At 43.5% G+C, this 121,896-nt stretch overlaps 1 protein-coding gene and 57 non-coding genes across 58 annotated transcripts; all 58 read left to right on the top strand.

The window, feature by feature from the left end:
- The first annotated feature begins 6,404 nt into the window (after positions 1 to 6,404).
- On the top strand, positions 6,405 to 12,014 carry LOC139554838 (septin-10-like). Its single transcript, XM_071368005.1, has 10 exons — positions 6,405 to 6,618; positions 7,180 to 7,288; positions 7,374 to 7,569; positions 7,670 to 7,856; positions 8,947 to 9,108; positions 9,508 to 9,604; positions 9,694 to 9,862; positions 9,973 to 10,105; positions 10,243 to 10,421; positions 10,622 to 12,014. The coding sequence occupies exons 1-10, from the start codon at positions 6,589 to 6,591 to the stop codon at positions 10,635 to 10,637; spliced, it is 1,278 nt and encodes a 425-aa protein (XP_071224106.1). The 5' UTR covers positions 6,405 to 6,588; the 3' UTR covers positions 10,638 to 12,014.
- Positions 12,015 to 26,694: 14,680 nt separating this feature from the next.
- trnaf-aaa (transfer RNA phenylalanine (anticodon AAA)) lies at positions 26,695 to 26,767 on the top strand. Its single transcript has one exon. It is a non-coding gene; the product is annotated as a tRNA-Phe (tRNA).
- A 620-nt stretch (positions 26,768 to 27,387) lies between these two features.
- On the top strand, positions 27,388 to 27,460 carry trnaf-gaa (transfer RNA phenylalanine (anticodon GAA)). The gene has a single exon. It is a non-coding gene; the product is annotated as a tRNA-Phe (tRNA).
- Positions 27,461 to 28,080: 620 nt separating this feature from the next.
- On the top strand, positions 28,081 to 28,153 carry trnaf-gaa (transfer RNA phenylalanine (anticodon GAA)). Its single transcript has one exon. It is a non-coding gene; the product is annotated as a tRNA-Phe (tRNA).
- A 1,119-nt stretch (positions 28,154 to 29,272) lies between these two features.
- On the top strand, positions 29,273 to 29,345 carry trnaf-gaa (transfer RNA phenylalanine (anticodon GAA)). The gene has a single exon. It is a non-coding gene; the product is annotated as a tRNA-Phe (tRNA).
- A 464-nt stretch (positions 29,346 to 29,809) lies between these two features.
- On the top strand, positions 29,810 to 29,883 carry trnai-aau (transfer RNA isoleucine (anticodon AAU)). Its single transcript has one exon. It is a non-coding gene; the product is annotated as a tRNA-Ile (tRNA).
- An 82-nt stretch (positions 29,884 to 29,965) lies between these two features.
- Positions 29,966 to 30,038, top strand: trnaf-gaa (transfer RNA phenylalanine (anticodon GAA)). The gene has a single exon. It is a non-coding gene; the product is annotated as a tRNA-Phe (tRNA).
- Positions 30,039 to 30,495: 457 nt separating this feature from the next.
- trnai-aau (transfer RNA isoleucine (anticodon AAU)) lies at positions 30,496 to 30,569 on the top strand. The gene has a single exon. It is a non-coding gene; the product is annotated as a tRNA-Ile (tRNA).
- Positions 30,570 to 30,651: 82 nt separating this feature from the next.
- On the top strand, positions 30,652 to 30,724 carry trnaf-gaa (transfer RNA phenylalanine (anticodon GAA)). Its single transcript has one exon. It is a non-coding gene; the product is annotated as a tRNA-Phe (tRNA).
- Positions 30,725 to 31,181: 457 nt separating this feature from the next.
- trnai-aau (transfer RNA isoleucine (anticodon AAU)) lies at positions 31,182 to 31,255 on the top strand. Its single transcript has one exon. It is a non-coding gene; the product is annotated as a tRNA-Ile (tRNA).
- Positions 31,256 to 31,337: 82 nt separating this feature from the next.
- On the top strand, positions 31,338 to 31,410 carry trnaf-gaa (transfer RNA phenylalanine (anticodon GAA)). Its single transcript has one exon. It is a non-coding gene; the product is annotated as a tRNA-Phe (tRNA).
- A 613-nt stretch (positions 31,411 to 32,023) lies between these two features.
- trnaf-gaa (transfer RNA phenylalanine (anticodon GAA)) lies at positions 32,024 to 32,096 on the top strand. The gene has a single exon. It is a non-coding gene; the product is annotated as a tRNA-Phe (tRNA).
- A 613-nt stretch (positions 32,097 to 32,709) lies between these two features.
- On the top strand, positions 32,710 to 32,782 carry trnaf-gaa (transfer RNA phenylalanine (anticodon GAA)). The gene has a single exon. It is a non-coding gene; the product is annotated as a tRNA-Phe (tRNA).
- A 613-nt stretch (positions 32,783 to 33,395) lies between these two features.
- trnaf-gaa (transfer RNA phenylalanine (anticodon GAA)) lies at positions 33,396 to 33,468 on the top strand. The gene has a single exon. It is a non-coding gene; the product is annotated as a tRNA-Phe (tRNA).
- Positions 33,469 to 34,081: 613 nt separating this feature from the next.
- trnaf-gaa (transfer RNA phenylalanine (anticodon GAA)) lies at positions 34,082 to 34,154 on the top strand. Its single transcript has one exon. It is a non-coding gene; the product is annotated as a tRNA-Phe (tRNA).
- A 613-nt stretch (positions 34,155 to 34,767) lies between these two features.
- Positions 34,768 to 34,840, top strand: trnaf-gaa (transfer RNA phenylalanine (anticodon GAA)). Its single transcript has one exon. It is a non-coding gene; the product is annotated as a tRNA-Phe (tRNA).
- A 613-nt stretch (positions 34,841 to 35,453) lies between these two features.
- trnaf-gaa (transfer RNA phenylalanine (anticodon GAA)) lies at positions 35,454 to 35,526 on the top strand. Its single transcript has one exon. It is a non-coding gene; the product is annotated as a tRNA-Phe (tRNA).
- A 613-nt stretch (positions 35,527 to 36,139) lies between these two features.
- Positions 36,140 to 36,212, top strand: trnaf-gaa (transfer RNA phenylalanine (anticodon GAA)). Its single transcript has one exon. It is a non-coding gene; the product is annotated as a tRNA-Phe (tRNA).
- A 613-nt stretch (positions 36,213 to 36,825) lies between these two features.
- trnaf-gaa (transfer RNA phenylalanine (anticodon GAA)) lies at positions 36,826 to 36,898 on the top strand. The gene has a single exon. It is a non-coding gene; the product is annotated as a tRNA-Phe (tRNA).
- Positions 36,899 to 37,511: 613 nt separating this feature from the next.
- Positions 37,512 to 37,584, top strand: trnaf-gaa (transfer RNA phenylalanine (anticodon GAA)). The gene has a single exon. It is a non-coding gene; the product is annotated as a tRNA-Phe (tRNA).
- Positions 37,585 to 38,197: 613 nt separating this feature from the next.
- Positions 38,198 to 38,270, top strand: trnaf-gaa (transfer RNA phenylalanine (anticodon GAA)). Its single transcript has one exon. It is a non-coding gene; the product is annotated as a tRNA-Phe (tRNA).
- A 613-nt stretch (positions 38,271 to 38,883) lies between these two features.
- Positions 38,884 to 38,956, top strand: trnaf-gaa (transfer RNA phenylalanine (anticodon GAA)). Its single transcript has one exon. It is a non-coding gene; the product is annotated as a tRNA-Phe (tRNA).
- A 613-nt stretch (positions 38,957 to 39,569) lies between these two features.
- trnaf-gaa (transfer RNA phenylalanine (anticodon GAA)) lies at positions 39,570 to 39,643 on the top strand. Its single transcript has one exon. It is a non-coding gene; the product is annotated as a tRNA-Phe (tRNA).
- A 620-nt stretch (positions 39,644 to 40,263) lies between these two features.
- Positions 40,264 to 40,336, top strand: trnaf-gaa (transfer RNA phenylalanine (anticodon GAA)). Its single transcript has one exon. It is a non-coding gene; the product is annotated as a tRNA-Phe (tRNA).
- A 613-nt stretch (positions 40,337 to 40,949) lies between these two features.
- On the top strand, positions 40,950 to 41,022 carry trnaf-gaa (transfer RNA phenylalanine (anticodon GAA)). Its single transcript has one exon. It is a non-coding gene; the product is annotated as a tRNA-Phe (tRNA).
- Positions 41,023 to 41,642: 620 nt separating this feature from the next.
- trnaf-gaa (transfer RNA phenylalanine (anticodon GAA)) lies at positions 41,643 to 41,715 on the top strand. Its single transcript has one exon. It is a non-coding gene; the product is annotated as a tRNA-Phe (tRNA).
- Positions 41,716 to 42,328: 613 nt separating this feature from the next.
- On the top strand, positions 42,329 to 42,401 carry trnaf-gaa (transfer RNA phenylalanine (anticodon GAA)). The gene has a single exon. It is a non-coding gene; the product is annotated as a tRNA-Phe (tRNA).
- A 613-nt stretch (positions 42,402 to 43,014) lies between these two features.
- trnaf-gaa (transfer RNA phenylalanine (anticodon GAA)) lies at positions 43,015 to 43,087 on the top strand. Its single transcript has one exon. It is a non-coding gene; the product is annotated as a tRNA-Phe (tRNA).
- A 613-nt stretch (positions 43,088 to 43,700) lies between these two features.
- On the top strand, positions 43,701 to 43,773 carry trnaf-gaa (transfer RNA phenylalanine (anticodon GAA)). Its single transcript has one exon. It is a non-coding gene; the product is annotated as a tRNA-Phe (tRNA).
- Positions 43,774 to 44,386: 613 nt separating this feature from the next.
- trnaf-gaa (transfer RNA phenylalanine (anticodon GAA)) lies at positions 44,387 to 44,459 on the top strand. The gene has a single exon. It is a non-coding gene; the product is annotated as a tRNA-Phe (tRNA).
- Positions 44,460 to 45,079: 620 nt separating this feature from the next.
- trnaf-gaa (transfer RNA phenylalanine (anticodon GAA)) lies at positions 45,080 to 45,152 on the top strand. Its single transcript has one exon. It is a non-coding gene; the product is annotated as a tRNA-Phe (tRNA).
- A 613-nt stretch (positions 45,153 to 45,765) lies between these two features.
- trnaf-gaa (transfer RNA phenylalanine (anticodon GAA)) lies at positions 45,766 to 45,838 on the top strand. The gene has a single exon. It is a non-coding gene; the product is annotated as a tRNA-Phe (tRNA).
- Positions 45,839 to 46,302: 464 nt separating this feature from the next.
- On the top strand, positions 46,303 to 46,376 carry trnan-auu (transfer RNA asparagine (anticodon AUU)). Its single transcript has one exon. It is a non-coding gene; the product is annotated as a tRNA-Asn (tRNA).
- An 81-nt stretch (positions 46,377 to 46,457) lies between these two features.
- trnaf-gaa (transfer RNA phenylalanine (anticodon GAA)) lies at positions 46,458 to 46,530 on the top strand. The gene has a single exon. It is a non-coding gene; the product is annotated as a tRNA-Phe (tRNA).
- Positions 46,531 to 47,150: 620 nt separating this feature from the next.
- On the top strand, positions 47,151 to 47,223 carry trnaf-gaa (transfer RNA phenylalanine (anticodon GAA)). Its single transcript has one exon. It is a non-coding gene; the product is annotated as a tRNA-Phe (tRNA).
- A 613-nt stretch (positions 47,224 to 47,836) lies between these two features.
- trnaf-gaa (transfer RNA phenylalanine (anticodon GAA)) lies at positions 47,837 to 47,909 on the top strand. The gene has a single exon. It is a non-coding gene; the product is annotated as a tRNA-Phe (tRNA).
- A 619-nt stretch (positions 47,910 to 48,528) lies between these two features.
- trnaf-gaa (transfer RNA phenylalanine (anticodon GAA)) lies at positions 48,529 to 48,601 on the top strand. The gene has a single exon. It is a non-coding gene; the product is annotated as a tRNA-Phe (tRNA).
- Positions 48,602 to 50,039: 1,438 nt separating this feature from the next.
- On the top strand, positions 50,040 to 50,113 carry trnan-auu (transfer RNA asparagine (anticodon AUU)). Its single transcript has one exon. It is a non-coding gene; the product is annotated as a tRNA-Asn (tRNA).
- Positions 50,114 to 50,194: 81 nt separating this feature from the next.
- Positions 50,195 to 50,267, top strand: trnaf-gaa (transfer RNA phenylalanine (anticodon GAA)). Its single transcript has one exon. It is a non-coding gene; the product is annotated as a tRNA-Phe (tRNA).
- Positions 50,268 to 51,833: 1,566 nt separating this feature from the next.
- Positions 51,834 to 51,907, top strand: trnai-aau (transfer RNA isoleucine (anticodon AAU)). The gene has a single exon. It is a non-coding gene; the product is annotated as a tRNA-Ile (tRNA).
- Positions 51,908 to 51,988: 81 nt separating this feature from the next.
- Positions 51,989 to 52,061, top strand: trnaf-gaa (transfer RNA phenylalanine (anticodon GAA)). The gene has a single exon. It is a non-coding gene; the product is annotated as a tRNA-Phe (tRNA).
- Positions 52,062 to 53,024: 963 nt separating this feature from the next.
- On the top strand, positions 53,025 to 53,098 carry trnai-aau (transfer RNA isoleucine (anticodon AAU)). The gene has a single exon. It is a non-coding gene; the product is annotated as a tRNA-Ile (tRNA).
- An 81-nt stretch (positions 53,099 to 53,179) lies between these two features.
- Positions 53,180 to 53,252, top strand: trnaf-gaa (transfer RNA phenylalanine (anticodon GAA)). The gene has a single exon. It is a non-coding gene; the product is annotated as a tRNA-Phe (tRNA).
- A 33,325-nt stretch (positions 53,253 to 86,577) lies between these two features.
- trnaf-aaa (transfer RNA phenylalanine (anticodon AAA)) lies at positions 86,578 to 86,650 on the top strand. The gene has a single exon. It is a non-coding gene; the product is annotated as a tRNA-Phe (tRNA).
- Positions 86,651 to 88,405: 1,755 nt separating this feature from the next.
- trnaf-gaa (transfer RNA phenylalanine (anticodon GAA)) lies at positions 88,406 to 88,479 on the top strand. Its single transcript has one exon. It is a non-coding gene; the product is annotated as a tRNA-Phe (tRNA).
- A 1,722-nt stretch (positions 88,480 to 90,201) lies between these two features.
- trnaf-gaa (transfer RNA phenylalanine (anticodon GAA)) lies at positions 90,202 to 90,274 on the top strand. The gene has a single exon. It is a non-coding gene; the product is annotated as a tRNA-Phe (tRNA).
- A 2,325-nt stretch (positions 90,275 to 92,599) lies between these two features.
- trnaf-gaa (transfer RNA phenylalanine (anticodon GAA)) lies at positions 92,600 to 92,672 on the top strand. Its single transcript has one exon. It is a non-coding gene; the product is annotated as a tRNA-Phe (tRNA).
- Positions 92,673 to 94,997: 2,325 nt separating this feature from the next.
- On the top strand, positions 94,998 to 95,070 carry trnaf-gaa (transfer RNA phenylalanine (anticodon GAA)). Its single transcript has one exon. It is a non-coding gene; the product is annotated as a tRNA-Phe (tRNA).
- Positions 95,071 to 97,187: 2,117 nt separating this feature from the next.
- On the top strand, positions 97,188 to 97,260 carry trnaf-gaa (transfer RNA phenylalanine (anticodon GAA)). Its single transcript has one exon. It is a non-coding gene; the product is annotated as a tRNA-Phe (tRNA).
- A 1,462-nt stretch (positions 97,261 to 98,722) lies between these two features.
- trnai-aau (transfer RNA isoleucine (anticodon AAU)) lies at positions 98,723 to 98,796 on the top strand. The gene has a single exon. It is a non-coding gene; the product is annotated as a tRNA-Ile (tRNA).
- An 82-nt stretch (positions 98,797 to 98,878) lies between these two features.
- trnaf-gaa (transfer RNA phenylalanine (anticodon GAA)) lies at positions 98,879 to 98,951 on the top strand. The gene has a single exon. It is a non-coding gene; the product is annotated as a tRNA-Phe (tRNA).
- A 2,652-nt stretch (positions 98,952 to 101,603) lies between these two features.
- On the top strand, positions 101,604 to 101,677 carry trnai-aau (transfer RNA isoleucine (anticodon AAU)). The gene has a single exon. It is a non-coding gene; the product is annotated as a tRNA-Ile (tRNA).
- Positions 101,678 to 101,759: 82 nt separating this feature from the next.
- trnaf-gaa (transfer RNA phenylalanine (anticodon GAA)) lies at positions 101,760 to 101,832 on the top strand. Its single transcript has one exon. It is a non-coding gene; the product is annotated as a tRNA-Phe (tRNA).
- Positions 101,833 to 102,295: 463 nt separating this feature from the next.
- Positions 102,296 to 102,369, top strand: trnai-aau (transfer RNA isoleucine (anticodon AAU)). The gene has a single exon. It is a non-coding gene; the product is annotated as a tRNA-Ile (tRNA).
- A 2,112-nt stretch (positions 102,370 to 104,481) lies between these two features.
- On the top strand, positions 104,482 to 104,555 carry trnai-aau (transfer RNA isoleucine (anticodon AAU)). The gene has a single exon. It is a non-coding gene; the product is annotated as a tRNA-Ile (tRNA).
- A 1,116-nt stretch (positions 104,556 to 105,671) lies between these two features.
- trnai-aau (transfer RNA isoleucine (anticodon AAU)) lies at positions 105,672 to 105,745 on the top strand. The gene has a single exon. It is a non-coding gene; the product is annotated as a tRNA-Ile (tRNA).
- A 1,614-nt stretch (positions 105,746 to 107,359) lies between these two features.
- trnai-aau (transfer RNA isoleucine (anticodon AAU)) lies at positions 107,360 to 107,433 on the top strand. The gene has a single exon. It is a non-coding gene; the product is annotated as a tRNA-Ile (tRNA).
- Positions 107,434 to 107,515: 82 nt separating this feature from the next.
- Positions 107,516 to 107,588, top strand: trnaf-gaa (transfer RNA phenylalanine (anticodon GAA)). The gene has a single exon. It is a non-coding gene; the product is annotated as a tRNA-Phe (tRNA).
- Positions 107,589 to 121,896: the final 14,308 nt, after the last annotated feature.

Below are 121,896 nucleotides of genomic sequence, written 5' to 3'. Positions count from 1 at the left end.
GTTGTAAATCATTCAGCGCGTTATATCAAGATCTCAGATTTTAGAGTAACAACAAATGTCGGTACATAGAAGTGTCTTATATCGGCTGAAAGCTTACATTCTTGTTAATATAACTGCACTGTCCAAGCGAAAAAATCCCATGCTATTGTTTGAGGAGAGCTCCTAACAACAAAACACTTTTTTCAAAGCGATAGGTTTTATAATTCACCTCTGAGGGTGAAATGTGTACTTACATTCAGAAATCTTGCTCTGATTTATCATCCAAAGGGTCCCAGAGATAACATGAAGTGTCGTTTTGTTAGATAAAATCCTTTTTCATATCATAAAAAGGTCCATATAGCACACACGACTGATTTTGTATTTCCACTCTTTCAATTTGCAAAGAAAGGAATCTGTGAAAATTTCTCCCTAAATGTTGTTTGAACAATTCAAATCATGTTTATATGTATTCCTCAGAGATCCTAGAAGGTAACAAGACTTCACTATTTCATTAGGGGTGTAGTATATCCTATAGGACACCATATTTGGTCAGAGAGCGACGCCTTCATGTCACGCCAATGACGCGGGCGGCCATCACTTGAAGGACTGTATCTTTGTCAAATAAGCACCATATATGAATGCGAATGTCTCATTCATGATTTGCCCAAATGTACCTGGGGACTCATTTTTCAAGTTATCCCTCTGAAACTTTGCACATACACTGATGCCATCTTGTGGACACTAGTGGAATTACAACCAGAGTGATGGCTATAACTATGAGCTTTCTCTTGCATTTCAAAGATGGTGGAAGAAAAAGGCCGGTTGGTTTTTAATTTGTATTTTCTTCTACCAGATCTATTGTGTTATTTTCTCCTAAATTCAATTCACATTTCCACAAGTGTTTACTTTCAAATGGTACCAAGAATATGCATATTCTTGCGTCAGGGCCTGAGCTACAGGCAGTTAGATTTGGGTATGTCATTTGGGGGCAAATTTATAAAAAAGGGGTTATCCCTAAGACATTTTAAGAATGTGAAATGTCAGAACAATAGTAGAGAGAATTATTTATTTCAGATTATATTTCTTTCATCACATTCCCAGTGGGTCAGAAGTTTACATACACTCAATTAGCATTTGGTAGCACTGCCTTTAAATTGATTAACTTGGGTCAAACGTTTTGGGTAGCCTTCCACAAGCTTCCCACAATAAGTTGGGTGATCTTCACAAGGTCCTTTGCTGTTGTTCTGGGATTGATTTGCACTTTTCGCACCAAAGTACATCTCTAGGAGACGGAACGCCTCTCCTTCCTGAGTGGTATGACGGCTGCGTGGTCCCATGGTGTTTATACTTGCATACTATTGTTTGTACAGATGAACGTGGTACCTTCAGGCATTTGGAAATTGCTCCCAAGGATGAACCAGACTTGTGGAGGTCTACAATTTGTTTTCTGAGGTCTTGGCTGATTTCTTTTGATGTTCCCATGATGTCAGGCAAAACTTCACTGAGTTTGAAGGTCGGCCTTGAAATACATCCACAGGTACACCTCCAATTGACTCAAACCATGACATACTTTCTGGAATTTTCCAAGCTGTTTATAGGCACAGTCAACTTAGTGTATGTAAACTTCTGACCCACTGGAATTGTGATACAGTGAATGATAAGTGAAATAATCTGTCTGTAAACAATTGTTGGAAAAATTACTTGTGTCATGCATAAAGTAGATGTCCTAACCGACTTGCCAAAACTATAGTTTCTTAACAAGAAATTTGTGGAGTGGTTGAAAAACGAGTTTTAATGACTTCAACCTAAATGTATGTAAACTTCCGACTTCAACTGTATGAAATAACACATATGGAATCATGTAGTAACCAAAAAAGGGCTAAACAAATCAAAATATATTTTATATTTGAGATTCTTCAAAGTAGCCACCTTTTGCCTTGATGTAGGCCGTCATTGTAAATAAGAATTTGTTCTTAACTGACTTGCCTAGTTAAATAAAGCAACCAGCTTCATGAGGAAAGCTTTCCCAACAGTCTTGAAGGAGTTCCCACATATACTGAGCACTTGTTGCCTGATTTTCCTTCACTCTGCCATCCAGCTCATCCCAAACCATCTCAATTGGGTTGAGGTCGGGTGATTGTGGAGGCCAGGTCATCTGATGCAGCACTCCATAACTCTCCTTCTTAGTCAAATAGCGTTTACACAGTCTGGAGGTATGTTAGGTTATTGTTCTGTTGAAGGACAAATGTTATTCCCACTAAGCGCACACCAGATGGGATGGTGTATCGCTGCAGAATGCTGTGGTAGCCATGCTGGTTAAGTGTGCCTTTCACGGTGGGAACCACACATGCATAGATCATCCATTCACATACTATGGAACCAAAAATCTCTCATTTGGACAGACGAAAGGACAGATTTCCACCGGTGTTTCTTGGCCCAAGCAAGTCTCTTCTTATTATTGGTGTCCACTTGAATAAACTTTCAAAGTTCTTGACATTTTCTGAATTGACTGACCTTCATGTCTTAATGTGATGATTGACTCTCTTTACTTATTTGAGCTGTTCTTGTAATAATATGGACTTGGTATTTTGCCATATAGGGCTGTCTTCTGTATACCACCCATATCTTGTCACAACACAACTGATTGGCTCAAGCAAATTAAGACGGAAAGAAATTCGCTACTTTTATAGCCTCGCTACTGTATATAGCCTGTTTTTTTACTGTTGTTTTATTTCTTTACTTACCTATTGTTCACCTAATACCTTTTTTGCACTATTGGTTAGAGCCTGTAAGTAAGAATTTCACTGTAAGGTCTACACCTGTTGTATTCAGCGCACATGACAAATAAACTTTGATTTGATTTAATGCAGGCAAACTTAAATATTTTTTACCTCATTTCTACCAGCATGTCATGTGCAACCAGAGCATACAGTGGGGAGAACAAGTATTTGATACACTGCCGATTTTGCAGGTTTTCCTACTTACAAAGCATGTAGAGGTCTGTAATTTTTATCACAGGTACACTTCAACTGTGAGAGACGGAATCTAAAACAAAAATCCAGAAAATCACATTGTATGATTTTTAAGTAATTAATTTGCATTTTATTGCATGACATAAGTATTTGATACATCAGAAAAGCAGAACTTAATATTTGGTACAGAAACCTTTGTTTCTGCAATTACAGAGATCATACGTTTCCTGTAGTTCTTGACCAGGTTTGCACACACTGCAGCAGGGATTTTGGCCCACTCCTCCATACAGACCTTCTCCAGATCCTTCAGGTTTCGGGGCTGTCGCTGGGCAATACGGACTTTCAGCTCCCTCCAAAGATTTTCTATTGGGTTCAGGTCTGGAGACTGGCTAGGCCACTCCAGGACCTTGAGATGCTTCTTACGGAGCCACTCCTTAGTTGCCCTGGCTGTGTGTTTCGGGTCGTTGTCATGCTGGAAGACCCAGCCACGACCTATCTTCAATGCTCTTACTGAGGGAAGGAGGTTGTTGGCCAAGATCTCGCGATGCATGGCCCCATCCATCCTCCCCTCAATACGGTGCAGTCGTCCTGTCCCCTTTGCAGAAAAGCATCCCCAAAGAATGATGTTTCCACCTCCAAGCTTCACGGTTAGGATGGTGTTCTTGGGGTTGTACTAATCCTTCTTCTTCCTCCAAACACGGCGAGTGGAGTTTAGACCAAAAAGCTCTATTTTTGTCTCATCAGACCACATGACCTTCTCCAATTCCTCCTCTGGATCATCCAGATGGTCATTGGCAAACTTCAGACGGGCCTGGACATGCGCTGGCTTGAGCAGGGGGACCTTGTGTGCGCTGCAGGATTTTAATCCATGACGGCGTAGTGTGTTACTAATGGTTTTCTTTGAGACTGTGGTCCCAGCTCTCTTCAGGTCATTGACCAGGTCCTGCCGTGTAGTTCTGGGCTGATCCCTCACCTTCCTCATGATCATTGATGCCCCACGAGGTGAGATCTTGCATGGAGCCCTAGACCGAGGGTGATTGACCGTCATCTTGAACTTCTTCCATTTTCTAATAATTGCACCAACAGTTGTTGCCTTCTCACCAAGCTGCTTATCTATTGTCCTGTAGCCCATCCCAGCCTTGTGCAGGTCTACAATTTTATCCCTGATGTCCTTACACAGCTCTCTGGTCTTGGCCATTGTGGAGAGGTTGGAGTCTGTTTGATTGAGTGGGTGGACAGGTGTCTTTTATACAGGTAACGAGTTCAAACAGGTGCAGTTAATACAGGTAATGAGTGGAGAACAGGAGGGCTTCTTAAAGAAAAACTAACAGGTCTGTGAGAGCCGGAATTCTTACTGGTTGGTAGGTGATCAAATACTTATGTCATGCAATAAAATGCGAATTAATTACTTAAAAATCATACAATGTGATTTTCTGGATTTTTGTTTTAAATTCCGTCTCTCACAGTTGAAGTGTACCTATGATAAAAATTACAGACCTCTACATGCTTTGTAAGTAGGAAAACCTGCAAAATCGGCAGTGTATCAAATACTTGTTCTCCCCACTGTACAAAGCTTTCCCTCGCCCTCTATTTGGCAAATCTGACCATAATTAAATCCTCCTGATTCCTGCTTACAAGCAAAAACTAAAGTAGGAAGTACCAGTGACTCGCTCAATATGGAAGTGGTTAGGTCAGGTGCCGATGCTACGCTACAGGACTGTTTTGCTAGCACAGACTGGAATATGTTCTGGGATTCATCCAATGGCATTGAGGAGTACTGCAGGCTACATTTCTTTAAATTGACAATTCTGTGAACTGTATTGTGCAAGTTTTAAATTGATACAATACCTGTTTGCAAAGGTATCAGCTAGAGATGAGGTGCAGGAGCTTGCAGGGATTTGTAGTTTTGCGTGACGTCTACTGATGCTAATTAGCATTTTCGAATCTGAGAGTAAATAGAGCCGAATATATTGTCCGAGAGAGATTTACATGGTTATTAAACGTCACGCCAGGGTAAGCCTATACGAAACACAACCCTTATTTTAAGTGTTTCTAAAATCCCCTATGGGAATAATGAATGATGGAAAAACAATTGTAACCATTTCCCTGTTTGACTGCACGGTTTTATAGGTATTATAACACCTCTACTGTGGGGCTCTATTGGGACGCAGCTACAGATTCTCAGATGGGTGGGGTATGCGCATTTCTAGTGGAAAGGAATGAGGAAGTGAATGGGATTGCTAAGAAGGCCCTCAGGATAATGGATGTGGAATTGCCAATGAGCAAGGCAGCTCTTACGGGACTGATATGGGAGTAGTAGTGTAGAGATGGCAGGAGAGGTGGAACAGAGACACAAAGGGCAGGCATCTATTACAAACACAGAGGAAAGAGTGGGAGGGGAGGACGGCAGGAAGAGAGAAGAGAGGAGACCATCTTTACAAGGCTAAGGGTGGGACACAGCCGGCTGAATAAAACATAAAAAATGATAGGAAAGCATCCAACAGGAAGGTGTGATTACTGCCAGGGAACAGTGACCGGAACATGTACTGATCAGTTTATTTGATTTATTTAACCTTTATTTAACCAGGAAGGGCTCATTGAGATTTAAAATCTATTTTTCAAGAGCATCCTGGCCAAGATAGGCAGCACCAAGTCATAACAAAAATGACAGACAAACAACATGAAAAACTACAAATAATCTAGTAAAAACCATAGAATTCACAAGAGTATAACAAAAATCAAAAACAGCAAATGAAAAACATTGGCAGGTCAGGGAAACAGTCTCAAGATCATTCATCAGTGATTTAAAAATACCAATCGGGACAAGTTCTTCCAGTTTAAAAGTATTTTGTAAGGCGTTCCAAGACGATGGCGCAGAGTACATAAAAGCCCTTTTACCAAATTCAGTTCGGACATTTGGAACAGTTAGCAGGATAAAGTCCAGCGAACGAAGAGAGTACCCACCACATTTCTGAACAATAAAAATGCCCAAATAAAAAGGTAGTAAACCCAAAATGGCTTTATAAATAAAAGTATACCAGTGACTGAGCCTATGAGTGACTAGAGAAGGCCAGCCAACCCTGGTATACAAAGTGCAGTGGTGCGTAAGGATTTTGCAGTTTAAAATAAATCTCAAAGTGCCATGGTAAAGGGTGTCAATTGATCTCAAACACTGAGCGGATCAGTGGTGTAGGGTAAGCAAGTAATCGCAGTTTACCCACATTTTTTATTTAGCACAACAGTTTATCCACCTTTTGTGGAAAAATGCATTGAAAGTAAAGGGAGCATAACTTTTTCCACTGGGACCGGCAGTATGAGAGCCGAGAGAGGGAGTGAGATCCATTATGAGGGAGAAGGGGATACTGAGTATATACTGATAGCATACTGAGTCATCATTAGAATCAAAAATATTATATATTTTTTCATAAAAACGGGGTGGGCAGGTCGAATTTCCTCCCTGTCTCTGGCGCACACCCCAGTACAGTAGGTGGCGTTAATGCAGCATAACGTTGGATGCCAACCGCCTATAAACCCCACTGAAGAAGAAGCTAGCTATAAGTATTTTTTTTAAGCGTCTCCTCCGTTTATGACATCTACTTTGTTTTGACATTTCTTTGTAAAAATATATATCCAAACAATGTCTTCCTCTGATGTTGCTCGGCAGCTGGTACGTCATGAAGTAGTTTTTTGTATGTATTCCCTAGTATTTAGAGTTAGCTATCTGAATAGAAACTTTACAGAACATAACGAACAAGTTTAGGACGTTTGAGTAGAGTGAGACATGCCAGGGAGTGTCCCTTGCTAATTCTAACTAGCTTGCTTGTAAAAGTAACCAGCTGTGCCTAAGAAAGTTGTTAAGTTGGCTAGCTAGCTAGCCAGTCGTGTTAGCAAACCTTAGTAAAGTTGTAGCCTCCTCCGCTATTTTCATAGCCGGCACTGGCTGTGAAAGTTTAACTTCGTTAAGCTGTCGTTAGATAGTAGTGAACTTTAGATATCGATGTTTTGCGAGCTGTGTCTTGAGATCAAATTTGACTCAAAATAATGCCATGATTTAACGTCAGCTGTTTTCAAATGATTATATTTTGTTACGTTTCAAATGGCATTTCTTGTTCACTACACTAGAGCAATAAACAAGAGGTTCAGAGGCTTATATTAAGTGTTTGAACAGACATTACTCTGGGGGAGAGTGTTGATGTGTTATGTTATGTTGTGTTCCTGACACGATAAGGGAGCACATCCCCTCTCTCTGTCTGGCCATGTTGGGTTTGACAGCCTTCCAGACCAGCTGGTCAACAAGTCCACCTGCCAAGGCTTCTGTTTCAACATCCTCTGTATAGGTAAGACCACACCCGTCTCTCTCCAACCAGGCCTATCCCCTTGCTGCCTCTCACACTCCGTCTCTCTCTGTGTGTGTCCCACCAGGTGAGACTGGTATTGGTAAGTCGACCCTGATGGACACACTGTTCAACACTAACTTTGAGAACTGTGAGTCGTCCCACTTCGAGCCACAGGTGAAGCTGCGAGCCCAGACATACGACCTGCAGGAGAGTAATGTCAAACTCAGACTCACAGTAGTCAACACTGTTGGCTTTGGAGACCAGATGAACAAACAGGACAGGTAGGGAGAGGGGTGTGTGTCACATCACTGTCAGCTTTTAAGACTACCTGAACAAACTGGGCAAGTGTGTGTATACTAACCTTATGTTTCTCCCTACTAGTTACCAGCCGGTGGTGGACTATATAGACCGTCAGTATGAGACGTATCTCCAGGAGGAGCTGAAGATCAAGAGAAGCCTCCATAACTACCACGACTCCCGGCTCCATGCCTGTCTCTACTTCATATCGCCCTCCGGACACTCCCTCAAGTCCCTGGACCTACTCACTATGAAGAAACTAGACAGCAAGGTGTCTGTCAATGGCTTCTGGTCACTGACCCAGTATAGTCACTGACCCTGCTCATATCACTGTACTGAGGTCACAGCTCTCAGATCCTTGTGGCAGTCAAACACTGAACCAACTGTAGGAAGGAGATATTAAGCTCCAGATGTCAGGGTATTTTTTAGCTTCTCGAATCTGAGTGCTTGTTTGTAGTTGTGCATTCACAAGATTTATGTGAATGCACATGACTGAGGCCAGGATTCAATCTGTTCATGTTTGTACGTTTACTTTTCTATGATTTTATTTATTTTTATTTAGCAGACCCTCTTATCCAGAGCGACTTACAATAGTGAGTGCATACATTTTTGTACTTGTCCTCAAGTGCCATGCTCTACCAACTGAGCCACATGGGACCACAATGCATCTTTTAAAGGCAATGTTACTGAGTTTGTGGAGATCCCATTCAAGGTAATCGCTGCAGGTGACTGCTCAATTGGAAGTCAAGCACGCTATAGCGCGGTTTCAGAATTTATCCTTGCCTGACTGTCGTAGTTTAGTGTTACCCTAGATGTGTCCACTCTGGAGTGGTCTATAGTTCCTCTGCTCGCTGTCTAGTCACTCACAGTAGCTGGAATGAGCTCAGCTGTGTGCGTGTGTGCCCACCCCAGTGATTACCATCTGAATGGGGTTGTTTTCTGTGGAATGCTGTCTAGCTTTCTTTGTCCTGTATGGACAGAGATGTAGTGACTCTGAAAAGATGGGAGAGAGCGAGAACAGTAAAAGTAGAGGACTGATGCAGAGCGGGACAAAGAACAGTGTGTTTGTACCATGCGCAGAGAGTATATACTTAGCTGTGGTGTGTGTGGGTGTAGGCCAGAAGCTAGTGTAGGCTGGGTGGCTTTTGGGTGGGATTCTGTCAATAACACTACGAATCATGAGTCTGCAGCTTGCAAAGTACTATGAGTTGCATGGGCCTTGTAGACAAGCTAGCATGCTAATGTCATGTAGAATGTGCGCCTTCAAAATGGTTTCTTTCAGTACTAAAATAAATATTGTGTTATTCTCACCATCCTTATTTGCACAGGAATACCACATTTTGTCTGTGTGTTTGTTCCAGGTGAACATCATCCCAGTGATAGCCAAGGCGGACACCATCTCTAAGAGTGAGCTGCACAAGTTTAAGCTCAAGATCATGAGTGAGCTGGTCAGTAACGGAGTTCAGATCTACCAGTTCCCTCTGGACGATGAGACTGTAGCCAAGGTTAACACTACCATGAATGTAAGTACATGCACACGCATCTGCTGCTGCACATGTTTATGTAGTTGTTGACAGAGCGTCTCAAAGATGGTATTCACATAAGTATCTTAGTGTCTGTAATGTGCAGTCTACATCTCAGGCCTATGTCACCAAGCCAGCTAGAGATATGCAGGATCGTCTAAAACTAGCTAGCTTCAGTTGGCTTCACATTCTAACTAAGGCTTCATCCATGTCACAAAGGTGGGTATTGATCAAACGCCTGCCGCTAATTCAAACCAGACTTCAAACTGCACATCCATGTCACACGTGGATAGCTCAGCGAGTCAAAAATAGATTTGAATTAAAACAATGCTTGCATACCCTATCCTGATTTGGGACAGTTCTTTCCTCAACTGGAAGTGTGTGTGTCTGTGTGTGCAGGGCCACCTGCCGTTTGCTGTAGTGGGTAGTACAGAGGAGATGATGGTTGGGAACAAAATGGTGAAGGCTCGCCAGTACCCCTGGGGCGTAGTGCAAGGTAAGAGCGAGAGTGTGTGTGTTTGGGTCCCTCTGTGGGGCAGGAGAAGAAGATTGGACAAATCCACTGTTGTGCTGATTGTGTTTCAGTGGAGAACGAGATTCACTGTGACTTTGTGAAACTGCGTGAAATGCTGATCTGTGTGAACATGGAGGACCTGAGAGAGCAGACTCACACACGTCACTATGAACTGTACCGCCGCTGCAAGCTAGAGGAGATAGGCTTCAGAGACACAGACCCTGAGAGCAAACCTGTCAGGTACACACACACACACACACTGAAAGCAAACCTGTCGGGTACGATACACACACATTGACTCTGGCACTAGTGAAATTGAAGTGTGTATGACCTTTGAAATGTGTGCACAGCCTGCAGCAGACATATGAAGCAAAGCGTACAGAGTTTCTGGGGGAACTTCAGCGGCGAGAGGAGGAGATGAGACAGCTGTTTGTCCAGAGAGTCAAAGAGAAGGAGGCTGAACTCAAAGATGCTGAGAGAGGGGTACATGTCACATGCACACACACCTACAGTAACACACCATATTCACAAATACAGATATATTACGATACTTAGCAGAACATGTATTTTATGTGAAGGTATCCATTGTAAGTCTCTAACCTTTTTGCTGCTGTGTGTAGCTGCAGGGAAGGTTTGAGCAGCTGAAGCGGTTGCATGCGGAGGAGAGGGGTGCGTTGGAGGAGAAGAGACGAGTTCTAGAGGAGGAACAAAGTTCCTTCAGTAAGAGACGAGCTGCAGCCCAGCTACTGCAGGCTCAGAACCTTAATGCTAACGGGAAGAAGGACAAGGACCGCAAGAAGTGAGTTACAGTACCTCTGACCTCTAGGCCATAAATGTTATCTCTTTTTAATGTCTCCATTTGAGCAGCTTAGATTTTTTCTATAGATGTTTGATATCAGTCTGCTGTGACTGAGGGCAGTTCCTAACACATGATTGTCCAGCTCTCTTCTCTTATTGTCCCCCACTTTCCCTCTTGTCCCACATCTCTCTCTGTCTCAGCTCTGGGTTCATGTGAAGATCAGCGTGACTTGGATCAAAACAACCACTGGCATCTAGTCCTCTTCTGCCCTCGTTGGCTAGATTCTGGCGCTAAATAGAAAGTATTTTCACAGGGCCTGCTAACTTCAAATTTCTTACTTTATAAAGAAAGGAACAAAAAAATGCATTTTAAAACTGACCGTACTGTCAACAGCCCATAAGACATCAGTCTTCAGATGTAAGTTATGAGGCTCACGTGTTGTTCCTGTTCGGTTTGCGTCAGTGTTTCTCCTATGATTTCTTTCAGCAGCGGTGGCAAAGTTATTCGGGGGTGAGGCCAATGGCGTGGTTTTAGAGGCCCTCTTGGCATCAGATAATGTTGCTGTTTTAAAGTTAATTTCCTGCAATTCTACACATTTTGCTATGGCTTATGCCATTTTATGCAATCTGTGTGACTCAAACATTGTAACAAAATCAATGGGTGACCCATGACATGGAATTTTACATTCTCCCTGACTGTCAAGTTTATTTTGAGTGTTAGTTCTCAAAGATCTTATTGGGGAAAAAAATATTGCTTATAGCTGTTGCTATTCTGGTTTTGGTGGTTTAAGTTTATATTAAAAACGTTTTACCATCCAGAAAACTATTTTTTTTAAACAATATACAATAATATTGTGCCACTGCTAAACGCACGTAGGGGAAACACTGCTTTGATGTTCAGTGAATCTGAATGTTTGTTATTTTATACTTCCTTTTAGTGGCATTTTGCTTTATATATCCCTCTATTAACCCCTGCCACTATAGGTCACCAGTAGCCTTGCTGTTTTGCCAATGATTTCCCTTTTTACTTGCTTTACACTTTACTGACTGTTTCACTACCATTTATTAGTAAAAAAGGATTCATTGGGTTGTAGTTTATTTACTAATTGGATGGCATTTCTGTAAATTTACACTCGTTAGGTATATTCATTTTCCTTCTTAGGGAGAGTTTAACCAATGATTATATTCCAGTGAAACATAATGCTATGCCAAACTGAAACTCTTGAGTGCTTAAAGTCTTTGTGTGCCTTACATGTGATATTTATATGGACTCACTATAGACCAGCGCAGATCAGGGTACTGTTTACACAAGTGTTTACATGTTTTAACTACCCCAGTCAGACTCCTCTTCATTCCACTGTCCCTTCACTCATTTGGCATGCATTTGATAAACTGTATTATTGGGGAAAGATTTTAATATCTGTAACAATTGTATTTTTCATAAGTTATCTTTTAACCCAGTGTCCTATGCATTGTGTGCAATTTTGTTCTCAGTTTTAAATAAATAAATTGTCTATGTAGTGAAGTTGACCTGCAGTATTATACATTTTTCCAACAGTATTTCTCATTATTTATATTAAAGCAGTTTATAAAACTCTGCCTCATTTTCTTTTCTTGATGTCTAGGCTACTTAAAAGGTGTTTTCTGCTCTAGTACTGACTGAGGTGATACAGTATCTGCAGTGGTTTTTTTTTTCTTTCTTGATGCCATTTTATTTACTCTCTCCTGACACCCTGATCTAGAGGTCTTCTCACTTCCCAAAATTGAGATCCAAACCGAATTGAATCTGTTAAATTCCTACCCGACCCTGACACAATCCGGTCATAAAAATAAATACGATTCGGATCTGAGGTGGACCAGATCTAACCCAAAACCTCTCCGAGCTATACAAATTAGGTTCATCGCTGTCCGACTAAAATGCAACCAACCGAAAGATTAAAAATGAAACTTTATTGCCGCCAAAGCCAGCAGAAGTGTTTGTCTGGCACTGAACGTTAACATGGATTTTCGGTTGTAGGTCTAACTAAAATAATTGGTCTACAGTTTAGCATTTTCATGAAATCCCTACAGAGGGAGAACATGAGGTTTCTTATTTCCATTGATCAGATATATTTTTGTCATCGCATACAAGGCAGAGCAGGGAATAGTAATATTCTGTAGGTCTATTTTAGTAGGCAACATTCCAATCTAGCCTATAACTCTTTTGATCAACATTGATTTAGGCTGAAGGTAGGCTATAGCCTGACTAGCAAGCTTCAAAATACATTTTGAAGAGGCTACTGAAAATCCTCCCATCTGTATTCCCATGTAATTTCCAACAATTGGGATTTGTATTGTAGGTCTAGACGAGGTTAGTATTCCCGCTATGACAACGTTCGAATTGGAACAAAAATATTTATAGGTTTTCAGAGCTGTTTGTTTCTGTTGAGCACATTTTTTAGATTACAATATTTTTGTGGTGATTTTAGTACACTAGCGTTAGACATAACCTACCAAAATATGTCTAACTCAGGTGTAACTCATTTATAATAGCCAAATGTGTTTGTTTGAAATGAAATGTAGATATATCCTTTAGGCCTACATAATTACCCTGTACATCCTGAGATGGGTTTGATTAGAAAAGTAATCCATGCCACAGCTGTGTATGCCTACCGCCCGGCGAGGGAATAAAATATTAATAACAAGCGTTCTGATATTTCTTATCTATGCCATACACAAAAACACCGGCAGCCTTTCAACATTAGGCTACAATATGTTCTGCAAATAAACCTATGCACACATGAGCAGGTTAACTTGGTCAAAAACGGGATTATAGTGTAAATTACCTATTTTGAAAGAAAGCCACGGAACTAGCGTATGAATGGGTCTCATCTTTATACCTTCAAACATCACATGCACTTCACTCGAGTCAAGCCAGGATGTAGGTTAGCATAATGCCGGCCCTCAGTGGTGGATTTAGGTATGGGCGACATGGGCACCCGCACAGGGCAGAACCATGCCGGGGGCGGCACGGGGCACCCACACCAAAATTTGGAATGGTGACATTTGCGCGATCGGTTTTCTGTCGCTCATTTGCACGTCACGTCAATGATAAGTCACCATGTGGGACTGTGGGTCAATTAACCTTGTCGGAGTGGGCGCCCTGGTTCTAGTTTGTGAGCTAGGCAGGCTACTTACTGCCTGGTAAGGTCCCCTCCCCACTCAGAAGAGATGGGGAGGGGGGCGGGGGTAGGTTGACCTCAGGTCTCCACACAGGAAGCCCGAGGTACGGGGAGCGGGGAAATCTATCAAATAGCACACCTCTAACTTCGTACAGTACTAATACAGTTAGTAAAATATGTCACACTACGAAATGCTACCAAAATAAGCCACAATTCAGTCATAATACTGTGAATATATAGTTTCAAAGACATATTGCATTTTTTTCTGGTTTGTGTGAAATCGTTAAGAATAATATTAAACCAGTCTGCACACCACCAAGGTGAATTTGTTTAGTCTTGACTCTTGGTTGACAGTGTTGGGGGATGGGTAATGTATTGATGCTCTAGTGCCAAATCAACACAAATGGATAAGAAAAGGTCTAAGCCATCAGGTGCCCAGTTTAGGAAAAAGGAAAGAGGAGAAACGCGCAAAAGATAAAGGTATGCAGCTATGTCATATCTTTATGAGTATAATATTATGCATGTAATGGAAAAGGCTAATATAACACTTATGTTTGTTAGCCTATGTTGCTTGCTATGCTATTACACATAGGGCGACAATATTACGTTTTCTGTCCAACTACTTTACATAACATTGGATATAATTTCACAGTTTCATCATGATAATGTTTGTAGCCTGCAGCAAAACGATTACAACCTAACTAGCACATTATTGATTTGGTTAACTTTCATTGAGGTGACAAAGGTTTTCTGTGATTGTATTGACTAGGTCCTAAGCTCAGTAAGGGGAATTTCCAATGCTGTAACTTAAAAGACGTCTATATTATGCTGATATTTTGTATCGTGTGATATATTGAGTATTTTGGGGTGTCTTTTGCCTAGAATTAGTCAAGCAAGGAGGTTGTATGCATAGGCAGAAATCCCAGGGGGGACATGACCCTGCCATCCTGGGAAAAATATGATTTGTCCCCCCCCCCCCAATATATCACTGCAAACATAACTATGTAATTTCAATAATATTAATAATACGCAATGAGAGCACTTGGGCTGATTATAGACACTTAATAGCGCGTTTTTAAGTTTCAAAAGATTGCGAATCCCCGCCCTTTGCCTCACAATGGTTTGATCCACAGCCTCCCAGCCCTCAGCAGTGGCACATGATGCAGGTACTGTCGACTTTGTTGCTATATTTAGCGAGTATTCAGACCCCTCTAGCGACACATTTTCAAAAAAGCGAATAGCGACAAATCTAGTGACTTTTCTGGTGTTATTGGAGACTGACGTCAAAGCACATCGTTCTTACTGTTCTCAACGAGCAGTGGGTGCTGCCTTGGGCCCCACCCCCGTCCCAAAGTACTCACAGGCGGCCCAGTCCTCGCGCAGCAGTCTCCCAGCTGCAGTCAGAGCATGAGATGTTCACCCCTCCGCATCCAGACTGCAAATTAATAGCGCATGCGGGAAGCCGCCGCTGGCTGATCCCGCCCTGGCTTACATTCAGGGCGGGATGTAAATGTAAAATGTTTTTGAATGTCTAAAATAAATCACTGCACAAACATAATTCACTGCACTTACTCAGCTTGTCCACTGTGTGTGTGCCTCTCTGTGACATAAGCTAAACATCTAGCTGGCTAGCTCATCATGTCTCAGTCTAAACTGACTTTTAGGACAGCCAATAGTTACTTTCCTTACTGAGGAGTTGGCAACACTGGTGTGGGAATCTGAGAGTTTGTCATTGGTGCATGACTTCCAGGAAGTAGTCCAAACACAATACAAGAAGACACATTTATAAACAGTCACAAGTCTTCATTTTCGCTGCATTAAATTACAGGTCACTCTCTATGTTAGCTATTTTGCTAACGTTACAGTAGCATCAACCAGTGTCTGCAGCTATTTGAGTCAATGAGAGAAGCTAGCAATGCAATGTAGTGTTCCTTAGATGGCAAGGTAACAGAGGGTTCGTGTCTACCGTCTGAAAGGCACTCAATGCACGTAACTAACGTGAGATTAATCCAGTCAATCGCACCATAGCGATGTTGTTTTATGTTGGCAGGGTTCACACACACAATAGTTGAATTTGCAGAGCTAGCGAGCAAACTAAAGCAAACACTAGCTAGCAAGCTAGTTAGTACATATTCCATTTATGTGGCATCGTCAAAGATTACATCTTTGCTATCGTCAGTTTATTCCAAGATCAGTATGCAGCTGTAGTGCTTCAAAGTCCCTGTGATAAGGTTAGCGATAAACTGAACAGAACTACACTCTCTTATAAATATCTTTAATGGTTTCGTTGCGAAAGCTAAATTGTCGCTAGGGGACTTTGAAGCACCTGTGTGCCGATCTTGGAGTAAACTGACGATAGCAAAGATTATAGCACCACAGAAACGGATTTGGTGCTCGCTAGCTCTGCAAATTCAACTATTGTTGGAAGCCAGCCAATATAAAACAAACTACATTAAAATTACAGAAGGTTGCAGCATACGTTGTGTAAATTGTGAACTCATACAGCTGTCAACCCTTGTCACTGCAATCCGTGTCACATTTGCTAGCTGACAAGCTAGCTACCTTTTAGATCGAAGCCCATCTAAAATGATAGATGATAGAAGCCCATCTCCTACTGTAAATAACCTGCACACTGTGTGTGTGTGTAGCCAGCCAGCCAGGTAGAAAAATGGCAGAAAAAAGACGGACAGAGAATTTTTTTCAGTACACCAAAATGCATAGTAAGAACCCTAGTAGCCTAATATCTCAAAGACTAGTTGATAAAATGTTAATAAGAAAGAAGTGAAATGCTAATGGAAATGTTTCACAATGATGTCATTAGGTAGAGCAGGCAACATATGGCACACAGACAGCAGAGCTGGGGACAGATGGGCAGGGACAGACTGTTAGAGACAGGGAGTCTCAGGTAAGTTTGTTGAGTCTTTGTTTGGCAACATTATGAAAGGTTCACTTTTTTAGACTTGTAAAATAGGGACATAATTGGAAAATGCCATGGATACACCCACTCTCAACTTAAACTGGTTACTGAACTAATATTTGTTTAAGGCAATGGTATTGCTGTTGTGATTAATTGTGTAGTTTTGGGTACCGGTAGTGTTAGTAAAACGTTTACTGGAGACAGGAGATCAAGTAGAGACATAGGACGAGGTGGATAATTATATAATAAGGCCGTTTAATCAGATGCAAAGATATCTTAGTAAATCGTGCAGCACGGCTCCTTCTGTCTGACTCGTATGGAATCGTCGGAAGAGAGGCCTCTAAACCAGTTCATACAGATTATATAGGCAACAAGCAAGGTAGGTTGATCTGGTAGTCTGGCCTTCCGATTGGTCGATCTGGGTCGTGGGTAGTCCTGTTCGGCCTGATGTCGACATTCCATTGGCTTTTCACACAGTTCTTTGTCCTAGTCACATCCAAAGGCATCCTGCATGTGCGTTTGTTTTCACAGGCCCTATTCATGGGGGAGGGTTGAGTGTGTGGGTCTGTGGTTACTTAATAGGGTACAAAGTGTGGGGGTATAGTGGGGGATGGGTACATGTTGTGCCAAGTATAGCTTATGTTGAGAAGTGGGTAAAACAAGTTACCAGTATCTTATACAATTTCTTACAGTAGTTAGGAGAAAACACCTTATTTCTTTTTTAGGAGACAGGCTGTGAGTCAGTGAGGGTGGTGAAAGGGAAAGAGCCAGGGAGAGAGACTTCAGAGGACAGTGTCACAGCCACGGCAGGACCAGGTGTCAACCTGGTTGCCAGCAGCACCAGTATAGGGGACAGTGGCACAGCATTGTCCAGTTACCTCAGTGATGGCACAAAACCATATCAGCCACACCCACAATTTATAGAAACGCTAACTCTTGCCAACAGTGTTGACGCTTCAAGAGAGATGGTTTCGTGATTTTCCCTAGCTACATTAATAAAAGGAGTGTTGTGTTTTCAAGCCAGCCATCTTTTTGCCAAAGAGCGGATGCTGCTTTCATTAGTGCAGGATTTAGGATCTGGAGAAAAGCCATTGAAAAATTCACAGCACATCAAAACTGCCAAACCCACTGCCACTTTGTAACTGTAACAGCACACCAGCTAAATCCAATCAGTGCCCAGTTATCCAGCGCGTGACGTAAACAGCAGAAATGACGAAGCTACCTTGCACTTTATGAGAAAGCAAAAACATTGATTGAATCCATTGAGACACACTCAAGACGATTTTCTGGCAAAGCAGTGGATCACTATATGGCAGAATTCTTTTAAGTGTTGGATGGTGTGGAGGTTCAGTTTGGCGACTGTTTTGACCAGGACAGTCTAAACGTCCTGCAAAAGTTGGAAAGAGCGCTTCTCACAGGGGAGTTGGATGAGTCTCTAGATAGGTACCCTGAGCTGAACATAGATTCTCTTTCGGTGCAGTTTCCTCTATTTCACAACAAATTCCCTTGTAGCAGCAGTGGAGAGGCAGCGGAAGGTCCTCAGGAGGCTCCCAGTGGAGGTGCAGAGGTTGGTTGACCAAGTTGAGGTGCTAATCAGAATTTTGTTTGTGGTGCCAGTGTCTTCATGTGAGGCTGAGAGGAGTTTCAGTGCACTCCATAGGTTAAAGACTTGGCTACGGGCTAGCATGGGCCAAAATAAACTTAACGGCGTAGTTGTCTGTAATGTACATAAAGGCAGGCAGGATGGTCTCGAGGGAAAATATCTGCCAGCAATTTGTTGGATCCATTGAAACCTGCAAACATATGTTCGGTTCTTTTGTTCAGTAGTGTGTATAGCAGCGGTTCTCAACCTTTTTTGGGTACTGGAACCCCTGCATATTTTGAGTCAAGGCGGGCAAGGTTTTGAGTGGTCCTCAGGGACCTCCTCCGCTCTATTATATGTAAAGTTACTGGAATCCTTGTGCTGAATACGTTCATTACACTTTTTTATTTCACGGACCCCTTACAATTACACCAGGGACCTGTTTGTTTGAGAACCCCTGGTGTATAGTGTGATATTTGTTCTTTCATTTAGTAGTTTTTAGTACATCACAGTACACTTACTAATTATTTATTTGATGTTATTTTATTTAAAATTGCATACTTAGTGTGACATACTTGTCCATAGCTGCTGTTTGAAGAGTTGAGACACTGACTGAACAATAAATAAGTTTTTTTTAAGGATATTTTGGTTGATTTATTTGGGTATTCATTGAAGTAGTTATTTCACTTTTAGAACTGTACTTATTTTGAGCTTTTTGTTCTTGTAAAGCTATTGTAGTAGACTCAGGCCAGTGGCACATATTTAATGACTATATAAATGTATCAGAAAAAGGTAAATAAAAGGTAACTTCAATACGGAGACCAACTTTGTGATGGTTCTCAATGGAGAGTCTTTTTGATGAGGTCACACCATGTTCATTGTATTTACGAAAACTGCACCCATACACATTGTACAGTACCATTGCCACCTACTGGCCTTTCTTGGTATTGCTGGTAGTAAATCCAATCCCCTCCTTACATACTGGACTGATTAGGAACACTGCTATAACTATTATTATTAGTAGTATTAAAATGATTTAAACATTTGAACAAGTTGGGACAACCCCTCAATTAACTATTGTACCTATCAATTATCCAGTTGTACTAATTATGGTTCCTCAATATACATTTAACATATTACAACATAGGCTATGTGTTACAGCACTACTTTTGGTGTCCCCCTCAGGAATTGCTCTTGTGAAAATTTAATGTAATTGTCCCCTCCAAAGTTGATATCAGATTTTCGCCCCTGGTTGTATAGTTAATTTGGTTCCTATTCTGAAAGTTTGATAAATTGTGCATATTGACATGTCTATTTAATTGTGCAGCAAATGTATTTAGGGTGTCAGACTCAAATACAGTTTTTCAATGCAAATTCAGGGGCACTTCTGCAATATTTTGGACAGGTGTCTTAACAAATGTTGTCTGAGCCTGAGGATAAGAATGAAGACCCATTTGCTTCCACTTCTCCCCAGCAGGATTATTCAGGTGTGTGTGGGTACATGCACGTGTTTATGTGTGCATCCCTGCATAACATAAACAAAATAAATAATTTCCCTTTTGCAAAGTTTTAAGTTTCCGTATTGTAGGTAACAATGATGACTTTATTATTCCTGGGTATGTATATGGGATGTTCGACCACTATAAATGCTGTAAATAACGTGTAAACTAATGCCCATGTGCTCTCCATTAGAAATGTCTGTAGCAGCATCCCCACCAAATCCTGCTGCTGAGGATGAACCACTGTCTACAGACCCTGCTGACTTCCTTTAGTTCTGACTGACAGAATTCGGACACAATTAGTTTGCGGAGGACCAAGTGAGGTACCACCTAACTTTGTTTTCCCAAGGAATGAGAGTGATGGAAGAAGTTTCCACCACCAGCATTTCAGGAAGACCTTGGTGAGTGGTGCAAAAATCCCTAGAAGTTGGTTGGTGTATTCTGAAAGAAACACCAACCTCTTCTGCTTCTGCTGCAAACTGTTTTCTAAGAAGAAAAAACATTTAGCAAACTCAGGACTGACAGACTGGAAACATGCAAGTTCTTTGACTTCCCACGACAGCAGTCCAGAACACCAAAACTGCATGAAAACTGGCAATGAGGATCAAAAAAGGGGAAAAAATTCATAAGCATGAGATGGTACTTATGGAGGCTGAGAGGATAAGATGGAGAGAGGTGTTGACACGTCTGACTGCTATTGTGCAGTCTCTGGCAACTAGAAATCTGGCACTAAGGGGACACACACAAACACTGTACTCTCCATCAACTGGACATTTTCTCAAAGAGGTTGAACTGGGAGAGCACGTGATGCCGCGGAGCTGAGCAGACGTTGACAAACCGAGCTCTTCAAAGTTATTCTATTATTACCTAAATAACAACGTTGAAACAATATTCTAACATCGGCTGATAAATTTTCAAGTACTTACCTTCCCAAAGAGCCATGGACCTCCGACCGAGAGGCAAGAAGGACGACCAAAACGTGGTTGATTCCCAAGATAACGATAACGCTACAGCTAGCAAGATTAGCATTAGCCCTCATAACTCAAACGACAGTTCCAGACTGTTGCTCTCGGCCTCTTGCGAGCCTGCCGACATGCTGGCTACTCTCCTCCGGGAAATTCAGGATGGTAACAAAGGCCTTTCTATGAAAATCGATAAGAAAACGGCTGAACTCCATTCTTCCATTGACGACCTGAAATCCTCCATGAATGATCTCCTTTTGAGAACGACTGAGGCAGAGTTGCGCATTAGCACAGTTGAAGACACCATCGCTCGACATGACCAGGTCTTGATACAACTGCAAAAGGACAATGCCTACCTAAAAAACAAGGTAGATCAGATGGAGAACCAGAGCAGACGTAGTAATATCCGTGTGGTGGGATTGAAAGAGGACAGCGAGGGCCGTGACCCGGTCCGTTTCTTCACTCAATGGATCCCGGATGTCCTAGGCACAATCAACTTCACCAAGCCACTGGAAATCGAACGCGCCCACAGAACATCAGCGCCGAAACCCCGGCCAGATGAGCCCCCACGGGCCGTCCTGATCAGGTTCCTCCGTTTCCAAGACAGAGAGAAGGTACTGCAACTCGCAAGAGCCAAAGGGGACATAACCATTGATGGCAAGAGGGTCAGCCTTTTCCCGGATATGAGCGCGGATCTCGCAAGACGTCGCAAGCAGTTCAGACCTGCCGCCAAAGCACTGAAGGAGAAGAACATCATCGGCTACCTCATCCACCCTGCGCGGATGAAAGTTCAGTACAAAGGCCGAAGCCATCTCTTCAACACACCGGGAGAAGTGTACACTTTTCTCAAAGAACTGAGCAACGTCTGAGCCAGGACGGTCTCTTTGGGGGATAAGATGCAGTTTGTTTGATTTCTCTTATCCGGACTGAACCGCTGATATCCTCCGGTCGCTATAATTGATTTGTACATTTTCAACTAACCGTACCTTTCCGGGGTGAGTTCTATTACATTTACAGGAGAGTATATTTTGGTTTAGTCCATATCGCTGGGCGAAGCAATAAGTGGGTTTAGGCCCACTGCTTTCCACCTCATTTATGTTAATCTTTCGAAAAGAGACTCAAGCAGCCCTTACCGTGGGCAGTAAATTTTCAGCCATAAATGTCTATTCACAACGTTTGTTTTCAATTTAGAGAGCTCGCAGGTTTTAGTTTACGCCAAGGTTTAGCTAGTAAGAGCAAGATGGAAAGCGAGCAGCAACGTATCTCTACAAGTGTATTCATGTTTGATTGTTGGGATTGTGGTTTTAGTCTAACAATCGGGGTGGGTGGGTTTCTTTATTTTTTTTCCCTTTTTTCTATGTTTATTGTTTCCTCCCTAAAGAGACACATAGGTCACTTCTGTGTTAAAACCAAAGTTGAAACATTTCCTAACTATCTACGATTTCCATTCAGTTACATACTTGAAACCCAACTATGCTTAATCCACTAAAATATGTCACATTCAACGTAAAAGGTCTTAACAGCCCGATTAAAAGGAAGAGAGTCTATACATACCTTAAGAAATTAAAGGCTGACATTGTGTTTTTACAAGAAACACATCTCACAGCCAGTGAACACAAGAAATTGAAGAGGGAATGGGTAGGACAAGTTGTTGCGTCCTCTTTTAACTCCAAAGCAAGAGGAACTGCAATTTTGATAAGTAGACACATCCCCTTCTGCGTCAACAACACCATCTCTGATCCCTCTGGCAGGTTTGTTTTGGTGCAGGGGCATATGTTTTCAGAGTCTTGGACCCTATTGAATATCTATGCTCCTAACTTCGATGACCATATGTTTATTCAGAATGTCTTCCTTCAGGTTGCTCAAGCACCACCAGGATGGTTACTGGTTGGAGGAGATTTTAATTTTTGTTTAGATACAGTTCTTGATAGGTCCTCTGATAAACCCTCACTTCTTACCAAAGCCAGCAAGCTCACCATGTCATTCATGAAAGATCTCAATTTACTAGACATCTGGAGACAGTTGCACCCACAGGATAGGGACTACTCTTTTTATTCACACCCACACAAGACACACACACGCATAGATAACTTTTTAATATCGACACAACTGTTTCATAGAGTGTTAGATGTCGATTATCTCCCCAGATTGCTTAGTGACCATTCTCCCCTGGTATTATCAATCTCCATTCCTACCAAGGTAAATGGAGCGTATAGATGGAGACTAAATTCTACACTCCTAAAGCAACCTGAATTTTGTGCATTCATCAAAGAGCAGATCAATATTTTCACTTTGACAAACAAACCCTCCGCTCCTGACAGTTTCATTCTTTGGGACACATTGAAGGCCTATCTGAGGGGACAGATCATTTCCTATACTAAAGGGCTGAAGAGAAAACACGGTGCGGAACTGAGTGCCCTTGAATCTGAAATCTCAGAGCTAGAGAAAACCTACCAAAGAGGCCCGACTAAAGATCTATACAGGCTTTTGGTAAATAAAAAACTGAAATATAATATTCTGAACACATATCAAGCTGAGAGGGCCATCACTAAATCAAAACAGCGTTATTACGAGCTTGGAGAGAAAGCTCACAAAGTATTGGCATGGCAACTGAAAGCAGAGGAAAGTAAGAGGACAATTAATGCTATAGAAACTCTTACTAATGAGATATCTTTCGACCCTACTGAAATTAATAATACTTTTAAGAAATACTATGAAGACCTCTACACTTCCCAATCAAGCGATGATCTATCAGAGATCGACTCCTTTCTCGCCTCTCTCAACCTCCCATGCCTGTCAGGGGAAGACAGCGAGCGCCTGAGTGAACACTTCTCAGTTCCTGAATTGTTGGAGGCCATTAAATCCTTACCTTCTAATAAATCTCCTGGGGAGGATGGCTTCCCTCCAGAGTTCTATAAAGAATTTAGGGAGCTGTTGGTCCCCTACCTTATGGAGGTACTTAAAAAAGCCAGGGAAGACAACTACTTTCCAGAGTCTTTCTCTCAAGCAGTAATTACTGTAATCCACAAGAAAGGGAAAAATCCACTAAAGTGTGCCTCATATAGACCAATCTCTCTCCTTAACACAGATTGTAAACTGGTCACCAAGATGCTATCTAAGAGACTGGAGTCATGTCTTCCCCTGTTGGTCAACCCAGATCAGACTGGCTTCATAATTAATAGATTGTCCTCCAATAATCTCAGAAGGTTCTTTGATATAATTCACCTTGCTAACAAAAACAAAATACCTAGTGTCGCAGTCTCCCTCGATGCTGAAAAGGCCTTTGATAGGGTTGAATGGCCATACCTCTTCCGCGTCTTGGAAAAGTTTGGTTTAGGCACCGTGTTTGTAAATTTGATAAAATCACTCTACAAATCTCCTAAAGCTAGGATTGCTACCAACGGGATTACTTCCTCCTCTTTCCCTCTCTATAGGGGGAACAGACAAGGTTGCCCAATTAGCCCCCACCTCTTTGCCCTCGCCATCGAACCGTTGGCTGAGGCTATTAGAACGTGCCCTGACATACATGGCTTTGAGGTGGGCCCCCATACCCATAAATTATCACTCTTTGCGGACGACCTTATCTTATTTCTAACAAACCCAGAACACTCCCTCTCTCACTTGCAGATCCTACTACAGTGTTATAGTTCTTTCTCTGGATATAAGGTCAATTTAGATAAAAGCGAAATCTTACCGTTGTCTGTCTTTGACCATCATACCATCAAGCTCAAGTTTCCTTTTAGATGGTCGCCTATGGGCTTCACATATTTGGGCATAATGGTGGATGGTAACCTGAACAACCTCTATAAACTCAATCTGGCCAGTTTGTTACAAAAGGTGGAGGGTGACCTTTGTAAATGGATGGACTTACCTCTCACTCTACTGGGTAGAGTCAATGTAATTAAAATGAATGTCCTGCCCAGATGTCTATATCTGTTTCAATCTCTCCCTATCCCTGTCCCCGCAGCATTCTTTTCCTCTCTCGACAAGATGACCAGACGGTTTATCTGGCACGGCAAAACCCCTAGGGTTGGCCTGGATAAACTGACCCTGGATTACAGTCAAGGAGGCTTAAACCTCCCCAATTTTAGAATGTACTACTGGGCAGCACAGTCTAGGTTTCTGGCTCAGAGGTTTGATAAGGCTCCCTCTCCCTCATGGTTGAACATTGAAAAGCTTGAGGTAAACGATGACACTGGGGCAGAATTGTTTTACAAATGGGACAGAAAATCTATAAAAACCATCACAGACAACCCTCATACATTCAGTCCTGACATGGTGCAAACTGCAAGAGCTGTTCGGACGAGGGGGATTCCTTTCCCCTAAAACCCCTTTATGGAACAATAGATTGATTCCTATGTTTTTCCAGAATAGTAACTTTAGACCATGGTCCGATAAGGGGATCACTCTTCTGGAACATTGTTACGAGGAGGGAGTTCTTATGTCTTTTGATCAGCTGAAACAGAAATACCACTTGCCTAACAGGGACTTCTTTAGCTACCTACAACTACGAAACTTTATTAGGGTGTCTCTCAAGGGACAATGGAACCTACCTAAGATGTCACCTATTGAACAACTCTGCCACGCAGACCAACCACTGTTCAAGACCATTTCCCGTGTTTACGATGCTCTTATGTCAGGACTAACACTGCCTGGGCTAGATAAACCCCGACTTAGATGGGAAAAAGATCTGGGTATTGATCTTGAGGAGGGTCTATGGAGTGACCTATGCAGGAATGGTGTTACATCCACACTGAACTCCAGATACAGACTGATCCAGTTTAATTTCCTCCATCAGCTCTATATCACGCCATCTAGACTGCACAAGTTCAACCCTGATATCTCCTCCCTATGTTTTAGATGTGGCTCAGATGAAGGGACATTCCTCCATTCCACTTGGCAGTGTTCAAAACTACACGGTTTCTGGCAGGGGGTATGCGACACCATATCCTCAATTCATGGGGTTGCATTCCCTTTAGACCCGGAGGTCTGTCTACTGGGCAACTTTACTAACACCAATCTTAGGCAAAGCCATACTATAAAGCTAACAGAAATATTGCTAGCGATTGCCAAGAAATGTATTGCCTTGAAATGGAAATTGGATTCCCCCCTGCCAGTTGCAATGTGGCTATCAGAAGTTAATAGTTGTATCCCACTGGAGAAAATCACTTACCGCTTGAGGAATAAGTTAAACACATTCTACAGAATTTGGCAACCTTTTATTGACTATATGGAGAATCTCCCCCCACATCACATTGAATGAATCTCTATATTATCCTTATATAATGTTTCACACGTAATGTATAATATGTAGCCTACGGCAGGTGACCATATGATCCAAGGTCTCATTATAATCTTTTTTTATTGTATGTTTGTTTGTATATATAATTATAATTTGTTTGATTTTTACTTTCTTTGTTACGCTCATCTGTTACTGTCACTTTGTCCTATTGTTGTCTAATATCTTTTCACGTTTGTCTTGAATGTTGTTAATTGGAAAATGCAAAAATAAAATATAAAAAAAATAAAAATAAAAGAGGTTGAACTGATGGCACAATTTGATCCAGTCATGAAAGAGCACCTTAACCATGTCCAAAAAGGGACCTGGAGTCACACCATACGCTGCTCCTCTGAAAGTAAATCATGTCATTCTTTTTCATCTGACATTGTGACATCAGTGTTACATGAAAGTTGCTTGTCATTGTTACATGACAGTAGGTTGTCGTTAGACAAAGCTGCATGAAGTGTGAACTGGAGCGTTCTTGGATCCACAAAAACAATTGTTTTTTGGAGAATGTGGGCATCGATCCCACTACCTCTCGCATGCTAAGCAAGCACTCTACCATTTGAGCTAATTCACCAGCTGGTTAAATTTGCCACAAGGAGCAACCAAGAGGGTCTAGTCTTGTCAGGCTATGCTGTTGGTGGACTTGTTAGTTTTTGCGCTAGCACTGGCCGAGGCTCTGTGCATCCTAAAAATTTCTCTCCGTAGCAAGCGGCCGGTTAGCTCAGTTGGTTAGAGCGTGGTGCTAATAACGCCAAGGTCGTGGGTTCGATCCATGTACTGGCCATGAGGTACATTTCGAGGGTCAAAATCGTGAGTCACTTGCATGTGTATGGTCAAGTGTGCCACATAATTAATATTAGTGACTTGCCGAAATAGCTCAGTTGGGAGAGCGTTAGACTAAAGATCTAAAGGTCCCTGGTTCGATCCTGGGTTTCGGCATAAGTTGTTGTTCTATATTTATCCTCTGCTTTGGCTTCAAGGAAACTTCCCACAGATTTGTTTGTGGGCATCAATTGTGTGTGCGTACTGCTCCTCTGAAAGTTAGTCATGTCATTCTTTTTACATCCGACATTGTGACATCAGTGTTACATGAAAGTTGCTTGTCATTGTTACATGACAGTAGGTTCTTGTTAGACAAAGCTGCATGAAGTGTGAACTGGAACGTTCTTTTATCCACAAAAGAAAAGAGTTTTTTGGAGAATGTGGGCATCGATCCCACTACCTCTCGCATGCTAAGCAAGCACTCTACCATTTGAGCTAATTCCCCATCCTTTTTGAATTGCCACAAGGAGCAACCAAGAGGGTCTAGTCTTGTCAGGCTATGCTGTTGGTGGACTTGTTAGTTTTTGCGCCAGCACTGGCCGAGGCTCTGTGCATCCTAAAAATTTCTCTCCGTAGCAAGCGGCCGGTTAGCTCAGTTGGTTAGAGCGTGGCGCTAATAAAGCCAAGGTTGTGGGTTCGATCCCCGTACTGGCCATGAGGTACATTTTGAGGGTCAAAATCGTGAGTCACTTGCATGTGTATGGTCAAGTGTGCCACATAATTAATATTAGTGACTTGCCGAAATAGCTCAGTTGGGAGAGCGTTAGACTGAAGATCTAAAGGTCCCTGGTTCGATCCTGGGTTTCGGCATAAGTTGTTGTTCTATATTTATCCTCTGCTTTGGCTTCAAGGAAACTTCCCACAGCTTTGTTTGTGGGCATCAATTGTGTGTGCCTACTGCTCCTCTGAAAGTTAGTCATGTCATTCTTTTTACATCCGACATTGTGACATCAGTGTTACATGAAAGTTGCTTGTCATTGTTACATGACAGTAGGTTGTTGTTAGACAAAGCTGCATGAAGTGTGAACTGGAACGTTCTTGGATCCACAAAAGAATAGAGTTTTTTGGAGAATGTGGGCATCGATCCCACTACCTCTCGCATGCTAAGCAAGCACTCTACCATTTGAGCTAATTCCCCATCCTTTTTGAATTGCCACAAGGAGCAACCAAGAGGGTCTAGTCTTGTCAGGCTATGCTGTTGGTGGACTTGTTAGTTTTTGCGCCAGCACTGGCCGAGGCTCTGTGTATCCTAAAAATTTCTCTCCGTAGCAAGCGGCCGGTTAGCTCAGTTGGTTAGAGCGTGGCGCTAATAAAGCCAAGGTTGTGGGTTCGATCCCCGTACTGGCCATGAGGTACATTTTGATAGTCAAAATCGTGAGTCACTTGCATGTGTATGGTCAAGTGTGCCACATAATTAATATTAGTGACTTGCCGAAATAGCTCAGTTGGGAGAGCGTTAGACTGAAGATCTAAAGGTCCCTGAATCGATCCTGGGTTTCGGCATAAGTTGTTGTTCTATATTTATCCTCTGCTTTGGCTTCAAGGAAACTTCCCACAGCTTTGTTTGTGGGCATCAATTGTGTGTGCCTACTGCTCCTCTGAAAGTTAGTCATGTCATTCTTTTTACATCCGACATTGTGACATCATTGTTACATGAAAGTTGCTTGTCATTGTTACATGACAGTAGGTTGTTGTTGGACAAAGCTGCATGAAGTGTGAACTGGAACGTTCTTGGATCCACAAAAGAAATGTGTTTTTTGGAGAATGTGGGCATCGATCCCACTACCTCTCGCATGCTAAGCAACCACTCTACCATTTGAGCTAATTCCCCATCCTTTTTGAATTGCCACAAGGAGCAACCAAGAGGGTCTAGTCTTGTCAGGCTATGCTGTTGGTGGACTTGTTCGTTTTTGCGCCAGCACTGGCCGAGGCTCTGTGCATCCTAAAAATTTCTCTCCGTAGCAAGCGGCCGGTTAGCTCAGTTGGTTAGAGCGTGGTGCTAATAACACCAGTTGTATATTTATCCTCTGCTTTGGCTTCAAGGAAACTTCCCACAGGTTTGTTTGTGGGCATCAATTGTGTGTGCCTACTGCTCCTCTGAAAGTTAGTCATGTCATTCTTTTTACATCCGACATTGTGACATCAGTGTTACATGAAAGTTGCTTGTCATTGTTACATGACAGTAGGTTGTTGTTAGACAAAGCTGCATGAAGTGTGAACTGGAACGTTCTTGGATCCACAAAAGAAAAGTGTTTTTTGGAGAATGTGGGCATCGATCCCACTACCTCTCGCATGCTAAGCAAGCACTCTACCATTTGAGCTAATTCTCCATCCTTTTTGAATTGCCACTAGGAGCAACCAAGAGGGTCTAGTCTTGTCAGGCTATGCTGTTGGTGGACTTGTTAGTTTTTGCGCTAGCACTGGCCGAGGCTCTGTGCATCCTAAAAATTTCTCTCCGTAGCAAGCGGCCGGTTAGCTCAGTTGGTTTGAGCGTGGTGCAAATAACGCCAAGGTCGTGGGTTCGATCCACGTACTGGCCATGAGGTACATTTCGAGGGTCTAAATCGTGAGTCACTTGCATGTGTATGGTCAAGTGTGCCACATAATTAATATTAGTTACTTGCCGAAATAGCTCAGTTGGGAGAGCGTTAGACTGAAGATCTAAAGGTCCCTGGTTCGATCCTGGGTTTCGGCATAAGTTGTCGTTCTATATTTATCCTCTGCTTTGGCTTGAAGGAAACTTCCCACAGCTTTGTTTGTGGGCATCAATTGTGTGTGCCTACTGCTCCTCTGAAAGTTAGTCATGTCATTCTTTTTACATCCGACATTGTGACATCAGTGTTACATGAACGTTGCTTGTCATTGTTACATGACAGTAGGTTGTTGTTAGACAAAGCTGCATGAAGTGTGAACTGGAACGTTCTTGGATCCACAAAAGAAAAGTGTTTTTTGGAGAATGTGGGCATCGATCCCACTACCTCTCGCATGCTAAGCAAGCACTCTACCATTTGAGCTAATTCCCCATCCTTTTTAAATTGCCACAAGGAGCAACCAAGAGGGTCTAGTCTTGTCAGGCTATGCTGTTGGTGGACTTGTTAGTTTTTGCGCTAGCACTGGCCGAGGCTCTGTGAATCCTAAAAATTTCTCTCCGTAGCAAGCGGCCGGTTAGCTCAGTTGGTTAGAGCGTGGTGCTAATAACGCCAAGGTCGTGGGTTCGATCCCCGTACTGGCCATGAGGTACATTTTGAGGGTCAAAATCGTGAGTCACTTGCATGTGTATGGTCAAGTGTGCCACATAATTAATATTAGTGACTTGCCGAAAAAGCTCAGTTGGGAGAGCGTTAGACTGAAGATCTAAAGGTCCCTGGTTCGATCCTGGGTTTCTGCATAAGTTGTTGTTCTATATTTATCCTCTGCTTTGGCTTCAAGGAAACTTCCCACAGCTTTGTTTGTGGGCATCAATTGTGTGTGCCTACTGCTCCTCTGAAAGTTAGTCATGTCATTAATTTTACATTGTGACATCAGTGTTACATGAAAGTTGCTTGTCATTGTTACATGACAGTAGGTTGTTGTTAGACAAAGCTGCATGAAGTGTGAACTGGAACGTTCTTGGATCCACAAAAGAAAAGTGTTTTTTGGAGAATGTGGGCATCGATCCCACTACCTCTCGCATGCTAAGCAAGCACTCTACCATTTGAGCTAATTCCCCATCCATTTTGAATTGCCACAAGGAGCAACCAAGAGGGTCTAGTCTTGTCAGGCTATGCTGTTGGTGGACTTGTTAGTTTTTGCGCTAGCACTGGCCGAGGCTCTGTGCATCCTAAAAATTTCTCTCTGCAGCAAGTGGCCGGTTAGCTCAGTTGGTTAGAGCGTGGTGCTAATAACGCCAAGGTCGTGGGTTCGATCCCCGTACTGGCCATGAGGTACATCTTGAGGGTCAAAATCGTGAGTCACTTGCATGTGTATGGTCAAGTGTGCCACATAATTAATATTAGTGACTTGCCGAAAAAGCTCAGTTGGGAGAGCGTTAGACTGAAGATCTAAAGGTCCCTGGTTCGATCCCGGGTTTCTGCATAAGTTGTTGTTCTATATTTATCCTCTGCTTTGGCTTCAAGGAAACTTCCCACAGCTTTGTTTGTGGGCATCAATTGTGTGTGCCTACTGCTCCTCTGAAAGTTAGTCATGTCATTAATTTTACATTGTGACATCAGTGTTACATGAAAGTTGCTTGTCATTGTTACATGACAGTAGGTTGTTGTTAGACAAAGCTGCATGAAGTGTGAACTGGAACGTTCTTGGATCCACAAAAGAAAAGTGTTTTTTGGAGAATGTGGGCATCGATCCCACTACCTCTCGCATGCTAAGCAAGCACTCTACCATTTGAGCTAATTCCCCATCCATTTTGAATTGCCACAAGGAGCAACCAAGAGGGTCTAGTCTTGTCAGGCTATGCTGTTGGTGGACTTGTTAGTTTTTGCGCTAGCACTGGCCGAGGCTCTGTGCATCCTAAAAATTTCTCTCTGCAGCAAGTGGCCGGTTAGCTCAGTTGGTTAGAGCGTGGTGCTAATAACGCCAAGGTCGTGGGTTCGATCCCCGTACTGGCCATGAGGTACATCTTGAGGGTCAAAATCGTGAGTCACTTGCATGTGTATGGTCAAGTGTGCCACATAATTAATATTAGTGACTTGCCAAAATAGCTCAGTTGGGGGAGCGTTAGACTGAAGATCTAAAGGTCCCTGGTTCGATCCCGGGTTTCGGCATAAGTTGTCGTTCTATGTTTATCCTCTGCTTTGGCTTCAAGGAAACTTCCCACAGCTTTGTTTGTGGGCATCAATTGTGTGTGCCTACTGCTCCTCTGAAAGTTAGTCATGTCATTCTTTTTACATTGTGACATCAGTGTTACATGAAAGTTGCTTGTCATTGTTACATGACAGTAGGTTGTTGTTAGACAAAGCTGCATGAAGTGTGAACTGGAACGTTCTTGGATCCACAAAAGAAAAGTGTTTTTTGGAGAATGTGGGCATCGATCCCACTACCTCTCGCATGCTAAGCAAGCACTCTACCATTTGAGCTAATTCCACATCCTTTTTGAATTGCCACAAGGAGCAACCAAGAGGGTCTAGTCTTGTCAGGCTATGCTGTTGGTGGACTTGTTAGTTTTTGCGCCAGCACTGGCCGAGGCTCTGTGCATCCTAAAAATTTCTCTCCGTAGCAAGTGGCCGGTTAGCTCAGTTGGTTAGAGCGTGATGCTAATAACGCCAAGGTCGTGGGTTCGATCCCCGTACTGGCCATGAGGTACATTTTGAGGGTCAAAATCGTGAGTCACTTGCATGTGTATGGTCAAGTGTGCCACATAATTAATATTAGTGACTTGCCGAAATAGCTCAGTTGGGAGAGCATTAGACTGAAGATCTAAAGGTCCCTGGTTCGATCCCGGGTTTCGGCATAAGTTGTTGTTCTATCTTTATCCTCTGCTTTGGCTTCAATGAATCTTCCCACAGCTTTGTTTGTGGGCATCAATTGTGTGTGCCTACTGCTCCTCTGAAAGTTAGTCATGTCATTCATTTTACATTGTGACATCAGTGTTACATGAAAGTTGCTTGTCATTGTTACATGACAGTAGGTTGTTGTTAGACAAAGCTGCATGAAGTGTGAACTGGAACGTTCTTGGATCCACAAAAGAAAAGTGTTTTTTGGAGAATGTGGGCATCGATCCCACTACCTCTCGCATGCTAAGCAAGCACTCTACCATTTGAGCTAATTCCCCATCCTTTTTGAATTGCCACAAGGAGCAACCAAGAGGGTCTAGTCTTGTCAGGCTATGCTGTTGGTGGACTTGTTAGTTTTTGCGCCAGCACTGGCCGAGGCTCTGTGCATCCTAAAAATTTCTCTTCGTAGCAAGCGGCCGTTTAGCTCAGTTGGTTAGAGCGTGATGCTAATAACGCCAAGGTCGTGGGTTCGATCCCCGTACTGGCCATGAGGTACATTTTGAGGGTCAAAATCGTGAGTCACTTGCATGTGTATGGTCAAGTGTGCCACATAATTAATATTAGTGACTTGCCGAAATAGCTCAGTTGGGAGAGCATTAGACTGAAGATCTAAAGGTCCCTGGTTCGATCCCGGGTTTCGGCATAAGTTGTTGTTCTATCTTTATCCTCTGCTTTGGCTTCAATGAATCTTCCCACAGCTTTGTTTGTGGTCATCAATTGTGTGTGCCTACTGCTCCTCTGAAAGTTAGTCATGTCATTCATTTTACATTGTGACATCAGTGTTACATGAAAGTTGCTTGTCATTGTTACATGACAGTAGGTTGTTGTTAGACAAAGCTGCATGAAGTGTGAACTGGAACGTTCTTGGATCCACAAAAGAAAAGTGTTTTTTGGAGAATGTGGGCATCGATCCCACTACCTCTCGCATGCTAAGCAAGCACTCTACCATTTGAGCTAATTCCACATCCTTTCTGAATTGCCACAAGGAGCAACCAAGAGGGTCTAGTCTTGTCAGGCTATGCTGTTGGTGGACTTGTTAGTTTTTGCGCCAGCACTGGCCGAGGCTCTGTGCATCCTAAAAATTTCTCTCCGTAGCAAGTGGCCGGTTAGCTCAGTTGGTTAGAGCGTGATGCTAATAACGCCAAGGTCGTGGGTTCGATCCCCGTACTGGCCATGAGGTACATTTTGAGGGTCAAAATCGTGAGTCACTTGCATGTGTATGGTCAAGTGTGCCACATAATTAATATTAGTGACTTGCCGAAATAGCTCAGTTGGGAGAGCATTAGACTGAAGATCTAAAGGTCCCTGGTTCGATCCCGGGTTTCGGCATAAGTTGTTGTTCTATCTTTATCCTCTGCTTTGGCTTCAATGAATCTTCCCACAGCTTTGTTTGTGGGCATCAATTGTGTGTGCCTACTGCTCCTCTGAAAGTTAGTCATGTCATTCATTTTACATTGTGACATCAGTGTTACATGAAAGTTGCTTGTCATTGTTACATGACAGTAGGTTGTTGTTAGACAAAGCTGCATGAAGTGTGAACTGGAACGTTCTTGGATCCACAAAAGAAAAGTGTTTTTTGGAGAATGTGGGCATCGATCCCACTACCTCTCGCATGCTAAGCAAGCACTCTACCATTTGAGCTAATTCCACATCCTTTTTGAATTGCCACAAGGAGCAACCAAGAGGGTCTAGTCTTGTCAGGCTATGCTGTTGGTGGACTTGTTAGTTTTTGCGCCAGCACTGGCCGAGGCTCTGTGCATCCTAAAAATGTCTCTCCGTAGCAAGTGGCCGGTTAGCTCAGTTGGTTAGAGCGTGATGCTAATAACGCCAAGGTCGTGGGTTCGATCCCCGTACTGGCCATGAGGTACATTTTGAGGGTCAAAATCGTGAGTCACTTGCATGTGTATGGTCAAGTGTGCCACATAATTAATATTAGTTACTTGCCGAAATAGCTCAGTTGGGAGAGCATTAGACTGAAGATCTAAAGGTCCCTGGTTCGATCCCGGGTATCGGCATAAGTTGTTGTTCTATCTTTATCCTCTGCTTTGGCTTCAATGAATCTTCCCACAGCTTTGTTTGTGGGCATCAATTGTGTGTGCCTACTGCTCCTCTGAAAGTTAGTCATGTCATTCATTTTACATTGTGACATCAGTGTTACATGAAAGTTGCTTGTCATTGTTACATGACAGTAGGTTGTTGTTAGACAAAGCTGCATGAAGTGTGAACTGGAACGTTCTTGGATCCACAAAAGAAAAGTGTTTTTTGGAGAATGTGGGCATCGATCCCACTACCTCTCGCATGCTAAGCAAGCACTCTACCATTTGAGCTAATTCCCCATCCTTTTTGAATTGCCACAAGGAGCAACCAAGAGGGTCTAGTCTTGTCAGGCTATGCTGTTGGTGGACTTGTTAGTTTTTGCGCCAGCACTGGCCGAGGCTCTGTGCATCCTAAAAATTTCTCTCCGTAGCAAGCGGCCGGTTAGCTCAGTTGGTTAGAGCGTGATGCTAATAACGCCAAGGTCGTGGGTTCGATCCCCGTACTGGCCATGAGGTACATTTTGAGGGTCAAAATCGTGAGTCACTTGCATGTGTATGGTCAAGTGTGCCACATAATTAATATTAGTGACTTGCCGAAATAGCTCAGTTGGGAGAGCGTTAGACTGAAGATCTAAAGGTCCCTGGTTCGATCCCGGGTTTCGGCATAAGTTGTCGTTCTATGTTTATCCTCTGCTTTGGCTTCAAGGAAACTTCCCACAGCTTTGTTTGTGGGCATCAATTGTGTGTGCCTACTGCTCCTCTGAAAGTTAGTCATGTCATTCATTTTACATTGTGACATCAGTGTTACATGAAAGTTGCTTGTCATTGTTACATGACAGTAGGTTGTTGTTAGACAAAGCTGCATGAAGTGTGAACTGGAACGTTCTTGGATCCACAAAAGAAAAGTGTTTTTTGGAGAATGTGGGCATCGATCCCACTACCTCTCGCATGCTAAGCAAGCACTCTACCATTTGAGCTAATTCCCCATCCTTTTTGAATTGCCACAAGGAGCAACCAAGAGGGTCTAGTCTTGTCAGGCTATGCTGTTGGTGGACTTGTTAGTTTTTGCGCCAGCACTGGCCGAGGCTCTGTGCATCCTAAAAATTTCTCTCCGTAGCAAGCGGCCGGTTAGCTCAGTTGGTTAGAGCGTGATGCTAATAACGCCAAGGTCGTGGGTTCGATCCCCGTACTGGCCATGAGGTACATTTTGAGGGTCAAAATCGTGAGTCACTTGCATGTGTATGGTCAAGTGTGCCACATAATTAATATTAGTGACTTGCCGAAATAGCTCAGTTGGGAGAGCATTAGACTGAAGATCTAAAGGTCCCTGGTTCGATCCCGGGTTTCGGCATAAGTTGTTGTTCTATCTTTATCCTCTGCTTTGGCTTCAATGAATCTTCCCACAGCTTTGTTTGTGGGCATCAATTGTGTGTGCCTACTGCTCCTCTGAAAGTTAGTCATGTCATTCATTTTACATTGTGACATCAGTGTTACATGAAAGTTGCTTGTCATTGTTACATGACAGTAGGTTGTTGTTAGACAAAGCTGCATGAAGTGTGAACTGGAACGTTCTTGGATCCACAAAAGAAAAGTGTTTTTTGGAGAATGTGGGCATCGATCCCACTACCTCTCGCATGCTAAGCAAGCACTCTACCATTTGAGCTAATTCCCCATCCTTTTTGAATTGCCACAAGGAGCAACCAAGAGGGTCTAGTCTTGTCAGGCTATGCTGTTGGTGGACTTGTTAGTTTTTGCGCCAGCACTGGCCGAGGCTCTGTGCATCCTAAAAATTTCTCTCCGTAGCAAGCGGCCGTTTAGCTCAGTTGGTTAGAGCGTGATGCTAATAACGCCAAGGTCGTGGGTTCGATCCCCGTACTGGCCATGAGGTACATTTTGAGGGTCAAAATCGTGAGTCACTTGCATGTGTATGGTCAAGTGTGCCACATAATTAATATTAGTGACTTGCCGAAATAGCTCAGTTGGGAGAGCATTAGACTGAAGATCTAAAGGTCCCTGGTTCGATCCCGGGTTTCGGCATAAGTTGTTGTTCTATCTTTATCCTCTGCTTTGGCTTCAATGAATCTTCCCACAGCTTTGTTTGTGGTCATCAATTGTGTGTGCCTACTGCTCCTCTGAAAGTTAGTCATGTCATTCATTTTACATTGTGACATCAGTGTTACATGAAAGTTGCTTGTCATTGTTACATGACAGTAGGTTGTTGTTAGACAAAGCTGCATGAAGTGTGAACTGGAACGTTCTTGGATCCACAAAAGAAAAGTGTTTTTTGGAGAATGTGGGCATCGATCCCACTACCTCTCGCATGCTAAGCAAGCACTCTACCATTTGAGCTAATTCCACATCCTTTCTGAATTGCCACAAGGAGCAACCAAGAGGGTCTAGTCTTGTCAGGCTATGCTGTTGGTGGACTTGTTAGTTTTTGCGCCAGCACTGGCCGAGGCTCTGTGCATCCTAAAAATTTCTCTCCGTAGCAAGTGGCCGGTTAGCTCAGTTGGTTAGAGCGTGATGCTAATAACGCCAAGGTCGTGGGTTCGATCCCCGTACTGGCCATGAGGTACATTTTGAGGGTCAAAATCGTGAGTCACTTGCATGTGTATGGTCAAGTGTGCCACATAATTAATATTAGTGACTTGCCGAAATAGCTCAGTTGGGAGAGCATTAGACTGAAGATCTAAAGGTCCCTGGTTCGATCCCGGGTTTCGGCATAAGTTGTTGTTCTATCTTTATCCTCTGCTTTGGCTTCAATGAATCTTCCCACAGCTTTGTTTGTGGGCATCAATTGTGTGTGCCTACTGCTCCTCTGAAAGTTAGTCATGTCATTCATTTTACATTGTGACATCAGTGTTACATGAAAGTTGCTTGTCATTGTTACATGACAGTAGGTTGTTGTTAGACAAAGCTGCATGAAGTGTGAACTGGAACGTTCTTGGATCCACAAAAGAAAAGTGTTTTTTGGAGAATGTGGGCATCGATCCCACTACCTCTCGCATGCTAAGCAAGCACTCTACCATTTGAGCTAATTCCACATCCTTTTTGAATTGCCACAAGGAGCAACCAAGAGGGTCTAGTCTTGTCAGGCTATGCTGTTGGTGGACTTGTTAGTTTTTGCGCCAGCACTGGCCGAGGCTCTGTGCATCCTAAAAATTTCTCTCCGTAGCAAGTGGCCGGTTAGCTCAGTTGGTTAGAGCGTGATGCTAATAACGCCAAGGTCGTGGGTTCGATCCCCGTACTGGCCATGAGGTACATTTTGAGGGTCAAAATCGTGAGTCACTTGCATGTGTATGGTCAAGTGTGCCACATAATTAATATTAGTTACTTGCCGAAATAGCTCAGTTGGGAGAGCATTAGACTGAAGATCTAAAGGTCCCTGGTTCGATCCCGGGTTTCGGCATAAGTTGTTGTTCTATCTTTATCCTCTGCTTTGGCTTCAATGAATCTTCCCACAGCTTTGTTTGTGGGCATCAATTGTGTGTGCCTACTGCTCCTCTGAAAGTTAGTCATGTCATTCATTTTACATTGTGACATCAGTGTTACATGAAAGTTGCTTGTCATTGTTACATGACAGTAGGTTGTTGTTAGACAAAGCTGCATGAAGTGTGAACTGGAACGTTCTTGGATCCACAAAAGAAAAGTGTTTTTTGGAGAATGTGGGCATCGATCCCACTACCTCTCGCATGCTAAGCAAGCACTCTACCATTTGAGCTAATTCCCCATCCTTTTTGAATTGCCACAAGGAGCAACCAAGAGGGTCTAGTCTTGTCAGGCTATGCTGTTGGTGGACTTGTTAGTTTTTGCGCCAGCACTGGCCGAGGCTCTGTGCATCCTAAAAATTTCTCTCCGTAGCAAGCGGCCGGTTAGCTCAGTTGGTTAGAGCGTGATGCTAATAACGCCAAGGTCGTGGGTTCGATCCCCGTACTGGCCATGAGGTACATTTTGAGGGTCAAAATCGTGAGTCACTTGCATGTGTATGGTCAAGTGTGCCACATAATTAATATTAGTGACTTGCCGAAATAGCTCAGTTGGGAGAGCGTTAGACTGAAGATCTAAAGGTCCCTGGTTCGATCCCGGGTTTCGGCATAAGTTGTCGTTCTATGTTTATCCTCTGCTTTGGCTTCAAGGAAACTTCCCACAGCTTTGTTTGTGGGCATCAATTGTGTGTGCCTACTGCTCCTCTGAAAGTTAGTCATGTCATTCATTTTACATTGTGACATCAGTGTTACATGAAAGTTGCTTGTCATTGTTACATGACAGTAGGTTGTTGTTAGACAAAGCTGCATGAAGTGTGAACTGGAACGTTCTTGGATCCACAAAAGAAAAGTGTTTTTTGGAGAATGTGGGCATCGATCCCACTACCTCTCGCATGCTAAGCAAGCACTCTACCATTTGAGCTAATTCCCCATCCTTTTTGAATTGCCACAAGGAGCAACCAAGAGGGTCTAGTCTTGTCAGGCTATGCTGTTGGTGGACTTGTTAGTTTTTGCGCCAGCACTGGCCGAGGCTCTGTGCATCCTAAAAATTTCTCTCTGTAGCAAGTGGCCGGTTAGCTCAGTTGGTTAGAGCGTGATGCTAATAACGCCAAGGTCGTGGGTTCGATCCCCGTACTGGCCATGAGGTACATTTTGAGGGTCAAAATCGTGAGTCACTTGCATGTGTATGGTCAAGTGTGCCACATAATTAATATTAGTGACTTGCCGAAATAGCTCAGTTGGGAGAGCGTTAGACTGAAGATCTAAAGGTCCCTGGTTCGATCCCGGGTTTCGGCATAAGTTGTCGTTCTATGTTTATCCTCTGCTTTGGCTTCAAGGAAACTTCCCACAGCTTTGTTTGTGGGCATCAATTGTGTGTGCCTACTGCTCCTCTGAAAGTTAGTCATGTCATTCTTTTTACATTGTGACATCAGTGTTACATGAAAGTTGCTTGTCATTGTTACATGACAGTAGGTTGTTGTTAGACAAAGCTGCATGAAGTGTGAACTGGAACGTTCTTGGATCCACAAAAGAAAAGTGTTTTTTGGAGAATGTGGGCATCGATCCCACTACCTCTCGCATGCTAAGCAAGCACTCTACCATTTGAGCTAATTCCACATCCTTTTTGAATTGCCACAAGGAGCAACCAAGAGGGTCTAGTCTTGTCAGGCTATGCTGTTGGTGGACTTGTTAGTTTTTGCGCCAGCACTGGCCGAGGCTCTGTGCATCCTAAAAATTTCTCTCCGTAGCAAGCGGCCGGTTAGCTCAGTTGGTTAGTGGGTGATGCTAATAACGCCAAGGTCGTGGGTTCGATCCCCGTACTGGCCATGAGGTACATTTTGAGGGTCAAAATCGTGAGTCACTTGCATGTGTATGGTCAAGTGTGCCACATAATTAATATTAGTGACTTGCCGAAATTAGCTCAGTTGGGAGAGCATTAGACTGAAGATCTAAAGGTCCCTGGTTCGATCCTGGGTTTCGGCATAAGTTGTTGTTCTATATTTATCCTCTGCTTTGGCTTCAAGGAAACTTCCCACAGCTTTGTTTGTGGGCATCAATTGTGTGTGCCTACAGCTCCTCTGAAAGTAAGTCATGTCATTCTTTTTACATCCGACATTGTGACATCAGTGTTACATGAAAGTTGCTTGTCATTGTTACATGACAGTAGGTTGTTGTTAGACAAAGCTGCATGAAGTGTGAACTGGAACGTTCTTGGATCCACAAAAGAAAAGTGTTTTTTGGAGAATGTGGGCATCGATCCCACTACCTCTCGCATGCTAAGCAAGCACTCTACCATTTGAGCTAATTCCCCATCCTTTTTGAATTGCCACAAGGAGCAACCAAGAGGGTCTAGTCTTGTCAGGCTATGCTGTTGGTGGACTTGTTCGTTTTTGCGCCAGCACTGGCCGAGGCTCTGTGCATCCTAAAAATTTCTCTCCGTAGCAAGCGGCCGGTTAGCTCAGTTGGTTAGAGCGTGATGCTAATAACGCCAAGGTCGTGGGTTCGATCCCCGTACTGGCCATGAGGTACATTTTGAGGGTCAAAATCGTGAGTCACTTGCATGTGTATGGTCAAGTGTGCCACATAATTAATATTAGCGACTTGCCGAAATAGCTCAGTTGGGAGAGCATTAGACTGAAGATCTAAAGGTCCCTGGTTCGATCCCGGGTTTTGGCATAAGTTGTTGTTCTATCTTTATCCTCTGCTTTGGCTTCAATGAATCTTCCCACAGCTTTGTTTGTGGGCATCAATTGTGTGTGCCTACTGCTCCTCTGAAAGTTAGTCATGTCATTCATTTTACATTGTGACATCAGTGTTACATGAAAGTTGCTTGTCATTGTTACATGACAGTAGGTTGTTGTTAGACAAAGCTGCATGAAGTGTGAACTGGAACGTTCTTGGATCCACAAAAGAAAAGTGTTTTTTGGAGAATGTGGGCATCGATCCCACTACCTCTCGCATGCTAAGCAAGCACTCTACCATTTGAGCTAATTCCCCATCCTTTTTGAATTGCCACAAGGAGCAACCAAGAGGGTCTAGTCTTGTCAGGCTATGCTGTTGGTGGACTTGTTAGTTTTTGCGCCAGCACTGGCCGAGGCTCTGTGCATCCTAAAAATTTCTCTCCGTAGCAAGCGGCCGGTTAGCTCAGTTGGTTAGTGGGTGATGCTAATAACGCCAAGGTCGTGGGTTCGATCCCCGTACTGGCCATGAGGTACATTTTGAGGGTCAAAATCGTGAGTCACTTGCATGTGTATGGTCAAGTGTGCCACATAATTAATATTAGTGACTTGCCGAAATAGCTCAGTTGGGAGAGCATTAGACTGAAGATCTAAAGGTCCCTGGTTCGATCCTGGGTTTCGGCATAAGTTGTTGTTCTATATTTATCCTCTGCTTTGGCTTCAAGGAAACTTCCCACAGCTTTGTTTGTGGGCATCAATTGTGTGTGCCTACAGCTCCTCTGAAAGTAAGTCATGTCATTCTTTTTACATCCGACATTGTGACATCAGTGTTACATGAAAGTTGCTTGTCATTGTTACATGACAGTAGGTTGTTGTTAGACAAAGCTGCATGAAGTGTGAACTGGAACGTTCTTGGATCCACAAAAGAAAAGTGTTTTTTGGAGAATGTGGGCATCGATCCCACTACCTCTCGCATGCTAAGCAAGCACTCTACCATTTGAGCTAATTCCCCATCCTTTTTGAATTGCCACAAGGAGCAACCAAGAGGGTCTAGTCTTGTCAGGCTATGCTGTTGGTGGACTTGTTCGTTTTTGCGCCAGCACTGGCCGAGGCTCTGTGCATCCTAAAAATTTCTCTCCGTAGCAAGCGGCCGGTTAGCTCAGTTGGTTAGAGCGTGATGCTAATAACGCCAAGGTCGTGGGTTCGATCCCCGTACTGGCCATGAGGTACATTTTGAGGGTCAAAATCGTGAGTCACTTGCATGTGTATGGTCAAGTGTGCCACATAATTAATATTAGCGACTTGCCGAAATAGCTCAGTTGGGAGAGCATTAGACTGAAGATCTAAAGGTCCCTGGTTCGATCCCGGGTTTTGGCATAAGTTGTTGTTCTATCTTTATCCTCTGCTTTGGCTTCAATGAATCTTCCCACAGCTTTGTTTGTGGGCATCAATTGTGTGTGCCTACTGCTCCTCTGAAAGTTAGTCATGTCATTCATTTTACATTGTGACATCAGTGTTACATGAAAGTTGCTTGTCATTGTTACATGACAGTAGGTTGTTGTTAGACAAAGCTGCATGAAGTGTGAACTGGAACGTTCTTGGATCCACAAAAGAAAAGTGTTTTTTGGAGAATGTGGGCATCGATCCCACTACCTCTCGCATGCTAAGCAAGCACTCTACCATTTGAGCTAATTCCCCATCCTTTTTGAATTGCCACAAGGAGCAACCAAGAGGGTCTAGTCTTGTCAGGCTATGCTGTTGGTGGACTTGTTAGTTTTTGCGCCAGCACTGGCCGAGGCTCTGTGCATCCTAAAAATTTCTCTCCGTAGCAAGCGGCCGGTTAGCTCAGTTGGTTAGTGGGTGATGCTAATACCGCCAAGGTCGTGGGTTCGATCCCCGTACTGGCCATGAGGTACATTTTGAGGGTCAAAATCGTGAGTCACTTGCATGTGTATGGTCAAGTGTGCCACATAATTTATATTAGTGACTTGCCGAAATAGCTCAGTTGGGAGAGCATTAGACTGAAGATCTAAAGGTCCCTGGTTCGATCCTGGGTTTCGGCATAAGTTGTTGTTCTATATTTATCCTCTGCTTTGGCTTCAAGGAAACTTCCCACAGCTTTGTTTGTGGGCATCAATTGTGTGTGCCTACAGCTCCTCTGAAAGTAAGTCATGTCATTCTTTTTACATTGTGACATCAGTGTTACATGAAAGTTGCTTGTCATTGTTACATGACAGTAGGTTGTTGTTAGACAAAGCTGCATGAAGTGTGAACTGGAACGTTCTTGGATCCACAAAAGAAAAGTGTTTTTTGGAGAATGTGGGCATCGATCCCACTACCTCCCGCATGCTAAGCAAGTACTCTACCATTTGAGCTAATTCCCCATCCTTTTTGAATTGCCACAAGGAGCAACCAAGAGGGTCTAGTCTTGTCAGGCTATGCTGTTGGTGGACTTGTTCGTTTTTGCGCCAGCACTGGCCGAGGCTCTGTGCATCCTAAAAATTTCTCTCCGTAGCAAGCGGCCGGTTAGCTCAGTTGGTTAGAGCGTGATGCTAATAACGCCAAGGTCGTGGGTTCGATCCCCGTACTGGCCATGAGGTACATTTTGAGGGTCAAAATCGTGAGTCACTTGCATGTGTATGGTCAAGTGTGCCACATAATTAATATTAGCGACTTGCCGAAATAGCTCAGTTGGGAGAGCATTAGACTGAAGATCTAAAGGTCCCTGGTTCGATCCCGGGTTTTGGCATAAGTTGTTGTTCTATCTTTATCCTCTGCTTTGGCTTCAATGAATCTTCCCACAGCTTTGTTTGTGGGCATCAATTGTGTGTGCCTACTGCTCCTCTGAAAGTTAGTCATGTCATTCATTTTACATTGTGACATCAGTGTTACATGAAAGTTGCTTGTCATTGTTACATGACAGTAGGTTGTTGTTAGACAAAGCTGCATGAAGTGTGAACTGGAACGTTCTTGGATCCACAAAAGAAAAGTGTTTTTTGGAGAATGTGGGCATCGATCCCACTACCTCTCGCATGCTAAGCAAGCACTCTACCATTTGAGCTAATTCCCCATCCTTTTTGAATTGCCACAAGGAGCAACCAAGAGGGTCTAGTCTTGTCAGGCTATGCTGTTGGTGGACTTGTTAGTTTTTGCGCTAGCACTGGCCGAGGCTCTGTGCATCCTAAAAATTTCTCTCCGTAGCAAGCGGCCGGTTAGCTCAGTTGGTTAGTGGGTGGTGCTAATAACGCCAAGGTCGTGGGTTCGATCCCCGTACTGGCCATGAGGTACATTTTGAGGGTCAAAATCGTGAGTCACTTGCATGTGTATGGTCAAGTGTGCCACATAATTAATATTAGTGACTTGCCGTAATAGCTCAGTTGGGAGAGCATTAGACTGAAGATCTAAAGGTCCCTGGTTCGATCCCGGGTTTCGGCATAAGTTGTTGTTCTATCTTTATCCTCTGCTTTGGCTTCAATGAATCTTCCCACAGCTTTGTTTGTGGGCATCAATTGTGTGTGCCTACTGCTCCTCTGTAAGTTAGTCATGTCATTCATTTTACATTGTGACATCAGTGTTACATGAAAGTTGCTTGTCATTGTTACATGACAGTAGGTTGTTGTTAGACAAAGCTGCATGAAGTGTGAACTGGAACGTTCTTGGATCCACAAAAGAAAAGTGTTTTTTGGAGAATGTGGGCATCGATCCCACTACCTCTCGCATGCTAAGCAAGCACTCTACCATTTGAGCTAATTCCCCATCCTTTTTGAATTGCCACAAGGAGCAACCAAGAGGGTCTAGTCTTGTCAGGCTATGCTGTTGGTGGACTTGTTAGTTTTTGCGCTAGCACTGGCCGAGGCTCTGTGCATCCTAAAAATTTCTCTCCGTAGCAAGTGGCCGGTTAGCTCAGTTGGTTAGTGGGTGGTGCTAATAACGCCAAGGTCGTGGGTTCGATCCCCGTACTGGCCATGAGGTACATTTTGAGGGGTAAAATCGTGAGTCACTTGCATGTGTATGGTCAAGTGTGCCACATAATTAATATTAGTGACTTGCCGTAATAGCTCAGTTGGGAGAGCATTAGACTGAAGATCTAAAGGTCCCTGGTTCGATCCCGGGTTTCGGCATAGGTTGTTGTTCTATATTTATCCTCTGCTTTGGCTTCAAGGAAACTTCCCACAGCTTTGTTTGTGGGCATCAATTGTGTGTGCCTACAGCTCCTCTGAAAGTAAGTCATGTCATTCCTTTTACATCCGACATTGTGACATCAGTGTTACATGAAAGTTGCTTGTCATTGTTACATGACAGTAGGTTGTTGTTAGACAAAGCTGCATGAAGTGTGAACTGGAACGTTCTTGGATCCACAAAAGAAAAGTGTTTTTTGGAGAATGTGGGCATCAATCCCACTACCTCTCGCATGCTAAGCAAGCACTCTACCATTTGAGCTAATTCCCCATCCTTTTTGAATTGCCACAAGGAGCAACCAAGAGGGTCTAGTCTTGTCAGGCTATGCTGTTGGTGGACTTGTTAGTTTTTGCGCCAGCACTGGCCGAGGCTCTGTGCATCCTAAAAATTTCTCTCCGTAGCAAGCGGCCGGTTAGCTCAGTTGGTTAGAGCGTGATGCTAATAACGCCAAGGTCGTGGGTTCGATCCCCGTACTGGCCATGAGGTACATTTTGAGGGTCAAAATCGTGAGTCACTTGCATGTGTATGGTCAAGTGTGCCACATAATTAATATTAGTGACTTGCCGAAATAGCTCAGTTGGGAGAGCATTAGACTGAAGATCTAAAGGTCCCAGGTTCGATCCCGGGTTTCGGCATAAGTTGTTGTTCTATCTTTATCCTCTGCTTTGGCTTCAATGAATCTTCCCACAGCTTTGTTTGTGGGCATCAATTGTGTGTGCATACTGCTCCTCTGAAAGTTAGTCATGTCATTCATTTTACATTGTGACATCAGTGTTACATGAAAGTTGCTTGTCATTGTTACATGACAGTAGGTTGTTGTTAGACAAAGCTGCATGAAGTGTGAACTGGAACGTTCTTGGATCCACAAAAGAAAAGTGTTTTTTGGAGAATGTGGGCATCGATCCCACTACCTCTCGCATGCTAAGCAAGCACTCTACCATTTGAGCTAATTCCCCATCCTTTTTGAATTGCCACAAGGAGCAACCAAGAGGGTCTAGTCTTGTCAGGCTATGCTGTTGGTGGACTTGTTAGTTTTTGCGCTAGCACTGGCCGAGGCTCTGTGCATCCTAAAAATTTCTCTCCGTAGCAATTGGCCGGTTAGCTCAGTTGGTTAGTGGGTGGTGCTAATAACGCCAAGGTCGTGGGTTCGATCCCCGTACTGGCCATGAGGTACATTTTGAGGGTCAAAATCGTGAGTCACTTGCATGTGTATGGTCAAGTGTGCCACATAATTAATATTAGTGACTTGCCGAAATAGCTCAGTTGGGAGAGCATTAGACTGAAGATCTAAAGGTCCCTGGTTCGATCCCGGGTTTCGGCATAAGTTGTTGTTCTATATTTATCCTCTGCTTTGGCTTCAAGGAAACTTCCCACAGCTTTGTTTGTGGGCATCAATTGTGTGTGCCTACTGCTCCTCTGAAAGTTAGTCATGTCATTCATTTTACATCCGACATTGTGACATCAGTGTTACATGAAAGTTGCTTGTCATTGTTACATGACAGTAGGTTGTTGTTAGACAAAGCTGCATGAAGTGTGAACTGGAACGTTCTTGGATCCACAAAAGAAAAGTGTTTTTTGGAGAATGTGGGCATCGATCCCACTACCTCTCGCATGCTAAGCAAGCACTCTACCATTTGAGCTAATTCCCCATCCTTTTCGAATTGCCACAAGGAGCAACCAAGAGGGTCTAGTCTTATCAGGCTATGCTGTTGGTGGACTTGTTAGTTTTTGCGCTAGCACTGGCCGAGGCTCTGTGCATCCTAAAAATTTCTCTCCGTAGCAAGCGGCCGGTTAGCTCAGTTGGTTAGAGCGTGGTGCTATTAACGCCAAGATCGTGGGTTCGATCCCCGTACTGGCCATGAGGTACATTTTGAGTGTCAAATCGTGAGTCACTTGCATGTGTATGGTCAAGTGTGCCACATAATTAATATTAGTGACTTGCCGAAATAGCTCAGTTGGGAGAGCGTTAGACTGAAGATCTAAAGGTCCCTGGTTCGATCCCGGGTTTTGGCATAAGTTGTTGTTCTATATTTATCCTCTGCTTTGGCTTCAAGGAAACTTCCCACAGCTTTGTTTGTGGGCATCAATTGTGTGTGCCTACTGCTCCTCTGAAAGTTAGTCATGTCATTCTTTTTACATCCGACATTGTGACATCAGTGTTACATGAAAGTTGCTTGTCATTGTTACATGACAGTAGGTTGTTGTTAGACAAAGCTGCATGAAGTGTGAACTGGAACGTTCTTGGATCCACAAAAGAAAAGTGTTTTTTGGAGAATGTGGGCATCGATCCCACTACCTCTCGCATGCTAAGGAAGCACTCTACCATTTGAGCTAAATCCCCATCCATTTTGAATTGCCACAAGGAGCAACCAAGAGGGTCTAGTCTTGTCAGGCTATGCTGTTGGTGGACTTGTTAGTTTTTGCGCCAGCACTGGCCGAGGCTCTGTGCATCCTAAAAATGTATCTCCGTAACAAGCGGACGGTTAGCTCAGTTGGTTAGAGCGTGATGCTAATAATGCCAAGGTCGTGGGTTCGATCCCCGTACTGGCCATGAGGTACATTTTGAGGGTCAAAATCGTGAGTCACTTGCATGTGTATGGTCAAGTGTGCCACATAATTAATATTAGTGACTTCCCGAAATAGCTCAGTTGGGAGAGCATTAGACTGAAGATCTAAAGGTCCCAGGTTCGATCCCGGGTTTCGGCATAAGTTGTTGTTCTATCTTTATCCTCTGCTTTGGCTTCAATGAATCTTCCCACAGCTTTGTTTGTGGGCATCAATTGTGTGTGCATACTGCTCCTCTGAAAGTTAGTCATGTCATTCATTTTACATTGTGACATCAGTGTTACATGAAAGTTGCTTGTCATTGTTACATGACAGTAGGTTGTTGTTAGACAAAGCTGCATGAAGTGTGAACTGGAACGTTCTTGGATCCACAAAAGAAAAGTGTTTTTTGGAGAATGTGGGCATCGATCCCACTACCTCTCGCATGCTAAGCAAGCACTCTACCATTTGAGCTAATTCCCCATCCTTTTTGAATTGCCACAAGGAGCAACCAAGAGGGTCTAGTCTTGTCAGGCTATGCTGTTGGTGGACTTGTTAGTTTTTGCGCTAGCACTGGCCGAGGCTCTGTGCATCCTAAAAATTTCTCTCCGTAGCAAGCGGCCGGTTAGCTCAGTTGGTTAGTGGGTGGTGCTAATAACGCCAAGTTCGTGGGTTCGATCCCCGTACTGGCCATGAGGTACATTTTGAGGGTCAAAATCGTGAGTCACTTGCATGTGTATGGTCAAGTGTGCCACATAATTAATATTAGTGACTTGCCGAAATAGCTCAGTTGGGAGAGCATTAGACTGAAGATCTAAAGGTCCCTGGTTCGATCCTGGGTTTCGGCATAAGTTGTTGTTCTATATTTATCCTCTGCTTTGGCTTCAAGGAAACTTCCCACAGCTTTGTTTGTGGGCATCAATTGTGTGTGCCTACTGCTCCTCTGAAAGTTAGTCATGTCATTCATTTTACATCCGACATTGTGACATCAGTGTTACATGAAAGTTGCTTGTCATTGTTACATGACAGTAGGTTGTTGTTAGACAAAGCTGCATGAAGTGTGAACTGGAACGTTCTTGGATCCACAAAAGAAAAGTGTTTTTTGGAGAATGTGGGCATCGATCCCACTAACTCTCGCATGCTAAGCAAGCACTCTACCATTTGAGCTAATTCCCCATCCTTTTTGAATTGCCACAAGGAGCAACCAAGAGGGTCTAGTCTTATCAGGCTATGCTGTTGGTGGACTTGTTAGTTTTTGCGCTAGCACTGGCCGAGGCTCTGTGCATCCTAAAAATTTCTCTCCGTAGCAAGCGGCCGGTTAGCTCAGTGGTTAGAACGTGGTGCTAATAACGCCAAGGTCGTGGGTTCGATCCCCGTACTGGCCATGAGGTACATTTTGAGGGTCAAAATCGTGAGTCACTTGCATGTGTATGGTCAAGTGTGCCACATAATTAATATTAGTGACTTGCCGAAATAGCTCAGTTGGGAGAGGGTTAGACTGAAGATCTAAAGGTCCCTGGTTCGATCCCGGGTTTCGTCATAAGTTGTTGTTCTATATTTATCCTCTGCTTTGGCTTCAAGGAAACTTCCCACAGCTTTGTTTGTGGGCATCAATTGTGTGTGCCTACTGCTCCTCTGAAAGTTAGTCATGTCATTAAATTTACATCCGACATTGTGACATCAGTGTTACATGACAGTAGTTTGTTGTTAGACAAAGCTGCATGAAGTGTGAACTGGAACGTTCTTGGATCCACAAAAGAAAAGTGTTTTTTGGAGAATGTGGGCATCGATCCCACTACCTCTCGCATGCTAAGCAAGCACTCTACCATTTGAGCTAATTCCCCATCCTTTTTGAATTGCCACAAGGAGCAACCAAGAGGGTCTAGTCTTGTCAGGCTATGCTGTTGGTGGACTTGTTAGTTTTTGAGCCAGCACTGGCCGAGGCTCTGTGCATCCTAAAAATTTCTCTCCGTAACAAGCGGCCGGTTAGCTCAGTTGGTTAGAGCGTGGTGCTAATAACACCAGTTGTATATTTATCCTCTGCTTTGGCTTCAAGGAAACTTCCCACATCTTTGTTTGTGGGCATCAATTGTGTGTGCCTACTGCTCCTCTGAAAGTTAGTCATGTCATTCATTTTACATCCGACATTGTGACATCAGTGTTACATGAAAGTTGCTTGTCATTGTTACATGACAGTAGGTTGTTGTTAGACAAAGCTGCATGAAGTGTGAACTGGAACGTTCTTGGATCCACAAAAGAAAAGTGTTTTTTGGAGAATGTGGGCATCGATCCCACTACCTCTCGCATGCTAAGCAAGCACTCTACCATTTGAGCTAATTCCCCATCCTTTTTGAATTGCCACAAGGAGCAACCAAGAGGGTCTAGTCTTGTCAGGCTATGCTGTTGGTGGACTTGTTAGTTTTTTCGCCAGCACTAGCCGAGGCTCTGTGCATCCTAAAAATGTCTCTCCGTAACAAGCGGCCGGTTAGCTCAGTTGGTTAGAGCGTGGTGCTAATAACACCAGTTGTATATTTATCCTCTGCTTTGGCTTCAAGGAAACTTCCCACAGCTTTGTTTGTGGGCATCGATTGTGTGTGCCTACTGCTCCTCTGAAAGTTAGTCATGTCATTCATTTTACATCCGACATTGTGACATCAGTGTTACATGAAAGTTGCTTGTCATTGTTACATGACAGTAGGTTGTTGTTAGACAAAGCTGCATGAAGTGTGAACTGGAACGTTCTTGGATCCACAAAAGAAAAGTGTTTTTTGGAGAATGTGGGCATCGATCCCACTACCTCTCGCATGCTAAGCAAGCACTCTGCCATTTGAGCTAATTCCCCATCCTTTTTGAATTGCCACAAGGAGCAACCAAGAGGGTCTAGTCTTATCAGGCTATGCTGTTGGTGGACTTGTTAGTTTTTGCGCTAGCACTGGCCGAGGCTCTGTGCATCCTAAAAATTTCTCTCCGTAGCAAGCGGCCGGTTAGCTCAGTTGGTTAGAGCGTGGTGCTATTAACGCCAAGATCGTGGGTTCGATCCCCGTACTGGCCATGAGGTACATTTTGAGTGTCAAATCGTGAGTCACTTGCATGTGTATGGTCAAGTGTGCCACATAATTAATATTAGTGACTTGCCGAAATAGCTCAGTTGGGAGAGCGTTAGACTGAAGATCTAAAGGTCCCTGGTTCGATCCCGGGTTTCGGCATAAGTTGTTGTTCTATATTTATCCTCTGCTTTGGCTTCAAGGAAACTTCCCACAGCTTTGTTTGTGGGCATCAATTGTGTGTGCCTACTGCTCCTCTGAAAGTTAGTCATGTCATTCTTTTTACATCCGACATTGTGACATCAGTGTTACATGAAAGTTGCTTGTCATTGTTACATGACAGTAGGTTGTTGTTAGACAAAGCTGCATGAAGTGTGAACTGGAACGTTCTTGGATCCACAAAAGAAAAGTGTTTTTTGGAGAATGTGGGCATCGATCCCACTACCTCTCGCATGCTAAGGAAGCACTCTACCATTTGAGCTAAATCCCCATCCATTTTGAATTGCCACAAGGAGCAACCAAGAGGGTCTAGTCTTGTCAGGCTATGCTGTTGGTGGACTTGTTAGTTTTTGCGCCAGCACTGGCCGAGGCTCTGTGCATCCTAAAAATGTATCTCCGTAACAAGCGGCCGGTTAGCTCAGTTGGTTAGAGCGTGGTGCTAATAACACCAGTTGTATATTTATCCTCTGCTTTGGCTTCAAGGAAACTTCCCACAGCTTTGTTTGTGGGCATCAATTGTGTGTGCCTACTGCTCCTCTGAAAGTTAGTCATGTCATTCATTTTACATCCGACATTGTGACATCAGTGTTACATGAAAGTTGCTTGTCATTGTTACATGACAGTAGGTTGTTGTTAGACAAAGCTGCATGAAGTGTGAACTGGAACGTTCTTGGATCCACAAAAGAAAAGTGTTACATGAAAGTTGCTTGTCATTGTTACATGACAGTAGGTTGTTGTTAGACAAAGCTGCATGAAGTGTGAACTGGAACGTTCTTGGATCCACAAAAGAAAAGTGTTTTTTGGAGAATGTGGGCTTCGATCCCACTACCTCTCGCATGCTAAGCAAGCACTCTACCATTTGAGCTAATTCCCCATCCTTTTTGAATTGCCACAAGGAGCAACCAAGAGGGTCTAGTCTTGTCAGGCTATGCTGTTGGTGGACTTGTTAGTTTTTGCGCCAGCACTGGCCGAGGCTCTGTGCATCCTAAAAATGTCTCTCCGTAACAAGCGGCCGGTTAGCTCAGTTGGTTAGAGCGTGGTGCTAATAACACCAGTTGTATATTTATCCTCTGCTTTGGCTTCAAGGAAACTTCCCACAGCTTTGTTTGTGGGCATCAATTGTGTGTGCCTACTGCTCCTCTGAAAGTTAGTCATGTCATTCATTTTACATCCGACATTGTGACATCAGTGTTACATGAAAGTTGCTTGTCATTGTTACATGACAGTAGGTTGTTGTTAGACAAAGCTGCATGAAGTGTGAACTGGAACGTTCTTGGATCCACAAAAGAAAAGTGTTTTTTGGAGAATGTGGGCATCGATCCCACTACCTCTCCCATGCTAAGCAAGCACTCTACCATTTGAGCTAATTCCCCATCCTATTTGAATTGCCACAAGGAGCAACCAAGAGGGTCTAGTCTTATCAGGCTATGCTGTTGGTGGACTTGTTAGTTTTTGCGCTAGCACTGGCCGAGGCTCTGTGCATCCTAAAAATTTCTCTCCTTAGCAAGCGGCCGGTTAGCTCAGTTGGTTAGAGCGTGGTGCTAATAACGCCAAGGTCGTGGGTTCGATCCCCGTACTGGCCATGAGGTACATTTTGAGTGTCAAATCGTGAGTCACTTGCATGTGTATGGTCAAGTGTGCCACATAATTAATATTAGTGACTTGCCGAAATAGCTCAGTTGGGAGAGCGTTAGACTGAAGATCTAAAGGTCCCTGGTTCGATCCCGGGTTTCGGCATAAGTTGTTGTTCTATATTTATCCTCTGCTTTGGCTTCAAGGAAACTTCCCACAGCTTTGTTTGTGGGCATCAATTGTGTGTGCCTACTGCTCCTCTGAAAGTAAGTCATGTCATTCTTTTTACATCCGACATTGTGACATCAGTGTTACATGAAAGTTGCTTGTCATTGTTACATGACAGTAGGTTGTTGTTAGACAAAGCTGCATGAAGTGTGAACTGGAACGTTCTTGGATCCACAAAAGAAAAGTGTTTTTTGGAGAATGTGGGCATCGATCCCACTACCTCTCGCATGCTAAGGAAGCACTCTACCATTTGAGCTAAATCCCCATCCATTTTGAATTGCCACAAGGAGCAACCAAGAGGGTCTAGTCTTGTCAGGCTATGCTGTTGGTGGACTTGTTAGTTTTTGCGCCAGCACTGGCCGAGGCTCTGTGCATCCTAAAAATGTATCTCCGTAACAAGCGGCCGGTTAGCTCAGTTGGTTAGAGCGTGGTGCTAATAACACCAGTTGTATATTTATCCTCTGCTTTGGCTTCAAGGAAACTTCCCACAGCTTTGTTTGTGGGCATCAATTGTGTGTGCCTACTGCTCCTCTGAAAGTAAGTCATGTCATTCTTTTTACATCCGACATTGTGACATCAGTGTTACATGAAAGTTGCTTGTCATTGTTACATGACAGTAGGTTGTTGTTAGACAAAGCTGCATGAAGTGTGAACTGGAACGTTCTTGGATCCACAAAAGAAAAGTGTTTTTTGGAGAATGTGGGCATCGATCCCACTACCTCTCCCATGCTAAGCAAGCACTCTACCATTTGAGCTAATTCCCCATCCTATTTGAATTGCCACAAGGAGCAACCAAGAGGGTCTAGTCTTATCAGGCTATGCTGTTGGTGGACTTGTTAGTTTTTGCGCTAGCACTGGCCGAGGCTCTGTGCATCCTAAAAATTTCTCTCCTTAGCAAGCGGCCGGTTAGCTCAGTTGGTTAGAGCGTGGTGCTAATAACGCCAAGGTCGTGGGTTCGATCCCCGTACTGGCCATGAGGTACATTTTGAGTGTCAAATCGTGAGTCACTTGCATGTGTATGGTCAAGTGTGCCACATAATTAATATTAGTGACTTGCCGAAATAGCTCAGTTGGGAGAGCGTTAGACTGAAGATCTAAAGGTCCCTGGTTCGATCCCGGGTTTCGGCATAAGTTGTTGTTCTATATTTATCCTCTGCTTTGGCTTCAAGGAAACTTCCCACAGCTTTGTTTGTGGGCATCAATTGTGTGTGCCTACTGCTCCTCTGAAAGTTAGTCATGTCATTCTTTTTACATCCGACATTGTGACATCAGTGTTACATGAAAGTTGCTTGTCATTGTTACATGACAGTAGGTTGTTGTTAGACAAAGCTGCATGAAGTGTGAACTGGAACGTTCTTGGATCCACAAAAGAAAAGTGTTTTTTGGAGAATGTGGGCATCGATCCCACTACCTCTCGCATGCTAAGGAAGCACTCTACCATTTGAGCTAAATCCCCATCCATTTTGAATTGCCACAAGGAGCAACCAAGAGGGTCTAGTCTTGTCAGGCTATGCTGTTGGTGGACTTGTTAGTTTTTGCGCCAGCACTGGCCGAGGCTCTGTGCATCCTAAAAATGTATCTCCGTAACAAGCGGCCGGTTAGCTCAGTTGGTTAGAGCGTGGTGCTAATAACACCAGTTGTATATTTATCCTCTGCTTTGGCTTCAAGGAAACTTCCCACAGCTTTGTTTGTGGGCATCAATTGTGTGTGCCTACTGCTCCTCTGAAAGTTAGTCATGTCATTCATTTTACATCCGACATTGTGACATCAGTGTTACATGAAAGTTGCTTGTCATTGTTACATGACAGTAGGTTGTTGTTAGACAAAGCTGCATGAAGTGTGAACTGGAACGTTCTTGGATCCACAAAAGAAAAGTGTTACATGAAAGTTGCTTGTCATTGTTACATGACAGTAGGTTGTTGTTAGACAAAGCTGCATGAAGTGTGAACTGGAACGTTCTTGGATCCACAAAAGAAAAGTGTTTTTTGGAGAATGTGGGCTTCGATCCCACTACCTCTCGCATGCTAAGCAAGCACTCTACCATTTGAGCTAATTCCCCATCCTTTTTGAATTGCCACAAGGAGCAACCAAGAGGGTCTAGTCTTGTCAGGCTATGCTGTTGGTGGACTTGTTAGTTTTTGCGCCAGCACTGGCCGAGGCTCTGTGCATCCTAAAAATGTCTCTCCGTAACAAGCGGCCGGTTAGCTCAGTTGGTTAGAGCGTGGTGCTAATAACACCAGTTGTATATTTATCCTCTGCTTTGGCTTCAAGGAAACTTCCCACAGCTTTGTTTGTGGGCATCAATTGTGTGTGCCTACTGCTCCTCTGAAAGTTAGTCATGTCATTCATTTTACATCCGACATTGTGACATCAGTGTTACATGAAAGTTGCTTGTCATTGTTACATGACAGTAGGTTGTTGTTAGACAAAGCTGCATGAAGTGTGAACTGGAACGTTCTTGGATCCACAAAAGAAAAGTGTTACATGAAAGTTGCTTGTCATTGTTACATGACAGTAGGTTGTTGTTAGACAAAGCTGCATGAAGTGTGAACTGGAACGTTCTTGGATCCACAAAAGAAAGGTGTTTTTTGGAGCATGTGGGCATCGATCCCACTACCTCTCGCATGCTAAGCAAGCACTCTACCATTTGAGCTAATTCCCCATCCTTTTTGAATTGCCACAAGGAGCAACCAAGAGGGTCTAGTCTTGTCAGGCTATGCTGTTGGTGGACTTGTTAGTTTTTGCGCCAGCACTGGCCGAGGCTCTGTGCATCCTAAAAATTTATCTCCGTAACAAGCGGCCGGTTAGCTCAGTTGGTTAGAGCGTGGTGCTAATAACACCAGTTGTATATTTATCCTCTGCTTTGGCTTCAAGGAAACTTCCCACAGCTTTGTTTGTGGGCATCAATTGTGTGTGCCTACTGCTCCTCTGAAAGTTAGTCATGTCATTCATTTTACATCCGACATTGTGACATCAGTGTTACATGAAAGTTGCTTGTCATTGTTACATGACAGTAGGTTGTTGTTAGACAAAGCTGCATGAAGTGTGAACTGGAACGTTCTTGGATCCACAAAAGAAAAGTGTTTTTTGGAGAATGTGGGCATCGATCCCACTACCTCTCACATGCTAAGCAAGCACTCTACCATTTGAGCTAATTCCCCATCCTTTTTGAATTGCCACAAGGAGCAACCAAGAGGGTCTAGTCTTGTCAGGCTATGCTGTTGGTGGACTTGTTAGTTTTTGCGCCAGCACTGGCCGAGGCTCTGTGCATCCTAACAATTTCTCTCCGTAACAAGCGGCCGGTTAGCTCAGTTGGTTAGAGCGTGGTGCTAATAACACCAGTTGTATATTTATCCTCTGCTTTGGCTTCAAGGAAACTTCCCACAGCTTTGTTTGTGGGCATCAATTGTGTGTGCCTACTGCTCCTCTGAAAGTTAGTCATGTCATTCATTTTACATCCGACATTGTGACATCAGTGTTACATGAAAGTTGCTTGTCATTGTTACATGACAGTAGGTTGTTGTTAGACAAAGCTGCATGAAGTGTGAACTGGAACGTTCTTGGATCCACAAAAGAAAGGTGTTTTTTGGAGAATGTGGGCATCGATCCCACTACCTCTCGCATGCTAAGCAAGCACTCTACCATTTGAGCTAATTCCCCATCCTTTTTGAATTGCCACAAGGAGCAACCAAGAGGGTCTAGTCTTGTCAGGCTATGCTGTTGGTGGACTTGTTAGTTTTTGCGCCAGCACTGGCCGAGGCTCTGTGCATCCTAACAATTTCTCTCCGTAACAAGCGGCCGGTTAGCTCAGTTGGTTAGAGCGTGGTGCTAATAACACCAGTTGTATATTTATCCTCTGCTTTGGCTTCAAGGAAACTTCCCACAGCTTTGTTTGTGGGCATCAATTGTGTGTGCCTACTGCTCCTCTGAAAGTTAGTCATGTCATTCATTTTACATCCGACATTGTGACATCAGTGTTACATGAAAGTTGCTTGTCATTGTTACATGACAGTAGGTTGTTGTTAGACAAAGCTGCATGAAGTGTGAACTGGAACGTTCTTGGATCCACAAAAGAAAAGTGTTTTTTGGAGAATGTGGGCATCGATCCCATTACCTCTCGCATGCTAAGCAAGCACTCTACCATTTGAGCTAATTCCCCATCCTTTTTGAATTGCCACAAGGAGCAACCAAGAGGGTCTAGTCTTGTCAGGCTATGCTGTTGGTGGACTTGTTAGTTTTTGCGCCAGCACTGGCCGAGGCTCTGTGCATCCTAAAAATGTATCTCCGTAACAAGCGGCCGGTTAGCTCAGTTGGTTAGAGCGTGTTGCTAATAACACCAGTTGTATATTTATCCTCTGCTTTGGCTTCAAGGAAACTTCCCACAGCTTTGTTTGTGGGCATCAATTGTGTGTGCCTACTGCTCCTCTGAAAGTTAGTCATGTCATTCATTTTACATCCGACATTGTGACATCAGTGTTACATGAAAGTTGCTTGTCATTGTTACATGACAGTAGGTTGTTGTTAGACAAAGCTGCATGAAGTGTGAACTGGAACGTTCTTGGATCCACAAAAGAAATGTGTTTTTTGGAGAATGTGGGCATCGATCCCACTACCTCTCGCATGCTAAGCAAGCACTCTACCATTTGAGCTAATTCCCCATCCTTTTTGAATTGCCACAAGAAGCAACCAAGAGGGTCTAGTCTTGTCAGGCTATGCTGTTGGTGGACTTGTTAGTTTTTGCGCCAGCACTGGCCGAGGCTCTGTGCATCCTAACAATTTCTCTCCGTAACAAGCGGCCGGTTAGCTCAGTTGGTTAGAGCGTGGTGCTAATAACACCAGTTGTATATTTATCCTCTGCTTTGGCTTCAAGGAAACTTCCCACAGCTTTGTTTGTGGGCATCAATTGTGTGTGCCTACTGCTCCTCTGAAAGTTAGTCATGTCATTCATTTTACATCCGACATTGTGACATCAGTGTTACATGAAAGTTGCTTGTCATTGTTACATGACAGTAGGTTGTTGTTAGACAAAGCTGCATGAAGTGTGAACTGGAACGTTCTTGGATCCACAAAAGAAAAGTGTTACATGAAAGTTGCTTGTCATTGTTACATGACAGTAGGTTGTTGTTAGACAAAGCTGCATGAAGTGTGAACTGGAACGTTCTTGGATCCACAAAAGAAAAGTGTTTTTTGGAGAATGTGGGCATCGATCCCACTACCTCTCGCATGCTAAGCAAGCACTCTACCATTTGAGCTAATTCCCCATCCTTTTTGAATTGCCACAAGGAGCAACCAAGAGGGTCTAGTCTTGTCAGGCTATGCTGTTGGTGGACTTGTTAGTTTTTGAGCCAGCACTGGCCGAGGCTCTGTGCATCCTAAAAATTTCTGTCCGTAACAAGCGGCCGGTTAGCTCAGTTGGTTAGAGCGTGGTGCTAATAACACCAGTTGTATATTTATCCTCTGCTTTGGCTTCAAGGAAACTTCCCACATCTTTGTTTGTGGGCATCAATTGTGTGTGCCTACTGCTCCTCTGAAAGTTAGTCATGTCATTCATTTTACATCCGACATTGTGACATCAGTGTTACATGAAAGTTGCTTGTCATTGTTACATGACAGTAGGTTGTTGTTAGACAAAGCTGCATGAAGTGTGAACTGGAACGTTCTTGGATCCACAAAAGAAAAGTGTTACATGAAAGTTGCTTGTCATTGTTACATGACAGTAGGTTGTTGTTAGACAAAGCTGCATGAAGTGTGAACTGGAACGTTCTTGGATCCACAAAAGAAAGGTGTTTTTTGGAGAATGTGGGCATCGATCCCACTACCTCTCGCATGCTAAGCAAGCACTCTACCATTTGAGCTAATTCCCCATCCTTTTTGAATTGCCACAAGGAGCAACCAAGAGGGTCTAGTCTTGTCAGGCTATGCTGTTGGTGGACTTGTTAGTTTTTGCGCCAGCACTGGCCGAGGCTCTGTGCATCCTAAAAATGTCTCTCCGTAACAAGCGGCCGGTTAGCTCAGTTGGTTAGAGCGTGGTGCTAATAACACCAGTTGTATATTTATCCTCTGCTTTGGCTTCAAGGAAACTTCCCACAGCTTTGTTTGTGGGCATCAATTGTGTGTGCCTACTGCTCCTCTGAAAGTTAGTCATGTCATTCATTTTACATCCGACATTGTGACATCAGTGTTACATGAAAGTTGCTTGTCATTGTTACATGACAGTAGGTTGTTGTTAGACAAAGCTGCATGAAGTGTGAACTGGAACGTTCTTGGATCCACAAAAGAAAAGTGTTTTTTGGAGAATGTGGGCATCGATCCCACTACCTCTCACATGCTAAGCAAGCACTCTACCATTTGAGCTAATTCCCCATCCTTTTTGAATTGCCACAAGGAGCAACCAAGAGGGTCTAGTCTTGTCAGGCTATGCTGTTGGTGGACTTGTTAGTTTTTGCGCCAGCACTGGCCGAGGCTCTGTGCATCCTAACAATTTCTCTCCGTAACAAGCGGCCGGTTAGCTCAGTTGGTTAGAGCGTGGTGCTAATAACACCAGTTGTATATTAATCCTCTGCTTTGGCTTCAAGGAAACTTCCCACAGCTTTGTTTGTGGGCATCAATTGTGTGTGCCTACTGCTCCTCTGAAAGTTAGTCATGTCATTCATTTTACATCCGACATTGTGACATCAGTGTTACATGAAAGTTGCTTGTCATTGTTACATGACAGTAGGTTGTTGTTAGACAAAGCTGCATGAAGTGTGAACTGGAACGTTCTTGGATCCACAAAAGAAAAGTGTTTTTTGGAGAATGTGGGCATCGATCCCACTACCTCTCGCATGCTAAGCAAGCACTCTACCATTTGAGCTAATTCCCCATCCTTTTTGAATTGCCACAAGGAGCAACCAAGAGGGTCTAGTCTTGTCAGGCTATGCTGTTGGTGGACTTGTTAGTTTTTGCGCCAGCACTGGCCGAGGCTCTGTGCATCCTAACAATTTCTCTCCGTAACAAGCGGCCGGTTAGCTCAGTTGGTTAGAGCGTGGTGCTAATAACACCAGTTGTATATTTATCCTCTGCTTTGGCTTCAAGGAAACTTCCCACAGCTTTGTTTGTGGGCATCAATTGTGTGTGCCTACTGCTCCTCTGAAAGTTAGTCATGTCATTCATTTTACATCCGACATTGTGACATCAGTGTTACATGAAAGTTACTTGTCATTGTTACATGACAGTAGGTTGTTGTTAGACAAAGCTGCATGAAGTGTGAACTGGAACGTTCTTGGATCCACAAAAGAAAAGTGTTTTTTGGAGAATGTGGTCATCGATCCCACTACCTCTCGCATGCTAAGCAAGCACTCTACCATTTGAGCTAATTCCCCATCCTTTTTGAATTGCCACAAGGAGCAACCAAGAGGGTCTAGTCTTGTCAGGCTATGCTGTTGGTGGACTTGTTAGTTTTTGCGCCAGCACTGGCCGAGGCTCTGTGCATCCTAAAAATTTATCTCCGTAACAAGCGGCCGGTTAGCTCAGTTGGTTAGAGCGTGTTGCTAATAACACCAGTTGTATATTTATCCTCTGCTTTGGCTTCAAGGAAACTTCCCACAGCTTTGTTTGTGGGCATCAATTGTGTGTGCCTACTGCTCCTCTGAAAGTTAGTCATGTCATTCATTTTACATCCGACATTGTGACATCAGTGTTACATGAAAGTTGCTTGTCATTGTTACATGACAGTAGGTTGTTGTTAGACAAAGCTGCATGAAGTGTGAACTGGAACGTTCTTGGATCCACAAATGAAATGTGTTTTTTGGAGAATGTGGGCATCGATCCCACTACCTCTCGCATGCTAAGCAAGCACTCTACCATTTGAGCTAATTCCCCATCCTTTTTGAATTGCCACAAGAAGCAACCAAGAGGGTCTAGTCTTGTCAGGCTATGCTGTTGGTGGACTTGTTAGTTTTTGCGCCAGCACTGGCCGAGGCTCTGTGCATCCTAACAATTTCTCTCCGTAACAAGCGGCCGGTTAGCTCAGTTGGTTAGAGCGTGGTGCTAATAACACCAGTTGTATATTTATCCTCTGCTTTGGCTTCAAGGAAACTTCCCACAGCTTTGTTTGTGGGCATCAATTGTGTGTGCCTACTGCTCCTCTGAAAGTTAGTCATGTCATTCATTTTACATCCGACATTGTGACATCAGTGTTACATGAAAGTTGCTTGTCATTGTTACATGACAGTAGGTTGTTGTTAGACAAAGCTGCATGAAGTGTGAACTGGAACGTTCTTGGATCCACAAAAGAAAAGTGTTTTTTGGAGAATGTGGGCATCGATCCCACTACCTCTCGCATGCTAAGCAAGCACTCTACCATTTGAGCTAATTCCCCATCCTTTTTGAATTGCCACAAGGAGCAACCAAGAGGGTCTAGTCTTATCAGGCTATGCTGTTGGTGGACTTGTTAGTTTTTGCGCTAGCACTGGCCGAGGCTCTGTGCATCCTAAAAATTTCTCTCCGTAGCAAGCGGCCGGTTAGCTCAGTTGGTTAGAACGTGGTGCTAATAACACCAGTTGTATATTTATCCTCTGCTTTGGCTTCAAGGAAACTTCCCACAGCTTTGTTTGTGGGCATCAATTGTGTGTGCCTACTGCTCCTCTGAAAGTTAGTCATGTCATTCATTTTACATCCGACATTGTGACATCAGTGTTACATGAAAGTTGCTTGTCATTGTTACATGACAGTAGGTTGTTGTTAGACAAAGCTGCATGAAGTGTGAACTGGAACGTTCTTGGATCCACAAAAGAAAAGTGTTACATGAAAGTTGCTTGTCATTGTTACATGACAGTAGGTTGTTGTTAGACAAAGCTGCATGAAGTGTGAACTGGAACGTTCTTGGATCCACAAAAGAAAAGTGTTTTTTGGAGAATGTGGGCATCGATCCCACTACCTCTCGCATGCTAAGCAAGCACTCTACCATTTGAGCTAATTCCCCATCCTTTTTGAATTGCCACAAGGAGCAACCAAGAGGGTCTAGTCTTGTCAGGCTATGCTGTTGGTGGACTTGTTAGTTTTTGAGCCAGCACTGGCCGAGGCTCTGTGCATCCTAAAAATTTCTGTCCGTAACAAGCGGCCGGTTAGCTCAGTTGGTTAGAGCGTGGTGCTAATAACACCAGTTGTATATTTATCCTCTGCTTTGGCTTCAAGGAAACTTCCCACATCTTTGTTTGTGGGCATCAATTGTGTGTGCCTACTGCTCCTCTGAAAGTTAGTCATGTCATTCATTTTACATCCGACATTGTGACATCAGTGTTACATGAAAGTTGCTTGTCATTGTTACATGACAGTAGGTTGTTGTTAGACAAAGCTGCATGAAGTGTGAACTGGAACGTTCTTGGATCCACAAAAGAAAAGTGTTACATGAAAGTTGCTTGTCATTGTTACATGACAGTAGGTTGTTGTTAGACAAAGCTGCATGAAGTGTGAACTGGAACGTTCTTGGATCCACAAAAGAAAGGTGTTTTTTGGAGAATGTGGGCATCGATCCCACTACCTCTCGCATGCTAAGCAAGCACTCTACCATTTGAGCTAATTCCCCATCCTTTTTGAATTGCCACAAGGAGCAACCAAGAGGGTCTAGTCTTGTCAGGCTATGCTGTTGGTGGACTTGTTAGTTTTTGAGCCAGCACTGGCCGAGGCTCTGTGCATCCTAAAAATTTCTGTCCGTAACAAGCGGCCGGTTAGCTCAGTTGGTTAGAGCGTGGTGCTAATAACACCAGTTGTATATTTATCCTCTGCTTTGGCTTCAAGGAAACTTCCCACATCTTTGTTTGTGGGCATCAATTGTGTGTGCCTACTGCTCCTCTGAAAGTTAGTCATGTCATTCATTTTACATCCGACATTGTGACATCAGTGTTACATGAAAGTTGCTTGTCATTGTTACATGACAGTAGGTTGTTGTTAGACAAAGCTGCATGAAGTGTGAACTGGAACGTTCTTGGATCCACAAAAGAAAAGTGTTACATGAAAGTTGCTTGTCATTGTTACATGACAGTAGGTTGTTGTTAGACAAAGCTGCATGAAGTGTGAACTGGAACGTTCTTGGATCCACAAAAGAAAGGTGTTTTTTGGAGAATGTGGGCATCGATCCCACTACCTCTCGCATGCTAAGCAAGCACTCTACCATTTGAGCTAATTCCCCATCCTTTTTGAATTGCCACAAGGAGCAACCAAGAGGGTCTAGTCTTGTCAGGCTATGCTGTTGGTGGACTTGTTAGTTTTTGCGCCAGCACTGGCCGAGGCTCTGTGCATCCTAAAAATGTCTCTCCGTAACAAGCGGCCGGTTAGCTCAGTTGGTTAGAGCGTGGTGCTAATAACACCAGTTGTATATTTATCCTCTGCTTTGGCTTCAAGGAAACTTCCCACAGCTTTGTTTGTGGGCATCAATTGTGTGTGCCTACTGCTCCTCTGAAAGTTAGTCATGTCATTCATTTTACATCCGACATTGTGACATCAGTGTTACATGAAAGTTGCTTGTCATTGTTACATGACAGTAGGTTGTTGTTAGACAAAGCTGCATGAAGTGTGAACTGGAACGTTCTTGGATCCACAAAAAAAAAGTGTTTTTTGGAGAATGTGGGCATCGATCCCACTACCTCTCACATGCTAAGCAAGCACTCTACCATTTGAGCTAATTCCCCATCCTTTTTGAATTGCCACAAGGAGCAACCAAGAGGGTCTAGTCTTGTCAGGCTATGCTGTTGGTGGACTTGTTAGTTTTTGCGCCAGCACTGGCCGAGGCTCTGTGCATCCTAACAATTTCTCTCCGTAACAAGCGGCCGGTTAGCTCAGTTGGTTAGAGCGTGGTGCTAATAACACCAGTTGTATATTAATCCTCTGCTTTGGCTTCAAGGAAACTTCCCACAGCTTTGTTTGTGGGCATCAATTGTGTGTGCCTACTGCTCCTCTGAAAGTTAGTCATGTCATTCATTTTACATCCGACATTGTGACATCAGTGTTACATGAAAGTTGCTTGTCATTGTTACATGACAGTAGGTTGTTGTTAGACAAAGCTGCATGAAGTGTGAACTGGAACGTTCTTGGATCCACAAAAGAAAAGTGTTTTTTGGAGAATGTGGGCATCGATCCCACTACCTCTCGCATGCTAAGCAAGCACTCTACCATTTGAGCTAATTCCCCATCCTTTTTGAATTGCCACAAGGAGCAACCAAGAGGGTCTAGTCTTGTCAGGCTATGCTGTTGGTGGACTTGTTAGTTTTTGCGCCAGCACTGGCCGAGGCTCTGTGCATCCTAACAATTTCTCTCCGTAACAAGCGGCCGGTTAGCTCAGTTGGTTAGAGCGTGGTGCTAATAACACCAGTTGTATATTTATCCTCTGCTTTGGCTTCAAGGAAACTTCCCACAGCTTTGTTTGTGGGCATCAATTGTGTGTGCCTACTGCTCCTCTGAAAGTTAGTCATGTCATTCATTTTACATCCGACATTGTGACATCAGTGTTACATGAAAGTTGCTTGTCATTGTTACATGACAGTAGGTTGTTGTTAGACAAAGCTGCATGAAGTGTGAACTGGAACGTTCTTGGATCCACAAAAGAAAAGTGTTTTTTGGAGAATGTGGGCATCGATCCCACTACCTCTCGCATGCTAAGCAAGCACTCTACCATTTGAGCTAATTCCCCATCCTTTTTGAATTGCCACAAGGAGCAACCAAGAGGGTCTAGTCTTGTCAGGCTATGCTGTTGGTGGACTTGTTAGTTTTTGAGCCAGCACTGGCCGAGGCTCTGTGCATCCTAAAAATTTCTGTCCGTAACAAGCGGCCGGTTAGCTCAGTTGGTTAGAGCGTGGTGCTAATAACACCAGTTGTATATTTATCCTCTGCTTTGGCTTCAAGGAAACTTCCCACATCTTTGTTTGTGGGCATCAATTGTGTGTGCCTACTGCTCCTCTGAAAGTTAGTCATGTCATTCATTTTACATCCGACATTGTGACATCAGTGTTACATGAAAGTTGCTTGTCATTGTTACATGACAGTAGGTTGTTGTTAGACAAAGCTGCATGAAGTGTGAACTGGAACGTTCTTGGATCCACAAAAGAAAAGTGTTACATGAAAGTTGCTTGTCATTGTTACATGACAGTAGGTTGTTGTTAGACAAAGCTGCATGAAGTGTGAACTGGAACGTTCTTGGATCCACAAAAGAAAGGTGTTTTTTGGAGAATGTGGGCATCGATCCCACTACCTCTCGCATGCTAAGCAAGCACTCTACCATTTGAGCTAATTCCCCATCCTTTTTGAATTGCCACAAGGAGCAACCAAGAGGGTCTAGTCTTGTCAGGCTATGCTGTTGGTGGACTTGTTAGTTTTTGCGCCAGCACTGGCCGAGGCTCTGTGCATCCTAAAAATGTCTCTCCGTAACAAGCGGCCGGTTAGCTCAGTTGGTTAGAGCGTGGTGCTAATAACACCAGTTGTATATTTATCCTCTGCTTTGGCTTCAAGGAAACTTCCCACAGCTTTGTTTGTGGGCATCAATTGTGTGTGCCTACTGCTCCTCTGAAAGTTAGTCATGTCATTCATTTTACATCCGACATTGTGACATCAGTGTTACATGAAAGTTGCTTGTCATTGTTACATGACAGTAGGTTGTTGTTAGACAAAGCTGCATGAAGTGTGAACTGGAACGTTCTTGGATCCACAAAAGAAAAGTGTTTTTTGGAGAATGTGGGCATCGATCCCACTACCTCTCACATGCTAAGCAAGCACTCTACCATTTGAGCTAATTCCCCATCCTTTTTGAATTGCCACAAGGAGCAACCAAGAGGGTCTAGTCTTGTCAGGCTATGCTGTTGGTGGACTTGTTAGTTTTTGCGCCAGCACTGGCCGAGGCTCTGTGCATCCTAACAATTTCTCTCCGTAACAAGCGGCCGGTTAGCTCAGTTGGTTAGAGCGTGGTGCTAATAACACCAGTTGTATATTAATCCTCTGCTTTGGCTTCAAGGAAACTTCCCACAGCTTTGTTTGTGGGCATCAATTGTGTGTGCCTACTGCTCCTCTGAAAGTTAGTCATGTCATTCATTTTACATCCGACATTGTGACATCAGTGTTACATGAAAGTTGCTTGTCATTGTTACATGACAGTAGGTTGTTGTTAGACAAAGCTGCATGAAGTGTGAACTGGAACGTTCTTGGATCCACAAAAGAAAAGTGTTTTTTGGAGAATGTGGGCATCGATCCCACTACCTCTCGCATGCTAAGCAAGCACTCTACCATTTGAGCTAATTCCCCATCCTTTTTGAATTGCCACAAGGAGCAACCAAGAGGGTCTAGTCTTGTCAGGCTATGCTGTTGGTGGACTTGTTAGTTTTTGCGCCAGCACTGGCCGAGGCTCTGTGCATCCTAACAATTTCTCTCCGTAACAAGCGGCCGGTTAGCTCAGTTGGTTAGAGCGTGGTGCTAATAACACCAGTTGTATATTTATCCTCTGCTTTGGCTTCAAGGAAACTTCCCACAGCTTTGTTTGTGGGCATCAATTGTGTGTGCCTACTGCTCCTCTGAAAGTTAGTCATGTCATTCATTTTACATCCGACATTGTGACATCAGTGTTACATGAAAGTTGCTTGTCATTGTTACATGACAGTAGGTTGTTGTTAGACAAAGCTGCATGAAGTGTGAACTGGAACGTTCTTGGATCCACAAAAGAAAAGTGTTTTTTGGAGAATGTGGTCATCGATCCCACTACCTCTCGCATGCTAAGCAAGCACTCTACCATTTGAGCTAATTCCCCATCCTTTTTGAATTGCCACAAGGAGCAACCAAGAGGGTCTAGTCTTGTCAGGCTATGCTGTTGGTGGACTTGTTAGTTTTTGCGCCAGCACTGGCCGAGGCTCTGTGCATCCTAAAAATTTATCTCCGTAACAAGCGGCCGGTTAGCTCAGTTGGTTAGAGCGTGTTGCTAATAACACCAGTTGTATATTTATCCTCTGCTTTGGCTTCAAGGAAACTTCCCACAGCTTTGTTTGTGGGCATCAATTGTGTGTGCCTACTGCTCCTCTGAAAGTTAGTCATGTCATTCATTTTACATCCGACATTGTGACATCAGTGTTACATGAAAGTTGCTTGTCATTGTTACATGACAGTAGGTTGTTGTTAGACAAAGCTGCATGAAGTGTGAACTGGAACGTTCTTGGATCCACAAATGAAATGTGTTTTTTGGAGAATGTGGGCATCGATCCCACTACCTCTCGCATGCTAAGCAAGCACTCTACCATTTGAGCTAATTCCCCATCCTTTTTGAATTGCCACAAGAAGCAACCAAGAGGGTCTAGTCTTGTCAGGCTATGCTGTTGGTGGACTTGTTAGTTTTTGCGCCAGCACTGGCCGAGGCTCTGTGCATCCTAACAATTTCTCTCCGTAACAAGCGGCCGGTTAGCTCAGTTGGTTAGAGCGTGGTGCTAATAACACCAGTTGTATATTTATCCTCTGCTTTGGCTTCAAGGAAACTTCCCACAGCTTTGTTTGTGGGCATCAATTGTGTGTGCCTACTGCTCCTCTGAAAGTTAGTCATGTCATTCATTTTACATCCGACATTGTGACATCAGTGTTACATGAAAGTTGCTTGTCATTGTTACATGACAGTAGGTTGTTGTTAGACAAAGCTGCATGAAGTGTGAACTGGAACGTTCTTGGATCCACAAAAGAAAAGTGTTTTTTGGAGAATGTGGGCATCGATCCCACTACCTCTCGCATGCTAAGCAAGCACTCTACCATTTGAGCTAATTCCCCATCCTTTTTGAATTGCCACAAGGAGCAACCAAGAGGGTCTAGTCTTATCAGGCTATGCTGTTGGTGGACTTGTTAGTTTTTGCGCTAGCACTGGCCGAGGCTCTGTGCATCCTAAAAATTTCTCTCCGTAGCAAGCGGCCGGTTAGCTCAGTTGGTTAGAACGTGGTGCTAATAACACCAGTTGTATATTTATCCTCTGCTTTGGCTTCAAGGAAACTTCCCACAGCTTTGTTTGTGGGCATCAATTGTGTGTGCCTACTGCTCCTCTGAAAGTTAGTCATGTCATTCATTTTACATCCGACATTGTGACATCAGTGTTACATGAAAGTTGCTTGTCATTGTTACATGACAGTAGGTTGTTGTTAGACAAAGCTGCATGAAGTGTGAACTGGAACGTTCTTGGATCCACAAAAGAAAAGTGTTACATGAAAGTTGCTTGTCATTGTTACATGACAGTAGGTTGTTGTTAGACAAAGCTGCATGAAGTGTGAACTGGAACGTTCTTGGATCCACAAAAGAAAAGTGTTTTTTGGAGAATGTGGGCATCGATCCCACTACCTCTCGCATGCTAAGCAAGCACTCTACCATTTGAGCTAATTCCCCATCCTTTTTGAATTGCCACAAGGAGCAACCAAGAGGGTCTAGTCTTGTCAGGCTATGCTGTTGGTGGACTTGTTAGTTTTTGAGCCAGCACTGGCCGAGGCTCTGTGCATCCTAAAAATTTCTGTCCGTAACAAGCGGCCGGTTAGCTCAGTTGGTTAGAGCGTGGTGCTAATAACACCAGTTGTATATTTATCCTCTGCTTTGGCTTCAAGGAAACTTCCCACATCTTTGTTTGTGGGCATCAATTGTGTGTGCCTACTGCTCCTCTGAAAGTTAGTCATGTCATTCATTTTACATCCGACATTGTGACATCAGTGTTACATGAAAGTTGCTTGTCATTGTTACATGACAGTAGGTTGTTGTTAGACAAAGCTGCATGAAGTGTGAACTGGAACGTTCTTGGATCCACAAAAGAAAAGTGTTACATGAAAGTTGCTTGTCATTGTTACATGACAGTAGGTTGTTGTTAGACAAAGCTGCATGAAGTGTGAACTGGAACGTTCTTGGATCCACAAAAGAAAGGTGTTTTTTGGAGAATGTGGGCATCGATCCCACTACCTCTCGCATGCTAAGCAAGCACTCTACCATTTGAGCTAATTCCCCATCCTTTTTGAATTGCCACAAGGAGCAACCAAGAGGGTCTAGTCTTGTCAGGCTATGCTGTTGGTGGACTTGTTAGTTTTTGAGCCAGCACTGGCCGAGGCTCTGTGCATCCTAAAAATTTCTGTCCGTAACAAGCGGCCGGTTAGCTCAGTTGGTTAGAGCGTGGTGCTAATAACACCAGTTGTATATTTATCCTCTGCTTTGGCTTCAAGGAAACTTCCCACATCTTTGTTTGTGGGCATCAATTGTGTGTGCCTACTGCTCCTCTGAAAGTTAGTCATGTCATTCATTTTACATCCGACATTGTGACATCAGTGTTACATGAAAGTTGCTTGTCATTGTTACATGACAGTAGGTTGTTGTTAGACAAAGCTGCATGAAGTGTGAACTGGAACGTTCTTGGATCCACAAAAGAAAAGTGTTACATGAAAGTTGCTTGTCATTGTTACATGACAGTAGGTTGTTGTTAGACAAAGCTGCATGAAGTGTGAACTGGAACGTTCTTGGATCCACAAAAGAAAGGTGTTTTTTGGAGAATGTGGGCATCGATCCCACTACCTCTCGCATGCTAAGCAAGCACTCTACCATTTGAGCTAATTCCCCATCCTTTTTGAATTGCCACAAGGAGCAACCAAGAGGGTCTAGTCTTGTCAGGCTATGCTGTTGGTGGACTTGTTAGTTTTTGCGCCAGCACTGGCCGAGGCTCTGTGCATCCTAAAAATGTCTCTCCGTAACAAGCGGCCGGTTAGCTCAGTTGGTTAGAGCGTGGTGCTAATAACACCAGTTGTATATTTATCCTCTGCTTTGGCTTCAAGGAAACTTCCCACAGCTTTGTTTGTGGGCATCAATTGTGTGTGCCTACTGCTCCTCTGAAAGTTAGTCATGTCATTCATTTTACATCCGACATTGTGACATCAGTGTTACATGAAAGTTGCTTGTCATTGTTACATGACAGTAGGTTGTTGTTAGACAAAGCTGCATGAAGTGTGAACTGGAACGTTCTTGGATCCACAAAAGAAAAGTGTTTTTTGGAGAATGTGGGCATCGATCCCACTACCTCTCACATGCTAAGCAAGCACTCTACCATTTGAGCTAATTCCCCATCCTTTTTGAATTGCCACAAGGAGCAACCAAGAGGGTCTAGTCTTGTCAGGCTATGCTGTTGGTGGACTTGTTAGTTTTTGCGCCAGCACTGGCCGAGGCTCTGTGCATCCTAACAATTTCTCTCCGTAACAAGCGGCCGGTTAGCTCAGTTGGTTAGAGCGTGGTGCTAATAACACCAGTTGTATATTAATCCTCTGCTTTGGCTTCAAGGAAACTTCCCACAGCTTTGTTTGTGGGCATCAATTGTGTGTGCCTACTGCTCCTCTGAAAGTTAGTCATGTCATTCATTTTACATCCGACATTGTGACATCAGTGTTACATGAAAGTTGCTTGTCATTGTTACATGACAGTAGGTTGTTGTTAGACAAAGCTGCATGAAGTGTGAACTGGAACGTTCTTGGATCCACAAAAGAAAAGTGTTTTTTGGAGAATGTGGGCATCGATCCCACTACCTCTCGCATGCTAAGCAAGCACTCTACAATTTGAGCTAATTCCCCATCCTTTTTGAATTGCCACAAGGAGCAACCAAGAGGGTCTAGTCTTGTCAGGCTATGCTGTTGGTGGACTTGTTAGTTTTTGCGCCAGCACTGGCCGAGGCTCTGTGCATCCTAACAATTTCTCTCCGTAACAAGCGGCCGGTTAGCTCAGTTGGTTAGAGCGTGGTGCTAATAACACCAGTTGTATATTTATCCTCTGCTTTGGCTTCAAGGAAACTTCCCACAGCTTTGTTTGTGGGCATCAATTGTGTGTGCCTACTGCTCCTCTGAAAGTTAGTCATGTCATTCATTTTACATCCGACATTGTGACATCAGTGTTACATGAAAGTTGCTTGTCATTGTTACATGACAGTAGGTTGTTGTTAGACAAAGCTGCATGAAGTGTGAACTGGAACGTTCTTGGATCCACAAAAGAAAAGTGTTTTTTGGAGAATGTGGGCATCGATCCCACTACCTCTCGCATGCTAAGCAAGCACTCTACCATTTGAGCTAATTCCCCATCCTTTTTGAATTGCCACAAGGAGCAACCAAGAGGGTCTAGTCTTGTCAGGCTATGCTGTTGGTGGACTTGTTAGTTTTTGCGCCAGCACTGGCCGAGGCTCTGTGCATCCTAAAAATTTATCTCCGTAACAAGCGGCCGGTTAGCTCAGTTGGTTAGAGCGTGTTGCTAATAACACCAGTTGTATATTTATCCTCTGCTTTGGCTTCAAGGAAACTTCCCACAGCTTTGTTTGTGGGCATCAATTGTGTGTGCCTACTGCTCCTCTGAAAGTTAGTCATGTCATTCATTTTACATCCGACATTGTGACATCAGTGTTACATGAAAGTTGCTTGTCATTGTTACATGACAGTAGGTTGTTGTTAGACAAAGCTGCATGAAGTGTGAACTGGAACGTTCTTGGATCCACAAAAGAAAAGTGTTTTTTGGAGAATGTGGGCATCGATCCCACTACCTCTCGCATGCTAAGCAAGCACTCTACCATTTGAGCTAATTCCCCATCCTTTTTGAATTGCCACAAGGAGCAACCAAGAGGGTCTAGTCTTGTCAGGCTATGCTGTTGGTGGACTTGTTAGTTTTTGCGCCAGCACTGGCCGAGGCTCTGTGCATCCTAACAATTTCTCTCCGTAACAAGCGGCCGGTTAGCTCAGTTGGTTAGAGCGTGGTGCTAATAACACCAGTTGTATATTTATCCTCTGCTTTGGCTTCAAGGAAACTTCCCACAGCTTTGTTTGTGGGCATCAATTGTGTGTGCCTACTGCTCCTCTGAAAGTTAGTCATGTCATTCATTTTACATCCGACATTGTGACATCAGTGTTACATGAAAGTTGCTTGTCATTGTTACATGACAGTAGGTTGTTGTTAGACAAAGCTGCATGAAGTGTGAACTGGAACGTTCTTGGATCCACAAAAGAAAAGTGTTTTTTGGAGAATGTGGGCATCGATCCCACTACCTCTCGCATGCTAAGCAAGCACTCTACCATTTGAGCTAAATCCCCATCCTTTTTGAATTGCCACAAGGAGCAACCAAGAGGGTCTAGTCTTGTCAGGCTATGCTGTTGGTGGACTTGTTAGTTTTTGCGCCAGCACTGGCCGAGGCTCTGTGCATCCTAAAAATGTATCTCCGTAACAAGCGGCCGGTTAGCTCAGTTGGTTAGAGCGTGTTGCTAATAACACCAGTTGTATATTTATCCTCTGCTTTGGCTTCAAGGAAACTTCCCACAGCTTTGTTTGTGGGCATCAATTGTGTGTGCCTACTGCTCCTCTGAAAGTTAGTCATGTCATTCATTTTACATCCGACATTGTGACATCAGTGTTACATGAAAGTTGCTTGTCATTGTTACATGACAGTAGGTTGTTGTTAGACAAAGCTGCATGAAGTGTGAACTGGAACGTTCTTGGATCCACAAAAGAATTGTGTTTTTTGGAGAATGTGGGCATCGATCCCACTACCTCTCGCATGCTAAGCAAGCACTCTACCATTTGAGCTAATTCCCCATCCTTTTTGAATTGCCACAAGAAGCAACCAAGAGGGTCTAGTCTTGTCAGGCTATGCTGTTGGTGGACTTGTTAGTTTTTGCGCCAGCACTGGCCGAGGCTCTGTGCATCCTAACAATTTCTCTCCGTAACAAGCGGCCGGTTAGCTCAGTTGGTTAGAGCGTGGTGCTAATAACACCAGTTGTATATTTATCCTCTGCTTTGGCTTCAAGGAAACTTCCCACAGCTTTGTTTGTGGGCATCAATTGTGTGTGCCTACTGCTCCTCTGAAAGTTAGTCATGTCATTCATTTTACATCCGACATTGTGACATCAGTGTTACATGAAAGTTGCTTGTCATTGTTACATGACAGTAGGTTGTTGTTAGACAAAGCTGCATGAAGTGTGAACTGGAACGTTCTTGGATCCACAAAAGAAAAGTGTTACATGAAAGTTGCTTGTCATTGTTACATGACAGTAGGTTGTTGTTAGACAAAGCTGCATGAAGTGTGAACTGGAACGTTCTTGGATCCACAAAAGAAAAGTGTTTTTTGGAGAATGTGGGCATCGATCCCACTACCTCTCGCATGCTAAGCAAGCACTCTACCATTTGAGCTAATTCCCCATCCTTTTTGAATTGCCACAAGGAGCAACCAAGAGGGTCTAGTCTTGTCAGGCTATGCTGTTGGTGGACTTGTTAGTTTTTGAGCCAGCACTGGCCGAGGCTCTGTGCATCCTAAAAATTTCTGTCCGTAACAAGCGGCCGGTTAGCTCAGTTGGTTAGAGCGTGGTGCTAATAACACCAGTTGTATATTTATCCTCTGCTTTGGCTTCAAGGAAACTTCCCACATCTTTGTTTGTGGGCATCAATTGTGTGTGCCTACTGCTCCTCTGAAAGTTAGTCATGTCATTCATTTTACATCCGACATTGTGACATCAGTGTTACATGAAAGTTGCTTGTCATTGTTACATGACAGTAGGTTGTTGTTAGACAAAGCTGCATGAAGTGTGAACTGGAACGTTCTTGGATCCACAAAAGAAAAGTGTTTTTTGGAGAATGTGGGCATCGATCCCACTACCTCTCACATGCTAAGCAAGCACTCTACCATTTGAGCTAATTCCCCATCCTTTTTGAATTGCCACAAGGAGCAACCAAGAGGGTCTAGTCTTGTCAGGCTATGCTGTTGGTGGACTTGTTAGTTTTTGCGCCAGCACTGGCCGAGGCTCTGTGCATCCTAACAATTTCTCTCCGTAACAAGCGGCCGGTTAGCTCAGTTGGTTAGAGCGTGGTGCTAATAACACCAGTTGTATATTAATCCTCTGCTTTGGCTTCAAGGAAACTTCCCACAGCTTTGTTTGTGGGCATCAATTGTGTGTGCCTACTGCTCCTCTGAAAGTTAGTCATGTCATTCATTTTACATCCGACATTGTGACATCAGTGTTACATGAAAGTTGCTTGTCATTGTTACATGACAGTAGGTTGTTGTTAGACAAAGCTGCATGAAGTGTGAACTGGAACGTTCTTGGATCCACAAAAGAAAAGTGTTTTTTGGAGAATGTGGGCATCGATCCCACTACCTCTCGCATGCTAAGCAAGCACTCTACCATTTGAGCTAATTCCCCATCCTTTTTGAATTGCCACAAGGAGCAACCAAGAGGGTCTAGTCTTGTCAGGCTATGCTGTTGGTGGACTTGTTAGTTTTTGCGCCAGCACTGGCCGAGGCTCTGTGCATCCTAACAATTTCTCTCCGTAACAAGCGGCCGGTTAGCTCAGTTGGTTAGAGCGTGGTGCTAATAACACCAGTTGTATATTTATCCTCTGCTTTGGCTTCAAGGAAACTTCCCACAGCTTTGTTTGTGGGCATCAATTGTGTGTGCCTACTGCTCCTCTGAAAGTTAGTCATGTCATTCATTTTACATCCGACATTGTGACATCAGTGTTACATGAAAGTTGCTTGTCATTGTTACATGACAGTAGGTTGTTGTTAGACAAAGCTGCATGAAGTGTGAACTGGAACGTTCTTGGATCCACAAAAGAAAAGTGTTTTTTGGAGAATGTGGTCATCGATCCCACTACCTCTCGCATGCTAAGCAAGCACTCTACCATTTGAGCTAATTCCCCATCCTTTTTGAATTGCCACAAGGAGCAACCAAGAGGGTCTAGTCTTGTCAGGCTATGCTGTTGGTGGACTTGTTAGTTTTTGCGCCAGCACTGGCCGAGGCTCTGTGCATCCTAACAATTTCTCTCCGTAACAAGCGGCCGGTTAGCTCAGTTGGTTAGAGCGTGGTGCTAATAACACCAGTTGTATATTTATCCTCTGCTTTGGCTTCAAGGAAACTTCCCACAGCTTTGTTTGTGGGCATCAATTGTGTGTGCCTACTGCTCCTCTGAAAGTTAGTCATGTCATTCATTTTACATCCGACATTGTGACATCAGTGTTACATGAAAGTTGCTTGTCATTGTTACATGACAGTAGGTTGTTGTTAGACAAAGCTGCATGAAGTGTGAACTGGAACGTTCTTGGATCCACAAAAGAAAAGTGTTTTCTGGAGAATGTGGGCATCGATCCCACTACCTCTCGCATGCTAAGCAAGCACTCTACCATTTGAGCTAATTCCCCATCCTTTTTGAATTGCCACAAGGAGCAACCAAGAGGGTCTAGTCTTGTCAGGCTATGCTGTTGGTGGACTTGTTAGTTTTTGCGCCAGCACTGGCCGAGGCTCTGTGCATCCTAAAAATTTATCTCCGTAACAAGCGGCCGGTTAGCTCAGTTGGTTAGAGCGTGTTGCTAATAACACCAGTTGTATATTTATCCTCTGCTTTGGCTTCAAGGAAACTTCCCACAGCTTTGTTTGTGGGCATCAATTGTGTGTGCCTACTGCTCCTCTGAAAGTTAGTCATGTCATTCATTTTACATCCGACATTGTGACATCAGTGTTACATGAAAGTTGCTTGTCATTGTTACATGACAGTAGGTTGTTGTTAGACAAAGCTGCATGAAGTGTGAACTGGAACGTTCTTGGATCCACAAAAGAAAAGTGTTTTTTGGAGAATGTGGGCATCGATCCCACTACCTCTCGCATGCTAAGCAAGCACTCTACCATTTGAGCTAATTCCCCATCCTTTTTGAATTGCCACAAGGAGCAACCAAGAGGGTCTAGTCTTGTCAGGCTATGCTGTTGGTGGACTTGTTAGTTTTTGCGCCAGCACTGGCCGAGGCTCTGTGCATCCTAACAATTTCTCTCCGTAACAAGCGGCCGGTTAGCTCAGTTGGTTAGAGCGTGGTGCTAATAACACCAGTTGTATATTTATCCTCTGCTTTGGCTTCAAGGAAACTTCCCACAGCTTTGTTTGTGGGCATCAATTGTGTGTGCCTACTGCTCCTCTGAAAGTTAGTCATGTCATTCATTTTACATCCGACATTGTGACATCAGTGTTACATGAAAGTTGCTTGTCATTGTTACATGACAGTAGGTTGTTGTTAGACAAAGCTGCATGAAGTGTGAACTGGAACGTTCTTGGATCCACAAAAGAAAAGTGTTTTTTGGAGAATGTGGGCATCGATCCCACTACCTCTCGCATGCTAAGCAAGCACTCTACCATTTGAGCTAATTCCCCATCCTTTTTGAATTGCCACAAGGAGCAACCAAGAGGGTCTAGTCTTGTCAGGCTATGCTGTTGGTGGACTTGTTAGTTTTTGCGCCAGCACTGGCCGAGGCTCTGTGCATCCTAACAATTTCTCTCCGTAACAAGCGGCCGGTTAGCTCAGTTGGTTAGAGCGTGGTGCTAATAACACCAGTTGTATATTAATCCTCTGCTTTGGCTTCAAGGAAACTTCCCACAGCTTTGTTTGTGGGCATCAATTGTGTGTGCCTACTGCTCCTCTGAAAGTTAGTCATGTCATTCATTTTACATCCGACATTGTGACATCAGTGTTACATGAAAGTTGCTTGTCATTGTTACATGACAGTAGGTTGTTGTTAGACAAAGCTGCATGAAGTGTGAACTGGAACGTTCTTGGATCCACAAAAGAAAAGTGTTTTTTGGAGAATGTGGGCATCGATCCCACTACCTCTCGCATGCTAAGCAAGCACTCTACCATTTGAGCTAATTCCCCATCCTTTTTGAATTGCCACAAGGAGCAACCAAGAGGGTCTAGTCTTGTCAGGCTATGCTGTTGGTGGACTTGTTAGTTTTTGCGCCAGCACTGGCCGAGGCTCTGTGCATCCTAACAATTTCTCTCCGTAACAAGCGGCCGGTTAGCTCAGTTGGTTAGAGCGTGGTGCTAATAACACCAGTTGTATATTTATCCTCTGCTTTGGCTTCAAGGAAACTTCCCACAGCTTTGTTTGTGGGCATCAATTGTGTGTGCCTACTGCTCCTCTGAAAGTTAGTCATGTCATTCATTTTACATCCGACATTGTGACATCAGTGTTACATGAAAGTTGCTTGTCATTGTTACATGACAGTAGGTTGTTGTTAGACAAAGCTGCATGAAGTGTGAACTGGAACGTTCTTGGATCCACAAAAGAAAAGTGTTTTTTGGAGAATGTGGTCATCGATCCCACTACCTCTCGCATGCTAAGCAAGCACTCTACCATTTGAGCTAATTCCCCATCCTTTTTGAATTGCCACAAGGAGCAACCAAGAGGGTCTAGTCTTGTCAGGCTATGCTGTTGGTGGACTTGTTAGTTTTTGCGCCAGCACTGGCCGAGGCTCTGTGCATCCTAAAAATTTATCTCCGTAACAAGCGGCCGGTTAGCTCAGTTGGTTAGAGCGTGTTGCTAATAACACCAGTTGTATATTTATCCTCTGCTTTGGCTTCAAGGAAACTTCCCACAGCTTTGTTTGTGGGCATCAATTGTGTGTGCCTACTGCTCCTCTGAAAGTTAGTCATGTCATTCATTTTACATCCGACATTGTGACATCAGTGTTACATGAAAGTTGCTTGTCATTGTTACATGACAGTAGGTTGTTGTTAGACAAAGCTGCATGAAGTGTGAACTGGAACGTTCTTGGATCCACAAATGAAATGTGTTTTTTGGAGAATGTGGGCATCGATCCCACTACCTCTCGCATGCTAAGCAAGCACTCTACCATTTGAGCTAATTCCCCATCCTTTTTGAATTGCCACAAGAAGCAACCAAGAGGGTCTAGTCTTGTCAGGCTATGCTGTTGGTGGACTTGTTAGTTTTTGCGCCAGCACTGGCCGAGGCTCTGTGCATCCTAACAATTTCTCTCCGTAACAAGCGGCCGGTTAGCTCAGTTGGTTAGAGCGTGGTGCTAATAACACCAGTTGTATATTTATCCTCTGCTTTGGCTTCAAGGAAACTTCCCACAGCTTTGTTTGTGGGCATCAATTGTGTGTGCCTACTGCTCCTCTGAAAGTTAGTCATGTCATTCATTTTACATCCGACATTGTGACATCAGTGTTACATGAAAGTTGCTTGTCATTGTTACATGACAGTAGGTTGTTGTTAGACAAAGCTGCATGAAGTGTGAACTGGAACGTTCTTGGATCCACAAAAGAAAAGTGTTTTTTGGAGAATGTGGGCATCGATCCCACTACCTCTCGCATGCTAAGCAAGCACTCTACCATTTGAGCTAATTCCCCATCCTTTTTGAATTGCCACAAGGAGCAACCAAGAGGGTCTAGTCTTATCAGGCTATGCTGTTGGTGGACTTGTTAGTTTTTGCGCTAGCACTGGCCGAGGCTCTGTGCATCCTAAAAATTTCTCTCCGTAGCAAGCGGCCGGTTAGCTCAGTTGGTTAGAACGTGGTGCTAATAACACCAGTTGTATATTTATCCTCTGCTTTGGCTTCAAGGAAACTTCCCACAGCTTTGTTTGTGGGCATCAATTGTGTGTGCCTACTGCTCCTCTGAAAGTTAGTCATGTCATTCATTTTACATCCGACATTGTGACATCAGTGTTACATGAAAGTTGCTTGTCATTGTTACATGACAGTAGGTTGTTGTTAGACAAAGCTGCATGAAGTGTGAACTGGAACGTTCTTGGATCCACAAAAGAAAAGTGTTACATGAAAGTTGCTTGTCATTGTTACATGACAGTAGGTTGTTGTTAGACAAAGCTGCATGAAGTGTGAACTGGAACGTTCTTGGATCCACAAAAGAAAAGTGTTTTTTGGAGAATGTGGGCATCGATCCCACTACCTCTCGCATGCTAAGCAAGCACTCTACCATTTGAGCTAATTCCCCATCCTTTTTGAATTGCCACAAGGAGCAACCAAGAGGGTCTAGTCTTGTCAGGCTATGCTGTTGGTGGACTTGTTAGTTTTTGAGCCAGCACTGGCCGAGGCTCTGTGCATCCTAAAAATTTCTGTCCGTAACAAGCGGCCGGTTAGCTCAGTTGGTTAGAGCGTGGTGCTAATAACACCAGTTGTATATTTATCCTCTGCTTTGGCTTCAAGGAAACTTCCCACATCTTTGTTTGTGGGCATCAATTGTGTGTGCCTACTGCTCCTCTGAAAGTTAGTCATGTCATTCATTTTACATCCGACATTGTGACATCAGTGTTACATGAAAGTTGCTTGTCATTGTTACATGACAGTAGGTTGTTGTTAGACAAAGCTGCATGAAGTGTGAACTGGAACGTTCTTGGATCCACAAAAGAAAAGTGTTACATGAAAGTTGCTTGTCATTGTTACATGACAGTAGGTTGTTGTTAGACAAAGCTGCATGAAGTGTGAACTGGAACGTTCTTGGATCCACAAAAGAAAGGTGTTTTTTGGAGAATGTGGGCATCGATCCCACTACCTCTCGCATGCTAAGCAAGCACTCTACCATTTGAGCTAATTCCCCATCCTTTTTGAATTGCCACAAGGAGCAACCAAGAGGGTCTAGTCTTGTCAGGCTATGCTGTTGGTGGACTTGTTAGTTTTTGAGCCAGCACTGGCCGAGGCTCTGTGCATCCTAAAAATTTCTGTCCGTAACAAGCGGCCGGTTAGCTCAGTTGGTTAGAGCGTGGTGCTAATAACACCAGTTGTATATTTATCCTCTGCTTTGGCTTCAAGGAAACTTCCCACATCTTTGTTTGTGGGCATCAATTGTGTGTGCCTACTGCTCCTCTGAAAGTTAGTCATGTCATTCATTTTACATCCGACATTGTGACATCAGTGTTACATGAAAGTTGCTTGTCATTGTTACATGACAGTAGGTTGTTGTTAGACAAAGCTGCATGAAGTGTGAACTGGAACGTTCTTGGATCCACAAAAGAAAAGTGTTACATGAAAGTTGCTTGTCATTGTTACATGACAGTAGGTTGTTGTTAGACAAAGCTGCATGAAGTGTGAACTGGAACGTTCTTGGATCCACAAAAGAAAGGTGTTTTTTGGAGAATGTGGGCATCGATCCCACTACCTCTCGCATGCTAAGCAAGCACTCTACCATTTGAGCTAATTCCCCATCCTTTTTGAATTGCCACAAGGAGCAACCAAGAGGGTCTAGTCTTGTCAGGCTATGCTGTTGGTGGACTTGTTAGTTTTTGCGCCAGCACTGGCCGAGGCTCTGTGCATCCTAAAAATGTCTCTCCGTAACAAGCGGCCGGTTAGCTCAGTTGGTTAGAGCGTGGTGCTAATAACACCAGTTGTATATTTATCCTCTGCTTTGGCTTCAAGGAAACTTCCCACAGCTTTGTTTGTGGGCATCAATTGTGTGTGCCTACTGCTCCTCTGAAAGTTAGTCATGTCATTCATTTTACATCCGACATTGTGACATCAGTGTTACATGAAAGTTGCTTGTCATTGTTACATGACAGTAGGTTGTTGTTAGACAAAGCTGCATGAAGTGTGAACTGGAACGTTCTTGGATCCACAAAAGAAAAGTGTTTTTTGGAGAATGTGGGCATCGATCCCACTACCTCTCACATGCTAAGCAAGCACTCTACCATTTGAGCTAATTCCCCATCCTTTTTGAATTGCCACAAGGAGCAACCAAGAGGGTCTAGTCTTGTCAGGCTATGCTGTTGGTGGACTTGTTAGTTTTTGCGCCAGCACTGGCCGAGGCTCTGTGCATCCTAACAATTTCTCTCCGTAACAAGCGGCCGGTTAGCTCAGTTGGTTAGAGCGTGGTGCTAATAACACCAGTTGTATATTAATCCTCTGCTTTGGCTTCAAGGAAACTTCCCACAGCTTTGTTTGTGGGCATCAATTGTGTGTGCCTACTGCTCCTCTGAAAGTTAGTCATGTCATTCATTTTACATCCGACATTGTGACATCAGTGTTACATGAAAGTTGCTTGTCATTGTTACATGACAGTAGGTTGTTGTTAGACAAAGCTGCATGAAGTGTGAACTGGAACGTTCTTGGATCCACAAAAGAAAAGTGTTTTTTGGAGAATGTGGGCATCGATCCCACTACCTCTCGCATGCTAAGCAAGCACTCTACAATTTGAGCTAATTCCCCATCCTTTTTGAATTGCCACAAGGAGCAACCAAGAGGGTCTAGTCTTGTCAGGCTATGCTGTTGGTGGACTTGTTAGTTTTTGCGCCAGCACTGGCCGAGGCTCTGTGCATCCTAACAATTTCTCTCCGTAACAAGCGGCCGGTTAGCTCAGTTGGTTAGAGCGTGGTGCTAATAACACCAGTTGTATATTTATCCTCTGCTTTGGCTTCAAGGAAACTTCCCACAGCTTTGTTTGTGGGCATCAATTGTGTGTGCCTACTGCTCCTCTGAAAGTTAGTCATGTCATTCATTTTACATCCGACATTGTGACATCAGTGTTACATGAAAGTTGCTTGTCATTGTTACATGACAGTAGGTTGTTGTTAGACAAAGCTGCATGAAGTGTGAACTGGAACGTTCTTGGATCCACAAAAGAAAAGTGTTTTTTGGAGAATGTGGGCATCGATCCCACTACCTCTCGCATGCTAAGCAAGCACTCTACCATTTGAGCTAATTCCCCATCCTTTTCGAATTGCCACAAGGAGCAACCAAGAGGGTCTAGTCTTGTCAGGCTATGCTGTTGGTGGACTTGTTAGTTTTTGCGCCAGCACTGGCCGAGGCTCTGTGCATCCTAAAAATTTATCTCCGTAACAAGCGGCCGGTTAGCTCAGTTGGTTAGAGCGTGTTGCTAATAACACCAGTTGTATATTTATCCTCTGCTTTGGCTTCAAGGAAACTTCCCACAGCTTTGTTTGTGGGCATCAATTGTGTGTGCCTACTGCTCCTCTGAAAGTTAGTCATGTCATTCATTTTACATCCGACATTGTGACATCAGTGTTACATGAAAGTTGCTTGTCATTGTTACATGACAGTAGGTTGTTGTTAGACAAAGCTGCATGAAGTGTGAACTGGAACGTTCTTGGATCCACAAATGAAATGTGTTTTTTGGAGAATGTGGGCATCGATCCCACTACCTCTCGCATGCTAAGCAAGCACTCTACCATTTGAGCTAATTCCCCATCCTTTTTGAATTGCCACAAGAAGCAACCAAGAGGGTCTAGTCTTGTCAGGCTATGCTGTTGGTGGACTTGTTAGTTTTTGCGCCAGCACTGGCCGAGGCTCTGTGCATCCTAACAATTTCTCTCCGTAACAAGCGGCCGGTTAGCTCAGTTGGTTAGAGCGTGGTGCTAATAACACCAGTTGTATATTTATCCTCTGCTTTGGCTTCAAGGAAACTTCCCACAGCTTTGTTTGTGGGCATCAATTGTGTGTGCCTACTGCTCCTCTGAAAGTTAGTCATGTCATTCATTTTACATCCGACATTGTGACATCAGTGTTACATGAAAGTTGCTTGTCATTGTTACATGACAGTAGGTTGTTGTTAGACAAAGCTGCATGAAGTGTGAACTGGAACGTTCTTGGATCCACAAAAGAAAAGTGTTTTTTGGAGAATGTGGGCATCGATCCCACTACCTCTCGCATGCTAAGCAAGCACTCTACCATTTGAGCTAATTCCCCATCCTTTTTGAATTGCCACAAGGAGCAACCAAGAGGGTCTAGTCTTATCAGGCTATGCTGTTGGTGGACTTGTTAGTTTTTGCGCTAGCACTGGCCGAGGCTCTGTGCATCCTAAAAATTTCTCTCCGTAGCAAGCGGCCGGTTAGCTCAGTTGGTTAGAACGTGGTGCTAATAACACCAGTTGTATATTTATCCTCTGCTTTGGCTTCAAGGAAACTTCCCACAGCTTTGTTTGTGGGCATCAATTGTGTGTGCCTACTGCTCCTCTGAAAGTTAGTCATGTCATTCATTTTACATCCGACATTGTGACATCAGTGTTACATGAAAGTTGCTTGTCATTGTTACATGACAGTAGGTTGTTGTTAGACAAAGCTGCATGAAGTGTGAACTGGAACGTTCTTGGATCCACAAAAGAAAAGTGTTACATGAAAGTTGCTTGTCATTGTTACATGACAGTAGGTTGTTGTTAGACAAAGCTGCATGAAGTGTGAACTGGAACGTTCTTGGATCCACAAAAGAAAAGTGTTTTTTGGAGAATGTGGGCATCGATCCCACTACCTCTCGCATGCTAAGCAAGCACTCTAACATTTGAGCTAATTCCCCATCCTTTTTGAATTGCCACAAGGAGCAACCAAGAGGGTCTAGTCTTGTCAGGCTATGCTGTTGGTGGACTTGTTAGTTTTTGAGCCAGCACTGGCCGAGGCTCTGTGCATCCTAAAAATTTCTGTCCGTAACAAGCGGCCGGTTAGCTCAGTTGGTTAGAGCGTGGTGCTAATAACACCAGTTGTATATTTATCCTCTGCTTTGGCTTCAAGGAAACTTCCCACATCTTTGTTTGTGGGCATCAATTGTGTGTGCCTACTGCTCCTCTGAAAGTTAGTCATGTCATTCATTTTACATCCGACATTGTGACATCAGTGTTACATGAAAGTTGCTTGTCATTGTTACATGACAGTAGGTTGTTGTTAGACAAAGCTGCATGAAGTGTGAACTGGAACGTTCTTGGATCCACAAAAGAAAAGTGTTACATGAAAGTTGCTTGTCATTGTTACATGACAGTAGGTTGTTGTTAGACAAAGCTGCATGAAGTGTGAACTGGAACGTTCTTGGATCCACAAAAGAAAGGTGTTTTTTGGAGAATGTGGGCATCGATCCCACTACCTCTCGCATGCTAAGCAAGCACTCTACCATTTGAGCTAATTCCCCATCCTTTTTGAATTGCCACAAGGAGCAACCAAGAGGGTCTAGTCTTGTCAGGCTATGCTGTTGGTGGACTTGTTAGTTTTTGCGCCAGCACTGGCCGAGGCTCTGTGCATCCTAAAAATGTCTCTCCGTAACAAGCGGCCGGTTAGCTCAGTTGGTTAGAGCGTGGTGCTAATAACACCAGTTGTATATTTATCCTCTGCTTTGGCTTCAAGGAAACTTCCCACAGCTTTGTTTGTGGGCATCAATTGTGTGTGCCTACTGCTCCTCTGAAAGTTAGTCATGTCATTCATTTTACATCCGACATTGTGACATCAGTGTTACATGAAAGTTGCTTGTCATTGTTACATGACAGTAGGTTGTTGTTAGACAAAGCTGCATGAAGTGTGAACTGGAACGTTCTTGGATCCACAAAAGAAAAGTGTTTTTTGGAGAATGTGGGCATCGATCCCACTACCTCTCACATGCTAAGCAAGCACTCTACCATTTGAGCTAATTCCCCATCCTTTTTGAATTGCCACAAGGAGCAACCAAGAGGGTCTAGTCTTGTCAGGCTATGCTGTTGGTGGACTTGTTAGTTTTTGCGCCAGCACTGGCCGAGGCTCTGTGCATCCTAACAATTTCTCTCCGTAACAAGCGGCCGGTTAGCTCAGTTGGTTAGAGCGTGGTGCTAATAACACCAGTTGTATATTAATCCTCTGCTTTGGCTTCAAGGAAACTTCCCACAGCTTTGTTTGTGGGCATCAATTGTGTGTGCCTACTGCTCCTCTGAAAGTTAGTCATGTCATTCATTTTACATCCGACATTGTGACATCAGTGTTACATGAAAGTTGCTTGTCATTGTTACATGACAGTAGGTTGTTGTTAGACAAAGCTGCATGAAGTGTGAACTGGAACGTTCTTGGATCCACAAAAGAAAAGTGTTTTTTGGAGAATGTGGGCATCGATCCCACTACCTCTCGCATGCTAAGCAAGCACTCTACCATTTGAGCTAATTCCCCATCCTTTTTGAATTGCCACAAGGAGCAACCAAGAGGGTCTAGTCTTGTCAGGCTATGCTGTTGGTGGACTTGTTAGTTTTTGCGCCAGCACTGGCCGAGGCTCTGTGCATCCTAACAATTTCTCTCCGTAACAAGCGGCCGGTTAGCTCAGTTGGTTAGAGCGTGGTGCTAATAACACCAGTTGTATATTTATCCTCTGCTTTGGCTTCAAGGAAACTTCCCACAGCTTTGTTTGTGGGCATCAATTGTGTGTGCCTACTGCTCCTCTGAAAGTTAGTCATGTCATTCATTTTACATCCGACATTGTGACATCAGTGTTACATGAAAGTTGCTTGTCATTGTTACATGACAGTAGGTTGTTGTTAGACAAAGCTGCATGAAGTGTGAACTGGAACGTTCTTGGATCCACAAAAGAAAAGTGTTTTTTGGAGAATGTGGGCATCGATCCCACTACCTCTCGCATGCTAAGCAAGCACTCTACCATTTGAGCTAATTCCCCATCCTTTTTGAGTTGCCACAAGGAGCAACCAAGAGGGTCTAGTCTTGTCAGGCTATGCTGTTGGTGGACTTGTTAGTTTTTGCGCCAGCACTGGCCGAGGCTCTGTGCATCCTAAAAATTTATCTCCGTAACAAGCGGCCGGTTAGCTCAGTTGGTTAGAGCGTGTTGCTAATAACACCAGTTGTATATTTATCCTCTGCTTTGGCTTCAAGGAAACTTCCCACAGCTTTGTTTGTGGGCATCAATTGTGTGTGCCTACTGCTCCTCTGAAAGTTAGTCATGTCATTCATTTTACATCCGACATTGTGACATCAGTGTTACATGAAAGTTGCTTGTCATTGTTACATGACAGTAGGTTGTTGTTAGACAAAGCTGCATGAAGTGTGAACTGGAACGTTCTTGGATCCACAAAAAAATGTGTTTTTTGGAGAATGTGGGCATCGATCCCACTACCTCTCGCATGCTAAGCAAGCACTCTACCATTTGAGCTAATTCCCCATCCTTTTTGAATTGCCACAAGAAGCAACCAAGAGGGTCTAGTCTTGTCAGGCTATGCTGTTGGTGGACTTGTTAGTTTTTGCGCCAGCACTGGCCGAGGCTCTGTGCATCCTAACAATTTCTCTCCGTAACAAGCGGCCGGTTAGCTCAGTTGGTTAGAGCGTGGTGCTAATAACACCAGTTGTATATTTATCCTCTGCTTTGGCTTCAAGGAAACTTCCCACAGCTTTGTTTGTGGGCATCAATTGTGTGTGCCTACTGCTCCTCTGAAAGTTAGTCATGTCATTCATTTTACATCCGACATTGTGACATCAGTGTTACATGAAAGTTGCTTGTCATTGTTACATGACAGTAGGTTGTTGTTAGACAAAGCTGCATGAAGTGTGAACTGGAACGTTCTTGGATCCACAAAAGAAAAGTGTTTTTTGGAGAATGTGGGCATCGATCCCACTACCTCTCGCATGCTAAGCAAGCACTCTACCATTTGAGCTAATTCCCCAGGCTTTATGATTTGCCACAAGGAGCAACCAAGAGGGTCTAGTCTTGTCAGGCTATGCTGTTGGTGGACTTGTTAGTTTTTGCGCCAGCACTGGCCGAGGCTCTGTGCATCCTAAAAATTTATCTCCGTAACAAGCGGCCGGTTAGCTCAGTTGGTTAGAGCGTGTTGCTAATAACACCAGTTGTATATTTATCCTCTGCTTTGGCTTCAAGGAAACTTCCCACAGCTTTGTTTGTGGGCATCAATTGTGTGTGCCTACTGCTCCTCTGAAAGTTAGTCATGTCATTCATTTTACATCCGACATTGTGACATCAGTGTTACATGAAAGTTGCTTGTCATTGTTACATGACAGTAGGTTGTTGTTAGACAAAGCTGCATGAAGTGTGAACTGGAACGTTCTTGGATCCACAAAAGAAATGTGTTTTTTGGAGAATGTGGGCATCGATCCCACTACCTCTCGCATGCTAAGCAAGCACTCTACCATTTGAGCTAATTCCCCATCCTTTTTGAATTGCCACAAGAAGCAACCAAGAGGGTCTAGTCTTGTCAGGCTATGCTGTTGGTGGACTTGTTAGTTTTTGCGCCAGCACTGGCCGAGGCTCTGTGCATCCTAACAATTTCTCTCCGTAACAAGCGGCCGGTTAGCTCAGTTGGTTAGAGCGTGGTGCTAATAACACCAGTTGTATATTTATCCTCTGCTTTGGCTTCAAGGAAACTTCCCACAGCTTTGTTTGTGGGCATCAATTGTGTGTGCCTACTGCTCCTCTGAAAGTTAGTCATGTCATTCATTTTACATCCGACATTGTGACATCAGTGTTACATGAAAGTTGCTTGTCATTGTTACATGACAGTAGGTTGTTGTTAGACAAAGCTGCATGAAGTGTGAACTGGAACGTTCTTGGATCCACAAAAGAAAAGTGTTTTTTGGAGAATGTGGGCATCGATCCCACTACCTCTCGCATGCTAAGCAAGCACTCTACCATTTGAGCTAATTCCCCATCCTTTTTGAATTGCCACAAGGAGCAACCAAGAGGGTCTAGTCTTATCAGGCTATGCTGTTGGTGGACTTGTTAGGTTTTGCGCTAGCACTGGCCGAGGCTCTGTGCATCCTAAAAATTTCTCTCCGTAGCAAGCGGCCGGTTAGCTCAGTTGGTTAGAACGTGGTGTTAATAACGCCAAGGTCGTGGGGTCGATCCCCGTACTGGCCATGAGGTACATTTTGAGGGTCAAAATCGTGAGTCACTTGCATGTGTATGGTCAAGTGTGCCACATAATTAATATTAGTGACTTGCCGAAATAGCTCAGTTGGGAGAGGATTAGACTAAAGATCTAAAGGTCCCTGGTTCGATCCCGGGTTTCGGCATAAGTTGTTGTTCTATATTTATCCTCTGCTTTGGCTTCAAGGAAACTTCCCACAGCTTTGTTGTGGGCTCTGTGCATCCTAAAAATTTCTCTTCGTAACAAGCGGCCGGTTAGCTCAGTTGGTTAGAGCGTGGTGCTAATAACACCAGTTGTATAATTATCCTCTGCTTTGGCTTCAAGGAAACTTCCCACAACTTTGTTTGTGGGCATCAATTGTGTGTGCCTACTGCTCCTCTGAAAGTTAGTCATGTCATTCATTTTACATCCGACATTGTGACATCAGTGTTACATGAAAGTTGCTTGTCATTGTTACATGACAGTAGGTTGTTGTTAGACAAAGCTGCATGATGTGTGAACTGGAACGTTCTTGGATCCACAAAAGAAAAGTGTTTTTTGGAGAATGTGGGCATCGATCCCACTACCTCTCGCATGCTAAGCAAGCACTCTACCATTTGAGCTAATTCCCCATCCTTTTTGAATTGCCACAAGGAGCAACCAAGAGGGTCTAGTCTTGTCAGGCTATGCTGTTGGTGGACTTGTTAGTTTTTGCGCCAGCACTGGCCGAGGCTCTGTGCATCCTAAAAATGTCTCTCCGTAACAAGCGGCCGGTTAGCTCAGTTGGTTAGAGCGTGGTGCTAATAACACCAGTTGTATATTTATCCTCTGCTTTGGCTTCAAGGAAACTTCCCACAGCTTTTTTTGTGGGCATCAATTGTGTGTGCCTACTGCTCCTCTGAAAGTTAGTCATGTCATTCATTTTACATCCGACATTGTGACATCAGTGTTACATGAAAGTTGCTTGTCATTGTTACATGACAGTAGGTTGTTGTTAGACAAAGCTGCATGAAGTGTGAACTGGAACGTTCTTGGATCCACAAAAGAAAAGTGTTTTTTGGAGAATGTGGGCATCGATCCCACTACCTCTCGCATGCTAAGCAAGCACTCTACCATTTGAGCTAATTCCCCATCCTTTTTGAATTACCACAAGGAGCAACCAAGAGGGTCTAGTCTTGTCAGGCTATGCTGTTGGTGGACTTGTTAGTTTTTGCGCCAGCACTGGCCGAGGCTCTGTGCATCCTAACAATTTCTCTCCGTAACAAGCGGCCGGTTAGCTCAGTTGGTTAGAGCGTGGTGCTAATAACACCAGTTGTATATTTATCCTCTGCTTTGGCTTCAAGGAAACTTCCCACAGCTTTGTTTGTGGGCATCAATTGTGTGTGCCTACTGCTCCTCTGAAAGTTAGTCATGTCATTCATTTTACATCCGACATTGTGACATCAGTGTTACATGAAAGTTGCTTGTCATTGTTACATGACAGTAGGTTGTTGTTAGACAAAGCTGCATGAAGTGTGAACTGGAACGTTCTTGGATCCACAAAAGAAAAGTGTTTTTTGGAGAATGTGGGCATCGATCCCACTACCTCTCGCATGCTAAGCAAGCACTCTACCATTTGAGCTAAATCCCAATCCTTTTTGAATTGCCACAAGGAGCAACCAAGAGGGTCTAGTCTTATCAGGCTATGCTGTTGGTGGACTTGTTAGTTTTTGCGCTAGCACTGGCCGAGGCTCTGTGCATCCTAAAAATTTCTCTCCGTAGCAAGCGGCCGGTTAGCTCAGTTGGTTAGAACGTGGTGCTAATAACGCCAAGGTCGTGGGTTCGATCCCCGTACTGGCCATGAGGTACATTTTGAGTGTCAAATCGTGAGTCACTTGCATGTGTATGGTCAAGTGTGCCACATAATTAATATTAGTGACTTGCCCGAAATAGCTCAGTTGGGCGAGCGTTAGACTGAAGATCTAAAGGTCCCTGGTTCGATCCCGGGTTTCGGCATAAGTTGTTGTTCTATATTTATCCTCTGCTTTGGCTTCAAGGAAACTTCCCACAGCTTTGTTTGTGGGCATCAATTGTGTGTGCCTACTGCTCCTCTGAAAGTTAGTCATGTCATTCTTTTTACATCCGATATTGTGACATCAGTGTTACATGAAAGTTGCTTGTCATTGTTACATGACAGTAGGTTGTTGGTAGACAAAGCTGCATGAAGTGTGAACTGGAACGTTCTTGGATCCACAAAAGAAAAGTGTTTTTTGGAGAATGTGGGCATCGAACCCACTACCTCTCGCATGCTAAGCAAGCACTCTACCATTTGAGCTAAATCCCCATCCATTTTGAATTGCCACAAGGAGCAACCAAGAGGGTCTAGTCTTGTCAGGCTATGCTGTTGGTGGACTTGTTAGTTTTTGCGCCAGCACTGGCCGAGGCTCTGTGCATCCTAAAAATTTCTCTCCGTAACAAGCGGCCGGTTAGCTCAGTTGGTTAGAGCGTGGTGCTAATAACACCAGTTGTATATTTATCCTCTGCTTTGGCTTCAAGGAAACTTCCCACATCTTTGTTTGTGGGCATCAATTGTGTGTGCCTACTGCTCCTCTGAAAGTTAGTCATGTCATTCATTTTACATCCGACATTGTGACATCAGTGTTACATGAAAGTTGCTTGTCATTGTTACATGACAGTAGGTTGTTGTTAGACAAAGCTGCATGAAGTGTGAACTGGAACGTTCTTGGATCCACAAAAGAAAAGTGTTACATGAAAGTTGCTTGTCATTGTTACATGACAGTAGTTTGTTGTTAGACAAAGCTGCATGAAGTGTGAACTGGAACGTTCTTGGATCCACAAAAGAAGAGTGTTTTTTGGAGAATGTGGGCATCGATCCCACTACCTCTCGCATGCTAAGCAAGCACTCTACCATTTGAGCTAATTCCCCATCCTTTTTGAATTGCCACAAGGAGCAACCAAGAGGGTCTAGTCTTGTCAGGCTATGCTGTTGGTGGACTTGTTAGTTTTTGCGCCAGCACTGGCCGAGGCTCTGTGCATCCTAAAAATTTCTCTCCGTAACAAGCGGCCGGTTAGCTCAGTTGGTTAGAGCGTGGTGCTAATAACACCAGTTGTATATTTATCCTCTGCTTTGGCTTCAAGGAAACTTCCCACAGCTTTGTTTGTGGGCATCAATTGTGTGTGCCTACTGCTCCTCTGAAAGTTAGTCATGTCATTCATTTTACATCCGACATTGTGACATCAGTGTTACATGAAAGTTGCTTGTCATTGTTACATGACAGTAGGTTGTTGTTAGACAAAGCTGCATGAAGTTTGAACTGGAACGTTCTTGGATCCACAAAAGAAAAGTGTTTTTTGGAGAATGTGGGCATCGATCCCACTACCTCTCGCATGCTAAGCAAGCACTCTACCATTTGAGCTAATTCCCCATCCTTTTTGAATTGCCACAAGGAGCAACCAAGAGGGTCTAGTCTTATCAGGCTATGCTGTTGGTGGACTTGTTAGTTTTTGCGCTAGCACTGGCCGAGGCTCTGTGCATCCTAAAAATTTCTCTCCGTAGCAAGCGGCCGGTTAGCTCAGTTGGTTAGAACGTGGTGCTAATAATGCCAAGGTCGTGGGTTCGATCCCCGTACTGGCCATGAGGTACATTTTGAGGGTCAAAATCGTGAGTCACTTGCATGTGTATGGTCAAGTGTGCCACATAATTAATATTAGTGACTTGCCGAAATAGCTCAGTTGGGAGAGGGTTAGACTGAAGATCTAAAGGTCCCTGGTTCGATCCCGGGTTTAGGCATAAGTTGTTGTTCTATATTTATCCTCTGCTTTGGCTTCAAGGAAACTTCCCACAGCTTTGTTTGTGGGCATCAATTGTGTGTCCCTACTGCTCCTCTGAAAGTTAGTCATGTCATTAATTTTACATCCGACATTGTGACATCAGTGTTACATGAAAGTTGCTTGTCATTGTTACATGACAGTAGGTTGTTGTTAGACAAAGCTGCATGAAGTGTGAACTGGAACGTTCTTGGATCCACAAAAGAAAAGTGTTTTTTGGAGAATGTGGGCATCGATCCCACTACCTCTCGCATGCTAAGCAAGCACTCTACCATTTGAGCTAATTCCCCATCCTTTTTGAACTGCCACAAGGAGCAACCAAGAGGGTCTAGTCTTGTCAGGCTATGCTGTTGGTGGACTTGTTAGTTTTTGCGCCAGCACTGGCCGAGGCTCTGTGCATCCTAAAAATTTCTCTCCGTAACAAGCGGCCGGTTAGCTCAGTTGGTTAGAGCGTGGTGCTAATAACACCAGTTGTATAATTATCCTCTGCTTTGGCTTCAAGGAAACTTCCCACATCTTTGTTTGTGGGCATCAATTGTGTGTGCCTACTGCTCCTCTGAAAGTTAGTCATGTCATTCATTTTACATCCGACATTGTGACATCAGTGTTACATGAAAGTTGCTTGTCATTGTTACATGACAGTAGGTTGTCGTTAGACAAAGCTGCATGAAGTGTGAACTGGAACGTTCTTTGATCCACAAAAGAAAAGTGTTACATGAAAGTTGCTTGTCATTGTTACATGACAGTAGGTTGTTGTTAGACAAAGCTGCATGAAGTGTGAACTGGAACGTTCTTGGATCCACAAAAGAAAAGTGTTTTTTGGAGAATGTGGGCATCGATCCCACTACCTCTCGCATGCTAAGCAAACACTCTACCATTTGAGCTAATTCCCCATCTTTTTTGAATTGCCACAAGGAGCAACCAAGAGGGTCTAGTCTTGTCAGGCTATGCTGTTGGTGGACTTGTTAGTTTTTGCGCCAGCACTGGCCGAGGCTCTGTGCATCCTAAAAATTTCTCTCCGTAACAAGCGGCCGGTTAGCTCAGTTGGTTAGAGCGTGGTGCTAATAACACCAGTTGTATATTTATCCTCTGCTTTGGCTTCAAGGAAACTTCCCACATCTTTGTTTGTGGGCATCAATTGTGTGTGCCTACTGCTCCTCTGAAAGTTAGTCATGTCATTCATTTTACATCCGACATTGTGACATCAGTGTTACATGAAAGTTGCTTGTCATTGTTACATGACAGTAGGTTGTTGTTAGACAAAGCTGCATGAAGTGTGAACTGGAACGTTCTTGGATCCACAAAAGAAAAGTGTTACATGAAAGTTGCTTGTCATTGTTACATGACAGTAGTTTGTTGTTAGACAAAGCTGCATGAAGTGTGAACTGGAACGTTCTTGGATCCACAAAAGAAAAGTGTTTTTTGGAGAATGTGGGCATCGATCCCACTACCTCTCGCATGCTAAGCAAGCACTCTACCATTTGAGCTAATTCCCCATCCTTTTTGAATTGCCACAAGGAGCAACCAAGAGGGTCTAGTCTTGTCAGGCTATGCTGTTGGTGGACTTGTTAGTTTTTGCGCCAGCACTGGCCGAGGCTCTGTGCATCCTAAAAATTTCTCTCCGTAACAAGCGGCCGGTTAGCTCAGTTGGTTAGAGCGTGGTGCTAATAACACCAGTTGTATATTTATCCTCTGCTTTGGCTTCAAGGAAACTTCCCACAGCTTTGTTTGTGGGCATCAATTGTGTGTGCCTACTGCTCCTCTGAAAGTTAGTCATGTCATTCATTTTACATCCGACATTGTGACATCAGTGTTACATGAAAGTTGCTTGTCATTGTTACATGACAGTAGGTTGTTGTTAGACAAAGCTGCATGAAGTGTGAACTGGAACGTTCTTGGATCCACAAAAGAAAAGTGTTTTTTGGAGAATGTGGGCATCGATCCCACTACCTCTCGCATGCTAAGCAAGCACTCTACCATTTGAGCTAATTCCCCATCCTTTTTGAATTGCCACAAGGAGCAACCAAGAGGGTCTAGTCTTATCAGGCTATGCTGTTGGTGGACTTGTTAGTTTTTGCGCTAGCACTGGCCGAGGCTCTGTGCATCCTAAAAATTTCTCTCCGTAGCAAGCGGCCGGTTAGCTCAGTTGGTTAGAACGTGGTGCTAATAATGCCAAGGTCGTGGGTTCGATCCCCGTACTGGCCATGAGGTACATTTTGAGGGTCAAAATCGTGAGTCACTTGCATGTGTATGGTCAAGTGTGCCACATAATTAATATTAGTGACTTGCCGAAATAGCTCAGTTGGGAGAGGGTTAGACTGAAGATCTAAAGGTCCCTGGTTCGATCCCGGGTTTAGGCATAAGTTGTTGTTCTATATTTATCCTCTGCTTTGGCTTCAAGGAAACTTCCCACAGCTTTGTTTGTGGGCATCAATTGTGTGTCCCTACTGCTCCTCTGAAAGTTAGTCATGTCATTAATTTTACATCCGACATTGTGACATCAGTGTTACATGAAAGTTGCTTGTCATTGTTACATGACAGTAGGTTGTTGTTAGACAAAGCTGCATGAAGTGTGAACTGGAACGTTCTTGGATCCACAAAAGAAAAGTGTTTTTTGGAGAATGTGGGCATCGATCCCACTACCTCTCGCATGCTAAGCAAGCACTCTACCATTTGAGCTAATTCCCCATCCTTTTTGAACTGCCACAAGGAGCAACCAAGAGGGTCTAGTCTTGTCAGGCTATGCTGTTGGTGGACTTGTTAGTTTTTGCGCCAGCACTGGCCGAGGCTCTGTGCATCCTAAAAATTTCTCTCCGTAACAAGCGGCCGGTTAGCTCAGTTGGTTAGAGCGTGGTGCTAATAACACCAGTTGTATAATTATCCTCTGCTTTGGCTTCAAGGAAACTTCCCACATCTTTGTTTGTGGGCATCAATTGTGTGTGCCTACTGCTCCTCTGAAAGTTAGTCATGTCATTCATTTTACATCCGACATTGTGACATCAGTGTTACATGAAAGTTGCTTGTCATTGTTACATGACAGTAGGTTGTCGTTAGACAAAGCTGCATGAAGTGTGAACTGGAACGTTCTTTGATCCACAAAAGAAAAGTGTTACATGAAAGTTGCTTGTCATTGTTACATGACAGTAGGTTGTTGTTAGACAAAGCTGCATGAAGTGTGAACTGGAACGTTCTTGGATCCACAAAAGAAAAGTGTTTTTTGGAGAATGTGGGCATCGATCCCACTACCTCTCGCATGCTAAGCAAGCACTCTACCATTTGAGCTAATTCCCCATCGTTTTTGAATTGCCACAAGGAGCAACCAAGAGGGTCTAGTCTTGTCAGGCTATGCTGTTGGTGGACTTGTTAGTTTTTGCGCCAGCACTGGCCGAGGCTATGTGCATCCTAAAAATTTCTCTCCGTAACAAGCGGCCGGTTAGCTCAGTTGGTTAGAGCGTGGTGCTAATAACACCAGTTGTATATTTATCCTCTGCTTTGGCTTCAAGGAAACTTCCCACATCTTTGTTTGTGGGCATCAATTGTGTGTGCCTACTGCTCCTCTGAAAGTTAGTCATGTCATTCATTTTACATCCGACATTGTGACATCAGTGTTACATGAAAGTTGCTTGTCATTGTTACATGACAGTAGGTTGTTGTTAGACAAAGCTGCATGAAGTGTGAACTGGAACGTTCTTGGATCCACAAAAGAAAAGTGTTACATGAAAGTTGCTTGTCATTGTTACATGACAGTAGGTTGTTGTTAGACAAAGCTGCATGAAGTGTGAACTGGAACGTTCTTGGATCCACAAAAGAAAAGTGTTTTTTGGAGAATGTGGGCTTCGATCCCACTACCTCTCGCATGCTAAGCAAGCACTCTACCATTTGAGCTAATTCCCCATCCTTTTTGAATTGCCACAAGGAGCAACCAAGAGGGTCTAGTCTTGTCAGGCTATGCTGTTGGTGGACTTGTTAGTTTTTGCGCCAGCACTGGCCGAGGCTCTGTGCATCCTAAAAATTTCTCTCCGTAACAAGCGGCCGGTTAGCTCAGTTGGTTAGAGCGTGGTGCTAATAACACCAGTTGTATATTTATCCTCTGCTTTGGCTTCAAGGAAACTTCCCACAGCTTTGTTTGTGGGCATCAATTGTGTGTGCCTACTGCTCCTCTGAAAGTTAGTCATGTCATTCATTTTACATCCGACATTGTGACATCAGTGTTACATGAAAGTTGCTTGTCATTGTTACATGACAGTAGGTTGTTGTTAGACAAAGCTGCATGAAGTGTGAACTGGAACGTTCTTGGATCCACAAAAGAAAAGTGTTTTTTGGAGAATGTGGGCATCGATCCCACTACCTCTCGCATGCTAAGCAAGCACTCTACCATTTGAGCTAATTCCCCATCCTTTTTGAATTGCCACAAGGAGCAACCAAGAGGGTCTAGTCTTATCAGGCTATGCTGTTGGTGGACTTGTTAGTTTTTGCGCTAGCACTGGCCGAGGCTCTGTGCATCCTAAAAATTTCTCTCCGTAGCAAGCGGCCGGTTAGCTCAGTTGGTTAGAACGTGGTGCTAATAACGCCAAGGTCGTGGTTTCGATCCCCGTACTGGCCCTGAGGTACATTTTGACGGTCAAAATCGTGAGTCACTTGCATGTGTATGGTCAAGTGTGCCACATAATTAATATTAGTGACTTGCCGAAATAGCTCAGTTGGGAGAGGGTTAGACTGAAGATCTAAAGGTCCCTGGTTAGATCCTGGGTTTCGGCATAAGTTGTTGTTCTATATTTATCCTCTGCTTTGGCTTCAAGGAAACTTCCCACAGCTTTGTTTGTGGGCATCAATTGTGTGTCCCTACTGCTCCTCTGAAAGTTAGTCATGTCATTAATTTTACATCCGACATTGTGACATCAGTGTTACATGAACGTTGCTTGTCATTGTTACATGACAGTAGGTTGTTGTTAGACAAAGCTGCATGAAGTGTGAACTGGAACGTTCTTGGATCCACAAAAGAAAAGTGTTTTTTGGAGAATGTGGGCATCGATCCCACTACCTCTCGCATGCTAAGCAAGCACTCTACCATTTGAGCTAATTCCCCATCCTTTTTGAATTGCCACAAGGAGCAACCAAGAGGGTCTAGTCTTGTCAGGCTATGCTGTTGGTGGACTTGTTAGTTTTTGCGCCAGCACTGGCCGAGGCTCTGTGCATCCTAAAAATTTCTCTCCGTAACAAGCGGCCGGTTAGCTCAGTTGGTTAGAGCGTGGTGCTAATAACACCAGTTGTATATTTATCCTCTGCTTTGGCTTCAAGGAAACTTCCCACATCTTTGTTTGTGGGCATCAATTGTGTGTGCCTACTGCTCCTCTGAAAGTTAGTCATGTCATTCATTTTACATCCGACATTGTGACATCAGTGTTACATGAAAGTTGCTTGTCATTGTTACATGACAGTAGGTTGTTGTTAGACAAAGCTGCATAAAGTGTGAACTGGAACGTTCTTGGATCCACAAAAGAAAAGTGTTTTTTGGAGAATGTGGGCATCGATCCCACTACCTCTCGCATGCTAAGCAAGCACTCTACCATTTGAGCTAATTCCCCATCCTTTTTGAATTGCCACAAGGAGCAACCAAGAGGGTCTAGTCTTGTCAGGCTATGCTGTTGGTGGACTTGTTAGTTTTTGCGCCAGCACTGGCCGAGGCTCTGTGCATCCTAAAAATTTCTCTCCGTAACAAGCGGCCGGTTAGCTCAGTTGGTTAGAGCGTGGTGCTAATAACACCAGTTGTATATTTATCCTCTGCTTTGGCTTCAAGGAAACTTCCCACATCTTTGTTTGTGGGCATCAATTGTGTGTGCCTACTGCTCCTCTGAAAGTTAGTCATGTCATTCATTTTACATCCGACATTGTGACATCAGTGTTACATGAAAGTTGCTTGTCATTGTTACATGACAGTAGGTTGTTGTTAGACAAAGCTGCATGAAGTGTGAACTGGAACGTTCTTGGATCCACAAAAGAAAAGTGTTTTTTGGAGAATGTGGGCATCGATCCCACTACCTCTCGCATGCTAAGCAAGCACTCTACCATTTGAGCTAATTCCCCATCTTTTTTGAAATGCCACAAGGAGCAACCAAGAGGGTCTAGTCTTGTCAGGCTATGCTGTTGGTGGACTTGTTAGTTTTTGCGCCAGCACTGGCCGAGGCTCTGTGCATCCTAAAAATTTCTCTCCGTAACAAGCGGCCGGTTAGCTCAGTTGGTTAGAGCGTGGTGCTAATAACACCAGTTGTATATTTATCCTCTGCTTTGGCTTCAAGGAAACTTCCCACAGCTTTGTTTGTGGGCATCAATTGTGTGTGCCTACTGCTCCTCTGAAAGTTAGTCATGTCATTCATTTTACATCCGACATTGTGACATCAGTGTTACATGAAAGTTGCTTGTCATTGTTACATGACAGTAGGTTGTTGTTAGACAAAGCTGCATGAAGTGTGAACTGGAACGTTCTTGGATCCACAAAAGAAAAGTGTTTTTTGGAGAATGTGGGCATCGATCCCACTACCTCTCGCATGCTAAGCAAGCACTCTACCATTTGAGCTAATTCCCCATCCTTTTTGAATTGCCACAAGGAGCAACCAAGAGGGTCTAGTCTTATCAGGCTATGCTGTTGGTGGACTTGTTAGTTTTTGCGCTAGCACTGGCCGAGGCTCTGTGCATCCTAAAAATTTCTCTCCGTAGCAAGCGGCCGGTTAGCTCAGTTGGTTAGAACGTGGTGCTAATAACGCCAAGGTCGTGGGTTCGATCCCCGTACTGGCCCTGAGGTACATTTTGACGGTCAAAATCGTGAGTCACTTGCATGTGTATGGTCAAGTGTGCCACATAATTAATATTAGTGACTTGCCGAAATAGCTCAGTTGGGAGAGGGTTAGACTGAAGATCTAAAGGTCCCTGGTTCGATCCTGGGTTTCGGCATAAGTTGTTGTTCTATATTTATCCTCTGCTTTGGCTTCAAGGAAACTTCCCACAGCTTTGTTTGTGGGCATCAATTGTGTGTCCCTACTGCTCCTCTGAAAGTTAGTCATGTCATTAATTTTACATCCGACATTGTGACATCAGTGTTACATGAAAGTAGCTTGTCATTGTTACATGACAGTAGGTTGTTGTTAGACAAAGCTGCATGAAGTGTGAACTGGAACGTTCTTGGATCCACAAAAGAAAAGTGTTTTTTGGAGAATGTGGGCATCGATCCCAATACCTCTCGCATGCTAAGCAAGCACTCTACCATTTGAGCTAATTCCCCATCCTTTTTGAATTGCCACAAGGAGCAACCAAGAGGGTCTAGTCTTGTCAGGCTATGCTGTTGGTGGACTTGTTAGTTTTTGCGCCAGCACTGGCCGAGGCTCTGTGCATCCTAAAAATTTCTCTCCGTAACAAGCGGCCGGTTAGCTCAGTTGGTTAGAGCGTGGTGCTAATAACACCAGTTGTATATTTATCCTCTGCTTTGGCTTCAAGGAAACTTCCCACATCTTTGTTTGTGGGCATCAATTGTGTGTGCCTACTGCTCCTCTGAAAGTTAGTCATGTCATTCATTTTACATCCGACATTGTGACATCAGTGTTACATGAAAGTTGCTTGTCATTGTTACATGACAGTAGGTTGTTGTTAGACAAAGCTGCATGAAGTGTGAACTGGAACGTTCTTGGATCCACAAAAGAAAAGTGTTTTTTGGAGAATGTGGGCATCGATCCCACTACCTCTCGCATGCTAAGCAAGCACTCTACCATTTGAGCTAATTCCCCATCCTTTTTGAAATGCCACAAGGAGCAACCAAGAGGGTCTAGTCTTGTCAGGCTATGCTGTTGGTGGACTTGTTAGTTTTTGCGCCAGCACTGGCCGAGGCTCTGTGCATCCTAAAAATTTCTCTCCATAACAAGCGGCCGGTTAGCTCAGTTGGTTAGAGCGTGGTGCTAATAACACCAGTTGTATATTTATCCTCTGCTTTGGCTTCAAGGAAACTTCCCACAGCTTTGTTTGTGGGCATCAATTGTGTGTGCCTACTGCTCCTCTGAAAGTTAGTCATGTCATTCATTTTACATCCGACATTGTGACATCAGTGTTACATGAAAGTTGCTTGTCATTGTTACATGACAGTAGGTTGTTGTTAGACAAAGCTGCATGAAGTGTGAACTGGAACGTTCTTGGATCCACAAAAGAAAAGTGTTTTTTGGAGAATGTGGGCATCGATCCCACTACCTCTAGCATGCTAAGCAAGCACTCTACCATTTGAGCTAATTCCCCATCCTTTTTGAATTGCCACAAGGAGCAACCAAGAGGGTCTAGTCTTGTCAGGCTATGCTGTTGGTGGACTTGTTAGTTTTTGCGCTAGCACTGGCCGAGGCTCTGTGTATCCTAAAAATTTCTCTCCGTAGCAAGTGGCCGGTTAGCTCAGTTGGTTAGAGCGTGGTGCTAATAACGCCAAGGTCGTGGGTTCGATCCCCGTACTGGCCATGAGGTACATTTTGAGGGTCAAAATCGTGAGTCACTTGCATGTGTATGGTCAAGTGTGCCACATAATTAATATTAGTGACTTGCCGAAATAGCTCAGTTGGGAGATGGTTAGACTGAAGATCTAAAGGTCCCTGGTTCGATCCCGGGTTTCGGCATAGGTTGTTGTTCTATATTTATCCTCTGCTTTGGCTTCAAGGAAACTTCCCACAGCTTTGTTTGTGGGCATCAATTGTGTGTGCCTACTGCTCCTCTGAAAGTTAGTCATGTCATTCTTTTACATCCGACATTGTGACATCAGTGTTACATGAAAGTTGCTTGTCATTGTTACATGACAGTAGGTTGTTGTTAGACAAAGCTGCATGAAGTGTGAACTGGAACGTTCTTGGATCCACAAAAAAAATTGTTATTTTGGCGAATGTGGGCATCGATCCCACTACCTCTCGCATGCTACGCAAGCACTCTACCATTTGAGCTAATTCCCCATTCTTTCTGATTTGGTTAAAGGAGCAACCAAAAGGGTCTAGTATTGTCAGGCTATGCTGTTGGTGGACTTGTTAGTTTTTGCGCCAGTACTGGCCGAGTCTCTGTGCATCCTAAAAATGGTGCTCCATAACAAGCGGCCGGTTAGCTCAGTTGGTTAGAGCGTGGTGCTAATAACGCGAAGGTCGTGGGTTCGATCCCCGTACTGGCCATGAGGTACATTTTGACGGTCAAAATCGTGAGTCACTTGCATGTGTATGGTGAAGTGTGCCACATAATTAACATTAGTGACTTGCCGAAATAGCTCAGTTGGGAGATCGTTAGACTGAAGATTTAAAGGGCCCTGGTTCGATCCTGGGTTTTGTTATAATTTGTTGTTCTATCTTTATCCTCTGCTTTGGCTTCAAGGAAACTTCCCACAGCTTTGTTTGTGGGCATCAATTGTGTGTGCCTACTGCTCCTCTGAATGTTAGTCATGTCATTCTTTTACATCCGACATTGTGACATCAGTGTTACATGAAAGTTGCTTGTCATTGTTACATGACAGTAGGTTGTTGTTAGACAAAGCTGCATGAAGTGTGAACTGGAACGTTCTTGGATCCACAAAAGAAAAGTGTTTTTTGGAGAATGTGGGCATCGATCCCACTACCTCTCGCATGCTAAGCAAGCACTCTACCATTTGAGCTAATTCCCCATCCTTTTTGAATTGCCACAAGGAGCAACCAAGAGGGTCTAGTCTTGTCAGGCTATGCTGTTGGTGGACTTGTTAGTTTTTGCGCCAGCACTGGCCGAGGCTCTGTGCATCCTAAAAATTTCTCTCCGTAACAAGCGGCCGGTTAGCTCAGTTGGTTAGAGCGTGGTGCTAATAACACCAGTTGTATATTTATCCTCTGCTTTGGCTTCAAGGAAACTTCCCACATCTTTGTTTGTGGGCATCAATTGTGTGTGCCTACTGCTCCTCTGAAAGTTAGTCATGTCATTCATTTTACATCCGACATTGTGACATCAGTGTTACATGAAAGTTGCTTGTCATTGTTACATGACAGTAGGTTGTTGTTAGACAAAGCTGCATGAAGTGTGAACTGGAACGTTCTTGGATCCACAAAAGAAAAGTGTTTTTTGGAGAATGTGGGCATCGATCCCACTACCTCTCGCATGCTAAGCAAGCACTCTACCATTTGAGCTAATTCCCCATCTTTTTTGAAATGCCACAAGGAGCAACCAAGAGGGTCTAGTCTTGTCAGGCTATGCTGTTGGTGGACTTGTTAGTTTTTGCGCCAGCACTGGCCGAGGCTCTGTGCATCCTAAAAATTTCTCTCCGTAACAAGCGGCCGGTTAGCTCAGTTGGTTAGAGCGTGGTGCTAATAACACCAGTTGTATATTTATCCTCTGCTTTGGCTTCAAGGAAACTTCCCACAGCTTTGTTTGTGGGCATCAATTGTGTGTGCCTACTGCTCCTCTGAAAGTTAGTCATGTCATTCATTTTACATCCGACATTGTGATATCAGTGTTACATGAAAGTTGCTTGTCATTGTTACATGACAGTAGGTTGTTGTTAGACAAAGCTGCATGAAGTGTGAACTGGAACGTTCTTGGATCCACAAAAGAAAAGTGTTTTTTGGAGAATGTGGGCATCGATCCCACTACCTCTCTCATGCTAAGCAAGCACTCTACCATTTGAGCTAATTCCCCATCCTTTTTGAAATGCCACAAGGAGCAACCAAGAGGGTCTAGTCTTGTCAGGCTATGCTGTTGGTGGACTTGTTAGTTTTTGCGCCAGCACTGGCCGAGGCTCTGTGCATCCTAAAAATTTCTCTCCGTAACAAGCGGCCGGTTAGCTCAGTTGGTTAGAGCGTGGTGCTAATAACACCAGTTGTATATTTATCCTCTGCTTTGGCTTCAAGGAAACTTCCCACAGCTTTGTTTGTGGGCATCAATTGTGTGTGCCTACTGCTCCTCTGAAAGTTAGTCATGTCATTCATTTTACATCCGACATTGTGACATCAGTGTTACATGAAAGTTGCTTGTCATTGTTACATGACAGTAGGTTGTTGTTAGACAAAGCTGCATGAAGTGTGAACTGGAACGTTCTTGGATCCACAAAAGAAAAGTGTTTTTTGGAGAATGTGGGCATCGATCCCACTACCTCTCGCATGCTAAGCAAGCACTCTACCATTTGAGCTAATACCCCATCCTTTTTGAATTGCCACAAGGAGCAACCAAGAGGGTCTAGTCTTGTCAGGCTATGCTGTTGGTGGACTTGTTAGTTTTTGCGCTAGCACTGGCCGAGGCTCTGTGTATCCTAAAAATTTCTCTCCGTAGCAAGTGGCCGGTTAGCTCAGTTGGTTAGAGCGTGGTGCTAATAACGCCAAGGTCGTGGGTTCGATCCCCGTACTGGCCATGAGGTACATTTTGAGGGTCAAAATCGTGAGTCACTTGCATGTGTATGGTCAAGTGTGCCACATAATTAATATTAGTGACTTGCCGAAATAGCTCAGTTGGGAGAGGGTTAGACTGAAGATCTAAAGGTCCCTGGTTCGATCCCGGGTTTCGGCATAGGTTGTTGTTCTATATTTATCCTCTGCTTTGGCTTCAAGGAAACTTCCCACAGCTTTGTTTGTGGGCATCAATTGTGTGTGCCTACTGCTCCTCTGAAAGTTAGTCATGTCATTCTTTTACATCCGACATTGTGACATCAGTGTTACATGAAAGTTGCTTGTCATTGTTACATGACAGTAGGTTGTTGTTAGACAAAGCTGCATGAAGTGTGAACTGGAACGTTCTTGGATCCACAAAAAAAATTGTTATTTTGGCGAATGTGGGCATCGATCCCACTACCTCTCGCATGCTACGCAAGCACTCTACCATTTGAGCTAATTCCCCATTCTTTCTGATTTGGTTAAAGGAGCAACCAAAAGGGTCTAGTATTGTCAGGCTATGCTGTTGGTGGACTTGTTAGTTTTTGCGCCAGTACTGGCCGAGTCTCTGTGCATCCTAAAAATGTCGCTCCATAACAGGCGGCCGGTTAGCTCAGTTGGTTAGAGCGTGGTGCTAATAACGCCAAGGTCGTGGGTTCGATCCCCGTACTGGCCATGAGGTACATTTTGACGGTCAAAATCGTGAGTCACTTGCATGTGTATGGTGAAGTGTGCCACATAATTAATATTAGTGACTTGCCGAAATAGCTCAGTTGGGAGATCGTTAGACTGAAGATTTAAAGGGCCCTGGTTCGATCCTGGGTTTTGTTATAATTTGTTGTTCTATCTTTATCCTCTGCTTTGGCTTCAAGGAAACTTCCCACAGCTTTGTTTGTGGGCATCAATTGTGTGTGCCTACTGCTCCTCTGAATGTTAGTCATGTCATTCTTTTACATCCGACATTGTGACATCAGTGTTACATGAAAGTTGCTTGTCATTGTTACATGACAGTAGGTTGTTGTTAGACAAAGCTGCATGAAGTGTGAACTGGAACGTTCTTGGATCCACAAAAAAATCATTTATTTTGGAGAATGTGGGCATCGATCCCACTACCTCTCGCATGCTAAGCAAGCACTCTACCATTTGAGCTAATTCCCCATCCTTGTTGATTTGCCACAAGGAGCAACCAAGAGGGTCTAGTCTTGTCAGGCTATGCTGTTGGTGGACTTGTTAGTTTTTGCGCCAGCACTGGCCGAGGCTCTGTGCATCCTAAAAATGTCGCTCCGTAGCAAGCGGCCGGTTAGCTCAGTTGGTTAGAGCGTGGTGCTAATAACGGCAGTTGTATCTTTATCCTCTGCTTTGGCTTCAAGGAAAGTTCCCACAGCTTTGTTTGTGGGCATCAATTGTGTGTGCCTACTGCTCCTCTGAAAGTTTGTCATGTCATTCTTTTACATCCGACATTGTGACATCAGTGTTACATGAAAGTTGCTTGTCATTGTTACATGACAGTAGGTTGTTGTTAGACAAAGCTGCATGAAGTGTGAACTGGAACGTTCTTGGATCCACAAAAGAAAAGTGTTTTTTGGAGAATGTGGGCATCGATCCCACTACCTCTCGCATGCTAAGCAAGCACTCTACCATTTGAGCTAATACCCCATCCTTTTTGATTTCCCACAAGGAGCAACCAAGAGGGTCTAGTCTTGTCAGGCTATGCTGTTGGTGGACTTGTTAGTTTTTGCGCCAGCACTGGCCGAGGCTCTGTGCATCCTAAAAATGTCGCTCCGTAGCAAGCGGCCGGTTAGCTCAGTTGGTTAGAGTGTGGTGCTAATAACGCCAGTTGTATCTTTATCCTCTGCTTTGGCTTCAAGGAAACTTCCCACAGCTTTGTTTTTGGGCATCAATTGTGTGTGCCTACTGCTCCTCTGAAAGTTAGTCATGTCATTCTTTTACATCCGACATTGTGACATCAGTGTTACATGAAAGTTGCTTGTCATTGTTACATGACAGTAGGTTGTTGTTAGACAAAGCTGCATGAAGTGTGAACTGGAACGTTCTTGGATCCACAAAAGAAAATTGTTTTTTGGAGAATGTGGGCATCGATCCCACTACCTCTCTCATGCTAAGCAAGCACTCTACCATTTGAGCTAATTAGCCATGCTTGTTGATTTGCCACAAGGAGCAACCAAGAGGGTCTAGTCTTGTCAGGCTATGCTGTTGGTGGACTTGTTAGTTTTTGCGCCAGCACTGGCCGAGGCTCTGTGCATCCTAAAAATGTCGCTCCGTAGCAAACGGCCGGTTAGCTCAGTTGGTTAGAGCGTGGTGCTAATAACGCCAGTTGTATCTTTATCCTCTGCTTTGGCTTCAAGGAAACTTCCCACAGCTTTGTTTGTGGGCATCAATTGTGTGTGCCTACTGCTCCTCTGAAAGTTAGTCATGTCATTCTTTTTCATCCGACATTGTGACATCAGTGTTACATGAAAGTTGCTTGTCATTGTTACATGACAGTAGGTTGTTGTTAGACAAAGCTGCATGAAGTGTGAACTGGAACGTTCTTGGATCCACAAAAGAAAAGTGTTTTTTGGAGAATGTGGGCATCGATCCCACTACCTCTCGCATGCTAAGCAAGCACTCTAACATTTGAGCTAATTCCCCATCCTTTTTGAATTGCCACAAGGAGCAACCAAGAGGGTCTAGTCTTGTCAGGCTATGCTGTTGGTGGACTTGTTAGTTTTTGCGCTAGCACTGGCCGAGGCTCTGTGTATCCTAAAAATTTCTCTCCGTAGCAAGCGGCCGGTTAGCTCAGTTGGTTAGAGCGTGGTGCTAATAACGCCAAGGTCGTGGGTTCGATCCCCGTACTGGCCATGAGGTACATTTTGAGGGTCAAAATCGTGAGTCACTTGCATGTGTATGGTGAAGTGTGCCACATAATTAATATTAGTGACTTGCCGAAATAGCTCAGTTGGGAGATCGTTAGACTGAAGATTTAAAGGTCCCTGGTTCGATCCTGGGTTTTGTTATAATTTGTTGTTCTATCTTTATCCTCTGCTTTGGCTTCAAGGAAACTTCCCACAGCTTTGTTTGTGGGCATCAATTGTGTGTGCCTACTGCTCCTCTGAATGTTAGTCATGTCATTCTTTTACATCCGACATTGTGACATCAGTGTTACATGAAAGTTGCTTGTCATTGTTACATGACAGTAGGTTGTTGTTAGACAAAGCTGCATGAAGTGTGAACTGGAACGTTCTTGGATCCACAAAAAAATCATTTATTTTGGAGAATGTGGGCATCGATCCCACTACCTCTCGCATGCTAAGCAAGCACTCTACCATTTGAGCTAATTCCCCATCCTTGTTGATTTGCCACAAGGAGCAACCAAGAGGGTCTAGTCTTGTCAGGCTATGCTGTTGGTGGACTTGTTAGTTTTTGCGCCAGCACTGGCCGAGGCTCTGTGCATCCTAAAAATGTCGCTCCGTAGCAAGCGGCCGGTTAGCTCAGTTGGTTAGAGCGTGGTGCTAATAACGGCAGTTGTATCTTTATCCTCTGCTTTGGCTTCAAGGAAACTTCCCACAGCTTTGTTTGTGGGCATCAATTGTGTGTGCCTACTGCTCCTCTGAAAGTTAGTCATGTCATTCTTTTACATCCGACATTGTGACATCAGTGTTACATGAAAGTTGCTTGTCATTGTTACATGACAGTAGGTTGTTGTTAGACAAAGCTGCATGAAGTGTGAACTGGAACGTTCTTGGATCCACAAAAAAAATTGTTATTTTGGCGAATGTGGGCATCGATCCCACTACCTCTCGCATGCTAAGCAAGCACTCTACCATTTGAGCTAATTCCCCATTCTTGCTGATTTGGTTAAAGGAGCAACCAAAAGGGTCTAGTATTGTCAGGCTATGCTGTTGGTGGACTTGTTAGTTTTTGCGCCAGTACTGGCCGAGTCTCTGTGCATCCTAAAAATGTCGCTCCATAACAAACGGCCGGTTAGCTCAGTTGGTTAGAGCGTGGTGCTAATAACGCCAAGGTCGTGGGTTCGATCCCCGTACTGGCCATGAGGTACATTTTGGGGGTCAAAATCGTGAGTCACTTGCATGTGTATGGTGAAGTGTGCCACATAATTAATATTAGTGACTTGCCGAAATAGCTCAGTTGGGAGATCGTTAGACTGAAGATTTAAAGGTCCCTGGTTCGATCCTGGGTTTTGTTATAATTTGTTGTTCTATCTTTATCCTCTGCTTTAGCTTCAAGGAAACTTCCCACAGCTTTGTTTGTGGGCATCAATTGTGTGTGCCTACTGCTCCTCTGAATGTTAGTCATGTCATTCTTTTACATCCGACATTGTGACATCAGTGTTACATGAAAGTTGCTTGTCATTGTTACATGACAGTAGGTTGTTGTTAGACAAAGCTGCATGAAGTGTGAACTGGAACGTTCTTGGATCCACAAAAAAATCATTTATTTTGGAGAATGTGGGCATCGATCCCACTACCTCTCGCATGCTAAGCAAGCACTCTACCATTTGAGCTAATTCCCCATCCTTGTTGATTTGCCACAAGGAGCAACCAAGAGGGTCTAGTCTTGTCAGGCTATGCTGTTGGTGGACTTGTTAGTTTTTGCGCCAGCACTGGCCGAGGCTCTGTGCATCCTAAAAATGTCGCTCCGTAGCAAGCGGCCGGTTAGCTCAGTTGGTTAGAGCGTGGTGCTAATAACGGCAGTTGTATCTTTATCCTCTGCTTTGGCTTCAAGGAAACTTCCCACAGCTTTGTTTGTGGGCATCAATTGTGTGTGCCTACTGCTCCTCTGAAAGTTTGTCATGTCATTCTTTTACATCCGACATTGTGACATCAGTGTTACATGAAAGTTGCTTGTCATTGTTACATGACAGTAGGTTGTTGTTAGACAAAGCTGCATGAAGTGTGAACTGGAACGTTCTTGGATCCACAAAAGAAAAGTGTTTTTTGGAGAATGTGGGCATCGATCCCACTACCTCTCGCATGCTAAGCAAGCACTCTACTATTTGAGCTAATTCCCCATCCTTGTTGATTTGCCACAAGGAGCAACCAAGAGGGTCTAGTCTTGTCAGGCTATGCTGTTGGTGGACTTGTTAGTTTTTGCGCCAGCACTGGCCGAGGCTCTGTGCATCCTAAAAATGTCGCTCCGTAGCAAGCGGCCGGTTAGCTCAGTTGGTTAGAGCGTGGTGCTAATAACGCCAGTTGTATCTTTATCCTCTGCTTTGGCTTCAAGGAAACTTCCCACAGCTTTGTTTGTGGGCATCAATTGTGTGTGCCTACTGCTCCTCTGAAAGTTAGTCATGTCATTCTTTTACATCCGACATTGTGACATCAGTGTTACATGAAAGTTGCTTGTCATTGTTACATGACAGTAGGTTGTTGTTAGACAAAGCTGCATGAAGTGTGAACTGGAACGTTCTTGGATCCACAAAAAAAATTGTTATTTTGGAGAATGTGGGCATCGATCCCACTACCTCTCGCATGCTAAGCAAGCACTCTACCATTTGAGCTAATTCCCCATCCTTGCTGATTTGGCAAAAGGAGCAACCAAAAGGGTCTAGTATTGTCAGGCTATGCTGTTGGTGGACTTGTTAGTTTTTGCGCCAGTACTGGCCGAGGCTCTGTGCATCCTAAAAATTTCGCTCCGTAACAAGCGGCCGGTTAGCTCAGTTGGTTAGAGCGTGGTGCTAATAACGCCAAGGTCGTGGGTTCGATCCCCGTACTGGCCATGAGGTACATTTTGAGGGTCAAAATCGTGAGTCACTTGCATGTGTATGGTGAAGTGTGCCACATAATTAATATTAGTGACTTGCCGAAATAGCTCAGTTGGGAGAGCGTTAGACTGAAGATTTAAAGGTCCCTGGTTCGATCCTGGGTTTTGTCATAAGTTGTTGTTCTATCTTTATCCTCTGCTTTAGCTTCAATGAAACTTCCCACAGCTTTGTTTGTGGGCATCAATTGTGTGTGCCTACTGCTCCTCTGAAAGTTAGTCATGTCATTCTTTTTCATCCGACATTGTGACATCAGTGTTACATGAAAGTTGCTTGTCATTGTTACATGACAGTAGGTTGTTGTTAGACAAAGCTGCATGAAGTGTGAACTGGAACGTTCCTATATCCACCAAAAAAAATTGTGCACTGGCCGAGCCTCTGTGCATCCGAAAATGTTTATCTGTAGCAAGCGGCCGGGAAGCTCAGTTGGTTAGAGCGTGGTGCTAATAACGCCAAGTTCGTGGGTTTGATCCCTGTATTGGCCATGAGGTATATTTTGAGGGTCAAAATTGTGTGTCACTTGCATGTGTAGGCCTCAATCGTGTGTGCTTTTTCCTCGGAAAGTAAGAAATTTCATTTTTTTCTGTAAGACATTGTGACATTAGTGTTACATGAAAGTAACTTGTCATTGTTACATTACATTAGGTTGTCGTAAGACTAAGCTGCATGCAGTGTGAACTGCAGCTTTCTTGGATCCTCAAAAACAATCTGCTTTGTAGAATGCATGCATCAATCCCGCTACCTTTCGCATGCTAAGCAAGCGCTCTAACATTTGAAACAATTCCCCAGCTGGTTGAAATTTTCACTTGGAGCAACCAAGAGGGTGTCCGGCCTTGTCAAGCTACGCTCTTGGTGTACTTGGTAGTGTAAGCGCCAGCACTTACAGAGGCTCGGGGGATTGTAAGACTTGTACCAAGCATCCGGTTAGCTCAGATGCCTAGAGCGTTGTGCTAATAACTCCAAGGTCGCAGGTTTGTTGAAACATGTTATTCTCTTGACCCCGTTCTTGTAATTAAATCGCACGCTAACGGGATGTGAAAGTCTGGCAAAATTGCATAATGTTAACCCCTGCCCCCTTCTCTTTCAGTGTTGAATTTCAAGTTAATCATAATTTGAATTTGGGGTGCTCAGCATATCCTTCTAACAAATGACTAGCAACATCTAAAATTGTGTTAACATAAGGTCCTCGGTCCTGTAACTTACTTTGTCCTGGTAGAAGGAGAAATGAGTGAGAAACTGTTAGATGAATTTAGTAACTATGTATTCATTAACTAATTCAAATTAAAATACTCAGTCTGTACCCAGAGTTTGTCAGGTTCTGGGGGAAGTGAAACAGACGGAGGCCAGTCAAAAATAGTCAGTGACGTTTATTCTCGAGAGCGCTGAACATAATCACACGTACATTAGTTTATATATCACACATTGCGTCATCACGTCCTAAATGTCGCTCCTCCTCTCTGGCAATGACAAAGCTGCTTTAAAAGTTCCTTCCAACACACACATATTGCTTATCATATGCTACCACATGCTTGCAGAATCTACAGTATCAAACACACATGAACAAAACTAAAACAATGGTACATCTACAGTTGAAGTCGGAAATGTACATACAGTTAGGTTGGAGTCATTAAAACTATTTTTTCAACCACTCCCCAAATGTCTTGTTAACACACTACAGTTTTGGCAAGTCGGTTAGGACATCTACTTTGTGCATGACACAAGTAATTTCCAACAATTGTTTACAGACAGATTATTTCATTTAATCACAATTTCAGTGGGTCCGAAGTCAACATACACTAAGTTGACTGTGCCTTTAAACAGCTTGGAAAATTCCAGAAAATTATGTCATGGTTTTAGAAGCTTCTGATAGGCTAATTGACATAATTTGAGTCAATTAGAGGTGTACCTGTGGATGTATTTCAAGGCCTACCTTCAAACTCAGTGCCTCTTTGCCTGACATCATGGGAAAATCAAAAGAAATCAGCCAAGACTAATTTTGAAGCCAAGACTAATAAATTGTAGATCTCCACAAATCTGGTTCATCCTTGGGAGCAATTTCCAAACGCCTGAAGGTGACCTCAGGAAAGACAGTACAGCCACATTACCATAACTCTGTTTATACAAGAGTCTCGGTTGTGGGGCTTGCATCTAATTGTTGTATAAAATGAAAGAGTAAATATGAAACTATTTGTGAAATTATGTGATGTGATTATAAACTGTTTAATGAAGGAAACTCAAATTCCCTTTGGAGTTAACTAGGTCATGGGCCTGCCCCATGAGCACAGACATTGACCTGGCGTCATGGAACCGCCCCTTTCTGCTGTTACGAATATAACCCCCACCTACAAAAATCCTCTTCCTACCAAGCTTACCTCAATTACGAGAGGGATAAGGTTTGAGTAGATTGCTGAATCTTTTAACCATACCATGTGGTTAAACTCTGAGACTATCGATCGGACAGAATAAGAGCTACTCTTCGATACTAATTACTAGTCTGCAGCTAGAAATTATGTACCCGTGAATACGAAGGCAGACAACCGCCGAAACAGCTATTCCATAACAACATTGCTGAATGTTACTCTGAACTATCCATTATAACCACGGCAGAGAGAGAGAGGGCGGACAAACTCTCCAACAGAAACAAACTTTCCATCAGAGATCACGACGACACATATTGATTGATATATTGATTGATTGCAATTATTCCCAAATAATGAGCGTTCATGTGCAAAGGACTAGCATTTCTATTGTTAGAATTATCAAGTGTGTAGTGATTTGTTTGCGTAATTCCCGCCTTTCTCAGTCTACACCCACTTCCCTTTTGTCTACCAAGCCGCCATGCCGGTTTAGCCCACTAGGGCACATCCCCTTGTAACCATATCTACTCTGTTTGTTTGTGTGTGCTTTTCTGTGATTATTTAGTTAGTTAATAAATAAATTATTGAGACAATTGATGTATGGATGATTAATAGTGAAGACTAGGTTTGTGCAGATAACCAACAATGTACGACATTTGGAATGAGATTAACGTGAGGTAAAGAATAATTAACTAATTAGAAGACTAATTGATCAGATAGTAAAATATCTGAAAGTTATATTAGGAAAATTATAACTTTGTAATCTTAATATTTTCTTTGGTGCCCCGACTTCCTCGTTAATTACATTTGCCTGACTAGTTAATAACTTCTTGGCGCTACGGATCCCGTTACCGGGATCATTTTCCTAAACAACCACTGAATTGCAGAGCGCCAAATTCAAAAATAATCCCAAAAATATTTATAATCATGGAATCACAAGTGAAATATACCAAAACACAGTTTAGGTTGTTGTTAATCCACCTATCGTGTCAGATTTTGAAAATATGCTTTACAGCGAAAGCAATCCAAGCGTTTGTGAGTGTATCAGTCAATGCTAGAACAGTTAGCCTTAAATTAGCTTGGTCACGAAAGTCAGAAAAGCAATAAAATTAATTTTGACAGTTTTGGAAACTTTGGACTGTTTTCTAACCTAATCTGTAAATTATATGCATATTCTACGATCTGGGCCTGAGAAATAGTCAGTTTACGTTGGGAACGTTATAAAAAAAAATCTGGCCCCTAGCGTCAAGAAGTTAATCACGTAATAATAATTACAGAGAATTGATTTGATAAACTAACAGTCTTCAGTTTAATGATGCCAAAGACACGACATTGGCCATAATGACCATCGTTATGTTTGGAGGAAAAAGGGGAATGCTTGCAAACAGGTTGTTTTCTGTTTAGTGTATGTCACCTTGCAGAACTGTTTCGTTTTTGTTTTTTCCTCGTTGTTATTTTGTTTAGTGTTCAGTTTTGATTAAATTATTAATATGGACACTTACCACGCTGCACCTTGGTCCTCTTCTCTTTCTCTCGACGACAATCGTTACACATATGGCATGGGCAATGTGCGTCACGGCTAGATAAACTGCGATTCCATTGTCAAAATCCATCTTAAATATCCCAACCAGCGCACACTGAAATTGGCAATTTGTCGCACGTTTTTAAGGACACACCTCAGATATTGCCACCCCTCCCCTTTCACCTCAGCGCAAGCGAGCTAAAAAAAACTGGTAAATTACCAATCCTAGCTCAAGGACAGTGGTTCTTAACCTTGTTGGAGATACTGAACCCCACCAGTTTCATATGCGCATTCACCGAACCCTTCTTATTTGGAAAAATAAAATATTATTTTTTCAAATTCAAAACATAGGTATATATTTTACTGGTGCACAAAATGAACCATGCATCAACATCAACACCGTGTGTTCAAAGAACAAAATCATCAAAACATGATTTTCACAGAAAAACAAAAACATAATAATGAATATTTACTGAAAATCAGTGTGACTTCTGCTGTTGCCTTTCAGAGACCAGTTCAGAAATGCGCGGCTTCACCTTGGCAAGTGCCACTCTCATGTCATTTTCGCAACAAAGTCTGTTCCTTTTCTTCGTTTTTATGTCCAGCATCCTCGAAAAGGATTGCTCGCAAAGATATGTTGTAACAAACGGTATGAAAATCTCCAGAGCTTTCTTAGCAATAACAGGGTACGTTACCATTTGTTGACACCAAAATGCTGAAAGCGTTGTTGTTCTGAAGAGTTGCTGTTGAACCTGGCTCTGCTGAATTTCAATGATTTCATCGAGGTATTCATCATTGACATCTGTTGTCTCAACACTAAACGTGAACGGCTGTCTCACCCATGCTGGATATGACTCTCTTGTAGGGAAGTATCCGTCGAGAGACTTTGCAAGCTCATCTAAGTGCGTGGCAATTGCTTGCTTCAGTTCCGCGGGTACAGAAATGTCTCCGATTCCAGAAACATCTTCGATCTTACTTACACAGCCGTCCAGCAGGGGGAAGTTTGCGAAGTTATCATTCTCTGTTCGTCGTTTCCATAACGGTAGCTTTTTTTGAAAAGCCTTCAGGTTTTCCTCCGCTTCGATGATGTTGACTCCACCGCCCTGCATCTTTTGATTGAGATGATTGAGAGCTGCGAAGATATCAGCCATGTACGCTAAAATGAGAATGAACTCAGAATTTTTGAAGCAATCTGCATGACAATGTTGCTGCTCTTGCAAAAACAGGGCTAATTCCACACGCACGGCAAAAACACGATTCAGCACCTGTCCCCGGGATAACCACCGAACGTTAGAATGGTACAGAAGTACCTCGAATTCAGAGCCCATTTCTTTACACAGCTCACTGAAGATGCGGTGCCTCAGAGCACTAGTTCGCACATAGTTCACGCATTCCACTACAATTTTTAATACTTCTGCCAGTTTTGGAGGCAAGGTTTTTGTTGCCAAGGCATGCCTGTGCAGAATACAATGCGTAACAATGATGTGTGGTGCATCGGCTTTCACTAGCGCACCAAAACCAGACTTTCTTCCCAGCATGACTGGAGCTCCGTCCGAACAAACTGCAGAAACCATATCCCACGAAAGATTGTTGTCTTTGAAGAAGTCATCCACAAGTTTCTTCACATCGGCTGCCTTAGTTGTTGTTGTAAGAGGCTTACAAAATAAAAAATCTTCCTTTATCACGTCATCTTTCACATAGCGCACGAATACAGCAAGCTGGCTTAGATTGGAAACGTCTGTGGTCTCGTCGAGTTGAAGGCTGAATTTTGCCGGGCTTGAAATCAGAACTGCAACTACTTGAGCCAAGATGTCTTTGCTCATGTCCTCTATTCTGTCGCTGATGGTGTCATTTGAAAGAGGAATTTGGGATAACTTAACTTCAGCCTCTTTTCCCAACATGATATTCGCCATCTTCAACACAGCTGGTTTTATGAGTGTTTCACCAATGGTGTGTGGTTTGCCCTGCTTTGCGATCAGGTAAGAAACTTTGTACGATGCTGTGAGGATCGGTTTGTTGATGGGTACAAAGCCGAGAACAGGCAGAGTAGCCTTTTCATCGAATCTGGCTCTCTTCACCTTGAATTCAGCGAGCGTTGTGTTCTTGTATTTTCCATCTCCATGCAGCTTAAGGAAGTGTTCTCTTAGTTTTGCCGGTGCTAGACTAGAATTGCTCAACTTGGCATTGCAAATCATGCAGTTAGGACGCTGACTCCCATCACGTTCCGTTATACATGTGAATCCATATTGTACATATTCGTCCGACCACTTAATTTTTTTGCTCGACATAGTAAGTATGAAGGGATTAAAATATTAAGAAAGAAATCACAAGACGTACCATCACGACAGTCACAAGTCGACTACTGAGCGCACCAAATTCCCTGCAGCACAGATAGGCCAAGCGATGTAGCGTGATCACCTGTAGCCAATGATGGCCAAGCGGGGCGTGTCATCACGAATCATATGAGTCGGATGTGTGTCTTGACCTCCGCCGAACCCCTGAGACTGACTCACCGAACCCCTGGGGTTCGATCGAACCCAGGTTAAGAACCACTGCTCTAGGGTTTGAAAAGGGAAGAGCTCCGGCTTTAACAGGTCGAAATTGCAAACAAGCTTGCATTTTAAAATTGTGCTTGCCTAACGCCAGCCGAAAATAGAGCCCAGAGACTTTTGAATGACCTGAGGGCAATAACTGTAAGGGTGGAAGATCTCAAGCTTGGGACATGTAATGTAATTTAATGTTCATTCATCTAAAAAAGGTTACACAAGGTTAATACAGCCAAATAAGGTTGTTTGGTGATTGAGATGTGTGTACAATGGGTGATATTATCCAAATGGACCGGTTAGTGGGGTCATGCAGTGGACAGTTAATATATCATCTCCCGCTCAGTGATTAGTTGGCGGCCTGAAGAGGCTTGCATTGTGTACCACAATATGAATTATTTCTTATTTTAAACTGTACCTGTTGTATAATAAATTATATTATTAGTTTCGCTAGATCTGAGAAATAGGCTGCTTGTGAAGTAACTCATCTCTGACTCTCCTTACTGTTTTGATGAGTAGAACTACTAGCTTACGGAAAAACAGTATTTAATTATCATTGGTTCTAACACAATTAAGCAAATGTGTCTTGTTTTCGGCCCATGTTTATTAGCTGTGGTAGAAGTCTGTTTTTGATAAACGAGGCAGTGGATGAGCCTATTATTAAATTAGGATGGCGCCAATGAGATCCACAGTTTTACATGACTTGGGTCAAAAGAGGGACTAGTATGCATCAACCATGACTCAGTGGCTGACTGCTAATGACCAGGATGTAGTGAATGTGCAGCTGTCTTTCTAAATTCAAATTTTTTTTAATCACATTTCAAAACCATATGAAACAAACAAACTAAAATCATGTACTTTACAGCAATCTAAAAACTAAAGAGCTTAAAAGGTTTCATTTGATTCGACCACCAAGGTTTCACTTTGCATGTTCTTAGCCCAGGGCTAAGTATATTCAATTTAGGTGACAACGGAACTCTGTGATTGGCAAGCCTGAAAACTGTTCTTAAGAATTATCTTAGACCTGGGCTAAATGCAGTGTGAACATGTGTGTGTGGCCGCCTAATGCCGCCTTTGTGATAGGACTCCTGCCCCGGTGTACACTTCCTCCTCTTTGGACGTGGCTTTCAGGTGTTTTGTCACCAACATCACACAAGTGTGATCACGTGATCATTCACTCAAGGTCAATATTCTGCCCTGGTGTGATAGTTAACAGTTGTTTTATAGAGGCAGACATTGAATGGGTTTCAGTTGAAGTCACCATAAAGATTTATGCCTGCCTGTGGACGATTTTTTAGGATGGCTAATTCAACTGCAAATGAGGTAGTCATTGAGTAATATAGGGCTGTGCACAGACCTTTTCGGGGGCATGTGCTGAACAAAAAAAAATGTCACCCCGCAAAATAAATCCTGCAACCATGAGACTTATTTTGATGCTAGGATTAGTAATGCTCCACTTATTTACAATGACCACACAATTCCTGTCAAAATAGAAGATTGTAAAAAAAATACTGTAGCCTACCATTACTATATCCAACCCAACTCCATTTATCCCAGTGGTTTTCAAACTTTTTGATCATTGACCCCCAGAAAGGAGTGGTACAAAATGTGCGACCCCCGCACACGCAGATGCACGTTGCGCAGAAAACTCGGTCCTCGGGACCACAGGTGGTGCACAGTTTGGTTTTTGCCCTAGCACTACACAGATGATTCAAATAATCAACTAATCATCAAGCTTTGATAATTTGGATCAGCTGTGTAGAGTTAGGGCAAAAACCAAAACGTGCGCCCCTTGGGGACCAGACGACCGAGTTTGGGAAACGATGGTGTATGGCGTCATGTGGGAGAGCGGTTTGCTGACGTCAACGTTGTGAACAGAGTGCCCCTTGGTGATGGTGGGGTTATGGTATGGGCAGGCATAAGCTACAGACAATGAACACAATTGCATTTTATCGATGGCAATTTGAATACACAGAGATACCGTAACGAGATCCTGAGGCCCATTGTCGTGCCATTTATCCGCCGCCATCCCCTCATGTTTCAGCATGATAATGCACAGCCCCATGTCGCAAAGAGAGGAGGATGGCATTGGCGTTCAACTAGTCTACAAAATAGTCAGTCAACATTTTTGTTTTACTTGTGCACGCACAAACACACACAGACAGAGATCAGTACCATGGCCACATAATATTTGGCAACATTGATTGGACTAAATAGTTTTTGGTATCTTTAGGTTTGTTTTCAGTGTATTAAACTATGCATATAAAGTCTTGTTGATTTGATGATGTTTAAATGTTTAAGTTGAAATGGTGCTGGAATAGCAGAGGTAGTACTCCTGTTGTCTTTGTGCTTGCTTGCGGTAACTCCGTGGTTCTAAATCAGTCGTTGTTTAGTAAACTGTCGAAAACATTAACTTGTTTGGCAATACTGCAGGTCATATAACTGTTCGTTACATGCAATATTTGCTTTGTGGACATCGCCGGACAGACGTTGCTCTCTGGTTTTGTGATGAAACAAACCTATGTGTAGTTGGATTTATTCTGCCACTGTGTGACTGTTGTCTTTTTGTTGTCATGGCCTTATTGTATATCACGGTGGCATATGAATGCAAATATCACAACATAGGTTGTAATATGGATTTTTACTGGCTTGGATTGGCTTTCTCAGTGATATTATCCACACACCACTACTGGTAGAGCCCTATCTGTGCACGTGCCTGGGGTAGTACCAGCTTGTGTATATTCGGTTCTCAGTAACAATGTGCTGACTGAAATCTCTCCAGACAGTCATAGCCTATGTAATCATATATATGATCACGTAGCCTACAAAGTAGCTTGGAAAATAGATTGTCAAACATAATTTCATATGCAGAAAAGATTAACAATCAGTCTCTCATAGACTAGACGTAACATACCGTAGTAAAAGTAAATCCAGTACACTTAAATTAGTATGAAATGTTACGTTTGGTATGGGTGCATAAGACAGGTTACTTAATGCAAAATTGAAAGGAGGGTTGTTGGACGGGTGGGTATGTAATGTGAATATCTAGCAACCCAAAAGGTCATCAGAGACAATTTTAACTAACTACCAACTACTTACTACTTTTTAGATACTTTGCAACTACTTAGCATGTTAGCTAACCCTTCTCCTAACCCTAAACCTAACCCTTTAACCTAACTCCTAAACTTAACCCTAACTTTTTTGTTACTAAAGTTGTATTTATTTATGATAAACAAACAATACAGAACTAAATGGGTTCACAAGCATAAGTCATCACCTCCCAGTCAAATAAAATGTGTCCAGCTTCTAGAATTGTCATTTCTACCAGTGATCCTAGCAAGCATTTTTTCATAAGATGCTACCTCCAATATTGATTATATCCACTGTTTCAGAGTAGGAGTGGCATCACTCTTTAAAATTCTAAGGATTACTCTAGCTGCTGTAATGATACCAACAGTGATCAGTGCAAATTCCTCTTTTGTTACATTAGGGAACTCTGTTCTATCGCCCAAGAGACATATTCTAGGTGAAACTGGAATTGTTAACCCCAACCGTTCCTCCAGATATTTCAAAACATCCTCCCAGAAAGGTAGCACTAATGTACATTTCCATATTGCGTGTAAATAGATTTTGGCCCTAGAAAGGCCCTAGAAAGGCCAAAACCTAGGAAGAAACCTAGAGAGGAACCAGGCTATGAGGGGTGGCCAGTCCTCTTCTGGCTGTGCCGGGTGGAGATTATAACAGAACTATGCCAAGATGTTCAAAATGTTCATAAGTGACAAGCATGGTCAAATAATAATCATGAATAATTTTCAGTTGGCTTTTCATAGCCGATAAAGTCTTGTTGGGGTCCAATAAAACCTATGTAGTATCTTATATTGAGTAAGTTTCCCCCTGGCTTCATATATATTTCCTCCCTGAGTTGGACAAGATCTTCAAGCAGGTATAATCCTCAATTTCACACTTAAAGTCAATTTGCCATATTGTTCTGAGGTTTTTACAGCCTTTACCTGGCCGAGGACTAAATATTGAGTAGAAAATGGCTGATTTATGTTTAGGTAATACCAAATACTTCGCTATTGGGTTCTTTCCTGGATTTTGTCAATTTTGTCAATTGTAAATATTTCCAGAAATGTCCCTTGTCTCCCACATCATATTTTTGCACCAAATCTGAGTATGACATTAAAACATCTTCATTGTACAGATCACCTATAGTATGAATTCCTTTCATTGGCCATTGTTTCCAGTACACAGACTTCTTTCCTATCCGTAGCCTAGGATTGTGCCACAATGATCCTTGTTTTAGAAGTGAAATTCCACATATCTTTTGTACTGTTTTCCACACCTCTTTTGAGTATAAAAAATGTCTAATCTTTTTGCTACTTCAGCCCCTTCCCTCTTCTTTTGGATGCATGTGCTATAATTTTCCCTCTAAGTCTAATATATGCTTTAGAGTTTTCCCATACTGTGGAAATCTTTACCGTTGAGCCTATGTTGATCTCAAAAAAAGGATCTCTGCTTACCCAAGGACGTCAGAGGACAAAAATCAGTTAACCGCAATACCCTAGATGCAGTTGCACCCCTAAAAACTGAAAACATTTGTCATAAGAAAATACCGGAGCTCTGAAGCAAGCTTCCAGAAAATTGGAACGGAAATTGCGCCACACCAAACTGGAAGTCATCCGACTAGCTTGGAAAGACAGTACCGTGCAGTATCGAAGAGCCCTCACCGCTGCTCGAACATCCTATTTTTCCAACTTAATTGAGGAAAATAAGAACAATCCGGAATTTCTTTATGATACTGTCGCAAAGCTAACTAAAAAGCAGCATTCCCCAAGAGAGGATGGCTTTCACTTCAGCAGTAATAAATGATGAACTTCTTTGAGAAAAAGATCATGATCATTCGAAAGCAAATTACGGACTCCTCTTTAAATCTGCTTATTCCTCCAAAGCTCAGTTGTCCTGAGTCTGCACAACTCTGCCACGACCTAGGATCAAGAGAGACACTCAAGTGTTTTAGTACTATATCTCTGGACACAATGATGAAAATAATCATGGCCTCTAAACCTTCAAGCTGCGTACTGGACCCTATTCCAACTAAACTACTGAAAGAGCTGCTTCCTGTGCTTGGCCCTCCTATGTTGAACATAATAAACGGCTCTCTATCCACCGGATGTGTACCAAACTCACTAAAAGTGGCAATAATAAAGCCTCTCTTGAAAAATCCAAACCTTGACCCAGAAAATATAAGAAACTATCGGCCTATATCGAATCTTCCAATCCTCTCAAAAATTGTAGAATAAGCTGTTGCGCAGCAACTCACTGCCTTCCTGAAGACAAACAATGTTTACGAAATGCTTCAGTCTGGTTTTAGACCCCATCATAGCACTGAGACTGCACTTGTGAAGGTGGTAAATTACCTTTTAATGTTGTCAGACCGAGGCTCTGCATCTGTCCTCGTGCTCCTAGACCTTAGTACTGCTTTTGAAACCATCGATCACCACATTCTTTTGGAGAGATTGGAAACCCAAATTGGTCTACACGGACAAGTTCTGGCCTGGTTTAGATCTTATCTGTCGGAAAGATATCAGTTTGTCTCTGTGAATGGTTTGTCCTCTGACAAATCAACTGTAAATGTTGGTGTTCCTCAAGGTTCTGTTTTAGGACCACTATTGTTTTCGGATGTCATTCGAAAACGTAATGTTAACTTTCACTGCTATGTGGATGACACACAGCTGTACATTTCAATGAAACATGGTGAAGCCCCAAAATTGCCCTCGCTAGAAGCCTGTGTTTCAGACATAAGGAAGTGGATGGCTGCAAACTTTCTACTTTTAAACTCGGACAAAACAGAGATGCTTGTTCTAGGTCCCAAGAAACAAAGAGATCTTCTGTTGAATCTGACAATTAATCTTGATGGTTGTACAGTCGTCTCATTACTCTGGACCCTGATCTCTATTTTGACGAACATATCAAGACTGTTTCAAGGACAGATTTTTTCCATCTACGTAACATTGCAAAAATCAGAAACTTTCTGTTCAAAAATGATGCAGAAAAATTGAACCATGCTTTTGTTACTTCTAGGTTAGATTACTGCAATGCTCTACTTTCCGGATACCCGGATAAAGCACTAAATAAACTTCAGTTAGTGCTAAATACGGCTGCTAGAATCCTGACTAGAACCAAAAAATTGGATCATATTACTCCAGTGCTAGCCTCCCTACACTGGCTTCCTGTTAAGGCAAGGGCTGATTTCAAGGTTTTACTGCTAACCTACAAAGCATTACATGGGCATGCTCCTACTTATCTTTCCGATTTGGTCCTACCGTACATACCTACACGTATGCTACAGTCACAAGACGCAGGCCTCCTTATTGTCCCTAGAATTTCTAAGCAAACAGCTGGAGGAAGGGCTTTCTCCTATAGAGCTCAATTTTTATGGAATGTTCTGCCTACCCATGTGAGAGACGCAGACTCGGTCTCAACCTTTAAGTCTTTACTGAAGACTCATCTCTTCAGTAGGTCATATGATTGAGTGTAGTCTGGCCCAGGAGTGTGAAGGTGAACGGAAAGGCTCTGGAGCAACGAACCGCCCTTGCTGTCTCTGCCTGGCCATTTCCTCTCTCTCCACTGGGATTCTCTGCCTCTAACCCTATTACAGGGGCTGAGTCACTGGCTTACTGGTGCTCTTCCATGCAGTCCCTAGGAGGGGTGCGTTACTTGAGTGGGTTGAGTCACTGACGTGATCTTCCTGTCTGGGTTGGCGCCCCCCCCTTGGGTTGTGCCGTGGCAGAGATCTTTCTGGGCTATACTCGGCCTTGTCTCAGGATGGTAGGTTGGTGGTTGAAGATATCCCTATAGTGGTGTGGGGGCTGTGCTTTGGCAAAGTGGGTGGGGTTATATTCTGCCTGTTTGGCCCTGTCCGGGGGTATCATCGGATGGGGCCACAGTGTCTCCTGACCCCTCCTGTCTCAGCCTCCAGTATTTATGCTGCAGTAGTTTATGTGTCGGGGGGCTAGTGTCAGTCTGTTATATCTGGAGTACTTCTTCTGTCTTATCCGGTGTCCTGTGTGAATTTAAGTATGCTCTCTCTAATTCTCTCTTTCTCTCTATCTCTTTCTCGGAGGACCTGAGCCCTAGGACCATGCCTCAGGACTACCTGGCATGATGACTCCTTGCTGTCCCCAGTCCACCTGGCCGTGCTGCTGCTCCAGTTTCAACTGTTCTGCCTGCGGCTATGGAACCCTGACCTGTTCACCGGACGTGCTACCTGTCCCAGACCTGCTGTTTTCAAATCTCTAGAGACAGCAGGAGCGGTAGAGATACTCTTAATGATCGGCTATGAAAAGCCAACTGACATTTACTCCTGAGGTGCTGACTTGTTGCACCCTCGACAGCTACTGTGATTATTATTATTTGACCATGCTGGTCATTTATGAACATTTGAACATCTTGGCCATGTTCTATTATAATCTCCACCCGGCACAGCCATAAGAGGACTGGCCACCCCTAATAGCCTGGTTCCTCTCTAGGTTTCTTCCTAGGTTTTGGCCTTTCATGGGAGTTTTTCCAAGCCACCGTGCTTCTACACCTGCATTGCTTGCTGTTTGGGGTTTTAGGCTGGGTTTCTGTACAGCACTTCGAGATATTAGCTGATGTACGAAGGGCTATATAAATACATTTGATTTGATTTGATTTAAACGGGGTGTCTCTGATTTACGTACAGAATAATATGAAATGTTCTGAGACCAGGTTGGAACAATTGACATTGTGTTATACAGAAGGTAAAATGTTTGCAAAGATAATTTCCAGCCATCATGAAAACCAATGACAGATTATATATGCTTATACATTCTACCTATTGATTACATACATTACTTACATACATAAACTCAGCAAGAAAAGAAACGTCCCTTTTTCAGGACCCTGTCTTTCAAAGCTAATTTGTAAAAATCCAAATAACTTCACAGATCTTCATTGTTTCCCATGCTTGTTCAAT

Source organism: Salvelinus alpinus, chromosome 26, assembly GCF_045679555.1.
Source record: "Salvelinus alpinus chromosome 26, SLU_Salpinus.1, whole genome shotgun sequence".
Lineage (NCBI taxonomy): Eukaryota > Metazoa > Chordata > Actinopteri > Salmoniformes > Salmonidae > Salvelinus > Salvelinus alpinus.
This window is presented reverse-complemented; position numbering and strand designations above follow the sequence as displayed.

What these genes read in the sequence shown, in the direction of transcription:
- LOC139554838 (XM_071368005.1), top strand. Translation starts at nt 6,589, where the DNA reads ATGTCTTCCTCTGATGTTGCTCGGCAGCTG. An exon ending in CTGATGTTGCTCGGCAGCTG is followed by an intron (nt 6,619 to 7,179) that starts GTACGTCATGAA and finishes TGACACGATAAG; the next exon opens with GGAGCACATCCCCTCTCTCT. An exon ending in TCAAAGATGCTGAGAGAGGG is followed by an intron (nt 10,106 to 10,242) that starts GTACATGTCACA and finishes TGCTGTGTGTAG; the next exon opens with CTGCAGGGAAGGTTTGAGCA.